The sequence below is a fragment of the Vanacampus margaritifer genome, chromosome 5 (assembly GCF_051991255.1).
Source record: "Vanacampus margaritifer isolate UIUO_Vmar chromosome 5, RoL_Vmar_1.0, whole genome shotgun sequence".
NCBI classification, from domain to species: domain Eukaryota; kingdom Metazoa; phylum Chordata; class Actinopteri; order Syngnathiformes; family Syngnathidae; genus Vanacampus; species Vanacampus margaritifer.
This window is the reverse complement of record NC_135436.1, coordinates 11434187-11577030: the sequence shown is the minus strand read 5'-3', so window position 1 is coordinate 11577030 and position 142844 is coordinate 11434187. Positions and strand designations below refer to the sequence as shown.

General features: G+C 40.2%; 10 protein-coding genes and 1 long non-coding RNA gene across 20 annotated transcripts in view; 6 read left to right on the top strand and 5 right to left on the bottom strand.

The window, feature by feature from the left end:
• Nucleotides 1–3663, top strand: part of fbxo46 (F-box protein 46) — a 17384-nt gene extending 13721 nt beyond the window's left edge. For both annotated transcript variants that reach the window (XM_077565691.1, XM_077565692.1), the window contains exon 3: nucleotides 26–3663. In XM_077565691.1, the coding sequence (XP_077421817.1) occupies nucleotides 26–2167 (2142 nt within the window). In that variant the 3' untranslated portion in view covers nucleotides 2168–3663. The remainder of the gene's footprint in view (nucleotides 1–25) is intronic.
• A 2141-nt stretch (nucleotides 3664–5804) lies between these two features.
• LOC144051885 (kelch repeat and BTB domain-containing protein 8) lies at nucleotides 5805–11899 on the bottom strand. 5 transcript variants are annotated; one of them, XM_077565467.1, is made up of 6 exons: nucleotides 11766–11899; nucleotides 10367–10476; nucleotides 10055–10208; nucleotides 9825–9903; nucleotides 9332–9559; nucleotides 5805–8169 (listed from the first exon to the last, which is right to left on the bottom strand). In XM_077565467.1, the coding sequence occupies exons 3-6, from the start codon at nucleotides 10206–10208 to the stop codon at nucleotides 6672–6674; spliced, it is 1959 nt and encodes a 652-aa protein (XP_077421593.1). In that variant the 5' UTR covers nucleotides 10367–10476; nucleotides 11766–11899; the 3' UTR covers nucleotides 5805–6671. The 5 variants fall into 5 exon arrangements, with proteins under 5 accessions (XP_077421593.1, XP_077421590.1, XP_077421591.1 ...); XM_077565464.1 differs by lacking the exon at nucleotides 11766–11899 and adding an exon at nucleotides 10632–11183 and having other exon boundaries at nucleotides 10367–10536; XM_077565465.1 differs by lacking the exon at nucleotides 11766–11899 and adding an exon at nucleotides 10632–11183.
• sars2 (seryl-tRNA synthetase 2, mitochondrial) lies at nucleotides 11048–21033 on the top strand. Its single transcript, XM_077565469.1, has 16 exons — nucleotides 11048–11490; nucleotides 11574–11669; nucleotides 12877–12906; nucleotides 13005–13145; nucleotides 13231–13285; nucleotides 13366–13429; nucleotides 13586–13691; nucleotides 13788–13835; nucleotides 15651–15759; nucleotides 17229–17274; nucleotides 17352–17439; nucleotides 17887–17999; nucleotides 18674–18767; nucleotides 18935–19027; nucleotides 19113–19178; nucleotides 19407–21033. The coding sequence occupies exons 1-16, from the start codon at nucleotides 11224–11226 to the stop codon at nucleotides 19545–19547; spliced, it is 1557 nt and encodes a 518-aa protein (XP_077421595.1). The 5' UTR covers nucleotides 11048–11223; the 3' UTR covers nucleotides 19548–21033.
• A 182-nt stretch (nucleotides 21034–21215) lies between these two features.
• LOC144051887 (uncharacterized) lies at nucleotides 21216–30572 on the top strand. Of its 3 annotated transcripts, none has more exons than XM_077565472.1 (6): nucleotides 21216–21405; nucleotides 24143–24183; nucleotides 26229–26298; nucleotides 26537–26602; nucleotides 27590–28402; nucleotides 29094–30572. In XM_077565472.1, exons 1-6 carry the CDS (start codon nucleotides 21360–21362, stop codon nucleotides 29123–29125), a joined length of 1068 nt encoding a protein of 355 aa, XP_077421598.1. In that variant the 5' UTR covers nucleotides 21216–21359; the 3' UTR covers nucleotides 29126–30572. The 3 variants fall into 3 exon arrangements, with proteins under 3 accessions (XP_077421598.1, XP_077421597.1, XP_077421596.1); XM_077565471.1 differs by having other exon boundaries at nucleotides 21219–21405; nucleotides 26540–26602; nucleotides 27590–28407; XM_077565470.1 differs by having other exon boundaries at nucleotides 21221–21405; nucleotides 27590–28407.
• On the bottom strand, nucleotides 30181–35023 carry LOC144051888 (inositol-tetrakisphosphate 1-kinase-like). 2 transcript variants are annotated; one of them, XM_077565474.1, is made up of 10 exons: nucleotides 34702–35023; nucleotides 34467–34491; nucleotides 33859–33981; nucleotides 33045–33162; nucleotides 32854–32955; nucleotides 32712–32752; nucleotides 32469–32634; nucleotides 32212–32362; nucleotides 30914–31076; nucleotides 30181–30843 (listed from the first exon to the last, which is right to left on the bottom strand). In XM_077565474.1, the coding sequence occupies exons 1-9, from the start codon at nucleotides 34782–34784 to the stop codon at nucleotides 30932–30934; spliced, it is 954 nt and encodes a 317-aa protein (XP_077421600.1). In that variant the 5' UTR covers nucleotides 34785–35023; the 3' UTR covers nucleotides 30181–30843; nucleotides 30914–30931. The 2 variants fall into 2 exon arrangements, with proteins under 2 accessions (XP_077421600.1, XP_077421599.1); XM_077565473.1 differs by having other exon boundaries at nucleotides 32212–32279; nucleotides 34702–35020.
• A 3112-nt stretch (nucleotides 35024–38135) lies between these two features.
• Nucleotides 38136–52976, bottom strand: LOC144051712 (uncharacterized). Of its 2 annotated transcripts, none has more exons than XR_013294022.1 (2): nucleotides 52820–52976; nucleotides 38136–39739 (listed from the first exon to the last, which is right to left on the bottom strand). It is a non-coding gene; the product is annotated as an uncharacterized LOC144051712 (long non-coding RNA). The 2 variants fall into 2 exon arrangements; XR_013294021.1 differs by lacking the exon at nucleotides 52820–52976 and adding an exon at nucleotides 50880–51899.
• Nucleotides 52977–54284: 1308 nt separating this feature from the next.
• On the top strand, nucleotides 54285–58976 carry LOC144052609 (homeobox protein otx5-like). Its single transcript, XM_077566830.1, has 3 exons — nucleotides 54285–55008; nucleotides 55706–55857; nucleotides 56924–58976. The coding sequence occupies exons 1-3, from the start codon at nucleotides 54909–54911 to the stop codon at nucleotides 57560–57562; spliced, it is 891 nt and encodes a 296-aa protein (XP_077422956.1). The 5' UTR covers nucleotides 54285–54908; the 3' UTR covers nucleotides 57563–58976.
• A 13280-nt stretch (nucleotides 58977–72256) lies between these two features.
• On the bottom strand, nucleotides 72257–75762 carry LOC144052505 (histone H3.3A). Its single transcript, XM_077566630.1, has 4 exons — nucleotides 75596–75762; nucleotides 74612–74755; nucleotides 73549–73702; nucleotides 72257–73468 (listed from the first exon to the last, which is right to left on the bottom strand). Exons 2-4 carry the CDS (start codon nucleotides 74737–74739, stop codon nucleotides 73340–73342), a joined length of 411 nt encoding a protein of 136 aa, XP_077422756.1. The 5' UTR covers nucleotides 74740–74755; nucleotides 75596–75762; the 3' UTR covers nucleotides 72257–73339.
• Nucleotides 75763–76430: 668 nt separating this feature from the next.
• Nucleotides 76431–78867, bottom strand: LOC144052218 (histone H3.3A). The gene is made up of 4 exons (XM_077566105.1): nucleotides 78715–78867; nucleotides 77694–77839; nucleotides 77326–77479; nucleotides 76431–77231 (listed from the first exon to the last, which is right to left on the bottom strand). Exons 2-4 carry the CDS (start codon nucleotides 77819–77821, stop codon nucleotides 77103–77105), a joined length of 411 nt encoding a protein of 136 aa, XP_077422231.1. The 5' UTR covers nucleotides 77822–77839; nucleotides 78715–78867; the 3' UTR covers nucleotides 76431–77102.
• On the top strand, nucleotides 78344–85706 carry nop53 (NOP53 ribosome biogenesis factor). Its single transcript, XM_077566104.1, has 12 exons — nucleotides 78344–79613; nucleotides 79828–79904; nucleotides 80148–80250; nucleotides 80657–80859; nucleotides 81890–81945; nucleotides 82028–82123; nucleotides 83612–83713; nucleotides 83796–83984; nucleotides 84101–84276; nucleotides 84691–84757; nucleotides 85049–85125; nucleotides 85235–85706. Exons 1-12 carry the CDS (start codon nucleotides 79411–79413, stop codon nucleotides 85293–85295), a joined length of 1410 nt encoding a protein of 469 aa, XP_077422230.1. The 5' UTR covers nucleotides 78344–79410; the 3' UTR covers nucleotides 85296–85706.
• Nucleotides 85707–95260: 9554 nt separating this feature from the next.
• On the top strand, nucleotides 95261–128768 carry gjd1b (gap junction protein delta 1b). The gene is made up of 3 exons (XM_077566590.1): nucleotides 95261–95820; nucleotides 95903–96129; nucleotides 121562–128768. The coding sequence occupies exons 2-3, from the start codon at nucleotides 96059–96061 to the stop codon at nucleotides 122409–122411; spliced, it is 921 nt and encodes a 306-aa protein (XP_077422716.1). The 5' UTR covers nucleotides 95261–95820; nucleotides 95903–96058; the 3' UTR covers nucleotides 122412–128768.
• Nucleotides 128769–142844: the final 14076 nt, after the last annotated feature.

Genomic DNA, 142844 nt, shown 5'->3' with positions numbered 1-142844 from the left:
CTGTTTTTTCTCTCTCTCATAACAGGTTAAAGGTAACTGGGCAACTGACTGCAGTAAAGCAAAAAGGCGAAGAAGATGCTCATCTTATGACCCACCGAACCGTATGCATGCCTCAGAAACGCACCTCAACCATGGCTCCTCCGAAGCACCCAATACACTACCTAACCCTGATCAACCAGCAGTCGATGGGGCGGATGAGACTGACCTGCTGTCAGTGGCTCAGATGGTCGCCTTAGTTGAGCAGAGGACAGCCGTGGACCTTCGGAATAATGCGGCTGTGCATGGAAACCAGCACCAGCCTTCTATTACCAGTCAAGAACAGGGCCTTACCCCTCACCAGCACACACTACTCCGGGGAACACTCTCGGACCCCTCGCGTTTGTCCTTCATGTCTGACAGTTCAAAAGGCCAACCATCCAAAGAAGTCAAGGAATTATCCGCTCCCATTCAGACAGACCAGGAGCTGGAGGAGCAGCAAGAGTCATGCAGGGTTGCACAGGCCATCGCACACTTTGAGTCTCAGAATCTGGAGAATCGCCTACATATGGGCGCTGGTTCAGCTATAGGCTTTTCTAATAGAGACAAAGAGCTGAGAGGAGGAGCAGAGTCCAGTCACGTAGCACCTTCTCCACCTCCCAACCACAGCCAAGGTGAGGTGAGGATAGCTTTCAGGGTGTCAAACCTGGACTCACGCTCTCAGCTGGAGCCAGCAGGCCGGTCACGCTGTATGTTTATGAGTTGTGGAGGTGGGAGTAGCCAGGCCGCAGCCAGATCTAAAGAGAAAATTACCTGTGACCTCTACCAGCTTCTCAGTCCTTCTTCAAGAGACCCCAGTAGTCTGCTCCTGGCTGCTTCAACCCCTGCCCCTAAACTAGACGGAGACCTACATCACTATGACAGGCAGACCTGTGGCAGCCCGGAAACATCCCAGGAACCTTCTTCTGCGGAAAAAATATCTGTAGGTGTGGGTAGAGAGCGAGTGACTGGATTTCATGTGGAAGTCGTGGTGTCAGGTGCTGTAGACCAATGTGTGTTTTATGGCAAGGACAGTACCGAGAATGTTCAGGAGGAGACTGTGTGCTTTGCTATGCCTGGTGGTGGAGGAAGCGTTGGTGGTGTACCCAACTCTACTGACCACTCATCAGAGGATCCCCCTTCAGGACAGCTCGTTTTCTTGCCATCCGCACGAGTGGCAGAGGAGGAATCAAATGCAACAAGTTCTGGCAGAGGGTCAGGATTGTGCTCTCTGGACTGTGCAAACAGCAGCAGCCCAGGAGCAGGGCAGCGAGTGACTGGATTTCATGTGGAAGTCGTGGTATCAGGTGCTGTGGACCAATGTGTGTTTTATGGCAAGGACAGTACCGAGAATGTTCAGGAGGAGACTGTGTGTTTTGCTATGCCTGGTGGCGGAGGAAGTGCTGGGGGTGTACCCAGCTCTACTGAACACTCAACAGAGGACCCCCCTCCAGGACAGCTCTTTTTCTTACCATCCACACGAGTGACAGAGGAGGAATTGAATGCAACAAGTTCTGGCAGAGGATCAGGATTGTGCTCTCTGGACTGTGCCAACAGTAGCAGTAGCACAGGAGCAGGGCTTACATGCTCAGGAGAGCGTGCACCTCGACCAGACTCTCCCTTAGCCTGTGTTGGGGAGGACTGTTCAGACCCGTCGCTGTGTCGCCTCTATCGCCACGTCTCCCATGATTTTCTGGAAATCCGCTTCCAGATTCAGCGCTTGCTTGAACCTCGCCAGTATATGTTGCTGCTCCCTGACCACATCATGGTCAATATCTTGAGTTACCTGCCTACACGCTCCCTGGCGGCCCTCAAATGCACCTGCCACTACTTTAAGGTGCTGATCGAGACCTACGGAGTGCGCGCTGTGGACTCTCGCTGGAATCAAGACCCGCTTTATCGAGATGACCCCTGCAAGCAGTGTAAACGCCAGTATGAGCGTGGGGATGTTTCACTTTGCCGATGGCACCCTAAACCTTACCACCATGACCTGCCTTATGGACGTTCTTACTGGATGTGTTGCCGACGTACGGACAAGGACACTCCAGGATGCCGCGTTGGGCTTCATGATAATAACTGGGTCCAGCAGCCTGCTGATGGCTCTCAACCCATCCGATCCAAGAAGGAGGTCAGACGGGAAGAGGCCAGGTAGAAGAGGAAAAATATTGTCTCAATGGATGAACATGAAAAAGGAGTACAAAGAGGAATTGTTTATTCCACCTCATGTCTGGTCTCTCTCAACATAGTTGAGCAGTAAAGGAAAAGAGGTGTGTCATGTCACACACGTGTGTCCAGTCCTACAGAATTTGTCTCCTCTCACTGTACTCCGGAGTGGCACATTTGCAAGTGTGCCTCCCAGTGTTGGGGTCTCTTCTCGCTGCTGTCTGTTTGCCCTGTACTCATGCCTCGCGTGTCACGATTTCCGCTCAACTCCACACATTGGAGGTTGTCTTGACACAGCTCCTGTGACAACTTTGCAGTGTATTTGATTGAGATTAGCATTAAGTGACAAATAGAAATGTAATGCCCTCTAGCCTGGTTTCTGTTCCAAGACTTGGTCTACGTTCTGTGTTAACATCACAAACTTCCATACGCTCATTGGGCTCAGTGCAGCTGATTCAATGAATAAACTGTACTGAATCCAACATGCTAAACCATTCAGTGTGGAATGTTCAGTGTTGCTATAGAAATGCGATTGTATGAGGTCAACTTGATATTCCAACATAGGAGCGCTGTCCTGCACCAGGCATTTCTATTTCTCTGAATGTGCTGTATTTATTTTTTGTCGATCAGTCCCCTGATAATGCTGCTGAAACCATTGACGTTATCTGAAATAGCCATACCATTGGGTGATATAGTCTCACATACTTTGGTCACTTGTTTTTTGGTCCCCCTCTAAGATTGGACCCTACTTTAGTTGACCAGCCATGAACAGGAGAATCAAAATACTAATTCTGGGAAATACTATGTATAGATTAAGATTAGTGGGATAAAAAAAAGAGAGAAATATGTCGCTTTTTATGATTTGACTGAATTGCTTGTTTGCCTTTTTTATGGGGATTGGCTTTTTGGGGTGTGTAAGAATGTTTGCTGTTCTATTGTATTATTGGGGTTTGCTCCTTTATCATCTGGTCCCCATATCCAAACCACAAAGAATGTTTTTGTGTTTTAGTCATCATTGTTTAACTTTCCCATCTTGCTTTTTCCTCCTCCGTCCTCCAACCCAGCAGAGGGTACGTGTTGGCTCATGGCGACAAAGCTCTGAGTGTTAAACCAACTAACACAGACCGCAGAAACTACACCAGCCTCCGGCCTTAGATTCCCACTACCTCTATTCCCCCTGCAGGAGATTGAGGCATCAGATGCCTCACAGGAGGTCGAGTATTGGGTGATGAACTGTACTCTTGTTTTAAGGGTCTTGATAGACAAAAATAGTCCTCTCTTCCTTCAGCTTTCTCCCCTGCTTGTTGAGCACCTCATTCCAACAAGCTGACTGACGGGACATTATTATAGTGATGCTGAAACTCTGCACGAAGGTGGAATGATGGTTTAGTAGTCATGGGAGATACCAGTTGGTTCCAGATATGTACAATTGTAATGGGAGATATTGGCTTAAATATTAAAAGTGATGATTAAAACTGGAAATCCAATATTGACTTGCTTTTTGTGGTTTTTAATGTATGAAAAGACTTGTAAAAGGAATTGTATGACTATGAACAAAGTACGGTTGGATCACCTAAATCATTTGTCTGAACTATAATGTACTGTGAAAAAAAAAAAGATGGCTTGACAGAATGAATGTCACTGAATCAGTGTCCTGTAGTGCTGTAATTTCAATGGCATAATACATAACAGAGTAGTGCTTGGTTGGTATAGTAGAACCAAGTTATTTGTGCAATATGTTTTAACAAGTTGCAGGAATAGTTTTTCATAAGGTTTTATTATGGGACTGCTGAGCGGAGCAAGCAGGCACATATTACTATCCTACCTAGGAAATGGGTTTATTGTTGTTATTCTTTTCACCTTGCAAGAGTCAGCAGTCCCATTCAAAATTTCCGCGGGAATTTTTCTAGTTATTTTGAAGACACTGAAAATTCTGGTGGATTTGTCAGATTTTGTAGACCATTTGAGTACAGTTAACTACATGTCACTCCTTGTTTGAGACACATTCAAACAATTGATGAATAAACTCAAAAGTTGACGTAATAAAAATATATACAATGAGAGCAGCGTAATGCAGTACTACTTGTCTATTTAAAAAGAAAAAAGAAAAAAAGAAAAAATGTTTACCCGAAAACCACAGTGCAACACTTGTATTGACAAGTTAATGCCAGCAGATGGCAAAAATGTCCTGAGTCCTGATCGTTCGTGTGTGAGCGTGCGTGGGTACGTTTGGAAAATTGGGTGGATGGTATTTCAATTCCAGCAAAATTATCATTTAATCCCATTATAGATAAACAATTTACCTTTAAATCTGCAGTAAGTACTACTACACACGATGGTCTGATTCTGTCTAGTGAAATCCCGTTGTCCTAAACCAAACAAATCCAACCACTTTTCTCTGGATTGATGCAAGGTAAACGGCAGTGAAAGGAATCGAGAGGAAAGATGCACAATCATATATTTTTATGCATTTTTGTTCTTTTTTCTTTTGTAAAAGATAATGTTACTTGTTATTTTGACTAAATGACACCCTTGGTCTCTTGCGAGGATAAGCGATTTGGAAAATGGGTGGATGGACGTCTTTTTGTAAGCGGTTTGGAAAATGGATGGACATGTTTTTGTTGCCTTCATACACCACTATATAATGGATTTAAAATGAAATGAGTAAGCTTGAAGTGCAGACAAATTTAGAGCAAGGGGGAGAGATAGCTAGTGGATGCTTAGGTTATGCTGTATAAAATGTATACACTACACTATATACTGTATAAACTTTATACAATACATGTAGTACTATTCAGTATGTATACTCACGTATGCAGCCATAACTACACTTACCATTAGGCAGGAGTCACAGTGACACAACCGTCCAGACGTTCGTTTTCTACGGACGTTGGTCAATCCGAACATCCGGGCATTTCTGATATTTCCGCAATGCAACGCCCCCTAATAGAGGCCCATATACATGGTAAAAACAAAGCGTGCTTTTGCCTCTGACTAGCATACAAAGCTTTCAGAAAATCATGCCTAAAAGTTGTGCGGTTGGATGTTCCAACCATAACATGATGGAAACTAAATTATCATTCCATGTTTTTCCCATGGACCCCGAACGTCGGAGAAAATTTGAAAAAATAAAGGAGTGGACCTGGACGGCTCGAAATCATAAAATGGAGGCAAACCAAGACCACAATTAAGTGGTGAGAATTGTTTTCAAGTGTATTACTGTAATTTTTCGGGTGGTAGCGCGTCCGCCTCCCAGTGCAGAGGACGTGAGATCGAGTCCGGGCTTCCTGCGTGGCGTTTGCATGTTCTCCCCGTGCCTGTGTGGGTTGAAAACATGAAGTGTGTAAATTGTCCCTTAGTGTGGTGCCCTGTGATTGGTTGGCTACCAGTTGCTGGGATAGGCTCCAACACCTCCATCACCCTTGTGAGGAATAAAGCGGTTCAGGAAATGGATGGATGGATTTTGTTTTGTACATATGTTACTTCCAGGTAAGCGGTCCATTTGATGAATAACAAAAAATGTGCTAAACAAAATTCACATTCACAAGGCCTGCAAATAGTCTGTGTGTAACCTTATTTAGTTTTACAGTAGGCTATAACAGTTTCACAGAGAACAGACGCGCACGCACACACTTTTTTTTTTAATGTGCAATGCTGCAGGTTTTTGACAGGTTTTATAACCTCTTGCTTACATTCATTCACAAGTCCAATGCCAGTTGTTTTGAAATTGTATCCAACTGCAATTTCAAAATACATCAGAACATCTACATAAACTGATAGCACAACGGGGCTCACATAACAAAACAGCCTTTCTCTGAGTTTTCTTGTTGAGATTTTGTATTTTCTTCCATACTGTTAAGCAGGCTCTATTAAGGTGATGTGAAGGCTTAACTGGCAGTAATCAAGTCAGGTAATGTGATTAGTCTATTGGAACTAAATGACCACAACCTCTTTGGCTAACTGTGTAACTACCTGGCTTCTCGGTGTTAAATTGACATGGCATATAAAATTATGTGATTAACATAATCATCACAGCATTTGCCACTACAGACCGATTGCTTGTACCATGAGTATAAACAATTGTGTTCACATCATTTGCTTGTGGAGCACCTTCTGCATGCACGACTTTGTCAGATGAATCCCAAAAATAGTAAGGGGGAAAAAAATCAATTTTACCAAATTAAATACTGGGCATATGACAGTAGCTACAAAACCAGCTTGTTCAGGTTTCAAGTCATTTTCTTGCAAATGTGCAATTTTATGAATGTCAACTCCAGATAAACTTAAAATCGATAAAACTTCTTTATAAAGATTTCAGTGTGAAAAGATGATGAAAGTACATTCAGGCGCCTTGAACCTTTTAGCCCCGGCATCTGTTTCTACGATCTATGTGTGGTTGCAATCAGACTTTTGTGAAGTCGTGACTACGTTGAAGCTCTCTGAGACTATCACTGAAGCTCATCTTTCGACGTCATAGTTCCATGGCTTCATTGCTACTCATGCACAACACAGTTTTCTTTGGCTCGTCTCAGTCTGGACAGGATGTGTTTCTTCGGGAACTTCAGAGTGGTGCACCCAAAAGGACTGATCCCGCCTGTGTCTCCAGGGAGTTTCTCACGTCTCTGAACCCAGCTGCGCCAGCCAGGCTTCCAACAGTACACGCTGTCGTAGAACCGGGAGCCGTTTTCTCCGCCCAAAACATAAATCCTCCGTTTCCACCTGGCCACGCCACCGGCTGCTATCCTCCGTGGCAGGCCGGGGAAAACCACGGGGCTCGGTGCTCTGTTGCTGCCGGCCCCTGTGCTCCGCTCTGCGGAGTCCGTTACCCCTCCTCCGGTCACCTCTCGCTCCACACCAAACGCCCTGCCCTCCCTGAAGAACAGCACACGGCCGGTGGCGTCTAACGGCTCCAGAGTGGTGTAGCTTCCATCGAGAAACTTGGTGGTATCCTTCATATATCCGCCGATGGCACAGACTCCACCTCGCACTGCTACTCCTCCAGCAAGACAGGTGGCGCCAGAGTCCAGAGCCACTCGAGTCCAGCAGTCGGTCAGGATGTGGTAAATAAGTACCCCTGAGTGGACCACGGCCCGGTTCTGTTCAAGTGTGCTTCCGCCAAACAGGTAGAGCCGTCCTCGCAGAGCTGCGCAGGCGAAGGCCCGCAGCGGGAGGGGTAACCTGGGACCCGGCGCCCATTTGAGTGTAGCCAACTCCAAGATTTCGCTGGAGTCCAGTAGTGCTGAGTGATTGCTTCCCCCCAAGGCATAGAGCGACTCGCCGCAGCCCAGCAGGCCCAACATAGACCGAGGTAGGCCCATTGAAGGGCGTTCTGTCCAGAGATCCAGTACGGCATCGTATTCGTGCACTGCCGAAGACACCGAGAACCCCCAGGGTTTCCTCAGAAACCCTCCTGCTACAAACAGCCTTTCGCCCACAGCAGTGCAGCCGGGACTCACCAGTGAGCCCAACGCTGCCAGCTTCTCCCACTTCCCCGTCCGCGGGTCGAAGCAGTCCACGCTGTAGTCTTGTTCGGCCAATCGCTCATCTTCCTTCGGTGCCAGGCCCACGCACACAATTTTTTTCTCAAACATGCCTTCCCTTGGACGTAGGGGCCCTCCAACGCCCTTACCAGCTGCGGCGGGGCCCAACTCTTTACTCAGTCTTCGACTCTCCTCCTGCGACAGCAGTCCCGGACGCAGGTGGTGAAGTAGCGCCGGCATGTGGGCGTAGCGATCCAACGGTCGGTGCTCTGCCCAGCGCCTCGCTGCGTCGTACACCTCCGCCTCAGAGTCTACTCCCAAACGGTCCGAACTCAGGAGGCTACCGAGGGTGCCGTGATCGAGGAGGAGGAAGTCTTTGTGGCGGGACAGGCGCGGGAAGTGCTGGCCCACCACCCGGAGGGAGGCACGGAGCAACAGCTGGTCATGGTGAGATCGGGCTAGAGAATACATCCCCAGACAGTTGTCCACACACAGGTGCTCAAATAGAAACCTGGAAGGAAGACATTCAAAAGAGAAGAATAACCTTTAAATCAATGATTCTGAACTGAACTTATTGGCAAAGGAGGTGGGACCGGCCGAATTTAGTAAAGGTGATGTCACTTCACCTTGTCATGACAACACAAATCTACAATCTTTGGCTATGCTCACACTGCAACTCAATTACAATTTTTTTTTGCCCATATGCGACACGCATCAGATTTTTTTCATGCAGTATGAACTAGTACTTCTTTTTTTTTCAAAATCCGACCTGTTTGGAAATGGAAAAATATCACATTCTACTTTTATGGATAGAACGATTGTCGACCAGGCAAAATGTCAAATATTGCCATCTGCCTTTTTTTTTTTTTTTTTTTTTTTACGAATCTGAAGGTCAATCAAGCTGGTATCTATCTCACTGAGCGGCGAATGCTTACGTTGCAGATTTTGGGTTTCCATCAGGATTTCTAAGATGTTCAGACCGTTTTTATTCGTAAAGAAATGTTGAACATGTTTAGACAATTTTTCACTGTCTGCAAAGACACAAAATTAGTTACATTCGCATGGATTTGTTGCCCTGTGAGATACAGGTAACTTCATATTTATGTATTTATTTACATTTTCACTTTACTTTATAAAGGATGCCACTGACACTGGGAACTTCCTAAACTTTTTATTTAAAAAATATATATATATATATATATGAAATTAAAAGAAAAACAAGTGAAAGTTTATCATCTCACTTATGTTGAAAATTTGGAAAACATTATTTACAGTAGAAAACTTCCATAGTTTTTAATTAAATTTTAATTTTAACACATGCTGATGACCCTGGAAGCTCCCTTCAATTTTTGTTATATTTAAATAAAGCTGTCTATTCTTTATATGTTAAAAATAAAAATAAAAAACTTCAGTGTTGAAAATGTAGAAAGTTGTTTTAACAAACGAGTTTTATGGCATTTAAACAAAGTTAATCTTTCAAATTGTGACTTTTCTTGTATTATTGGTTATTGGCCTCCTCGGACCTGAAAAATCCACATCGGTCTATCACTATTTACTTTTCCAATTCTTAAGGGTTCAGTGAATGCACACATGAAGCTTGTGGGGTTCAGAACCTCCAACAAGGAAGAGCAACTGCTTTAAATGACAACATGAAACCGCAGATAAGACTTCACCTGGAGCACAGATCTTGCAGAGGCATGACTTGAAGGCGATTGGCGGCCACAAATAGATCCTCGGCGGTTTCCAGAGACAACCCTGCCTCTCCAGTGTACGCAAACTGGATGACGGTCTCCATGACGGATGGTGTCACTTCCTCCAGGCGGATTTCGGTGAGGCGAGACTCCACCAGCGGACTGGTGAACATGGCCCTGAAGTACGGGCTTACGGCTGCTAGGAGCACCCTGAACAGGCCCAAGAGGAAAGTTGTGTTAAACGGCTTTCAAAACAACCACTAGTCAAACTGAGCTCAAATCAAATCAGATGATCATAGCTAAATCTATGTTCTATAAATCGATGCTATACATTCCTCCATCCACCTTCTACACCATTTACCTTAGGCTTAATTTTACATATAAATGCCCATCTTGGGATTGGACTCAAATTTCTCTTAGGACATATGACAACCAGGGTGAGTCGTGGGTGAGTTGTTGAATGTGGCCGATGTACCTGTGACACAAGAACTTCTTTCCCTCGACAAGCAAGGTCACATCACACAGCTGCTGAGCATCCAGGAGCTGCTTCAGTCCTGTGGATGCATGAAGAGAAGAAACACAGACGCATGTAAGAACCACACTGAGCAGACGAGAAGGGAGGTTTTGGGAGGAAGGAGTACAACTGACTCATCTGCAAGTCATGTGCCTTGAAGGGTACCCCCTCTTTATTTGAGCGTGCCTCACCGAGAGTGACGTAGTCTCCAAGTGGAGTGGTGCTGTCATCGGGGAAGTCCTCCTCCTCTGAGTCACTGTCTGACAGCGGCTCCTTTCCTCCTCCGTCCTCATCCTGCCACGGCTGGGGGCGCCATGTGACTGTGCCCCCACGCAGAGCATTCATCTGAAGTGCAGTACACATAACATGTATTATTTGATTCTTGTGTTTGCCAAAGTTCATGATGATGTTAGTAGTAGTCCCACTTAAAGAGCAAATAAGAGTACCACACTAGTGTATTTATAAAATACTTTGCATGGCAAGCTGTGTCATGTCAACACTACCTTTGATCTTCTCGTTTCCAGTGTGGAGGCCGGTTGTGTCCCACTTTAACAGAAATGTGTGAAGCAGGTTGAAGATGTCTTGTTGGCTCAGCCTTTGGGTTTCGTCCGGCCTGCGGTGAAGACGCGTCGGTTACACGCTGCTCATCCAGCCACTTGCACATCACCAACGGCTATTAGCGCACACAGGACTGTTAATAACGCGTCTCGCCGTAATAAGTGATACTCCACTGTAGCACTGAGCTCCGAGATATGCGTTGCGACTCACTGATGATGACGCACAAAGAGGTACTGTAGTTTGGGGAATACCGACCAAGAAATCTAAACTGAGTTCACGTCCAGCCGGCCGCACTTGTCATGTCAGCCCCGATCACCGCAAAGCTTAGTTTCCGCTCACCTGATTGGCTGACCTTTGGCTCGTGACAATAGCTCAGCTTTTCGTCCACCGCTGTTATGTTAATATTTCTACTCCCGTCCTTTAAATATGCTAAAAATAAATAAAAAATAAACAAATGGAAAATAGTACCGATCAAAGTGTACATGCAATACGTACATAGACGTTTCAACAAACACATTGCAAATAAAAGATCTATTTCTGCTTCCGGAGTCGTGCTACCTTTTGGTCCAGCTTCTGTGTAGTTGTAAACAGTATTCTTGTCTTTTCACAAGAGCGGGAAGTTACCTACGAATTGCTTTTATATTCTTACAGCGAATTATTATGTCATAAGCCTTATCACGTATGATTTTACAATATCCGTTTGAGTGTAATATCTTCCACATGGTAACGCGTGTGTCAGCGCTCATCATATGTGTTTAGAAGTTCCTACTACCATGAATGCACCATCTGTCATATATCCAACATGGCGACACACATGGTCGCCTTTTCTTCATGTAGAAGCTTTACAAAGTTTTTGTTGTCGCCGGTAGTGCGACATTTCTCAACGCAGGTGGGTTTCATAGTACCCCGTCGCTTTTCTCATCGGAGCAGCTTGTATGAGCATGTTTGTGAAGGATATAGTGACAAGCCGCAGTTGGACATGAAGGCAGTGTGTGAAGAGACCGACAAAGTCATAGCTAATGTAGAGGACAGGAAAGGCGAGCTGCGCGGGGAAGATGTCAAGGAAATTGTAAGTGGCACAAGAAAAGTCACATTCATGTGTCTCCAATTCAGTTTTCTAGAATTGTTGGCACGCGTGTGTCTTTCTTTCAGGTGTGTGTGTGGCAGGAGCTCCAGGCAGTACGGACGGAAATCTCTGAGCTGGAACAGCAGAAGATGCACATCAGTGGATCGGTCAGAGATTTAGTGGTCAGTAAACATTTGAAGGTCGTTATAGTATTCCATGCTTACCATCAACACGTTCGTGGTCCCGAATAAGGTGCTGTATAGCAGTTGTTAGATTACCTGTTTTTGTAATCTTTTGCCTGTTCAAGAGTTGAGATCTCGTGAAGAGGGTCCTTGCAAGGTTTTTTAATCAGAAGCTTCTGATGACACAAAGGAATTTCACCAAGCCATGTTTCTATCCAAATGTGTGTCGTCTCTCTCAGACACGGGACTTTTATTAGAAAACGCCTCTCCCCTCCTCCCAAGTACTGTACAAAAATCAGATTACTTTCTCTCAGTATACTAGCTCGTCCTTGAACTTTCAAAAACCGGATTTCTGACGAACAGAAACTAGACTTCTTAGATAAATAATAGAAACTTAATAACTTTCTCATTTCTGGGAAAAGAGAACAGATAACAAAGGGGACAAAAGCATTACTCATCAAGCTATATATTAAGTTAACATAGTTATATATACATCTACACAGCTATAACTAAATTCAAAACAGGTAAAATATAAAATGAAATAGTAAAATGTTAACACAGTTAAAACCAAAAAGATTGGGAGTGGTTATTTTGCCGTGACTGTCAACTCTCCTGCTAGTGTTATTTTTTATTTATTTTTGCCATGAACGGCTCTGACTGGGCAACTGCAAGAGCAATATATTCTTGGCCTGACATCATGAACAACTATTTTACTGTGATTACATTCGGTTGGCCATGAATTGGTTATTTTAGCTTGTGGGCTCCTGGGAAACGGTTATGTTGCCGTGAATTATTCACTGCTTGGTTCCTGCCTCGCTTCACCCATTTATGTCTCTTATCTTTTTGTTTTGCCATTGAAAATAGGCTGTTCTCGGCATTAGCATTACCCTCAGAATAACTGTTCAGTTCTTCAATAAACGTGAATCAAAACGGCTCGTTTACAACTGCTGACTGGCTGCAAAAAATGGTAAAAACAGTAAAAAATTAAAATAAAATAATGTACAGAGAGATATTTGAATCTGTGACCTCACAACTTTTACTCACTATGACACGAGCTGGTAGACATTCGCTCGCGTAAAAACCCTTTGGATACAATAATATTTATTTAATATTCCATTCTTAGCCTGTATATTCATGTATGCATGCATGTGTGTGTGTGGGATCAAAAGCCAGAATCATGAATTTGACAACAATCATCTCTTCTTAGGCAAAACACAGAAAGCAAGCCCTCGCCAATGTAAGTCAAATGTTGACTATAATTATTTATAAATATTGAACGTTTAATAGCATTAGCTCTTCTGTTGTTAACATACAGTACATGTGTTCACCACACAGCTTCCAGAGTACAACCAGACACTGCTGAAAGGTCGAGAGGTCCGTAATAGACTCAACCATCTCTATCGCAGAGAGACGCAGTTGGATCAGGAACACTACAGCCAAGCACTCCGTCTGCCCAACAACACACACCCTGATGTTGTGAGAATTCACTGAAAGTCAGATGTGCCCAGGGAGCCATTTTATCATCTGATCTTGTTGACATTTCAAACCTTTTCCTTCTCAGCCCATTGGAGATGAGAGCCAAGCGAAGATAGTGGAGCTGGTTGGTCAGAAACCTGGTGAGTGTTGTGAGATGATTTAAATATTAAATGCATTCAGTTATATGTATAATAATAAAAGAACATTTTCTTTGTTGAAGAATTTGACTTTAAGCCCAGAGGTCATGTGGAACTGGGGGAGGAGTTGGGCCTCCTCAGGCAGAGGTGATGATGACTCTTGGATTTCTTCTTCTTAATTAATTGATCACATGGGCTGGTAGCAGCAATGACATTTCCATTTTGAATGAATATGGTCGTACGTTTTAACTGCTTGCCCAGCTATGTACATCCACCTGAGTACAAACCTTTGCTCTGCCTCAGGCATCTTGCTCATGTCTCAGGTCATAGGTCTTACTATCTGAGGGGGGCAGGGGCCAGACTTCAGACGGCGCTCCAAAACTTTGCACTCGACAAACTGCAACGGCGTGTAAGCTGCTGAAAGATTAGATATTGGTCAAACTAATTTGTAGCAAGCGCATGAATATGTATTCGTTATGTTTTTTTTTGTCTTTTGCTCGGATAGGGCTTCATTCCCATGGTTGTACCTGACATGCTGAAGGGTGTAGTGTTTGTAAGTAGCATATTCTCCTCTTTTTGGTCTGTGTGTTATTTAGACTGCATGACCACGTTAATTATCTTAAACAGAACACACACGCATACACAATTGAAGCAAACGAAAAACATGAGGTGAAAAACAATTGCATAATGATAATTCGCAGGCAAGCTGCCGCTCAAAAATCTTTTTCACCTTGTAAGTTGTAACTAACTGACTCTGTCAAATTAACTTCTCTTAAAACGGGGGTTAGCAACCTTTTCTGCCTTTCCTTGACAATTTTTTCCAGCATTTTTTTTCCGCAACCAATTTCTGAAATTTTTTGCAATTTTGTGTACATTTTACAGAGATGTGATTTTTCCGCTAATTCGCGGAATTCCGCTTTTTTTATCTCCCCCCCAAAAAAACAAAACGATTTTTTTTTTTTTTTTTTTTTTTAGTAGTAGTTCATTGTGTATGCACATGACTCCGACAGATAACATCTTCTGCTATAACAGACATTTGTGGTATGCTCTAATATGAGTTACTTTTCATTTGGTCATGATACAATTATTTGTTCATGAAATTTGAACTCTTCAACATTATTTATGTGTTAACTTAGTAATCACATTAGTTAGATATGATGATATTCTCAGTGATAGTTTTTAAAAGCAAAGGCAGTCCAATGTTTTTGAATGTGACTGATTTTGAGTTGACTAAAACTGCCATTTTATATGGGATAGTTCAATATACATTGAAAATTTATGCTGTTGTTTTGTCTATTTCTTTGTCATGTGAGTGCATTGAAAGTACTTAAAAACACGGAAAACCCATGAGCCTAGCTGGACCTAGCTGGGTGCCAGCGGCCCCTAGACCCCCGGCTAAATTTTCAGATAATTTCACTTTGGTCAAATCACATCCCTGATTTTATGTTGATTTTTGGGATTTCTATTTTTGAACATTTTCTTTCCTGCCTTTTCTTAAATCAATTTTCTGACTGTATGGCAACTTTGTAGACATTTTATGGTTACTTTAAGGATTTCTTCTGTTTTTGGAATTTTTATTTTATTTTTTTACATTTTAAGCATTTTCTCAACTGACTTTTTATACAATTCTTTGACATTTTTGGCAAGAGCATGGACATTTTGTTTATATTCTGCTTTTCTTCTACATTTTGGACATTTTATGGTAAATTTTTAGACATTTTTAGCTAATTTTTAAAACTATTTTGTCTACCTTTCATCTCTCTTTTTCTGACAACTTATAAATTTGGACTGAAATTTTTTTTTTGTATTTAATTATTCATTTAAAAAAAACTAAATCATTATTGGGTGTTATGTACTAACACAGAAGCATTCAGCTAACCCGGTGCTCGGCAGTAGACATCGGAGACCTGGAAAATGGCACTTTTTTTTCTTTTTTTTTTACACACGGCCGCTACGGAACTTGCCAAAAATGACCATGTCCATCGACTGAGCAAGTGAGCAGCACTGAAATACGGGGTTCCGTTAGTATGGTTGGCCGATGTGATCATACAACGCATATCCGTCCGTCCGGCGCTTTTCAAAATAAACGCAGATATTCGTTGTATGATCACATCGGCCAACCATAATTTTCCAGGTCTCCTATGTTTGAAGCGCAGGAAGTGAGCCATTCTGGTTAGCTGAACGTTTCTGGGGTTATTGTATAACCCCTATCAATTTAAAGAATATTTTATCTTTAAAATAATAATAACTTCTACTAATGTTTTAAAGAGCCACAGGAGAGCTACTAAAGAGCCACATTGTGCTCCAGAGCCGCAGGTTGCAGACCCCTGTGTTAAAAGGATGTCCCTTTGGTTGTCTTGTCTTACAGGAGGGATGTGGCATGCAACCCAACGCCCATCGCTCTCAGGTCTACTCGGTAGACCCGGCTCGTTTCCCAGACCTAAACCTGGCTGGGACTGGAGAAGTCGGAATAGCAGGTCTTGCCTACTGTTTTCTACATTTTTTTTTATTTCTCTTGTAGAAATAACGGCACTTTGTGGCTGTTTATCAATACCACTGCATACATCAGGGGTGAGCAAAGTTTCCCTCTTCCAACACAAGCTGATTCCAATCAACAGGATCGTTATCAGGCTTACTGTATGCAGAGCATGCTGATGAGCTGATCATATATCAGGTGTGTTGAAAAAGGGAAAGGGAAGGGACCCCGGCCCTCATGTTTGCCCATCCCTGGCATAGGTGCTTTATTCCAGGTTTTTATTTGTTGATGATACTTTTGTGAACAGGTTATCCTCTGTTCACAGTAACCGACGTACAGCATTTCAAGGTTACGACGGGCATGCAATGAACTCGTTTGCGCAGTGGAATAAGAATACGGCATCATTTAGCACAAAAGGCTCATTTTCTGCTGTACTTACTGTTTGCCGATGTGAGCGAAAAATAATTGGGATCAAATTAATCATTTGAATGTACCCGTATGTAATGCTTGCTACATTTTGGCCAAAAGCTTTCACTATTTCACTAATTAAATTTGAAGTGTGGTAAATGGACTGCTTTTTAAGGTTAAGAAGTATTGTTGTTCTAAAACGCAATCCATATATATTGTAACTAGGGGTGTGAATTGCCTAGTACCTTTCGATTCGTATCACGATTCATAGGTCACGATTCGATTCAATACTATTTAAATTTTTTTACTCAAGTTTAGAAAATACTAATCAGTAAACTTGTACATGTACACTGTAAAACTTGGGTGAAAATGTATTTATCTGAAAATTCAGCCTTATAACTGAGCCACTGCATTTAACAAACAGGTTGCAATTTGAACAGCACTGAAATAAAATATTAAGGCTTAATGTTCCATTAATATAACATTCTTCCATGCTTAATGTGTGAATCTGAACCCTAAGTAAGACGTTTTGTTGAATATTCTCATAAAAAAATTAATGTTTAAAAATCGATTCGGCCGCATATCGAATCGATTTGAGAATTGCGCGCTGTAATATCGCGATGTATTGCCGAATCGATTTTTTTTATAACACTCCTAATTGTAACGATGGTAACCAGCATGATTCCAAACAGTCACAACTTTGACGTCACGGAGGCGGGAGAAAATTAATTTTTCTTCATCACAATGTTAGTCAATGTCTAGGAACAAATCGTGGGGCCACATAGGACATGTCACACTAAGAGGGGAAAAAAAATCTTCATGAGGTGTTTTACACGCCAGATGAGCAGGTTTTAAATATCTCACACTACACAAGGTAACGGCGCGTGCTTTGCAACTCATAACTAAAGTTAATCGGCCACAACAGTGACCATTTCTTTATGATGTGTCTGTCATGTCGAAATCAGGCTACAATTGTGTAGTCTGAGCTTGGCGTTAGAATGGCCATTGAGAAAAGGAACTCCATTTTGCACATGCTCAACATTTGATCCCTCTCCTCATCAGGTTATTTCATGGATCACGCAGTTAATTTTAAAGATCTGCCCGTCAGGTATGAAGTGCTCCCTCATCTCAGTTATATTGTTTGAATTATTTGCAGCTGACATGCTTTTCTGCCTCCTGCTGCAGGACCGTGTGCAGCAGTACATGTTACAGAGCAGAGACGGACACAGGGAGAGAGACTTGGGGCCTCTTCAGAGTTCATCACTTCAATAAGGTTAGTCTAGACCAGGGGTCTGCAACCTGCGGCTCTGGAGCTACTTGGAGCTCTTTCGTCGTGGATCTCTAAAAGTATTGTAAGATCACTTTCGCTGTCAGTTCTGGATGTTTAAAGACGAGCATGATCACAAAGCTCAATTAATGGAGCACATTTTAGCAGATTTAATTGCAAGATTGCGCAACAGATTAAAAATCTAAAATGTATCTAATTTGATTTCTTTGTATCGCTGACTTATTCAGATGAGATGGTTTGATACACCAGATAGATTTTATTAATCCTGTTTGTGACAGATTTTATTTGTAGGAGAAACTAAAAGTATAATGCAGCATTTGCTTATAATTTTTTTTTTTCTTCAGTTAAGAATTTCATTGATGCTGTTGTTTTTATTGTGCATACAGTGTGACATAAATAATGAGTTTGAAATGGTGCCGTTTGTGTGTCTAGGTAGAGATGTTTGGAGTGACGGCAAACGAGACAGGGGAGGAGAGTGCTCAGCTCCTAGAGGAGTTTGTCTCCTTGCAAAAAGAGATCTTTTCTGCACTCGAGCTACACTACAGGTCACAAACAGCACACCATTTACCCTTTAAACCTGGGAGAGCGGATATGACATTTTGCTGTGTTTTGACCATTTCTTGGTTTCTTAGTCGATGAAATGCATCAGAATATGCACGATAGGGTGACGTGGGCCTCATAGCATGTCCTGGAATTTTATTTGAGCGTTTATGGTTGACGCAGATTCGCGGGAGTTATTGAATAAGTGTAACGAGTCGACAGTGACATACTGTTAAGAAATATGTTTGTAGACAATGAGGATGTTGGAAATTTTGACGGCGTTGTAACTGAATGGACGATGAATAATGACCCCGATCCCCAGAGGTTATTCCAACTGCGCTCCAGTGTTGAAAGTAAATATATTTGGGGTTATACACCCGCAGATGCGACATTTGCTTGTTGATTTAAAAATAAATATATATTAATTATAATATATATTAAATATATTATTTAATATATTAAATATGAATATATTAAATTTAATATTTAATATATTTTTTATATATAATTTCCAGGAAAACTTCAGGTTTTCGGGGGTGACTCAAAAGTCACCCATAGGTTTTAGAGGCACGCCATGCCAGGCCCTTTAGGCCTTAATGGGTTAAACTTAAAATCCTGCATCATTTAACTGATCACAGATTTTGTTTTGTAATTGAGTGTGGGTTTTTTTTTCTCTTAGAGTGTTGGACATGCCAACACAAGAGTTGGGTCCTCCAGCATATAGAAAGTATGACATTGAAGCCTGGATGCCTGGGAGGAACACTTATGGCGAGGTCAGCAACATTACCATATATTATTACTGCCGTTATATTACTGTGCTACTTTCCGTGATTATAGAAATGAGGTAATCTAGACAATGTCCTGTTTCCCCATGTAATAGTTTTTATAGCATTGCAAGCAAGCTCTGTGATGTGACCGATGTAGTCTTTCTGCCTCTCAGATTTCTAGTGGGTCCAACTGTACTGACTACCAGAGCAGACGCCTCAACATCCTGTATGAGAGCGACGATGGCACTATGCGCTACGCCCACACGGTAAGACTACGGAGGAGACTCTCTGGTGATTTTCCTGCAGTTTCAGCAGTCAGCAAACCTTGCTTGGTGTGTGTTTTGTTTTTAGGTAAATGCTACGGCGTGCGCTATCCCCAGAACAATCATTGCCATCCTGGAGAATCACCAAACCAAAGTAAGATTGCAATGTAAAAAAAAAGAAGAAAAAAAAAGGCTTTACTTGTTTTGATTCTTACATGTTGTTCAATAGGCTACATGAACATAGTCCTTAATCCTGTGAAAACTTCAAAAGATGGTGCATTCATCAACGATAACTCAATGTGAACAAGCACTTGAACCTGTATCCCTACTAAAATGAGGGTTTAGATGTATTATCTCATTTTCTGTGTTTGTGTACCCGCAGGAAGGATCTGTGCTCATCCCCAAAGCCTTGCAACCATATTTGGATCTTGAAATAATCGAGAAGCCGAAGTGCACTCCTTTGAAATATATCGGTCCCAACCAGCCCAACCGCCAACCCAGACCTTCTCCCACAATTACGTGACGTCAGTGTTGGGATGGCTTATGACAATTCACCTCAGTCCTCATTTTTCTGGGCGTGCCCTTTTCTTAAATTGATAACAGCATTCCATTAACTCAAGTCAGGTCATAATGTTGCGCTTCGCTGTGGCCTGTGCTTCGAAGGTCCCACACTATCTGCATGGTCAGTACAGTCAGACTGGTCATTGGCTGGATTTTCAGTCACTGTTAATTCATCAGTGGACAAAATAGCCCAGTGATTCACAGTATTATAATGGAATATACTGTAAATGCATAATGGTCATTCCATTGACAGATCATGGTGTCAATCAGTGTGCATATACATTTTAATCATTTGACACAACAGCAAAGGTTACTGTACCATAATAATGCTTAGCAAATGTATTTTTATTGTCTTCATATTTTTAGTGGTTGAAAGATTACCTTTATCTTTGTAATCTTGTGCGTGCTCAAAAATGACATTCTTGTGAAGAGGGTCCTTGCAAGGTTGATTTATTACAGAGATCTCTGGTCACACAATTGCATATCACCCAAGTAGTGTCATCCAAGATTTGTGTGTGCTCTTTTGCCCACACAGCCTCTTTATTCAAAACAACAGGAAACGCCTCTGTCCTCCCGTGAGGTACAGAATGAGATTGCATTTTCCCAGTATACTAGATCGTCCTTGAACTTTTGAAAAACGGATTTCTGATGAACAGGTTCTTAGATAAACAAACGAAACATATTAACTTTCTCATGTCTGGGAAAACAGTAGAAAAGATAGCAGGAATGTCAAAAGCATTACTCATCAGGTTATATTAGGTTAACATAATTACACCTACATCAACACATCTATAATCAAAAGCAAAACAGGTCAAATGTAAAATAAAACAGTAAAAATGTTAACAATGTCAACATGGTCAAACATGGAACTCATATTGTACTTATTTTTTAAAATGCCAGCAGTCAGTAATAAGATCCAACACTGGATGACTGAAAGCTGGTTCACTTTTATCATGATGAATGTTTTTCCATTTACTACCACCTCTATCATGTTGCAGTCATAGAAACTATCAGTAGAGTAACAAACTACAGTTTAGCAACTGCAATGTGCAGTAAATCATCTGGAGCAGTTCAAAATCAACATACATCTATTATGATATTATTAACTGAAATAACCCATCAAACTCACCAGTGATGTTGATTCCTAATTGTTGTTACAATGTGCGCAAAAGGCTTTAGATATGTTTTGCTTGTTAAAGTTGGCTGTAATAAGTTTTGCTGTGATCAACCAATGACAGAAAACTGCTGACATCATCGTCGACCCCTGCATGCTGACCCTGTGAGTGGTTTGGTCGTCAATAAAGTGTTGTATGTACAGTAATACATCACAAACGTATTGTCGCTGTTTACCTGTGGGGGGCACCAGAGCTCAACGGCGTCTAACGGGCATTGTAAATACTGCATTCACATCCTCTCACTGCAATAAAGGACATTATGTGCAAAACATATGCAGTAGTAATATTTTAATGTTTTACATATAAGAATGTTAACGATGAAGATTCAGGTAGCAGTACATTTGCATTTGGAATGACGCTACAAGTTCATTTGATTTATTTACAAAGTGCAGGTGACAGTTAAAAGCTTACGGATTTGAGCAGAGCTACGTCACTTGACCTAACACCAACGCGCGCGTGCACGCCTCCGTGCACTACTCAGTTCTTCACACCACAACGAGGGTGTTACGTGTGCGTGTGTGCGTGTGTGATGACTGGCATCCACATCCAGCCCGCGGTTTGAAGGATATCTCCTGGTAGGAACATCTTTTTTGGATCCTATGGGAGTTCTGACGGCCGCAGTTTGTCTGCTGGCAGCCGTGGGAGGTCAGTCTTTTCCCGTTTTCCTTATTCTTGCCACTGTCGTACGACTGTAGCGTGAAATAATGCTGACAACGTCTGAATAGAGGCTACATCTTTCCCGTGTAACTAACTGCCTTAAATGTGCCAAGTAATCAACGCATTCGAACAAACAGGCTTATTATTACATTCATGTGTCATTTGGTATGCGCCCGTCTTTTAGCCACTCATTCGAGTACATGGAATCACATTTGCTCAAAATAGCCCAAACGCGCAGTTTAGCGTTAAGCAGGTGAGGAGAAAAAGGACACCACGTGCGCGTGACTGTAAATTAGTCTAAGGGTGTGTGCAGCCAGCCTTGGTGTGGGGTGTATATGGCAAACCCTTAGAGCATTTTCCCATAGTTTTCATATTGTCACAGTGGCGGTCCTAAAGTCGTATTCTGTGCGAAACACTCCCTAGGTCCCCCCACCGTACCACACCACCACCATCTTACACACTCACACACGATGAAAAACACAGGTATTGACAATTCCGAAGTCCGAACATCCGGGCATTTCTAATATTTCCACAATGCAAATGCTTCCTTTACAAGGTAAAAACAAACTGCATATTGTATTGCTTTAGTCTGTGACTAGCATAGAAACCGATTGTTATCGTATCCAAACGACATTTCATCACATTTTGACATGAAAAATAATCCTCACAAATCAAATTAAAACGATCCAAAGTCCAATGCTTTTAAATGAGTGGAGAGCTTTCTTTCTCCGAGTTGACCGCCATTTTGACTTGTGACGAGTCGTAGCCTACGCTCGGAATTGTCCATTACAATAATTTGGCTGTTTCCCAGCGTGCTTGCTTTCTTGTATCTTAAGGACGAAACTATTCTAAAATGTTATCTTCTAGCCTTTCTTGATGCAAAATTATCTATGATGTCCTTGTTAGACATCTGTTCCCCAACTTTGTGGTTGATGTTGCTAAGGCTTAAAGTTCCCATAAAGCAGTGCTTCTCAATTATTTTTTGTGTTGCCCCCCAACAGGAAGAAAAACATATTTCGCGCCCGCCACCCCAAACCACCCCACACATCTCTCCGCCGTGACAATAAATAGTTAGTATCTTTGGTAATAAAATTGTAAGTACACCTCTGCAGAGGAGCTAATATTTTTTGCACACTCTGACATTGAGAGCGCCACTGCCTCCTACTGTTGTAGATTTGCAATTACTCTTCTAATACGGCAAAAATATATATACTGTATATATATTTACTGGGGTCAGATTGGCTCACCCTAGCATTGCCCCCCCAAAAAACTTTCTATTTGAGAAAGACTGTTGTAAAGTGAAAATAAAAAATGTCCTCTAAATTTGTCACACCACAGTGTTGTTAACTACTTGCCAAATTTGCCGCTGAAAAAAAATGCAAGTACTGTATTTAAAATGAGGCTTCAAATTTGTGAAACTCTAATTCATGTCTTTGCTCTCAATTTTCTCAAACACTGGGCGTGTCTGTTGAAACCCACACCCCACTCCACTGTCAACTGTCAATCAAATATCACTACTATTGTGTGACGTGAAAAACGGATGGTAACTTTGTCTAGCAACTTTCTCAATGCCTACATAATCCCTACAAAATTGATCTGTGAAAATATATCAGTGACCGGATTATCTCCCACCAGGTTGTTGCGGGGCTTTGAAGAGTGAGAGAAATTCTAATTTAGTGCAATTTCTCATATAAATGCTGAATAAAAAAAAAATGTAAACGTGAAATGATATTTAAAGATATGCAATTACTGTATGTTGAATGATTTTTAGTACATGGACCTCAAGATGGATTGACATGGCTGCTATCACTGGTAAACACAAACATTAGCAGCTTTATGCTCCTTTTGCAGTGTGTCACTATAGCAATAATCAACTTGATTGACCGGCTATTGGTCAATAGTGTATTCTCTCGCCCAAAGTCAATTGGGAAATAGGCTTTGTGATTCAATTGCAATTGAGTTCATGTCTATCATATAGTACTTAAAATGCTGTTTGTGTTATAATTGACTCAGTGTGCATCAGATTCCTGTTGTTTCCATTCAAACATTTTAGTGGGCGCGATATGTACATTTCTTTTCTTTTTTTTGCCTATTGTTCAGTTGGGATTTTGCCCCATGAATTTTTCCTGGAAACACTTGATGGGTCAATATATGAACATTGCTAGGAAAAAGATTCTGCACGATTCTTGTGTATTTCTAGAATTAATGCTATCTGCAACCACGGCTTATTGAAATTAGTCAATGCTAATGTTTACTGCATAGTAAAAAACAACAAACTGTCTTTTCTTATTTATATATTGGTGAATTGTAAACATGTTTTCTTTTTCTTTTTTAATCCATGTAAATAGAGGAAAACATACCGTCCAAGCATACAGTGACATTTAGCTTGCAGGGTAGTGCTGCAGTGCTTAGGTTACCTTTAATGATATAATGGCAGTAAGGGATTTGAGACAGATTTAGCCCCGGATGGAAACTAAACTACCTGTAGGCTTGTGCCCCTGGGAATAGTGTGTGTGCATGTGTGTGTTATTGTGAGTGTGCGAGCGCGAGAGAGATGTAAGCTTCTTTGCTGTGTCTCTTCACCAAGGGAACAGTGTTGAGCTGATAACGAGTCCTTCCTCTCTGGCGCAGCATCAAATGCTGCTTGTTTTTCTTCTTGTGTATTGTCATTGTGGCAGAAATGTAAAATGTGATTACTCTCATTCTCTTTTTGTTGTTGCGCTAGTGGGATGTCGGCCAGTAATCTCACCCCTCAATAATGCAAAGGTCAGGAATTAGTTTATTATTACATTATTTTTTCTTCTCAGTGATACAGTCCCTTCCAAAAGTATTGGGACGACAAGATCAATTCCTTTGTTTGTGTTTCACACTGAAGACATTTGGGATTCAGATCAAAAGATGATCAGACAAAAGTTAAGAATTCCAACTTTTATTTCATGTATTTACATCTGGATGTATAAAAAAAAAAACTCAGGACAGAAGAGCACCTTTTGTTTGGAACCCGCCCACTTTTCAAATCAGCAAATGACGCTCAGGTGTTGCCTTTTAGATTGTCTGCTTAAATATTAGACAATGCTTTGGGTTTCACTTGTGAAAACTGTATTTGCTGTTAAGTAAACATGAAGACCAGAAAGCTCTCTATAGGAGAGAAAGAAACCAAAAAACCAATCAATACTATTGGGGGCATAGCCAATACAGCAATTTGGAATGTCCTGAAAAAGAACGACACTACTGCTGTACTGAGCAACTGACATCGAATAGGTCAAGGCCAAGGGTATAAACAGCAGTTGATGACAGAAACATTGTGAGATCGCAGTGAAAGTTTCACAATCCACTGTTTGAAGCTTCATTTGATCAGCTAAACGAATGTGAAGGCCAGATCGGATTTTGTGAAGAAACACAGGGACGAGCCACAAAATGTTGGTAAGTTTTATGGACAGATGAGACCAAGATGAATTTCTACCAACGTGATGGAAAGGCCGAGTTCTAGAGAAAGAAAGGAGCTCATCTGTGAAGCATGGTGGAGGTGCTTGGGCTTGCATGGCTGTTTCTGGAACGGGCTCGTGAGTTTTTATTTTTGATGTAGCTCATGATGGTAGCAACAGAATGAATTCTGAAGTCTACCAAACCATTTTGGCTGGCAATTTACAGAAAAATGCTTCCAAACTAATCAGGACAAGCTTCAGCATGCAACAAGAGAATGACCCCAAAACACAATGCCAACACAACAAAGGACTTCATTAGGTGGAAAAACTGGAAGGCCCGAAGACTGGCCAAGTGAATCACGGGACCTTGTTTGTTTTATTCATTTTTTTGTCTTTCGGAAACATTATTACAGGTTACATCGATCACATCACATCATTTGCAACATTGACCTCCGAAAGAAGAGCTGACGGGTAGAAGCCATGGCTCATTAATAACCCATCCCCATCGATTCTTACATTGATTATGAAGGTCATTGATTCATATCGTTATCAATCCCAGACTTAAGTCTGCACACTCCTCGCTCAGTTCATCCTGAGTAAAGTCTGTGTATAAGTTGCAGATAGTCCCAAACATTTGGAATTGGTCAATCGGTTCCCGGACGCCACCAACAGGCCCTCCCAACCAGGCGAGCAGCCAAGGCGAGCGCATGCTCCTTCACCAGTAGCGTCTTCGCTGACCTTGGATCAGCTTTCACACCTTGTGGCTTCCAGAAGAGTCGATCGGCTTGCGATCTAGTCAGCTCTTTTTCCGCCAGGCATATTGCAACAATGTAGTTAAAAATCCCAATGTAAAAATCAACAAAATAGATAGAAGTCACGTGCAAGTGCAGGTGCAAGTACAGATGCGTCCTTCCTCGACTGATGTGTCCTTGATTTTGTGCCTTAATTCTAAAGAACATGCATTTTTACCTCTTGAGGAGGAGATTGAAGGGAGAAACACCGAGAAACTAACAGGAACTGAAATAGGCTGCAGTAAAGGCCTGGAAAATCATTTCAAATGAAGAATGCAACAGTCTGGTGAGATCAATCAGTCGCAGGATTGATGCAGTTATTGCAAGTTAGGGTTATTCAACCAAATATTAAACTTTCAGTTAATTTAATACAGTAATGTCTGTTCCAATACTTTTGCTCGCTTGAAAAGTGGGTGGCTTCAAACCAGTTTTTAACACATCTAGATATACTCTAAAATAAAAGTTTGAATGTTGCCATTCATGATCATCAAACAAAGGAATTGATTTTGCCATGCCAATACTTTTGGAGAGCGAGGACTGTAGTACTGAATATTCCAAATGTTCATTGACAATTCTTTTTGTGCTTTGTCTCAAGGTTGAATGTATTATTCAAGAAACGCTGAATGGAGATGGGTCACAACCTGAGTGTGGCCCTCAGCTAGCAGGTGAGATCAGTAATAGTCAGTCACATCATGCATTATCACCAACATTTGCTACAATTTGTCAACAATATTCATATACTACATCATTCGTATCTATCCGAAAATAAGCACGCCCTACGTTTTGAATTTGAGGTTGCGCTACATTGAATTGCTGGCGACAACAACAACAAGTTTGCTGTGATGCCATTGTCGGTTTATGATTTTGATTATGTGGAGTAAATTAGTGTCTAATTTTCTGCAGCGGAACTTGATGAAGTGCAACGACACCAGGGTCTGCTCGGGGAGCTGCAGAGGCTGGCGGATGATGGTACGCAGTGTTTCACACATTACTAGTGTTTGTCCTTTCTCAATCACATATACAGTGAACACTCACTTATAGCAGTGAATTCCTTCCTGACCTATCTGCAATAAGGAGACCATGTAAAAAAACAAAACAATTTTCTTTAAAAAAAAAAAAAAAGAAAGAAAGAAAAGTTTTACCTCTCCCACAAGCACATTTAAACGTACTAAAACACACTTACCAGTCATTTCAATGGCTCGGGTGATACGGGCAAGTAGGATCATGCAGTACCACCGTCGAACACTCGGGGCGCTTGCACAGTTAAGGTCAAAGTGTGTTTGCGTCATGCCGTTAGTCGCTCCATGGTTATGTTTACTGTAAAACTGACCAATAAACTCAGGGCTCCCCAGACTATCAATAGTCAAAAACATTTTTGGAAAAAAACCCAAACATTTTAATTTATAAATTTTCGTTTTATGTGCGACTTTTACCTAGATTTTATTGTTTTAACATTTTTATTATTGTAGCACTTTGAGATCTCTTGTAGATGTAAAGTGCGTTACAAATAAAATGAATACTATTATTAAACAAAAAAAAAGAATACAACATTTTATAGTTAAACAACAAAATGATAAACAAAGACATATAACAGTACCACCATGGATGTAATGGAAATTAAAATATATGTCACGGTAATTATAAATGTTCCAATAACTGCCACTTTTACACATACAGAGCAGCAACACATGCAAACACAGCCTACCTAATTACTCCAAGGCTTTAATCTCTGTGCTCTATGGGAACAATAAATATTACCGGAGCATAGTTGGGAATTGACTCGGGTCCACCTTAACATGTATACAGTAAAAAGCCAGAAAAACAATTGCTTAAAAATCAGAGATTTCGCAGAGGCACAGAAGATGAACTGTGATATAGCGGGGGTTTACTGTAATAATATTGCTACAACTAGTGTGTGCAAATTGAAATGAAGTATGTTGTTGCCGATCTTTGCAGAGAGAGAGCGGTACGAGTACAATCTAGCTGATGAAGAGGATGATTTGGAGTCGAAGGATGAAGACGGCGATGCGGCCAAAGCAACAGTGGAAGATGACACCAAGAAGAGGGAGCTGGATGAGCCAAAGATAGATGATACGGGGATCCATGATGAAGAGGAGAGAGCTAAGGAGCTCGAGGAGCTGCTGGCCGAAGAGATCAGCAAGAAGGAAAAGGAGGAAACAAATGACGAGGAGCTCAAAGAGCTGCTCAGAGAGTTGAAGAAAAAGCGTTATGAGATGAAGGAAAGCGGGAGCCCAAAAAGTGGTCAGGATGAGGACGACACCAAGCAAAAGATGGCAAGAGACAAAGAGGAAGTCCAGCAGCAGAATGTTGCCGATCAGAGGAAGGATGAGTTAGAACTGAGTGTGGAGAAGGAGAAGGTGGAGAAGGAGCTGAAGGAGCTGACCAGCAAGAATGACCCAGAGGAGGAGAAGGCGAGGAAGGAGAAGCAGGAGGAGTTGGACGAGCTGGTCAAGAAGATGCAACGAGTGCAGGACGAGGCGCGAGTGCAGAAGAGGGACGATGGCGCGGACGAGGAGGAGGAGGAGGTTGACGAACGAGAAGGTGACAATGGCGGAGGTGATGTTGAGGTGAAGGAGCCGCAGCAGAAGAGAGTGATGGAGAAAGCCAGCGACGAGGCCACTCGCCAGTTTGAGAGGGAGAGGTTGAAGGATCAGGAGGAGGATGACGATCCACGTGGGGAGGATGAGGATGATGAGTACGTCGGAGAGGATGAAGATGAGGGCGAAGGCGGCTTGGGAGATGATGAAGGCGAGGTTTGTCAAAGAAATGAGATGGTGTTATTTTAAGTTAAAATTGTTGGTCATAAACATCCACAGTCCGGGTTTCATGTCATAAAATGCACACATTGCCCAACGCTCATAATACAAGCGGTAGCAAATCTTAGTAAAAAAAAAATAAAAAACCAACGTTTTGCTGAGATTAGTTTTAAGTTGATTACAAAAATAAGTTGACTCAAGTTTACCATTTTAAGACATCCTCCACACAGACACTTGGCTACATAATCGTCCATTGTCCTTCATGACCTTTTCAGTGTATTTAGCACCCTCTATTGGTGGAAAGTTGACACTACAGTCAGTGAGATTCTCATTTTGAGGGGCACGTCTGATCGGATGTCGCCAGACTCGCTACAGTGATAAGGTTGTCATAGTTTTTACACCGAGTGCCACATTGTAATGTGACTGTGTGTGGAAAAGAAATGGCAGTAAGGCAGAGCCAATTATTTGCGCCACTGAATCTCCTTTATCAAAATTGGCCACCACGTCGCTCCACCCGAGTACAATATCTTCTCGTCAGTTAGTAGTCAAGTGCTGCATGTTATTATCAAAAACTGTTTGTGCTAAATGTTTCGATTGCAATTTGAGAGGACTGTAAGTTGAAACCTTCCACTGCTGTCTGCATAAGGTAACTGGGTGCCGTTTTCTCTCCTTTCCATCTGCAGGAGCTGCTGGAGATCGAAGCCCAGTTACGTGAAGTTGCCGCAGAGCTGAGAGAGCTGCGGAGAGGATGAACACCCACCCACACACACGCTCACAGTAGCCCTTTGGTTGTATTCTCATTCACACATTCAGCTCCACTGATTCCCATTATCAGCCTCGGTGTCCCTTATTTGGATGCAACATTATTTTTGTTTTTATCGGAAACTGTTTTTTCATTAGTGTCAATGCAATGCTGATTTTAGTTTCGGAGCTCTATGATAAGTGGGCTTGTCACCTTAAACTGTAAATGTTTAGTAGACAGGTGGAATAAGTTGCGAACTGCCACAAAAGCAAGCATTCAGCACTTTTATTTAAATGCCAATAGAAATTTCACGCACACTTTCACACAGCATTTTAAGTGCTGAGTCATCAAAACAGAACTGATTCTCTATAAGCAATTTGTGTGTATCAATATCCGTTTTGTGCAATAATCAATAGCTATATGTAAAGTGTTATGACTGTTATATATTGCTACCCAAGGGTAAGTCATTTATTCTTTCAAGAAAAGATTGATTCATTAGGCTCGTGTACTGTTAAAATCAGACTGTTTGTGACGAACAAGGGCGACACGAAAAAAAACACACAACCGGATCTTGTATGCTGAAACGTATGTCAGGTGTCGAGTTGCATATGGTAGTATAGATGGGAAATGATGAGCTTACAAGGTCGCGATGTGTCACTTGCGGTTCAGACAGCTTTGCACTCTTAACAAGCCAAGGACGATCAGGCAGGGACGAGGAAGACACTAAAGCCATTTTGTTGTCTTTTGGTAAGACTAACGCTGAAAATAACCGTTGTAATCGCTCGGTGGTGTTACATCACATTTGCAGTGGTTGCTGTCTTGACTTCTTTGTGCTAGTGTAAATATCATTGCGCCAAGGTCATACAAAGTAAAAGGCAAAAGCGCCCCCAAGAGGACACTGCGTCAAATTGCACAAGATACACATTTAACAGGGTTACCAAGAGACTCAATAAATCTGCAATAATACAATGCACACTGCGGCACACATGAATGCAATAATGAATATTGAAAAAAAGTAAGTAAGCCAATACAGCAGGTATTTTAATACATCATTAAAGTACACATATAGTACTCATTTATTAAAAATATATAATCTTTTTTCTATACAGTCAAGAATTACAGTCTTATATGAAAACACGCAAATAATACACTAATAATAATAGTATGATTCATTCCAAAGATGATTGTTTATTTCACAAGAACTAAAGAACTGTTACTGTACTTTCAAGTTGTTTTTGTACATACGTGTAAGATGTATCAACCAGCAAGATAGAGGAAGGGTACGTCTGAGGGAGGCGATATTGAAGACATTTCAAATGGTTAAAAAATCAAACATATTTGTAATATTACTAGCCATAGAGTGCTGTATTTTGTGCCTGCCGTGTCTTCTATGCTACTCAATAAAAGTCATTGAAAGTCACTTGCTGCCTAATTGTTTATATTGTGATTAGAATAACTTCATAGCACAAAATATATTTCCGGATTGACTAATCCAGATATTTTTATCTTAATGAAATGACTACAGTAATTAAAGTTTTGCATTGTGCGTTTTGACCCGAGGTGTGTCAGATCTCAAGTCTCCCCTTTGTGTTTGGTCATCTCAGGAGAGTCAGAAGAAGCAGCTTGTTTGTCCAACACTGACTCAATGTGGCTGAGCAGAGAGGAGAAAAACTGGGGCACACCCTCATAACCTGACAAGAGACAACAACACTTGACTGTGTCTGTTGGCTGTGTCTGGTGTGTGAATGTGACAGTGCTTACCTGGAAAGATGTTGATGTCTATGACAGTGATGGTGTATGTGTGTATATTGATGATGACATCCACACCAAACAGGGCCATGCCGAGCTGAACGCGCAGCTCTCTGACCAGGGCGGCAAGAGCCTCCGTGCTGGGAGGGGGCAGGCAGGGCATTTTCTCATCCAGCTTGGAAAAGGGAGACACGTTTTTAGGTGCATTTCAGACAGGTGCCACTTTTTCATAAATATCGCATGATGTTGATGATCGCATCGAGTTGCAAAATCCGTAATTGCAGAATTGTATATAGAGAAAGTTACGGACGCCATTTTGTTACCATGCTGAAAACGGAGTTGACCAAACTCTCTCTCTATATGGCTCTGAGTAATTGCAGCTAATAGTGCCCCCTAGAGGGGAAGTCAAATCAAACATTTCCACAACAACAAGTCTAAACACTTGTGATTAAGCAGCTAAATCCAATGTCATAATATCCATCTCAGGGGCGGCCATTTTGCCACGTGCTGTGGACTGAAAAATCACATCACAGCTGCTCAAGGCGCATGTAACGAGCAATTGCGGCTCAGGTTCTGAAAACAGGTGAGCCGTGATTGGTCATTACCTGAGCAACTATAATGTCATTTTCAGTCCACAGTAAGTGGCAAAATGGCGGCCCCCAGATGGATAAAAACTGTTGGATTTTGCTGCATAGAATATAGGGGTGTTAAAAAAAATCAATTTGGCAATATATCGTGATATTACAGCGCGCAATTCTCGAATCGATTCGATATGCGGCCGAATCGATTTTTAAACATCAATTTTTTATGAGAATATTCAACAAAACGTCTTACTTAGGGTTAGGATTCAGACATTAATCATGGAAGAAAGTTATATTAATGGAACATTAAGCCTTAATATTTTAGTTCAGTGCTGTTCAAACATGAAACAGACTGCAATCTGTTTGTTAAATACAGTAGCTCAGTTATAAGCCTGAATTTTCAGATAAATACATTTTCATACAAATCTTACTGTGTACATGTACTAGTTTACTGATTAGTATTTTCTAAATTTGAGTTAAAAAAAAACAGAATCAATTAATAGATTCGTATTGGGATTAATCGAATCGAATCGTGACCTATGAATCGTGATACGAATCGAATCGCCAGGTACTAGGCAATTCACACCCCTAATAGAATATATTGTAAGAAAATCTTTGTGTCAACTTCCCTTTTAATGAGTATTTAATTGAAAATGATTTTTTTTTTTTAACTGAAAGATCATTTGAAATCATGCATGGATTTTCATTTAAAAATACACAATACTCAACAGCTGTGAGATCAGAGCTTGACTCTGGTTTGGACACTTGCTGACTGTTAAAGAAGATGGTCTTTCTTTCTGCGGGCACAGAGAAACCACAGCTGGAGTGTGCGCAGGAAACAAACAGCAAAGATAGCATAAGCAGATCAGTTGAACGGGATCTGGGTTAGGGTAAGGATAGCAAAGGGTTCAATGAGGCTTCACAACGAGACTGGATAGAAAAGTAAAATCAGACAGGAAGTGGGCACATTGCATTTTCTGACTGACCACATGGTCCAGTTGGGAAGTTCTTGAGTGAGGGTCTTTCCACACAAAAGTGTCTTTCGCCCACAACAAACACCTTGTGCAGGACAGCTCCATGGTTGACAAAACTCTGGAGGACACATGGAGGATGGATCTCCGCCAGACTTGCTGCACTAAAGATCAGCGACATCTACGCATCGAGCAAATAGATGAAGCACAACTACAGAGGGGAAAAAAACCTGACCCCTATAAGATGGCTGCACTTACCTCATGAGAAAGAGAACCATGTGCCACTCTGGTTTTACAAACTGTCCAACAGGGAACACATTGAGTGAGTCATTTTAAAGCTTTTGTTTCATAACAATAATGAGTATCTAAAAAGCTTTTGAGAGTGAGGTAGAAAACTGACTGAGAGGGAAGCTCAGGTTCTGAGTCATCACTTTCTGCTGAATGGAAGGCATGTCACTTGCACTGTGGACCTCAAGGTATGGAGGACTGCAAATGTGCCAGTCTGTCAAGCAAAACAAACAAAGTCTTCACATCACAATGTGGTGTTTACTGTACTAATTGCACTTTTATTATTGGTAGTAAACGTGAGACCTCGGAGTGAATTGTGCAGCTTGCTCATGATCCGGTAAGAGGCAAAGCGGTCTAGAATTTGGGTCATGGCAGGCAGGGGATCCAGAAGAACTGTCCTGCTGTGAGCGGACACATAGCTCTGGAACATAACACAAGCAGCTCATGTCACTTTCACGCCCATCAGGCAGCTACATTGCTGCTTGTTTGTAGTCATGTAGGTAAGCTAGCAACCATTGTTAGCGAACTTTCAAAGTAGAAATATGATGAGATGTAAAACTTGAAATGAGTAGTTCTCGATCCCGTCCATCAATCTGCCGTGACAACGTCGTGCGTGCTCGCTCCTAGTTGCGCATGCGCACTTCCGAGTATTTGTAGCATGTAGCCGCTGAGCTTCGGACTCAGCCATTCGTCGTTGTAGCTCCACCGATCTCACCGCGTACTTTGGTAGGGGTTTCTCCCGGTCGAGCAGGAGAGCTGGTTGGATGGTCTTCCGCATTTAAAAAAAAAGTGATAAACGGACGTTTGGCTTCTACTTTTCGCTAAAATTTACATACCGTGTACACACAAACTTATCCCCCCTTTTTTTCTTAAAGTAGAAGTCAACCTTAAATATTTATTGACTTTAATATGTTATAGTGACCTCACTAGTCTAAACATTCATTGTTCATTTATTTCAGGCAGCGATCAAAATCAACAATTTCTCCAGACAATACTCAACTAAACCTAGCCTGAAAAGGAGTGGGAGGACTTCACCTTTAAGCATTCCTCAACTTTCCCAGTCTTTTGTTGCCCCAGACATAGCATAAAAAAAATATTTGTATTTTTTTTGCTCCACCTGAAAGTTGACCAGGAGCTGCTTTGATTTGCTGTCATGCTCCGCCTCCACGATGACATCAGACAGCTTGTGAACTATGACATCGAAAGGTCCCTGTGGCCCAAGCGGCTGAGTAAGATCAATCTGAAGAAGAAAAAATAAAACATTTGATTATTTATTCATCATTTGCCTTGAGTCTTCCAGATTGTAAGAGAGGCTCGTCACAGGATTTATTGCACATTTAAACACGTTTGTTAAATAAAACGAGAAAACACCACAAATACACATAATGCCGCCTACCGGCTACCATTTTTGTACCACAATTACGGGTCTTTCTTTCATGACACCAACACAAGGAAAATGCACAGAAAGCTAATAGGAGGAGGTGGCTGCAGGTGGCTGTGACATGGATTACAAAAATTGCAGACATCTGTATATGACACATGCGTGAAGTCAACGTTAACACAGCACAATGCAAGCTGGTGTGCATGTGTTTAGGAAATCAAGACAAATCTATACATGCACGCGCACACACACAGGCAAATATGAAAGTCCTGCATTCATCACAAATCTGCAAAGTGATCAATTATGCCCCTGACTTTGTATTTGCATAAGACAAAAACAATTACCTCCACCACCTCCACTCCATGGTTCCTGGTTGAACAAAATGAATTGTTTTATATTCTATTCAAGAGTAACTTTACTGTTATACATGACAAAGACAAAACTGGAATATCCGTTCATGAATTACACTCATTACAGTAGCTAATTACATTTTGCTCAGTCTCTGTTATTAAGGCCCTGCTCTGAATGGACAAAATAACAACAGCATGATAATAAAAAGACAAACATCATGCAACTTACGCACAGAGCTCTGCAAAGGCGTCCAGATTCATCCTCCTGCGTTTCTTATCACTGAGGCAGAAGCCCACTCTGCGGCGCGACATTCGGCTTGCTTCTCTTGCGACCCGCTGACAGCAGACATAGACAAAAGGGCGGAAAACCCACGCTCTTGTCCGTCAACCCCCGCCCCACCGGCTCCTACATCTCACTTCATCTCAAGAGTGACATCTTGAAACAATTCATCTGACTTAATGACAAACAACAGAGGTAATTTTACCTGTGCACCCTCTTTCCAGATGGTCGATCTGCGTCGTGAAGCAGTGGTTAGCGACAGCTTTACAGTTCTGAGGTTCAAGATTTGAAGCATTACTCCCAATCCCTAATATCAGTAACTTAGGCTACTAATCATTAACTACTAAACCTGTGCTGAGGAAATAGGTAACGTCCAATCATGGCTCACCTGTTTTCTGGGTTTGGCCAGCAAAATGACTCATGATTGGTCGTTACCTATTTCCTCAGCACAGGTGATGTCATCTTCAGTCAACAGCAAGTGGCAAAATTGTTTTTAAAGTAGTGCTGTCAAAGTTGAAGCGTTAACTGATTAAACTGTTAATCACAAAAAAATATTGTATTAATGAAATCGATTCTCATAAGAATCACAAATCTTATTTAGTACGATTCAGAATCGATTTTAAAAGTCCCAAAATCGATTTTATTTAAATAATTTTATACTGTCTTGCCTTTGTCTGTGTGTGCCTTTATTTGGAGCGCTGTTCATGTTGTACCCGATTTGGCCACTGAGGGGCAGTGTGGTTCCACGCGGTCTAATACACTGTTAAGTTGTAGCCGCATTAGAGAGTAGAAGGAAAAAGTCACGATCAAGTTATTCCAATAAGAATTTTTTTTTTAAAATCAGCTTGAAGCCGTTCTTTTGAGTAATAAAAGTGCCACATGTAGCGCGCTAATTAGCATTAGCGGGTCAGACTGGAGTAGCTCACTACAATTCCTTGCATATCTATAGATTGAAGCAAAAATCATTGTCAATCAAATCATTTTGAATCAAAAAGCGTTCTTATTCTGCCCTTCAGAAGGTCACCGTTTGAGTTTGTGCAACCTTAGAGCGCCCTCCAGGGGTTGCTTTGTTCATTGTTTTGGTAGAAGAGAAAATTCCAATGTGGCAGCACACAACGCAGACTTGTTTATGTGCTACGCGAACTGTTGGATCCTGTTTCGTTGTTGCTTTAGGCAAGAATTGTCCGTAAGTACATGTGATGTTAAGAAAATAACACTTTGTATTCATTTTAGTTAATTTAGGACAGTATTAGAGATAAGAGACTGTTGTGCAATGTAACTAGCTATTAGCATGAGAGTGTGTCGTGTACAGTTAGCTAATACACATTGTTTGTTATTGTTTTTTTGTAGTTTTATGACGACCTAAAGAGGGTAATGGTCAGAGGCCATTGTTCAAATAGACAGCCCAAAAGGAAAACAAAGTCTGGTTATTTGGAACGTCGTTAACTCGCTGTCTAGCTGGTGAAATCAAGACGCTTCGGAGCGAGGACAGCACAGTTCTTAATCAAAAATAGATTCTGAATCGAAATGCAGACCCAAAAATCGGAATCGTGAGACATTCAAAGATTCCCACTCCTAGGATTAATGCAGATTAATCACACTATTAATTTCGACCACAGATGATCCTTTATCTTGACAGCGGATGGCTACATTAAATTTAGCACAGGTTGTGTTTGAGCAATAAACATAACGACATGCATTAATGTAAAGCATTTAAAAAATGTTTCGGTATGACATTCTGAAGATTTCTTCATGTCGAACTACTGGGGTCATTTTTCCCATTTTAAATTATGCAAGTAATTAACTGATTAGAAAAAGAGGATGATGAGCGTGTGCAGTGGATCTTTTTTTTCTTTCTTATGTTAAAATAATTAACACATAAAAGGTGCTCTTCAAATTTGGCGGGCAAAAAATGTTGATAAAAAAGCCTTTTAATTAAGCAATTAATCGTGATTAATCAAAATTCTAAAATGTGATTAATCTGATTAAAAATGTTTTATCATTTGACAGCTCTATTTGAAAGGTATTCATTGTTCATGAAAAAAAAGGAAGTTATTCACATTAATTATAGGCAAATGACTCAATGAGTCAATATCTCATTGCTAAAGCTCTTGTTGTTCTTTTGCAACCGTAGCTGCAGATGGCGCTAGTGAGACAGCTAACTGTCCTAAGCGGTACAACCATTTTCCAGTTCTGTCCATTGGAGCAGATTAACTGAAGATGCCTCAAATGACCAGTAGGTGGCGGTATTGTGTACTAGTAGTTGTGACTGAGTAACTTAATTTCAATACAAGGGCGTCTCCAAGTCGGGTCCTCAAGAGCAGTGGTTCTCAAATGGGTGTATGTGTACCCCTGGGGGTACCTGACGGCACTCCGGGGGGTACGTGAGATGTTAAAATATATCTAAAAAGTACAGTATATGAAAAATAAAATGCATTTTAGTAGGCTATTCTATTACAATGTCCTAAAAACGTGCATCTCTCCCATACCAGAGTGGTTCAACCCAACTTGTCAAAAATAACCTTTTAAATTCAGTTAATTATTTCTATTCGAGAACAGAACACTTTATGTTGATTTATGTGCACAAATCTTTATTTATAATTACTTTCTTTTTTTTTATTTTAGTTATGTCTTTTTATTTCCAAATAGTTCAAAGAGACCACATGAATACAAATAGAATTCCAAAGTTGAATAAATCAGACAATGATGGAAAGGTCGAGAACCACTGCTCTGCCTCGTCCAACACGCAAACCTGAATCACATGATCAGGTGACCAGCAGCAAGCGCTGCAGAAGCCTGAAAATGATTCTGATTATTTGATCCTGGAAAACAGGTTGGATCGGGGTTCTTGAGCAATAAGCAGTGGCTCTCAACCTTTTATCAGTGACCTGTGACCCCTGATTTGGAACCCCCTCCCCTGCACTAAATGCTGCAATTCAATGATTCTCGGATGCATTGTGCCATGAGAGGTTATTAAGGGTGCCACGAAAAATAATATGATTTCACTTATTTTGTTCAAAAGTTGTTGTTGTCAATAAAGTTTATGAAGCACTACCGGTATATGCAGTCAAGTTTGTCTGCACTTTGTAGAAGGCAAACAACCAGCCACATCTATTTTGACTCCTGAGACAATTACACCTAACTGTGACGGTGTGCGTGTGGGTGGGTGTTAGCCTGAACATGACCTATTATGTGTGCCTGTGTGCATGTCCTCTCTTCAGTTTCCACGGTGACCCGTCAGGATGTGGGGTTACGGATCACTGTCCTTCTCAATTAATGTGGACCACCAACATGCTGTCTATTTCTGAACATAGATCAACAGAACTTGATCCAATCATTGCAGTAAAAACATTTCAAACAATGACAGACGGCACCACATTGGATCTCCTTTTGTACTTTTATTCATAAAAGTAACACATCGTTTTCCAAAATACAATAATAATGCAACATGCACATGTTAAAGAGTATTGCTTTTCTCACCTTAATCATATACAAAACAGTGACAGTATATGAACAATAGAAGAATACAGGCTGGGTTATACATGGGCCGGATGGAGATAACAAAAATCTTTGCTCACAAGTATCATATTTTGCCTTGCAGAGCATTTCTCCATTACCCACACAATAGTCAAATTTAGTCAAAATCTCGCCTTGAGTTTCTGTGTGAAAAATCTTTAATACTGTATTTTTTTTCATGGGATAGACAAATTGTCTCGTAAACACTAATATATATATATATATGAAAATGGATGGATGGATATATATATAAATATAAAATACTATTTTACTAATATTTAACTCTCTTCCAAGTGTAAATTATACTCTTTTTACAGTGGGACCAAATAGACTCTTATTAGAGTAAAATTTACTCTACAGAATTTACTGTGTAGCCGACATGATTCTAAAATTCTGTGATGTCATATCAATAATATTCCTATTAGTTTTTTTTATCTGTTGTGTCATTATTCAACCCCTCTAATGAAATGTGTATTTGTATATAAAATGTATTCATTAAAAATATATAAAATACCCAAAACAGTCGAAGTAATTTACTTTTCATTGCCCTTTTAACTCATTCACTGCCACTGACGGCTATAGACGTCAAAAATGAATTTGAACTATTAGTTTCACATTTTTTTTCCACTTTTGTTAACAAGAGAATGAAAACCTAGAAAAAAAATGCATTGTACATTTAGAACAGATATAAAATTTGTGATTAATCTTGAGTTAACTAGTGAAGCCCTGTGATTAATTATTAAAAATTCTAATCACCCAATGTCCCTAATTAACAAAAGAAGAAACGATTATAAAAAATTAGGGGCATCAGACAAATACATTTTTAAAATTGTAATTAATCGATTAATCACAAATTTTATATCTGTTATAAATGCACGATAAAAAAAAACTAGGTTTTCATAGTCTTGTTAACAAACGTGGAAAAAAATGTGAAACTAATATAGTTCAAATGAGTTTTTGACGTCTATAGCCGTCAATGGCAGTGAATGAGTTAATAAAAAAAAAAAGTAATAATAGGAAAGGTGGTAGAAATTTATTTCCTATTAACAGTCAAAGGCACTATAGTTAGCACGCCCGTGCTCGAGACTTGCAAAGAAGGATGTCGGATCCTCCTCAGACACAATAATGGATTTAGGCTGAGAGGTCTGTAGCAGTAAGAGAGTGAGAGCAGCAACAGTCCTGCTAGTCTACTTAAAGCTATCGTACAAGATGCTCCAAGTTATATTAATAGACCTGGTAACGTAACGCTCTACTGAATCCACTTTATGCTTGCTGGGTCATGAAGATTCATGGTTGTCTTAAATGCATACAAATGTCAACTTAGTTTTGCATATTCATACTGTACCTTACATTTTTCATTACTGGTACTACAACAGCTATACTGTGAGTTGCGGGCATTTGAGGAGGCTGAGATGATTTGTGAAGACATGCTGCTGTCTGTGGTCTTCATGTTCTGTGTGGGAAGGCTAACCTGTGGAGAGGAAAAAAAAAACATTCACTTGAGTACACGTGATCAGTGGATGGAAGCTGAACAATCTTTCCAATCATTTTGTTTACTGCAAAGCTGCCAAATTCTGGATTATTTTTTATTTTATTATTATATGTGTTACACATATACACATACTCAACTGGGTTTGATGATACACTCTGGAAACATATCAATATTTAATAGCAAACATTTTTAACTCAGTCACTACCATTGACGGCTATAGACGTAAAAAGTTCATTTGAACTATATCTAATAGTTTAGCTTTTTTCCCCCCACTTTTGTTAACAAGAGTATGAAAACCTAGATTTTTTTTATTGTGCATGAAGAACAGATATAAAATTTGTGATTAATCATGAGTTAACTAGTGAAGTCATGCAATTAATTACAATTAAAAATGTTAATCGCCTGTCGCCCCTAATTTTTAATCATCTTTTTTTTTTCATGAATTTATGGCAGTGAATGAGTTAATAATATAACAATGGGGTATTATCAAGACTGTGAGTTTGACCCGAATGCTCCTAAACATAACTCTGCCAGCTATATTTCTAAGAATTTCTTGAGTGACATGTAAACACCCCAACCACAACATTACCGTATGCAACCCTGCACAATCCCGCTCCATTTGAATCAACATAAAAGCAAATCTACAGTAATGGTGTTATCGTTAGCAGCTGTTGAAACGACATGTTAACGACAATTCCGATCACGTTAGGATGTTGTGCACACACACAGACATCCTCAAAAGGCTCAGTTGTTCACAAGCAAGGACGAGATGAGGTTGACTACTTGCGTGAGAACACACTTTAACAATTTAGCAACAATGTTTATCAATATAAAATTGCAAAGGCAGTTAGAGATGTCATCATCTACGATCCATAATATCGACAGAAGATTCGGAGAATCAGGAGAAAGGCCACAAACCAACATTGAATGCCCGCGACCTTTGACCCTTAAAAAAAAAAACAGAATCATTGTGTAAAGGATCTTGCCATGTGGGCAGTCAACGAATCCACATTTCAAAACGATTTCTGGAAATCATGGACGTTGTGGGAACATCAGGACTGTTTTCAGTACAAAGTTCAAAAGGCAGCATCTATGATGTTAAGTGGGCGTGGATAACCTGTACATCTGTGAATACAGCATTAACTCATTTATTGCCATTGACGGCTATAGACGTCAAAAATTAATTTGAACTATTTCTATTAGTTAAATTCCCACTTTTGTTAACAAGAGTATGAAAATCTAGAATTTTTTTATTGTACATTTAGAACAGATATAAAATTTGTGATTAATCATGAGTTAACTATTGAAGTCATGCGATTAATTACAATTAAAAATTTTAATAATCTGACACCCCTAATTTTTAATAATCTTTTCTTCTTTTTTTATTAGGGGCATCAGGTGATTAATTTTTTTAATTGTAATTAATCACATGACTTTACTAGTTAACTCACGATTAATCACAAATTCTATATATGTTCTAAATGTACAGTAAAAAAATGTTCTAGGTTTTCATACTCTACTACAAAAGTGGAAAAAATGTGAAACTAATAAATAGTTCAAATGAATTTTTTACGTCTATAGCCGTCAATGGCAGTGAATGAGTTTAATTACATGTTTGCAGCAACAAACTGTATGCTGCACAATTCGAAGCCACGAGGTATTAATACAGTATTAATAAATCAGCCTCTAAACATTTTAATTTTAGTTGAAAAGCAATGAGATCTGTCTAATACTTAAAGGGGAACAACCCCATTATTTTTGGTACAGTAATATGTTCTATTGCACCCCCACTAGTCTACATACGGCATTCTGATTACAAGTGATATTTGCGTTTGCAGAATATGAATGAAGCAGCAAAATCAAAAAGTTTGTATCCATCTTAACTCATTTACTGCCATTGACGCCTATAAACGTCAAAAATTCATTTGAACTATTTCTATTAGTTTAACATTTTTTCCACTTTTGTTAAGAGTATGAAAACCTATACTTTTTTTTAAATAATCTTTTTTTTTTTTTTAAAGAAAAGATTAGAAGAAAGAAAATTAGGGGCGGCAGGCAATTAAATGTTTTAATTGTAATTAATCGCATGACTTTAATAGTTAACTTACGATTAATCACAAATTTTATATCTGTTCTAAATATACAATACATTTTTTTCCTAGGTTTTCATACTCTTGTTAACAAAAGTGGAAAAAAATGTTAAACTAATAGAAATAGTTCAAATGAACGTTTGACGTCTATAGCTGTCAATGGCAGTGAATGAGTTAAGGGGCGACCATTTTGCCACCTGTTGTCAACTGAAGATGACATCACAGCTGCTCTGTGCTCAGGTAACGGCCAAACACGGCTCAGCTGTTTTCTGAGTTTGGTCATGTGACGTTCGCAAGCTGAGCCTTGATTGGTCATTACCTGATTCCTGAGCAACTGTGACATCATTTTCAGTAGACAGCAAGTGGCAAAATGGCCGCCCCCTGAGATGGATAAAAGCGGCTGGATTTTGCTGCTTCATTCATATTCAACAACCAGAATATCGTTTAGACAAGTGAGGCTGCATGGAACATATTATTCTAAATAAAACTTTAGGATAGACTTCCTTTTTTTAAGTATTAGACACTTTCACTTTCAACTAAAAGTCAAATTAACTCGAGTCCAACATCTCAACCCTCAATCAGCCCTTCCTCTCCCGTTTGCTTCTCGCCCCAAACTATCTATGTTTCCCTTCCTCACATCACTGCCGTGCTTCCTTCCCCCAGTATGAAAAGTTGACCCTGTGGTTGGTCTTGCCTGGTACTGGGACTGCCTGGCGAGCTGAAAAGCGCCGGGCACTCATGCAGTGTGTACGTGTGTGTGTATTTGTGTGTTGGGTCACGGCGTGGGGATTAGGTGTGTGTGAGTGATTGAGGGTGACAGCAGTCCTAGCATTAGGGGCCCTGTGGCAGATTTCGAAGGCCCGTTTTAGACACACTAAGCTGGATTTGCCCGCAGCAGTGTGTCAGCAGTGATGCGGCCTGCCGGGACCGCCTACGGAACACACATGCAGAAAAGCGCACACACGTAGCCCTTTGTCACTTGTGACCTCAGTTATTTCTGTGTCGTGACTACGCTCATCCCCCTTTTTTTTCAATATCCTCCAATGATCATAAATGTCCTTAAATGCATTTATTCACACTTTATTAGTATTTTGGCCACTGCAGATCACAAAAACAATGACTAGTGATTTCTAATCACATTAATGAGCAGTTTCACTGAATTGGTCTGAAAAATAATTTTACTACAAATGATGCATCTTCGTTTATCTCTCTTTCTCAGTGACATGAGGCAGGATGTTTAAATGCTATTCCACTACTGTAGATGGCAGAAGGTACAAAATTAACCTGCATATTCAGTTTTGATGACTTTTTGTTTGGCGGGATATTTCCATTGACAAACAAAGAGGGTGGAGTAAACTGTCCGTTATGTTAATGTGAATTTATTTGAATGTACTCATACATTATGTGTGTGAATATTCTAATAAGATTGTAAGATAGCTTCAGTTAAGGCCATAAGTAGGCTATTCATACATTGGACACATTTTGATTTTATTACACAAACGGATCTCTTTTAGCTGGAAATGACAAAAGGAACGCAAGACATTTTAGTTAAAAAAAAAAAGTCAAATAATTTTTTTTTTTTTTTTGATAAACCACAGCAGCGTGGTGCACTAGTGGTTACCACGTCTGCATCACAGTCCAGATGTCCTGAGTTTGAATATTGACTTTGGTTGTTCTGTGTGAAGATAACAGCTTCTCTCCTGTTATAGCCCCAAAAAACACACATTTTTGCTTAATTGTTTTGTTTTGTTTTGTTTTGAATGTTTGTTTATGCACTTTTTTTTTAATGGTTTGGTATTGTGGGAGGCGGTGGGCTGGGGATTTGTTTTTAAACTAGTTGGTAGGTTGGTTGGTTTATTGAACATATAAACGTAGAAAAACAAAAACACATAAAATACAAGTTGAAGTAAAAAAGAAAAAACAAGAATCGGAAGACAGAAAAGAGTTTACATGTTCAAAAGGGAGTAGGAAGAAGTAAAAAAAACATCTCTAGTCCTACCCCTTATGTTTTGACTTATTTCAATAGATACAATAATAGGTTAATATATTTCAACGAAAGAAAATGTATCAACCTGTTCGTGTGTACAACTGCACTTTGACATGTACGTACATTTGCCAGTAGCATATGTACATGTAATTAATTCATAGGCATACACCATAATAATTCATCCTCATATTCACATATACAATTTTCAATACACTCATACTGATACATCCAAAGAAATGACACAATTTCTGCTGTTTTGACAACTCAAGTCTGATTTAAATAATTTTCTTGAGCTTTAAAAATAAAAAACAAATTGAACTCAGCAAGTGACTTGCATCTTTTCAGGTTAGTGCCAAAATGATTCCACAAATGAACACCTCGATGTCAATTTATGTAAAGCACTTTGAAAAGTGCTATACAAATAAAGATTGTTTGATTGATTGATCTATTGATTGATTGATATGTGTCCAACAACTGACTGGTGACCCCTTCTATGACTGAATATTAGCTGGCATAGGCTCCAGCTCACCTGCAACCATAATGCGCACAATCTGTATCGAAAAAAAGATGACAAATGTCAAAAACCCTCAATGCTTTCTTTCATGCTAGAAATTAGCAGGAACGATTTGCAATTGAAATTCGAATTGCAGGAAGTAGAATTGAAATCCATGAAATTCAAAGAAATTCATGATGCAAACTTACATTGAATTTTAGATTGAAGCTTGACTGTATATAAGCCTATTTAATATGTGAATTTCATACAAATATTATTGTAAGGATTTTATGTGCACAATACTTATTTATAGTAAATAGTAAATTAAATTGTAGTAGTTATTTTATTTAAAAAAATATCAACAAATTGTAGTACTTAATTATAGTAACTAGTAAATTAAAGTGTGGTAATGTTTCTTTTTTTTTTTAATTAACATTAAAAGGCTACACAGATAAAACAGATAATTAAAATTGTAACAACTTTGAAATTGTTTGATGTGATGGTATAAAAAGCCCTTCATTTCCCAGAATACTTTTCTTTATCTAAGTCTTTAAAATGGCTGCCCAAACATTTTGGACATTTTGTTTGGAGCCCGCTAGTGAAAGTCTTATTCTCACTGTTGAGAATTAGTTCCTCTGAATTGCATTGAATTCAATTCCACTTCTTGTAATTCAAATTCAAATTGAAGTCAAAGTCTTGTGAGGTGGAGTCAATTCAAATTCATCCATCACACTGAATTGAATTGTGAAATTTTGCACAGCCCTCATTAGGACGCTTAATTTTCAAAATGTTCGGAATTCTTTACCATTTTATTGTTTTTTAAAAAATGTTCTCAAATCAACCTATCATGTTTATGAGACGTTGTCCAAACATATAATAACTCTGGACTATGTGTGTTTTTAGTGCAGTCAAGCAATTCATTTTTTAAAAACTAATTAATCGCGCAGTTTTCCCTAATTAATCACGATTAATCGCAGTTTTCTACTTCTTCTTCTACTTTTTCTACAAAGTTTGTAACATATATTTACTTGAGTAAAAATGTGTGAATTAATATAAAATCATCAAATAGAAAGTATATTTATAATCAAAGACTATTTTAATAGCTTTCTTTGATCCTTGAATAGAATTTTTCTCTCGTAAAAATACAACTGTACAACTGTTGAACAAAACGATCAATTTGCTCTGAGATCATATGCCAAAAACGTACAACTAATATGCGATTTGAATTTGGCTTTGTAAAGTATGCAAATTACTTGAGACAACTGAAAGTAAAATGACCAATAGCCTAGTCTGTGTTTGTCCATCTTGGCGCCAGTGGCTCCTTCACAACCCAACTATGGGTCAAAAATGGACCGATCCTCTACTTGGGTCGATTTGACCCAACTTTGAGTTAAGAAATGGGGTTTTCAGCGTAAAACAACTCATAAATATTGGTCAGATCCTTTACTTAGCTCAAAAAATTGGGCCATTTTGTATAAAACAAACTAGAAAGTCGGGTCAAATTGACCCATAAAGTGGATCGGTCCACTTTTGATCCATAATTGGGTTGCTTTTAGTGCTGTCAAAGTTAAAGCGTTAATTGATTAATTAATCATCCAAAAATTATCGCATTAATCATGAATTAACGCAGATTAATCGCACGATTAATTTTGACCAGGTAAGGTTTAAGGTTTAATGTAGCACAGGTTGTGTTTGAGCAATAAACATAAATTCATGCATTAAAGTAAATCATTTAATAAATGTTTGCGTATCACATTTAAAATATTTGTTCATGTCAAGGCAGCACGGTGGCTGACTGGTTAGCACGTCCGCCTCCCAGTGCAGAGGACGTGAGATCGAGTCCGGGCTTCGGGCTTCGGCCTTCCTGGGTGGAGTTTGCATGTTCTCCCCGTGCTTGCGTGGGTTTTCACCGGGTACTCCGGTTTCCTCCCACATTCCAAAAACATGCATGGCAGGTTAATTGAACTCTCCAAATTGTCCCTAGGTGTGAATGTGAGTGTGGTTGTTCGTCTCTGTGTGCCCTGCGATTGGCTGGCAACCAGTTCAGAGTGTACCCCGCCTACTGCCCGAAGCCATCTGGGATAGGCTCCAGCACCCCCGCGACCCTAGTGAGGAAAAGCGGCCAAGAAAATGGATGGATGGATGGATGTTCATGTCAAGATATCGGGGTCATTTTTTTTCTATTTTAAATTATGCAAGTAATTAAATGATTAGAAAAAGAGGAGGATGAGCGTGTGCAGTGGATCAAAAAACGTTGAAAACGTCCTCATAATATTAACACATTTGCTCTTCAAATTTGGCGGGGGGAAAAATGTTGATAAAAATGCTTTTTTTATTAGGCGATTAATTGTGATTAATCAGAATTCTAAGATGTGATTAATCAGATTTAAAAATGTAATCGTTTGACAGCTCTACTTTTGACCCTACTTTTTTGTGTAAGTTTAGCTGCAGGTTATAGGCCGCAACAGGAAGTAGAGTTAACGGAGTTCCTTTTTTTAAACATGCTTCGAATTTAAATTGAACTCTAGAGTTAACACTTAAATTTTGACAGCCCTACTTTTTGTGTGTGCATTTTGCCACCTGTTAGTGCGTGTGTGGCGTGTGAGAAGTGCTTGCGCTCAGATCTCTCTCACAGCCCGTCCATTGTCAAGCGATTGTGAGCGTTGAGTAAGACCCCGACCCACCGGCGGGCACTAATCAGACGCATTCCTCGGGATTAAACGGCCAATTAACAATAAGGGAGCCATTGTTGCCTTGTCTCCTTTTGCGTCACAGTTAAAGGGTTTTGCGAGTTTGGCCTTCGTGTTGGACTCTTTGTGTACGCGTGGAGAGGAATGCTTTTGGCGTGCAAGGTGCTTTTCATAAAATACTGCAATTATGACATGAATTTAAAAAAAAAATAAATGAAATAATTTTTATTTGTTTGATAAGTACAATATTACCTCGTGCTTATGTGGCTGAATTGACTCGCACATTTCCTGGCCGGATGCCAAAAAATGGTTTCAAGTCATCCAGTGCGTGTCACAGTGTTCTTAGTAATCCGGCAAGCACCAGTGGCGAGTTCACTGGCTCTTTTATGCGTGTGCATAGTCATGCAAATCATAAGATGAACATTGTTCATAATGTATTGTGTTTGCATGTGTGTCATGTGTCTATGCAGCGTGTGTGTGCGTGTGTTGCGTGTGCGTGCAGTTTGGGTATATGCATCAGCGTGGCACGTGTCGGAGTGAGGCTGGGGATTAGTGAAGCTCAAGGCCTGTTGCTCCACTTCCATGATTACTACTGCTGTCTACTGCCATATGGGCTGGGGTGGGGGGGTGGGGGGGGGGGGTGTTGGGGTGCAGGTGGAAGTGCATGTGTATGCTACAGGGCACCACTTCAACTCAAGGCACCCAAATCGACTCGCATACATTATATTGCAGCCACACCAGCAATTAATTACAGTACATGCCAATGGGTGTGTGTGCGCGCATTTATGTTTATGTCTTTGTAATATTTGTAGCACATATTTAGTTTAAATTTTTCACCACATACTGTAAAACATCTATGTACATCTTTGACCTACAGTATAATATTCAAGATAATATTATACAGTTTTTGAATAAATAGCTGTCTGACCTTTGTTAACTCATTCACTGCCATTGACGGCTATAGACGTCAAAAATTCATTTGAACTATTTCTATTAGTTAAACATTTTTTTTCCACTTTTGTTAACAAGAATGTGAAAACCTACAGTTTTTTTATTGTACATTTAGAACAGATATTAAATTTGTGATTTATCGTGAGTTAACTAGTGAAGTCATGCAATTAATTACAGTTAAAATTTTAATAGCCTGATGCCCCAAATTTTTTATAATCTTTTTTTTTTTTTAAATCACGTCAGGTGAATAACATTTTTCATTGTAATTAATCACATGACTTCAATAATTAACTCACGATTAATCACAAATGTTATATCTGTTCTAAATGTACGCCATATATATTTTTTAGGTTTTCATACTCTTATTAACAAAAGTGGAAAACTAATAGAATTAGTTCAAATAAATTTTTGACGTCTATAGCCGTCAATGGCAGTGAATGAGTTAATGAAAACAGAACACTATCATAAAGTACTGTCGATTTTAACACGAATGTTTTTGTTGTTAAGCGCAAATGATTCAGATTCAAATGACTTGATTGATTCCTAAAAGGGCAAATCCCCCTGTCACAACATCCGAACGGAAAACCTGGTGGGTCGCCTTTCAGCGCCCTATATTTGTATGTACACAGTAAATTCAAGTCAATTTTACTCTAAACAGATAAACAGAGTCTAGAGAGAGTAAAATATCCATAGTACATTTTACTATCCCATGAAAAGAACTATTAAAGATTTTTCACTCAGAAATTCTAAGTAAATTTTGCAAAGAGAGATTTTGACAAAATTGTACTAGTATATATATATATATATATATATATATATATATATATATCAGGGGTGGCCAAGTTCGGCCCTCGAGAGCCACTATCCAGCCTGTTTTCCATGTTTCTCTCCACTAACACACCTGATTCATGATCAGGATCGTTGTAGGGCTTCTGCAAAGCTTGCTGATGAGCTGATCATTAGAATCAGCTGCGCTGAAGGAGGAAGACATGGAAAACAGGCTGGATAGTGGCTCTCGAGGACCGAACTTGGCCACCCCTGATATATATATATATAAAATAAATACACAAGGGTTGAGGAACGAACTCAGAACCGTCTGCTTGGGAGACTGCCCCTCTACCACCTGAGCTATGCCACTCCTACTGTTTGCTTAATATCCAAAAGGAGACCAAAACATCATTTTTGCACTCTCGAGTTACGATGATTCAAGCTGACACGAGCGATATACTAACACACAGTAGGAGCTGCATGGCTCAGGAAGTAGATTGGCTGTCTCCCAACCTGAAGTTGTAGATTTGTTCCTCAACGCTTGAGTGACTTTTATTTATTTATTTTAATTTTACTCTCTTTCAAATGTTTAGAGTGGGACTAAATAGACTCTGTTTAGAGTCAAATTTACTCTACATGTTATGCACATTTCCACCTAATTCTGTGGCCAGTGACTGTATATACATTAAATAGATGGTCAATTACTCATCTGATCACATGTGTATGAGTATGAAGACATAACAGGTGTTGCTTGCTTAAGCCACAGACTCTGGTCAGGAGGGGGCTAAATGATGTTCACCACCCACACACACACACACACACACACACACTGACCCCACCTGCTGCTGTCTGCAGTGGATTAGGGGTCTGTCTACCCCCAGCAGGCAGCAGGACACGCACATGCACACAACAGGGGGCTGCTGTCTGTGAAATTGATCAAAATGCTGCGTTCACACTAATGTGAACATCACAAGCACGTTAGACATGTAGGTGTGTCTATGTGCAGACAAACATTACCTGTACCTGCTAGGGATGAATATTCATTGCAGAAATATTAATTAATACATACATTTATTTTGCCCTTGCTACATCCCTGCTGTACCTAGACAGGTAGATAACTCCTTCAATGAAACACCAGTTTATGACTCTTGCAACTTTATTCACCGAGATGACACAAGAAGGTGTAAAACTCTAACAACAAACATAAAAAAAACACGTATAAAATAAAATAAAATGTTGTGCCCCAATTGTCTATGAAAAAGATAATCAATACACTAAGCTAGCATGAATACGTTCGCTAGCTAACGCGCTAGTCGCTAACTCGATGCTAATCGCTAACTTGATGCTAACCGTAAGTAAACGTTTCTAGCATCTCTTTCATACAAACGATTAACAATAATAAATCCTCAAATGTGCAATGGCTCTACATTTCACACCGAACGTCAACAGAATTAGTGAACTAATAAATTTAACTTATATACAACCATCTAGCCACCTACGTTATGTAATCTGTATGTACTGGTTATGCTGTCCAGTCCACTTGGACGCACTAATCCTTCTATATGGACTCACGCACATCCTTCTCGACTACATTTATCCTATAGAATGCAAAACATGCACACATAAACATGCTCACGTTGACCTTTTGTCCCCTCTGACCCTATACCATTTTGATTGGCTGAAATCTACATCAACCCATATACAAGAGAGACGTGATAGACTTCTTGCCACATGCTCCTTTTTAAAACAGACTATAATAACTTCACTGAACTGCAAATAATAAATCAGTCTCATCACGGCGGTGAAAAGTTTCAAACTCAAACACTCAAAGGCAGCAGACAAAATATCGAAAACCAAAGACGTCAAAGTTGCACATCATAGAAAACACCACCGATGCCCCTCCCATAAGCCCCCTTCCTCGTCCCTCTCTCTTGTTTCAGCCATGTTTGATCATCGCACCCCCCCTTCCCATCACATGTATTCTTTAACCCACTTTCTCACAGTTACAATTGCAACCTTATATACACAATACATATGTACACAACTGCTAGCCAGTGTCTCTGTCTCTCTCTCGCCCACACACAAAGTCTGCCTCGCATGGCCCTCCCCTCTCTCCATCACACACTACCGCAGCAGTTACCTTATCAAAAGTCATCGATCCGGCCAAAAAAGTGCATGTCCCGCTCTGTGTGGCTGCATGTGCAGCCAGTGCTCCATTCTCTCCATCCACCCTTCCTCTGTCAATCTGGCCACAAACCCCTCTTTCCTCCCTTTATCCCGAGGTAAGATACTTACTTTTCAGATAAAGCATATTATGATAAATCGGCTGAACTCTGTGCATGCGTGTGTGTGTTTATGTGTGGGTGTGTGACAGTCTCACACACACACTATAATCACACAGTGGATACACAGACATACAAATATGCTGTGGACAGCGTGTGTATCTATTGGACGTTGTGATGTCAGAGGTAACAGCTGGGAAAGTGTGAAAGGTTTGTGTGAGATTTGGTGCTTTGGGTTTGGCTTCACTGGCTAGAATGAAACCCATGAATGAAGCGTTATGAAACCTCCCTTACACAATAATTATGGCATCAGAGAAAAAGGGCAGCAATAAAATATTGCACTCAAAAATAATCTTGCCGTTGCAATTCTTCTCTCTCTTCAATTTGCTGAGAAAGAAACTCCTAGTTCACTGAAGGCCACATTGTTACCCGCCTTCTAATGACATTGCATGAGAGAAATAGAACATATGGGGAAATGTTCTCCAACAAAGTGGAACGGACGGATGAGGTCAACCAGGGGAATAAAAGAGTTTGGAGAAAATGAAAAGTAAATGAAAATACAACGGCCTGCATGGTCGCCTCTGCAGGGACATGTATGCGTGCTTGTATGAAAATGGGATGTTTATGAAATACTCAGTTTGTGTGTGTGTGTGTGTGCGCGCGCGTGCGCGTGTGTAAGTATAGATTAGATGTACTAAGCCTCTTAAATGTGGTGGCCGTCCTTAATTTGTTTGCGCTCCGGGTCCTAGTGCTCTAAACAACTCACAAAGTCAGACATTGGACAAACAACTTCAACATGTGATCATAACTTGTTTCATTCAATTTTTTAAGTTATAGGAATGTTTGAAACCACTTTTTTTCCCAGACCAATACCGATACTCAACTCTTGAGTGTAGTCACCGGTACTGATACCAAATACCGATACCACTACTACATAAAATTCCCCCCAAAAAGGACAGATAATATTAAAGAAAGACCAATATAGAATTATTAAAAATAAATTAATAAATAATGGCTATTTTCTATTCCTCTAATTTCTAGTTGGAGACAAATAATTTGGCACGTCAAAACAACCTAAGTGGTCATAATTGGAGAACTAGTTTCTTATCATAAAACGGCCACAAATAGGCTACCGATACCTTAAAATAAGGCAGGTATCGTACCTTTAAGTTGAAGAAGGAGAAATATAAAACAAAATGAACTCTGAAATCATGCAACTAAATTCTTCCTAATATGTGAGATACCACATAGCTGAATAATTGGAATTGCTATTTTTTGTAACAACAACAACAATAATAACAATAGTAATAATAATAATAATAATAATAATAACAACGTAATACTAATCAAAATACTGGATTAATTTAAAAAAAAGTCTAAGATGTTAATTGTAATCATAATAAATACATGTTCTTTTTTTCTGTAGCCTACATTCACGTTGACAGAAAGACAAATATAGGCTACATTTTTTTTTTTTTTTAGCGAAGGCATAAATTGTTTTTGCAAAGGCGAGGCGAGCTGACCTGTTACGTGGTAAAGCGCGCGCACGTCTCAGTTGCGCGCGCACAGAAGCACCGGCCTCTCAGGGCCTCTCATAGTTTTTTTTTTTGTATTCAACTTGATGTTTCTTTTACTCGTCGGCCTGTTAGTTTAGTTCAATAACAACAATTGGAACAACAACGAATTGGAGGATAAATTGGGGAAAACAAAAGCGCGCGCCACAAGCAGCCCACACGCGCACGCGCACACCCACCCACCAGCACGCGTAGCCACAGGCCCCTATACGAAACACACTCACCTCATTCATGAACAGGTGAAGATATTTGACGATTTGGAAACATTGAAACACGCCGGTGAAATTCTGCCTGCAGCTCTGTGTGTGTCTTTATATCTCCGCTTTGGCTTTACAGAGCTAGATAAACCCCTTATACACTTTGGGCCGCAGCTACATGGGCTTGTGTGCTTGTCTTTCATGTGTGTGTGTGGATTTTAAACTATAAGAAAGCCGATTCAATTAACAAGCAAAGAGAATCGGCTTTGGACGCTGTGAAATTGTCTCGGCGCGTTCGGAACCTGAGAGGACGCGCTTCATGCAGGCTGTGACAAACGCCGGGGGGGGAAAGTAAACCACAATAATAAAAGGCAAAAACAAAAAGCACAACATTTTCGTAAATAAAAGACATCAGCTGTAGTTTTGCAACGAATTTTACGAATAATTCTTCTAATCATTTCTTAATTTGCGGCATTCTACTTTCCACACCAAAACCCGCATCAAAATCTCTGCCTTTAAAAATAGAAAATGTCACAGATGAAACAAATTGTGTTTGAGAGCAGCTTTCGTTTGCAATTGTATAGTGGGGGTCATATGCGTTATGGGGTGACATTTCATTTATAGCCTAACTGTGCAATACAATATGCTTGCTTGCGCGTGTTCATTAAATGACAAACATTATTATTATTAGTGTTATTATTAATTGTCGTTATTATTATTTTTGTTATTGTTATTATTGTATATCACGGGCTGGTGGGACCTTGTATGTTGGGTTTCAAAAGCGGATTTAATTGCAGAACAAGCGCCCTTTTGTGCTATGCCTTTAATCCAACCGGGCTGTATTTCCTCCACACACAGCCGAAGCACTTGGTTATTTTCATAGCAATTCTCAATACATGAATGTCAATAGGCTATACAGTAATAAAATAATCGATATTTACCTCCTTTTTGATGCACGATGTTCCGTTAATATGTTTGTAAATTCGCCATGAGCTAACTAGGCTATAGGCTATTTTAAAATAAAAAGCTATTTTGCACAAGATCGAAGGCCTGATGCATTGATTGGTTTGTTAAGAATTTGTATTAAGACTGATGTGAAATTAGACAGCAAAAGCAAAAGTGGATTTAAGAATTTACAACTTCGAATTGTTTATGATTGTAGCTCATGAAACGATGAACAATTAGCAGTGCCGTTTATAACATAGTTTTTTGTTGTTGTAAAAATCCAACCTATTTCGAAATAGAATTCGTTCATCCTCAATACGGACAAAAAAGGTTTATGCGTGTTTATAAAATTCGTTAGCTAACATAATTTATCTATAAGAAACACATACATATTGTACGTGCGGGGAGAGAGAGAGAGAGAGAGAGAGAGAGAGAGAGAGAGAGAGAGAGAGAGAGAGAGAGAGAGAGAGAGAGAGAGAGAGAGAGAGGCAATGGAGGGAGGGGGGAATGTGGGAGTCTACTTGGGTAAGTTCTAATTAGCCAACCACTTCTTCTCTCGCCTCACTTGTCCACTCTGCTTCCAAGCGCATCTTCTCCAACCTGCAGCCTGAAGTGAGGGACCAACCGGAACCCAACTCCACTTCTCAACATTCACCAGAGCGCACAGACGCGCACTCTTGGAACTTCATCTTGTGGTATTTTCTGGCTGGACACATCCGTGCGCATCGCATACGCGCGCAACTTGGACTGGACAAAAGACCTCGCAATTACTTTATTGCGTCTTTTTAGTGAGTGGCTTGCTTTTGGCTTTTGTTTTTAGGTCGCTTTTAACCGCGACGAGGCGTAAGTAAACTATTCAAACGGCTTGCGCGTAAAGCTGTCACTTTTGCAGGTGTCGCGCAACAGGTGCATTAGCACATGAGAGGATACCGTTAAGGGACACAGTGGAAAAGAGGAGAAATAGGAAAGAATCATAAAACAGAGAGAGAGAGAGAGAGAGAGAGAGAGAGAGAGAGAGAGAGCGAGAGAGAGAGAGAGAGAGAGAGCAAGAGAGAGAGAGAGAGAGAAAGAGAGCCTGCAGACAAACTATTGGAGGAGGAGGCCCGTGTTGTGAGAGAAGAGGAACAAGTGAACGGGGGAGTGAGGGAGTGTTTTAAAGCCCACAGGAGGCATGATGTCCTACATTAAGCAACCCCATTACGCCGTGAACGGGTTAACTCTGTCCGGCCCGGGCATGGATCTGCTGCACACCACCGCCATTGGATACCCCAGTAAGTACAGCTTGATTATTCTTAATTTTAACATTGTCGACGTGAAAAAAAGAAAATTCAATGCTAAAAAAGCACATGAGAGAAACGTGTGATTCTTTGCTGTTATTCCGCATCCAGGAACATGTGTTCACTTGACCTATAAATTTAGCGGATTATAGAGTTAAAAAAAAAACAATGCAGAAAAGTGTGTGAATAGAAGGCCGTTTGTTCTCACACAAGACTTAACATTAAAACTATCCGCAATCTGTTGCACTTAACACGTAACCTATATTTGATAAGGGACTGTCTTTGTATTTGGTTTTGTGCCATGCAGCCATGCTTTGTAACATCTGCCATCTAGATGAAGAGATGACAGAAGGTGTATTGGATGCCAAGGTTGGCCTTTAATACATTTTTAAATGCAGACGATTTTTATTCGTTAAAAACTCAATCACGCCGTTGATTTAGTTCAATGTAGTTCAAATTATATGTGTTCTTTATGTCGAGTACTAAATAAGAAACAAAAAAGAGCGGAACGTAAACTGAAATAATAATAATGATAATGATAATAATAATAATAATAATAATAATAATAATAATAATAATAATAATAATAATAATAATAATAATAATAATGATGATGAAGTAAACAGTGATTCGATGACGGTCGTTATAATTCTCAAAGTAATGTTGCTGTTGATTTATTTCCACGTTGCAGACACCCCACGTAAGCAACGTCGCGAACGCACCACCTTTACACGCGCACAGCTGGACATCCTGGAGGCTCTTTTTGCCAAAACACGCTACCCAGACATCTTCATGAGGGAGGAGGTGGCCCTCAAGATCAACTTGCCCGAGTCCAGAGTCCAGGTAACGATGCTAAATAATTATGGACACATTTTGAACAGGCTGTAGTTGTTTATATTTAAATTACAACTGTAATAAAGAATACATTATATATTATATTTAATCTAAATTATATAATATATTTATATTATATTTGAATTTATAATTATATAAAATTAAATAAAGTATTAAATAAATTATAAATGAATTTATAATAAGATTTTTTTCTATCCATGGGGAACAGAAACTCACAAAAGAATATTAATAATAGTGTACATTACTGTATAACAAAACAAAACAAAACAAATAAAACAGCATCATCCATCAATTCATTTTCTACAGAGCTGAAGGATTTCCCATCTGAAACTTGAGAAGAGGCAGGGCAGCTAAATTACGGGGGCAGTGTGGGGCACTTACCGTCAAACAAACATTAATAATCACATTCCCACCTAGAGAACAATTTATTGTCCTCAATTAACCTAACTAACATGTTTTTGGAACGTGGGATGAGAGCATGCTTTGATGTGCTAACTCAACCACCATGTTGCCTACGTGTAGATATAAAGTGAGTTCAGAACAACCCTCACATTTCTACAGAGATTTATTTGTATCTTTTGATGGGGTAACACTGAAGAAAGGACACTTTATACCAGGGATATGGAACCCTGGTCCTCAAGAGCCACTGTCCTGTCTGTTTTCTACGTCTCCCTCCTCCAACACAGCTGACTCAAATGATCAGCTAATCAGCAAGATTCCTGAACGATCTTGTTCATGAATCAGGTGTGTTGGTGGAGGGGAACATGGAAAACAGGCAGGACAGTGGCTCTCAAGGACCAGGGTTCCCTACTACTGCTTTACACAATGAAAAATGTAGATCTTAAATAATGGTGTAAATGTATTGTTCCCTGAAAATAACAAAAAAAAAACAGCTATTAATAGCTAAACCCCTAGCAACAAGAGTGAGTACAGCCCTAAGTGAAAAGGCCTAATGTGTCAATATTTTGTGTGGTCATTAACATATATATATATATATAGACAAACAAACTCTTCCATTTTCCTAAAATGAAATGTCATGTGACCTTGCCATCAGGTATGGTTCAAGAACCGCCGTGCCAAATGCCGCCAACAGCAGCAGCAGAGCACAGGCCAGTCCAAACCACGGCCTCCTAAAAAGAAGGCCTCCCCAATTCGGGAGACCAACGCCGAGGCCAGCGCCAACCCGGCCAACGGTCCCTACAGTCCGCCGCCGCCTCCCCCGGGAACCGCCATCACCCCCAATCCCAGCTCTGCCAGCGCCACAGTGTCCATTTGGAGCCCGGCCTCCATCTCGCCGCTGCCAGACCCCCTGTCCGCCTCCACCACCCCCTGCATGCAGCGTACCAGCGCCTACCCCATGACCTACACCCAGGCCCCGGCCTACAGCCAGGGCTACCCCGGTTCCTCCTCCTACTTCACCGGCCTGGACTGCAGCTCCTATTTGTCCCCCATGCACCCGCAGCTGTCGGGCACAGGAGGTGCCCTGAGCCCCATCACCGCCTCCTCCATGGGCGGGCCCCTCAGCCAGTCCCCCGCCTCGCTCTCCTCCCAAGGCTACACGGCCGCTTCGCTTGGCTTCGGAGCTGTCGACTGCCTGGACTACAAGGACCAAGGTGCCTGGAAGCTCAATTTCAATGCCACAGACTGTCTGGACTACAAAGACCAAAGCTCCTGGAAGTTCCAGGTCTTGTAAATAGCATCAAGTGAGGGCTTGGGAAGAAATTTGGAATCTGATTCAGAGTTGGTTGAATTGACCAAATTACTATTGCTGATTTGACAAGTTGAGCAAAGAAATTTGGCTTGGACTCATTTCTCTTTTTTCTGTTGATCCTGCGCTCAATTCGAACCATCCAAAATTCAAAATTCGGCTGTAGAAGCCTGTCATTTGAAATGTGTCAAAAAAAAGTTTCTTCAAAGAAAGAAAAATGGAATTGTAATGGAATTGCCATGTTTATCCCCCCACCACCACTTCAAGATGTGTCTTGTATTTACCGGCATTCATTTCTCCAAATAAGGCTGCTTTCCATCACCCGCTTTCCCAATGGGAACCATTAAGAGGTGCCGATCAATAAAGCTGCCGATTCCCCAGTAGCCTTGTTTGATGCTGACCCTTTTCAGCCTGTGTGTGATCCAAGTCAAGAGGGTTGATGGAGTCCTTGAAGTGACTGCAGTACAAACTTGTTGCCTTTGAGCATGCTTGTAATCATTAGGAGAATGGCTCGTTGCATTGTTCGTTAATAGGATCAACTCTTGGGCAACAATGGCCACATTGTGGCAATTGGCACTCAACCAATATCCCCCTCGGCTCCTTTTCGCAGGAAGTTGGCAGGATTGAAGCACTTCTGCTGTAATCTATAAATGACTGTATTGTTCTATTTTTGTGAGACATCTGATGGGCAAAATGATTGCACCGGGGAAAAGGACTGCACCTGCCCGCCCTTAGCACAGAGAGTTTGGTGTCTCTCTCTCAAAATGTCAATCCAACGTGTAAAAACGTGTTGGGTATTAATAGTATATGTATTTCATGTATCTTTTTTTGTATTAGACTTAAATATTGTTGTTTCTTTCAACATTTGTGGATTGTCAAAGTAAAAGTAAAGATCGTTGGAATTTGTTTTGAAGTTGATATTATCAGTGTAACTACTGTGATCAATATCAATGATATTATTTCTTTAGATGGCACGGCCATTACTACGATATTTTTGTTGTCTTTTGTACATATTTAATCCTGGAAATGCAACCACGTCTCATGTATGCACTCCATGTAACAGCATCTTGTTCTTAAATCTTAGAAAACTGCCAACTTTTTACTTTGTTTTTTTCTCTCTCCTGTTTCTATTTTTCTGGTATCTGCTTTTTTTTTCAACTCAGGGTTTTATCTGATAAAAGTAGCAGTAATAGGAAAAATGCTGTTAATGCTTCTTAATCTAATTTACTCTACTTTTGTCTTTTGCATAATTCATCTCTGCTTTATTTTTCTGATATGAAGGATTCTGATTATTTTGTATATTTCATTTGTCTCTTGTGTTTGTTTGACCAGTCTGCATCACTACCATGCTGTATAGCTTTCCATGTTTCTGAAATATTAAATAACCTTGTGTAAACTTTGTCTGGCTTGGGCTCTTCTTCCAGCATGCTGCTGCTGCATGATCACACCATTTCTATAACATATACAGCAGGTGCAGTAATAGCATATTTGTAAGATGCACTTCAGAACTAAAGGGGCAAAGTTCAAGTCCTGCTGTGATTTTTATTTATTTAAAAAAAAGCATATGTTGTGCTGAGCATTTGCTGCCAGCAGTCATTTTTGGTGGTAATATTGAAGAAGGGAGACATGTTTTTGAACAGCCACCTCCAGTTTTCATTGAACAGCACCATGTTACCGCGACAGGTAGATCGCCACTGAACTGTACGTAAAAAAATCTGGATAGCTCATAGCACATACACGCACCCGTGCAAACGGCTGACGCAACAGCGCGGCCATCTTATCACTCGCATCTCGCGAGCAGACTGCTGTATATACTATAGGCGCCGCACGTACAGATTACAGTAGATATAGACGGCGCATAGGCTCTTAGTATAGGCCCGGGGCGGGGGGCACTTTGTATAACAAGTGGACGGTATGTGCTGCTTTGAAAGTCCCCTTTTTTAGCTTCCCAAAGTCTTATGCCTGTGATTGGGCCAACCCGAATTCATAAATAATAAGGATAGAGGTCTCCATAAACTACTTCATTTAAACAAAAAAGTCCAATGCATGTATAAAATGCCAACACAAACTCCATCCAGATGATCATTTCAAATTTAATAAAAGATCAAGAATACTGTATAGAGTTCTCTACCAACTCCGTTTAAACAGTGTTGGTATAAACACAATCAAGAATGTTGAAAAAAATAATAATCTTGTAGGTTTATTTCACCTCTTGATTTAATTTATCTATACAAACATTATTTATTCTCAGTTAATTCTAACTACAGTCACAAAGCAGGCAATAATGAAAATATAAAAATATAGAATATATAAAAATAGCTTTTACATTTTGAGTATCATTTAAGTATTTCAAGGCTGGGCCTCTTTTTTTGGCAATAAAAATAGGGTCACCCTATTTTTATGTGCAACATGGTTGTAACTTACTCTTTTTAGGGCCCTCTAGGTGTTCAATAACCTGCCTGACGTAAATGGTGCACTGACGGACCACTTAAATGTCTAACAAACGTGCCTGACATAAAATAAACAAACTGAGCACCAAACTAATGCTTGCATAAATGTAGTAATAACAAGGACTTTACAACAGGAGGAAAACATTATCACCAGAACTCGGTATTGCGACAGAGCCAGAAGAGAGAAGGCTTGGAGAATGGTGTGAGACGAAGGTAGCACACCTGGTAAGTGTATATTTACTTGTTTACTGCAGGAGAATAAGTGTGGCTCGGCCGCAGTCCCAAGAAAGAAATGGAAGTACTCTGTGGTGTGTCAATGATGTGGGCGTCATTCATCAGCGAAACTGGCGTCCATCATTGACTGACTGAAAAGGTCCGTTGGTACGAACCTGATAATTGATGATTATATTGACGGACGAAACCGCACTTCTGACAATGCTTAGTCCGATTCTGTCAATTTTTCAAAGTTTCCCGTCATTCGTTAATCGCCAACAAAACAATTGTGAATATTGATGGAATGCCCACCTCTGTCAGGTTTGCACTGACCAATCTATACCGTGCTCAAGCACACTTAACCAAGTTTTACTACTTTGAAAGTCCAGACAGACAGACAGACAGACAGACAGACACATAGATAGATAGATAGATAGATAGATAGATAGACAGACAGACAGACAGACAGACAGACAGATAGACAGATAGACAGATAGATAGATAGATAGATAGATAGATAGATAGATAGATAGATAGATGCCGAGGGTCCACTTCTGTAATCCCCCAGTGGCAGCATATGGACAGAGCAGTGCAGAGACACAGACACAGATACACTCTGGACTTAGAAATATGATTCATTTCTTTGCGAGCTCTAATCCTCTAGAAACAAGCTGGCGGCCAGTCTGCTCTGAAGGCACACTGTAATCATGCCACAGGCTGAAAGAGCTGACCGGCCTCACTATCATCCCCGCCTCCCTCCTCCCACCGCTCCACTCCCACCATTTTCTCCCTCCTGTTGGCCTGCAGTCCAATTTCATCTTAATCGATTTCTAATCCCGATGCCGACTAACATACATGCGCCAAGCATGAGGCTGAGCACTCATCCATGTACATGTTAATCACTAGACACACATGGATATAAAATATCAATGATCTTACAATGAAGTACGCATATCGTACTTAAAATGCACTTTTGTGTCGGAATATGAACAACAAATCAATAGTTTGAAATATAGATGAGCAAAGCTCAAAGTAGACATTTTGTTACCACACTGACCACATTACTGCGATTGAAATGCCATTTAATGATAGCCTTGTAAAATGCTGAATGTCACTTTAATTCCTGTGTGTGACTTTGCTAACCATAATCAAAACCATAAGTCATGAAAGAAGATTTGTAATCGTGCAGTAATGCTGCTAAATCACACCTACAGCAGTGTAAGTAGGTTTGAATGATCTGCAGCTAGCAGTGCTAACAGGATCAGCATTACACTATGAATGGATCAACCAGCGACTGTCACCCTCAGCATACATGTCTGTTCAGGGCTTTGCTGCAGATTACAATTTAACACCTTGTTAATATCACTAATAGAAAAAGTCAGAGTTCAGATTAATGTGTTGCCCCAAACCACTTGGATTATGGCACTGATTGACCTCTGTACATAGATGGCCACCCACAAAGGTCATTTGGTTTTGTTTGTATGATTTCCTTGATTTTGTCATTTTGTGTCTTCATCTGGAAAACCAAAGTCAAACCTTCTTGGGTTTTTTTACCTTTCTAAAAATGTCATCTTCTTCTTCACATTCTTTTTTTACACAAACATGGCGCATGCTGTCTCCTTCATGCCCACTTCCTTCAGTTGGTTCATGCCACCTCTCTCTCGCAGTGTGCCCCCTCAAACCCTCTGCTCCACCTCTCCTTGCAGTTTGTTATTCTTGCTGATCTAATTTAGAGAATGTCCCAAATCCTCTTAGTGTCCTGCTCCCTCAGCGCAACCCTAAGTGAATTAGACAGGATTACCGTCTACCTCTTCCTCCGCCTCTTCCTTCCCATCCTTCTCTCGCAATTTCTTGTCATCGCACTCATCGCTTCATCACTATGACCAACTTTCTCTGGCCAAATCTCAATTAATCAGCAGGATTAAGATATTCTCAGTATTATGATGATATAGGTCCCATTGATCTCCCAGTGACATACTGTAGCCGAGATTAATTTCTGAACGTAAAATAATCGTGAGCAAAAAATATTGCGGTATCACGGTATTATTGGGTAAATAAAAAAACAATAATTTTCCCCCCATTAAACATATTATTTCTAAACAAAACAGAGTATTTATAGGAAAAATGTGTAGGCCTACAATGTTAAGTTTTAATAAATAAATAAATAAATGTTAACATTCTTTTTCAGTTTTAATTCTTAATAAGTCACAGTGTCCCATCGTTGGTGTGCTATTTTCAGAACAGACCTGTGGGCTACTCATGTTATCCGTGTGGCCAACTAGTACCTGCTGGCACCATTTTTTTTTTTTTTAGAATGTAACTCACCTCCCAACCAGAGTGTTGCTCCACCCCTCACTAATATTTGAAAACGGTGCTGTAAGGGGGCGTTGCCTAGAGGACTGTTGGACTTGCGAGGGGGAAGGGGTGTGTGTGTGGTCTGGCTGTGATTGACACCAGCAGTGAAGACTAAGATCTATAAAATGTCTATACTACAACAAGCTATGCTAAATAAATAAGCATAATGATGTGCTGATAAATCACTAACCTGAAAATTGGTAAAAAGATGTTTGCAAAATGCTACTACTCCAAGTCCAACTCGCTAAGGAGGAGTGTACGAGACTGAGTCGGTGGCTGGCAGAGTGACTATGTTAGTTTCATGGAAATGGTGTCGGAAATTTGTGCTTGTCCAATGAGAGGACAAACAAGCCAAATTGTGTTTATCCCAGTGTTTAACCTGGAGATGGCGCCATACAGGACTCCCCCCCCCCCCCCCCCCCAATTCAAGCTTTAAAATAACATGCACCAAAATGTCAAAATAATGACCGGGACATGTAGACAGCATTAGTTGACACCCCTTTATACGGTTAATCAGCATAAAAAAAAGTTGATTTGGCGTGAGTTGCTCTTAAAGCACAATACCCATTAATGGAGTAAAAAGACATCTGTGGTTACAGTGTCTTTTTCATCTTGCTCCCTCCCTCCTGCTCCATGTGTAACTCACCCCTCCCCTCTCTGCTCGCTAAGAAGGCCAAAAAAGTGACGCTTAGACGTCTCCTAAGAAAAGAAAAGAAAAGAAGAGCTCATTGTCGGTGGAACCTTGACTTTTTACAACCACTGTAAACCATCAGTAATGGGCCTATGCCTAATATTATATTAATGATTTTGCAATTGCACTGACAGTGTCGTGGTTCATTCGCCTGACTTTGGTGCAGATGTAAGTATAGATAGGCCCCAGCTCAATTGCTACTCTGAACAGGATAAGCAGTACAGAAAATATAAATGTATTGTCACCATTGAAATAAATGGAAATGCAATGAATGCATTCCCGCAATCCCTATTTTAACATGTTTTTTTGCACTCAACAGTATATTTGTTTGCCACATAACCTGAAACACTGAAAATGTGAGCACAAAACACGACTGTACCTGATGCATTGCTCTCCCTTGTCCATCTTCTGTGGTGTCTGTTATTAATAGTTGGCAAACCAGTTTAATGGCACATTACTGCCACCAAATGGAATTGTCCTGCCACTGCATGGAAGCCAATGTGAAGTGATGGTGGCAGGATGTTGTGTATCTGAAGCACTTGATGTCAAGTTATCTCAAGATAATAAAAAACAAAATCTGTCAAGTGGGGCTCGTATCATGAAAAACTTGTAAATCAAACCACTCGTATCTCAAGTCAACATTTGTATCTGTATTTTACTTGACTATTTGTTGTTCTGAGGACCCCCCCCCCACCAATACATGTAGACTTGTTGCATTTTTTCCAACCTCCACTAATGACAACATGATGTTAAGAAGACGTAAATAGTGCAGTGATAAAATAAAAATAACAATAAAAAAATCAATATGATTTACTTATTTCGAATATGTACATCGGTTGAAATGTGTGAAATTAACATCTATCGTTTGACTATTTTTGAGGAAAATAGGGGAAATGTGCAATTTAGAATTAAGTACCGATGTAAGGGCCGATGTCACACTATGGGAGTTAAAATGAACTCCCATTCATTTAACTCTGCGATTTTAACTCTCCAATTTTTGCTATGTAAACTCTTTTCCTCAAAATAATCAAATGATATATGTTATTTAATACATTTTAATTATGTGCTAACGCAAGATATTTTTCATCAATTGTCAAAATATATTGTCACAAGAATGATTCATGGCAAACACTGTATGTTGTTTTGTGCCACACTAAGTAATTTGAGCTTCTGTTGACTTTCAGTCTTACCTGAAAATACACAAGCAAGATTTTTTTTCCTGTTGTTTTCATGACCCAATTTAGCAAAACTTATGGGTCATGTTTTGTTTTGCTCACATGGGTCGGTCCTGGTTATCCTGATAAAATTCAAAGTTGTACCCTGTGGTCTTTTTTTGTCTTCTCAAGTTAATGAGAGGAAAATGCCCCCCCCCCCTTTGTGCCAATTTATCAAAAGTGGTATTGAATATGACTTAGTGAGGTGATAATTTATTTGTACTTTTTCATTTTGTACTACAGCCCATTTTAGTTTTTTTAATTTATTTTTTACTTTTACTTACTGTAGGCTATATAAAGTAATTTAATTAGTACTTAGGAGAGTCCCCCCCTCCTCCCAATTTATACACACACACACACACACACACACACACACACACGCACACGCACACACACACACACACACACACACACACAGGTATCTGAACATACTTCATTACAGTGTGAGTACTTTTGTCTCTGCTGTTAGGCCTTGAAGGTTCAACTGTATTGTGTGTTACAACATTATTGGACTGTTTTAAGAAGTTTGGCCGCTTTTACTCGCTTTACTAGTAGAGCTCTGTTTTGTCCAAATGGACACTTTGCTGCAATTACAGCGTCAGACATGACCTTTGCATGTGTTCATGCTCAAGCCCCCTTTTAGAGTAAACCTCTGTAACCCCCCCCCCCCCCCACCCACCCCCCATCTCCCCCCCTCCCTCCACGTTCCACTTTGCCTTCCAATGCGCCCTCCTCTCTTTGTCTCCTCGCTCATCATCTCTTTCTCTTCATCTGTGGGCCATCTGAACGACGTTCACCTCTTAATACACACACACAAACACACGCATTTCCTCCCTCACTTTCAGTAATTCCAGCGTTGCCTCTCTCGCTTGCGTCGCTCGCCCTAATCCAGTTTTGACCTCAATCCCGTGATGTAACGGATCATGTGATGGGGGGAAACGAGTGGGAGGAATAGAATAAGGAAAGAGGGGAACGGGACAAAAAAGTGGGGATACATGCTTTAATCCTCAGAGCTGGAGCCATCGACCAATCACAAACTGATGGGATGGGTGAGGGGTGAGAGGATACCTCCATTGGGTTACCAACTATGACAATCATGCACTCTTGCATGCGTACGTGTCCTCATGCCAACACAGACACAATGCAAAAACAAGTCAACATGTTTGTTTCATCGGTGTGACTCATAGGCTATTAAAGTCTTGCATGCTGCTAACAAACAACACAACAACCGCTGCGTTTGGTCACCCGATTACAAATATGTACTGAATTTGTAGTCATGCATGCATTGGTATAGCTTTTGTTATGTCTATATGAGACTAGACGCATCATAATATTGTATTGATTTGTTTTAAACAAAGTTGTCATTGTTGTGTTTTGTCACAGTGTGACACTAGACACTTTGAGAGAGGAAGGCGAAATTCAAAAGTCCAAAACAAGATTCAAAGTACTTAGCAAAACTGCAAATAAACTTATAAGAAAAAACGAGATGACAAGGACATGCCAGCGACAAGACTGGACAATAAACCGATGAGGAATGGAAGAAAAAAAGTTACTAAATACACATCTGGACAAGACAAACGTGGCTGAGGGAGCTGATTGGATGACACAAGGGACCGTCACCAGGATGACAAGCACAGGTGGATATGATAAGACTTGATGAGACATGGACAAAGGTAGACAGATGGAAAATATAACAACTAAAATACAACCAAAACCAAACAAAACACTATTTTTCTTAAAGATAAGGTATCGCATAGCAAATGTAAACCAAACAATCAATATCTGAACTTTTGATCAATAAAGGAAATTGAAGTACACTGCTACAGTTTTGACTGTGGTCGTTACTTGAACTGGTCGTTAGAGGGAGCTGTGGAGGCGCAAGCCACAACAGTTTTCCCTCCCTCGTCTAGTCCATAGTAGCAGCCGGGTAACTATGAAAGAACATAACCTCCACAACAGGACATCGGACAGATATTCAACAGTTGATGAATGCAACTTGCAGTTTAGTGGACACTGAGCCAAACAACTATACAGTATATTATTTAGCATCCCTCATACAGCTGTTATATTGTTTTCCTGGTCTTTATAATGCTTTAGAGGAAGAGTTTTGCATATTTTACTTTCTCTCTGTACATTTACTTCGTCACTCACATTCTATTCAAATCAGGGATGCTTTCGAGTTCAGGACTGATGAAAACCCCCAAAATGCACGTGCGTACTATGCTATAGTAACCAGCATTATTTGTGTCTTTTGCTGGGCAAAACCATAAAGAAAAACCACCCAAAGAAATCAGTGTGGCACAGGATGAAAGAAAGGTGAATGTAATATAAAAGGACAGGCTTCAGGCCTATAGTGCATTTTTAAGTTCATATGTTGTTCACCCATCTCTCTTCCATCTGTTAGTCGGATTACCACAGGGCCGCTTTTATTATCTAAATCACTTGGCGGATCCGTGTTGTAACTTAGTGCCAGGCAAGAAAGAATATTATTGTCAACCAAATGTATTTTTTTTCTTTCTTTCTGGATTAAATGTATATATATGCCATTGGCTATATGAAGCGGATCTGGTAAATCTGAGGGTATGTTACTCACAAATGCAGCAATCAAGTAAAAACAAGAAAGTTTTTGTAGTTTAATGTCGGCCCTACAGTCTGAAACCATACTTTCACAATTCCAACCATATTATTATTAATAATAATAATAATCATAATAATCATAATAATCATAATAATAATAATCATAATAACATAACAACTACAACAACATCAACAATAATAATAATAATAATAATGCATTTTAATTTAAAGGTGTGACGTGTAGTTCTTAAACTCATAAAATACTCTAGGATATTTCAAATCTGATATTATACAATTGTAGAATTGTATAAAAAGGAAAGAGGTGCCAAATGACCGAATTTCACTTAAGCCATTAGAAAATTAGTTATTGTTTGTTCTTAGCAACGCATAGTGACCAGCAACACAATACCATTACAGTATATGTGAGAAGGAACTATGAGGCTGTGTATCCACCTGTTACCATTCATACAACAGAATAAGTTATGGCTTCCTGTGAGTATATCACTATTGTGTTCAATTAACTCTTTCAGGGATAGTGGTCACTGACTCACTTTCATCTATATATATGTATTAAAAATCCTGATGAGTTTTTTTTTTCAACATCTTCCATCCATCTATCCATCATCTGAACCGCCTATCCTCACGAGGGTCCTGGGTGTGCTGGAGCCTATCCCAGCTGTTTTCAGGCAGTAGGTGGGGTACACCCTGAACTGGTTGACAGCCAATCGCAGGGCACACACAGACGAATAACCATTCACACTCACAATCTTCTTTTAAAAAAACATCCTGTTCTAAAATAAACCTCCATTGTTTAGAATCGTGTCATCTCAATGAGTGTGTGTGCCATGTTATCAGTTGACTACTCGCTTGTCCTACAATGAAAACGGTTAATCCCTGACAGACCCCCAATCCCTTCTGTCTCATGTCCCCAAGAACCCCCTCCCGTGCGCTCTTTGTGATTTATTTCACTACAATAATCTCAGTGGACCTTCATGTAGTCTAAACCCACTCAACCCCCAGCCGCCCCCTCCTGCTTCTCTCACAAATACCCTCACTTCCAATCACTTTACATGCAATTCCCTTACTCTTCCTATATGGCACATTTCTGAATGTATGCACTGGAACTGCAAGATCTCCACTTCCAGATGATGTGAAGTTGTCTGCTGTGAATGGTCACTTGGAAACTGCTTTCCACCCCTAATGGGATCGTGCGTCCATGAGTGACAACCCCCGAATATTTCTAAAGTGAGGGGCATTGCCCTTTGCCTCTCCAGTAAGATGGTGCTGCTTTCAATATTCCCTGATGTATTTTTTTATTGAAGATCAAGAAAATAAACATTAAATATATATTCCATAACAAAGGATGTGGCAATTGGAGATCGACTTCAACCAGAAAATCCTATTCACATTGATTCATTCCTTCTCCACCTTCAACCCATCAAGCTCCCCCCACATTGTACCCCACCAAACTCTATGCCCCCTCCTTCCTTGTGTACCAGTTGTGTACTAATCTGTCCCCAGCCTCTCAACCTGCTCCCTCGTCACCGCTCAACCCGCCATACACATATCTCTCTCTTCCTCCACAGCCGAGCCTCTTTTCCAACAGGACCCCAGCACCCCCACAACTCTCTTCAACCATAACCCCCCCCTGTCTACCAATCTGAGCACTGTGTTAATCTGGTGCTGCTCTGATGGTCAGCACTTTGAGCAGCAGACAGACAGATTGGCTGTAATCCCCTGAGTGCCACAGATGGAGGGCCAGCGCACAGACCTTGGGGAAGGTGAACGCTCTGTTGTACACGTGAATGCACTGCCCACACACACAAACAAAGAATTCCCATTAAAACCAAATATGTATGCATGTCCTTTATTTACACGCATGGCTGCATTCCGTCAATTATATGATGAGGCAGGTGACTGACGTCTGCGTCATGTAACTACATCATCATTAAACCAGAGTAGTAGTGTTCATGTGGTAAGTTATTTGGTGATTGTGGAGAAGGCTTGATACCTTTAACATACAAATAATCTTATTTTACTGTATTGTGTAAAAACATTGTGGGCACATTTCTGTACTATGTACAAATTGTACAATAAAACTTCAAGGGAAACCAGTTTGTCTTTATTCCCATTGGTCAGCTCTTTTGCCCCGTCCACACGAAAGTCAGTTTCAATGTATTCTCACAAGTTTCTTACCATTTAGGCCGTTCGTCCACACGATGACGCGGTTTTGGAGTTTGAAACCGATCACTTTTGAAACCGGGCTCCAGAGTGGAAAGATTTCAAAATGCGCCCTGTAAGCGTCCGTCTGGACACCATATGCAGGATACTCCTCCAGAGATGACGTAATGGTCGCAGCTCGATGACGACACATTGACGCAGATTGATGACGTATGCGCCAATTCTCGCGTGACTGCGCGCGGACCGTCATTCTGTCAACAACAGACAGATAGCCGTGTCGTAGTCGTGTTGTGCAGCCTCCTTAACTTGCTTATGCTTTTGCAGCAAAATATTTTGCTTCTTTATTCCCACGTTCAACAAGCGGTGCTGTATTTGAATCACCCGCCATTTTCACTTCTCCTGTGTTTGTCTTTTTCATGTTGTTTTGATACATGCAAAGCTATGTTTGTTCTGTAGATTGCAATAAAGTTAGAAAAAAAGTGTTTGTTTTCTTCTACGCTTTCCGTTAACTCCCTGTGGCTGCGCTACAGCGCCACTCAAAGACTGGGCATATACATTACAGCCGTTAAACATCTTCAGATTCTTCTTTTGGACACACACAAGTCTTGAATTGCTTCTGTGTGAACGAGATTTGTTCGAGGAACGAACCCGGCTTTGCTTCTGTCTGGACCGCGCCTTTATTCCCATTGGTCAGCTCTTAGTCAAACCTGTCTTGACCACTGTACTGCAGCTCAGTTTCAGGGTGATGGCAATCTTCTTATTAGCCTGGACCATCTTTATGTATGACAACAGTTTTATTTTTATTTTATTTAATTTTTTTAGATCTTCAGAGTTCTTTGCCTTGAGGCGCCATGTTAAACTTTCAGTGGCCAGTATAAGAGTGGGAGAACTTTAATACCAAATTTAACACACCTGCTCCCTATTCACACCTGAGATCTTGTAACACTAACGAGTCACATGACACTGGGGAGGGAAAATGAGTAACTGTGCTCAGTTTGGACTTTTTCACGTAAGAGTGTACTGTAATCACTTCTGTGGCCAGGGATTTGGCTATTAATGGCTGTATTTTGACACGGACTGTTTTTCATTGTGTCATTTCTTCGGTGGTGTTCCATGAAATCTCTCTCTCTCTCTCTCTGTATATATATATATATATATATATATATATATATATATATATATATATATATATATATATATATATATATATACACACACACACACATGGGCATCTGTGTGTGTGTGTGCACACACACAGATGCCCAAGCACAACAACAGGATTAAAGTGTGGTGTTTGATTAGAATGTTTGTTTGTCTCTGTGTATTTCATTGTAATGAGCATATAAGGCCCCAGAGACCTGTGCAGAGAGAGCGCATGTTTGTGTCTTTCATTGTAATGAATATGGCTGACAACATAGCTTTATCCTTTTTAATCAAGGAAGTAGAATGATGAAATGAAATAATGTTGAGGGGACACGCGTCAACCCAGGTAAGGGATATAATGTACATTGAAAGATCAGTTTCTCCCTAAAGTGTACAAGTCAGTGATAATTTGTTTTTTGTTTTTTTGAATGTGTGTGGGTGTGAGTAGAACAAAGGTGCATAGGATGAAATAAGAAATAAGCATAAGAATTTAAAAAAAATCCCTTTCCTTCCCATTGTAGCCCCAGTGAAAACAAACTCAATCTCCTTTTTCTCAACAGCCCCTGGTAAAGCCCTCAGCTCCTGGCAATGAAATCAAACAGCAATAAAAGAGTTCTTACCTAGAAGAGACTGAATTCCCCCTCACATGGAAGCCGGTCATTGGGAAACCCTCTGGAACTGGGCCTAAAGGTGGTGCTTGATGGCAAATGCTGCTCCCATGGAGCCGGGCACAGTCCGAACAGATAACGTCTTCATTTACATGGGCTCACCACCTGTGGAAGGGGAAAAGGGTGTTAATGACAGAGGAAGGTGGGGACCTTGCCAGTCCGAATCCTGACTACAGAAGCCAAGGTGGTTCAAAAGCTCATTGGTGCCAGGGCCATGGGGTAAATGAGTTTCTAATGGCTCTGGATGTTGTTGGACTCTCTTTGATGACAAACCTCAGCAACATCATCTGGACATTGAGGACATTAACTCTGGATTGGCAGACCAGGGTGGTGGTCCCCCTTTTCAAGAAGGAGGACGGGAGCATGTGTTCCTATTACAGAGGCATCACACTACTCAGCCACCCTGGTATGGAGAATTCGGGGTTTCTCAAAACGAAGTTATGCTGGAAAGTCAAATCTCTGATTCAGGAGGAGCTGTGTGGTTTTTGTCTCGACCGTGAAACAGTGGATCAGGTCTACACTTGTTGCAATCTTCAGCTTTCACAATGTGAGGAGGGACAACAGTCAGCAGTGCACCTCCGAATCTGAGGTAATGGTCCTAGTGCCCTCTTCTGGCTAGGCATAAGAATATACTTAAAGTGGAGAACTTTAAGTAACTAATTTGGGTCTTGTCCAAGTGAGGGAAGTCTAGAGTTGGAGATCGATAGGCGGATCGGTACAACGTCTGTAGTGATGCTGACCCTGAATTTGTCTATTGTCCAAGGAGTGAACACTCTCAATGTACTGATTGAGCAACGTAAACACCCACCCACCTTATACGGTCACGAGCTGTGAATCGTGACAGAAAGAAGAGGTCTCAGCCCCAGGGTTGACGCAGAACACGCTGGAGACTTTTGTCTCCCGGCTGGCCCAGAAATGCCTGAGCAGGGGGAAGTAAACTGCTAGTCTAACCTAATGGGTAAGTCTCTTACTGCCATCTAGTGGTACATATGTAAACTGCCCACAAATGACTGTTGACCAACAGTACACATACAGTAGCTTGGCTCAGTCTGTCAAATTCAACCCTGAGCACAAGTTTGAAATTTTGCATAGTCCAGTAGCAATCTCTGCCCTACCCACACTAACATTTGTTTGAAAAAAACAATCAAAACTTTATATATTACTAACACAAAGAGTACACCCAATACTGACATGTGTAACATCCATTTAATACCAGTTTATATGACAAATTTGGAAATTACAAACATTTCTTTATTAAAACATCACCACCAATGTTTTGATAAAAGTGGCAGGGTAGTAGACAGATGATCAAATAACCATGAGGGAGACAAAAAAGAAGCAGAGGGAAAACTGATACAGTGAGGGGAACAATATTTGAAGAAACACTACCTCTCACATTTTGTTTCAATCCCCCCCCCGGAACGCTCCATTTTCAAACCATATAAACCTCCCATTAAGATTTGTGTAAAAGAGCCAATAATATAAAAGTATTAGCATGAATAACTTACTGAAGCTTTGGCTAAAACATTTCAAGGAGACCAGAAAATAAACACAAATGAGGTCAATTCTTTTTCATATAGGAAAAGTGTGTCAACAAAAAGATAAATTATAAGCCCCTTTCATTTCTGTTTAGGTTTGTTCTCCATGCCAAAATGGGAATACTGGTATTCCCCCAAGCCCCACGCCTAGCACTGCAGTCAAAAAGATAGACTGTGTATTTTGAGGGGGGAGAATATCAACAACAATCAATATTCTAAACATCTTCTCCAGAGACGTTGATGGATTGCACAAATATCTCTGTGGTGATCAGCGCTAACACTCATGAAGACACATACAGGGACAGTGCTGAGGTTGGTGCATAACCGAGAACAGACGAGGATCATCTAGCACCCTGCTGGAAAGAAGCCAGAACAAGAAGCCAATCCCCACAGCAGATAAACACCCCATCCTCTGTCTGCCCCTACCTAAATTTGCACTGGGTGAATGGTGCTTTTCCTCATTATCATGGTCTCTGCCCCACCAGAGTGTATGGAGACAGTGAGTGTCCATAAGGTGACCTCATCACCAAAGAGTTGATACATGCACATAAAATGAGTACCATAGAAGTCTTCTGCTGAGTGCACTACGAAAAACACGACTACACACTTGAATAATAATATAAAGAGTTTCCCCTACATACTACTAACATAAGAGAGAATGGTGGGGGTCAGAGAGTAGGAAAGGGATGGATGAACAGACAGGTGAAAAGTACAAAGACAACATGAAATCATTTAAGCACGTTCCCCACGGATGCGACGTGCCAGCTGGATGTCTTTGGGCATGATGGTGACACGCTTAGCATGGATGGCACACAGGTTGGTGTCCTCAAACAGACCCACCAGGTAGGCCTCGCTGGCCTCCTATGATGGACAAAAAAACATTTTAGTGAGACGAGGTTCCAAAATGAGCAACTGCTGGCTCTAATCAAAATGACGCAGACCTGCAGAGCACCAATGGCTGCACTCTGGAAACGCAGATCCGTCTTGAAGTCCTGGGCGATTTCTCTCACCAAGCGCTGGAAGGGCAACTTGCGGATCAAAAGCTCAGTGGACTTCTGGTAACGACGGATCTCACGCAGAGCAACAGTACCAGGCCTAAAAAACAAAACAAATTTTTTTTTGAAAAATGATGGATGGAGATGTGGACATGGTGGACAAGATCACACGGCAATCCTCTGAGGGAAGCAGCCGAACCCAACAGTGTGCGGCATTTGTCAATTAGTTTTCATGACTGTCCTACTGTCAGCCACCAGTTTAGAAACAATCAAAACTACTATGTTGTATCACATCAGCTTTTATATATTTCAAGTTGTAAACTACAATACAGTATATGTTTATTCAGAGATTCATCTAGTCGTCACTATGGATTATGATGAAAATTCAAAACTATTATAATGGTACCAATAGAGTATATTCAGTACATAAATTATGTTTTACAATAACTCATCTATAATTTCACGTGGTTGAAATACTGAGGCATGTTAAGTTTATGTTGTCAAAATGCACAATGCTTTCACTACAAAAAAATTACATTCTGAATGAAGCGCCATCTAGCCGGCCACCAGCATGCCAAAACTTGTGGACCGACATTTTTTTATGTTTTTTTTTTTTTGCATTTGACGCTGTGTGTGCCTATTAGGTGTCGATTAAATCATGGTTGTAACTGTAACCAGCTTCAAAGTGCAGCTCATGGACCCGTTAAAACATAAAACTACAAGCCCGAGTGGAGGATCAAGAGAAAAGAAAATACTTACTACTAATCTTAATCTACTAGCCAACAACAACAACAACAACAAAAGTCATTATTAGTTGTGATTTACTCGATAATGCATTACACACATTAGTATATTACAATTGCTATGGGAAAATGAAGGAAATATATCTCATTATACAATCAGGAGGAGTATTGGCGTTTTTAGCCTATATAGTTACTAATATCCCATCAAAAAGTATTCAGACAAAATATTAATATATTTTCACATGAGAAAAAAAAAGAAGAAGCACCTGTAACGATGGGGCTTCTTCACACCTCCAGTGGATGGGGCGCTCTTACGGGCAGCCTTTGTTGCCAGCTGTTTACGTGGAGCTTTGCCTCCAGTGGACTTACGAGCAGTCTGCTTGGTACGGGCCATTGCTACTTAAGATCGCCTGAAGATGATACAAACAATATAAAGACACATTTTATTGTGCATCAATTAGTTGCATATGACATGATTAACAGCAATACAACGTGTGAAATTTATATCACAGGTAGTGTCTAGCACTACTGTGTATTAGCATATTTCGAAATGCAGACATTTGGTACATCTATTATTTTATCAATCACAATAGTTGGGCGGTCATGTTTTTGGCCAGTTAGTGCATTTGAACATTTCGAACTTGGAAAAAAAAAAGAAGGAGTTGTACGTCATAGACGTCAAGAGACATCAATCAAAGACGAATACCCATACTATTGGTCGTCAGACCAAAGAACAAATGTAAATATCATATCTAAACCAATCAACGCGTTCCTTCTTGTAAGTGGGCGGGCTTCACAGCTGCTTCCAATTTGTGGGCCCGCCTCCCTCGCTCTGATGATGGCGGCGGTTTGATGCGCAAACGGGATGAAGACCAAGGCAGACGGCGCACCACGTAAACAACTTCGATTTAACAAGTTACCGCTGTTCCCGGTTACCGGAAGACTAAAACATTATTAAGAAGACATTCCAAGGATTTCAGAAATATGTAAAGCACACTTGAACGGCTGCACTAGCACTTCAGAGCCGAGTAGAACCGGCGCACAATTCGAAACAGAATTTTCGCCTGGTCTGAGCGGCTGTAGAAAGACTGCGACTTCACTGTCGTCGTCTCCACCGCGCCGTGTTGTTTTCAAACACGACAAAAACGAGCGTTTATTCGCCGTATGCATAAACACGGGAATTGAGTAAGTTACACAAAAAAAGTCTAAAGTTAATTGACGTCAAGAATAGCGCGTAGGAAATGGCTTACCTCAAGAAAAAGTGTATAGAAGTGGTGAGAAACCTTTCGCTTGTCTATTTTCTTCTTCGTATCCACAATGAGAGGTAGCGTCCAGCGGGTAAAATGGCCGCCGCATCAATCAAGTGTCCCAAAATGCAACAGTGTTGAAGTCATTTTTTTCGGGTTCTGTTGAATACGGGCGTCACTCATGATTGTCAAACTAGTCTCAACATGTTTAACCACATTCGCTTCTGTTTGTTTAACTACATGACGCTCGCTGTTGTAACTTGTTCTATTTTTAACTTGTGCGACTGTTTGTGATTTTCGGTAGTAAATTAAGTGGCAGGGGGAAAAAGTTACTTCTAGTGACAGCACTGTATTTATTTATAGTGGCGTGACCTATGTTGTTTGTATTTGTTTGGTCAGTAAATAAAGGTTACTTAAAAACATATGGTGGCATGATATTAATTGACAGAGTACCTGAAATAAGAACTACAATGGTAAATATTATATTTATAATATATCTATTTTTTGTAGATCAAGTTACTTCCAGTCTGTATTCATTTTTAAAACAATGTACACTTATTTGTATTGTCTTATTTGTTTCTACTTTATCAAATATCACGTTTTAATCAGTGTTTTCACACAATATTACAGCAGCAGCTCTGGGGAAAAAACAAACACATTCTTTTCTTGGGACTTATGGATATTGCAGACCCAAAATGGCTTGCGCTCTTTGATCATGCAATGTTACTGGTCGAACAAACGTGCCATTTTTGAGGTCTCCTGGAAAGTGACAGTTATGGAAGTACTGTACAAAGTTTTGGTTCATTGCCGCCGATATAAAATACAACATACAATGACATTATTTAACCACAATTAGTTTTATTTATGTTTGTATGTGAATTTTGGAGTACAAATGTTTCAGCCTTCAAAATGACCAAAAACACAAATCAAAAAACAGTAGAAAAAAATAGGTTATCGACCTGAGAGAGAAACAAAAAATCATAACATTGCATGGACATAATGTGGTGAAAACCAAGAGTAAAATCAAAATAGGTCTGCTACATATATGCCTCGTATAAGTGTCAAACCATGCAGCCATTGCAATGGCATTTGAAATTGGATTCTGATACAATATGAAACACCACTGTTGTAAAAAATAGAACTGTGTTTATGTCTATTTTAAAATGACCCCAAAAAATTAACGACCCATAATAAATGAATGTTTACATTTAAAGATGAAAATGTCTTAATGCTATATACTATGCGTATTCCAGATTACATACTACTCATGGCTAGCAAAAACACCATATTCATTGCAACAGCTAAAGTGAGGAGTGTAATGTTTCAAACTCAAATGAATATATATTTAAGGAAACTCTTCTACTTGTAGCACCAACCAAGACAATCACGCATTTACGGTTATCACAGTCATGATATATAGAGAACCTCAAACCAAACTACTATATATGTAGGGAGAAGGAAAGGATGGTGATGGGACAAGAGAAGAGCATTTCATAAGAAAGAAACAAAATTAAGCACGTTCCCCACGGATGCGACGTGCCAGCTGGATGTCTTTGGGCATGATGGTGACACGCTTGGCATGGATGGCACACAGGTTGGTGTCCTCAAACAGACCCACCAGGTAGGCCTCGCTGGCCTCCTATGGTGGGAAAAATAAATAAACATTGAGACGTTTTAGTGAGATGACATCACTACACTGAAAATCTACCAAATCTCATCTGAATGACACAGACCTGCAGAGCGCCGATGGCTGCACTCTGGAAACGCAGATCCGTCTTGAAGTCTTGGGCGATTTCTCTCACCAAGCGCTGGAAGGGCAACTTGCGGATCAGAAGCTCAGTGGACTTCTGGTAACGACGGATCTCACGCAGAGCCACGGTCCCGGGCCTTTACAAGACAGAAGCGATGTTGCACTTAGTTTGCTGATGGTTGACACCAGTACGAAGAGCAGTCTTAAAAGTTGTCTGGTTATACAGTTAAAGCATCATAACAGAGCAACTCATATTTACCCTTGCAAGATATTACTGAAGATCATTATAACGAATCTATCAGAATACAGAATATAAATATTGTTGTCTGAAGAAGAGTCACTGACTCTCACCTGTAGCGATGGGGCTTCTTCACACCTCCGGTGGATGGGGCGCTCTTCCGGGCAGCCTTTGTGGCCAGCTGTTTACGTGGAGCTTTGCCTCCAGTGGACTTACGAGCAGTCTGCTTGGTACGGGCCATTACTGCTGTGGTTCAAAGCTGAAAGTATACAAAGTTTGCTTCAGTTTTTGCACGACAAATTAAAATTTGAATGTGAAACGACAATCATGGTTGTGGATATAGAGGGAGTACAAATACAACAATAAAAGTGTGACGTTGTTTAAAATGTTATAAAAGTAGGGTTTTAATTTTACGGATGCTTTTATTCGGTTTGTATGTGCGCTTCGGGGAATGTTTTTCATCTCCGGGGCAGTATAGAAACAGAATGTCTTACTTCATAAATGACAACGGAGTCGTCCAATCACGAGAGTGCTTGAGGGTTGTTGTGAAGCTTTCATCCAATGACAACAGCATAACTAAAACCCCTCCTATTGCGCACTGGTGAGGGTACGTTCGTTTCAATGCACTAGTAATTCCTGTGTGGCACTAGCGTATATTTTCCAATACAGAATGAGCTATTTTAGAAGAAACCAAAGTGACACCGCCCCAGTGGGCTGTGGCATATAATACTCTAACACACCCACACATAATGGCTGGCTGCTGCCATGAAGAACGTAAACGGGAAGGAAAATTCACTCTAGTGATCGCAATGGTGGTGAAAAACACGACCGAATTGTGTAAACCCCGCAGCATGAAAGTGGAATATTATTTTCGAGGACGACATTAAACATGTCAAAGGTTCACTTGGTGGACATTATTTTGTCAGCTGACTCTCCAGTCAAGGAGCACTTCCGAGACAAAATCGAGCAGATCACGAATGCTTCTTCAGGTTGCTGACTCGCAGCAGGCAGATAAAGGCTCGACGGCTCTGCGTTTTGTTGTTTTTAGCGAAAATCGACGAAATATTCGTCCATCCGAAATCCCGAACTGCTGGAAATGATAGATTGAAGTTCGATTGCAAATGTGATACTCACCTTTGAAATTTTAGTTAGAAATTGCAGCTTTCAATTGGGATTTAATTTCTTGAGTCTCTTACGCCTTGTTCTCGGTACAAAATGAAGGGAGGGAAAAAAGGAAAAAGAATATAGGAGCGCGTTTGGAGACACGTTTCCCATGATGCATTTGGAACAAACATACATACCGCAACATGATACTATCGACACGATCACGCTATGTGCACTATAAACACATTCTTATTTTAATAATTTTTATATTTTAGTGAACTTTAAAGCTATTTTTTTGTTTTCAAGAAACATTTCACATGGACGAAAATTCAACTAAACTCCGGTTCTAGACCAATTGCCTTAGTGTTATAAACAATTTTGTGCTTTCTAATTTTAATTTTTTTGATATTATAGTAATAAATATAAACCCATTATTGTAATTTATCCAAACCTAACAAATTTATCCTAAGCACTTACAATTTTGTATCACGTGGAATATCACATATGTAAGATTTTTGTTCACTGACAATTGAAAATAACTCTGAAATCTACAAGACGACATATTAAAATGATTGTGAACTGTACTCCTACCAACTTTATGTAAAACTGGCTTTGTAATCGTTACGATATTTATCCTTTAGGTGGCGCAAAAGTGCGTTTCCGCACTGTAGGCCACAAGAGGCACCAAAGAAGAAGCCACGTGTCTCATTTCCTTTCGACTCCAACATGGCGGCTGCCAGAAGGCTAAAACGCGTGATGTCCTCGCAGCCAGGCTTTTTAAGTTTCAAGTCATCGGATCCTGCAGGTGAAGTTGGTAGTCGACGAAAGCGCTTCAACAAGAATAAGAAAAAAAATTGGAACAAACACAGCGACGTTCATGACGTCGAGGATTTTTTAGAAGACGTCAGGCATCAGGAGAGGACCACCGGGTGAGTTGGCCATAGGTTCACTTGTGAAACACTACATAACACTTTTTCTCCGATTCAGAACGCACGATGTATTTTCTGTCTCTTCTGTTTACCCTCGCACTCCATGTTTGAACACGATACCACACGATATGCATGCGACGTGCGAGCGTGTTGGTTGTCTAAATGTAGCTACAATTTGTTCGTCGAAGTGATGTGTGTTTTGTATTTATTCCAGTGGCCTGTTGGCTGAGAAGTCGGATGACAATTTATTCTTTCTGGATGTTGGACAGCAACAAAAAGATGATCACAAAGGTAAGCAAAAGAAATAGTTAGAATTTGTGTGTTACCTTACATTTTTCATGGCTGGCATTTGCACTTAAAAAAAAAAATATATATATATATATATATATATATATATATATATATATATACACACATATATATATATATATATATATATATATATATATACACACATTTTATAATGGTAGATATATATATATACATTTTATAATGGTAGATGTTGAACCTAGTCTTACATTTTTGTCTTTAAAGCAACAGAGCAGGTGGAGGGCCAAAAGAAGAAAGGGAAGTCACAACGTCCTCTTAGGATAGACCTGATCCTCCAGCATGACTCACTTGTCCCACCAATTAAAGAGTCAGTATGCATCGCTTACTGTTTTCTACTGAACTGGAATGACCTCTCATTTTAAAAATAGACTTTCATCTCCAGTGGTCTGCAATATTTGCAAATATGTTGTATTGTATGTTATCGAACATATTATAAAACATTAGCCATGATCAGATTTTGAATGGTTATGTTTGTCCAATGATGATCTCATCCTTGCGCTCCCAGTATTTCCTTTTTGGAAATGTGAAGAAAACGCATAGGAGCTCAGGAAACTGTTGTGTGAATGGTGTCTTGGGATCTGAGGAGTTCCAAATGCACAACTAGCGGTTCAAATCAAATATATTTAAACCAATTCTGCTTGATATGAATTATATTTCCTTTACTTGTTCTCCATATAATAAATTGATAATCTCACCTTTGTATGCTTCTACAGTGTGCTGTCCTACCAACAGCCCAACGCAAAGAAACTTCATAATAGTGCGAAGAGGGTAGAACATCTAGCAGCTAAAGGAATAGTACCACGGACGCAGACAAAGCTGCTCAACAGACAGACGTCAAACACAACAGCTAAAAAGGCGGTGACAGAGGCTAACAACAACCCAAACAGAGACTATTATGACATCTGGGGTCAGGAGTGTAAGTGATCTTTTTTTTTTTTTTTTTTTTGTCCAACAATGGTCCTATCCATTTGCTTGCTGTTTGTTAGTTGTTAATTGGAATAAGTGAACAGATAACATGGAACTGATCATTTAGGGGAGTGTGTGTGTGTGCTGAATTTAATGTTGTACTGGTTGTTATTCCATTAGGGGAATTTGAAGATACACCCTGTATTGCTCTGCCTTGCTGAAGGGCACGGTTGCAAGTCATGCATGATCATTTCTTTGTAAGAATCTGTAAAATCGGTTAGAGTCATGACTCTGTTGCTCATGCCTGCGATGACAGTATGGTGCTCCTTAATGAATCGTGTAGCTGATGTTCAGATGTTTGCAAATTTTAGCCTGCCTGATCTAAAATAATCCTCAGTTTTCTTTTCTCTGCCACATTGTGATCAAACAAGCCCAAAGTGGAAGCTCGTGAGGTTTGATGTATTTTCTGCACTGTTTGAAGATGGCCTTTGGCAGTGTGCTTTGGAAGGCGCACTGCTCAATATCTCCGGCATATTGCAGAGGCACGGAGTATAAACGTTAATGTTAAATCATTGAGTAAAGGCCCCATGCTGAGGTACTAAACTATAAGATTGACTGTGCAACCATTGATGGGTGGGAAAAATTAGGACAATACTTGTCATTTGTAGATATTGACAATTACACTTTTTGAAGTAGCATTTTTACATTTAATTCAATTTTGTTTGTTTTTTAACTGTTTGTGTCTTCAATATAATCTGGTTGGTTGTCATGTTAAATAATTACTCCATTTAACACTTTGGAAGTATAAAAATAAAATGGCCCCTTTTACATTTGTGTAGTATTTGCAGACATTTTCCATCTCCATTCTCCACTCACTCAGATCTGTTTAGTTGTCTGTCATAGTAACGCAGCCCATTGAACTCTTGATAGTGACGGATAAAAAGTACCCAGGGGAGACTATCATATCTTCTGCCTGTAGCCGCAGTGTTTATTCGTTTAAAAGTCTAAAGTGGTAATCCTCAGTTTTTCTTTGTGAGCAGCCAGAAGTTCCGCAGATCCATGGTACCTTCAGCAGACTGGCAAGAAGCGGGTCAAGGTAAGAAACCATATAAAACAGTTGATCATAATATGCTGCTTAATTCATCTATTTAGCAATCTTTTGGTTTATATTGTGATAGCGACCAGAGAAGTTGAATGACAAGCCTTCCGTGTTACCGGCAGTGGAGGTGATCGCCCCCGGAGGTTCCTATAATCCAGACTTCTCATCACATCAGGTAAATTTTCCTCCTACCGTGTTTCTGTTAAAACGAGTGCCCGATTGATCAGATTGTCACTGTTTGACAAAGTGCAAACACTAATATCATAACCCCAATCTGTTATTGAAATTTCTTTCTGCCAAATATTGGACTTGGCATGGGTTTAAAAAAAGAGCAACTCCTGTGTAGGGGGAGCGCGGGTTATGTAAATTAGCCCCACTGTTATACATTGGTTGAGGTAGGGCTGGGTGATTATAGTCCAATATAAGGTATATATTTTGCCGAAGGTAGAGATCTTGACTTACCGCGTTAGCGCATGTTGGTGACGTCATCGCTTTAGGGCTATCCCAACTTGCTGATGACGTAAATACGTCTGCGCGCAAAATATACCGTTGACGTCGAGTCGTATCAAATCTATTTAGCCTGCACACCACAAGCTATACTGCATAAACCTATGCATAATTTTAATTTGAGATTTGCACAATAAATGTTGTTATCCAAAGTAAATGTATTCTTTCATTGTTTTTTTTTATGCATTTAGCTTCTATAAAGGACTATGTAAATCAATAAGCAAATTATTTATTAAAAAAACAAACAAATAACTTAATTCTATACCATGATATATACTGTGGGATGCAGTGTGATATGAATTTTGTGCCATATTGTCCAACCCTAGGTTGAGGTTTTAGGCAGGACACAACCCGCTGAACTAGGATTGGCTGCTGCATTTAGGCCGGAAAGACGGGCTACGCTGATGAAACGAGATGACCATTCCAAATATGTTTCACATTTGTACAAAATGAAAAAAAGTTTGCCACGGTTAAAGTTAGTAGGGTTCATAATAACACCACCATGTTAACACCCTTCCTGCCTGGATGCAGCAGCTCTCTGAACACTACAAATGGCTACCAAATAAAAGAAATGCATACTGTAGACAAGAGATGAATAACATAGAATGATAGCTGTAAGCGAGTCTGTCCTGTAAGTATCGGTGAAGTAGTATCTGCGCCTTTTTTTTTGAGTACTCTACAGATGTAAGATATCGTCACAGATATTGGTATTGGGGCATCTCTAGTCTGAACGTTGTGCGTCCAATGATGATCTCATCCTTGCGCTCCCAGTATTTCCTTTTTGGAAATGTGAAGACAACACATAGGAGCTCAGGAAACTGTTTTGTGAACCGTATCTTGGGATCTGAGGATTTGCAAATGGGCAGCTAGTCGTGTAAAGCAAATATATGCTTGCTACTTTTTTTTTCCATTTATTGAATAATTTCTTCAAATGCTTGGCCAGTGCCTCTTTCCATCTTCATTCTAGTGTTAATAATCATGGACCCCTATCTTACAGCATTGGGATAGTCAAGTGTATGCAACTCATGGAATTCACAAGATGTGAATGGAGAAATACAGTCTCAAGTAATCGACATATAAAGGATGCTTACTCTTAAATCAGCAGATAATGAACAAAATCCTTGCATGGTCTCGTGTGCTTACATTTTGAATACAGGCTTTACTGCAAGAAGCCCACGACGTGGAGGTTAAGAAGCAGAAGGAAGAAGACAGAATTAAGAGACAGCTCGCTGTCAACAAAGAAGATCGAGCAACAGAGGTACTGAGTCCTTCCAGCTCCACTGTCGCTCTCGGCTCTCAATTTGGGCAAGCCTGGATTATAACGAGTGCTGTGTCTGCAGGAGACTATCTTTCAGGAGCAAGTAGAGGGCCTGGTGGAGGAAGAAGAAGAAGAAGAAGAAAAAAAAAATGGAGATGGAGAAGTCCCTCCTATTGAGGAGGAAGAAGGGGGTGGGGTGGGAGGAGCCATCGCACTGGCAGAGAAGAAGACTGAGAGACAAAGGAAAAAAGAAAAGGCGGAAAAAATTAAGGTGATTACAAAGTTACTGCACTAAAAAAAATTGTCCGAGTGATTGTGAAAAGCAAAAATGTCTAGCATGTGGAATAAGTTGCCACCTTGCCTTTTGTGCATCTTTTGTTCCATCAGGAGCAACAGCGGGTGACTGAGAAACATCAGACCAACAAACGGCAGCAACTCTTCCAGCTTCGCACCATCAAAGCTTCCATTAAACAGCAAGAGAAGAGAACCGCCGCAATACACAAACGACGAAAGGCCAAAATGGAGGCCGAGAAAGCTAAGCCCAGACGCCTTGGCAAACTCAAGTATGCACTTAACATGCTCATCAAATCCCTCAGTTTTTTTTTTAAAGCTTTTCTGCAATAACACCGTCAGAACAGTTGCATTATGCAGCATCCATTAAGGTCACAACTGCACTTTAACAACCATTAAAAGCCACATCCTTTCCTAAATGACCTCATCTGTCTAGTGACAAAATGTCAACGTTCCCCATAGGGATATATTTGATTTATAGTGCTTTAAACTAGCTCAATTTTACTTGAGAACCATTTTAAGGAGACATTTAGATATATATTTATTTATTTTATTTTTTACAATTTCCAACTCACCATCTTCTGCTCTGGGTTATCCAGTTATAAGCTTACATTTTTTTTTTTAAATCTTGGGCAGAAAACAGTTTACAGATGTTCTGGTATTTAGCACATTTTTTTTCTTTCCAGGTTTCAGCCTCAGGACCTTGAAATCAAACTAAGTGATGAGCTCACCAGTTCCCTACGACAACTAAAGGTACTGCTTCCTTGTCAAAGCTTGCTTATTACCGACTTTTCCCAAAAATCTGGTTATTACTGATTCTCTGTGACAACAGTGCTCTCTACAAGCATTCATAACAATTATAGAATGTCTAATTTAATTTAAATAGTTAATTAAAACCTCCAGTGTAAAACAAAACTCCAGAAAATAACATTATCCATTGTCTGTTAAAAAAAAAAAAGTATCCTTAAATAATTATTTTAAACACTGACTGACAAGACTTGCCCTGGTTGTCTTTGTTGGACATGTAATGCCGTACTGATACAGCCAGAGGGCAGCGTCCTCAAGGACCGCTTCAAGAGTCTGCAGAAGAGGAACTTAATTGAACCCAGAGAGAGAGCCAAGTAAGAATCTGCTTTACTTTGACATAATGTTTTATGCTTTGGTCATGGGGACATACAGATTGTTCAAAATGTGTGTTGTCTCAAACGAGCGTCTCCTCGCCCCCTTTAGGTTCAAGAGGCGGTACAAGCTGAAGTATGTGGAGAAGAGAGCTTTTAGAGCCATCACTTAAGGCCGCAGAGCCTGAGAAGACGGGAGCCCAGTAAAAGCCACAAATGCAACATAATGGAACCATTTGTATATATAATGTTATGACCCACTGACCTTTTCAGACAATACAACAAATTTATACACAAATTATATGACACTTAATTGATTCTAAAAATGCTGTGTGATTTGATTTGTGTCTGGATAGGTCTCGCCGCTTTGATCAGGTGACAATGGTTCTGTTATTGTTCTTATTGTTATGATCAGAAAATGAGTTTGTTCATGCCAAGTGATGGTGTGCTATTATTCAAGTGCAACTAAGCACAATAGCAAGAAGCTCAGTCATGTCAAGTGTAATTGTGCAGCAGATTTGTTCACATCTCAATTCACTCTCTTTGCAGCAGTGTTTGAATAAATATCAGATATTTCTACTTCATTTGAGGGTTTTGTCTTACCAACAATTTATTTGACTAAAATCTCAAAGTTGATTGAATGTTATTTATGTTTCTGAGATGAAGCAGCAAGCTGATAACCCGGCTGATGTGACCATCATGTATAAAGGAGCGTAGCCGGAAGCGTGTCTCTCAGAACCTTCTTGCAGAAACCAACACGAGTGTCCTGAGTGACAAGCAAGGCTGGCGGTCGTTCGGGACTTATAGAACCGTAGTTACATACGTAACTTTCGTTCTATGAGTCCCGAAGAACCGCCAAGTGGCGGTGCTGAAACGGCACCGAATGCCGAATACCAGCAATGTCACAAAGACCCGGGAAAGTGTACCTCACAGAGGGGCCTCCGCAGGATAAGGAGAGGTGACATAAAAACTGTAGAATCTGGAGACGACCAGGAAGCAGCCGCACAAGCGTCCTCCAAGGACACTCATTTCAGAACTGCCCATGACGTAAACACACTCCTGGTGGAGTGACTGCGCACCCCAGGAAAAGGGGGACGACCAGAGACCCGGTACGACTGCTGAATCACCTCCTCGATCCAACGTGAGAGGCGTTGCTTGGACACAGCATCCCCTTTATTCGGGTTGTGGTAAGCCACAAAAAGCTGGGTGGATGCACGGAAACATGCCGTAGCGCACAAATAAGAGCACAGGACAACAAAAACCTGGGGCGTCAACCCCACCCATCGACGGTGGAGCAAGACGAAGAGGGTGGTTGGCTTGAGAGCCAGAAAAAACTTTTGTCGGGTGGAGACGCCAATCCCCCTAAGGTGGATGATGGTGGGAGAAGGAGTCCGCCGACTGATTAATAATACCCGGGAGAAACATGGCCCTCAGGCACTGATGGTGGTGACAACTTCGTGACGTGTGGGTACCACCCCCAACGGGACTCCCGCTGACAGAACAGACCGGCGACCCCAAGATGCGAGAGCACGCATGAACCGACTGGACACTCTGAGACGCCTCCGTCGGTCCAGTAGCAGGTTGAGCCGGAAGCGGAGCAACCACCATTGCAATGGACGCAGCGATAGCAGGCCCAGTGGCACAAGTGCCATCAGGGACGTTAACTTGCCCAGTAGACGCAGAAAAAGGACATAAGGTAGCACCTCATTGGCACGGAAGAGAGAGACAAGGCGTAGCACATCGTCGACCCTCTATGGCAGAGGTGGGCATCGAGGGCCGCAGTCCTGCAGGTTTTGCGTGTTGCCCTTCTCCAACACAGCTGATATATGATCAGCTCATCAGCAAGCTATGCATAAGCCTGATAACGATCCTGTTGATTGGAATCAGCTTGTGTTGGAAGTGAGAAACCTACAAAACCTACAGGACTCCGGCCCTCGAGGACCGAGATTGCCCACCTCTGCTCTATGGGGATGGTCGAGCAGCCATGGAGGCGGTGTCCGATGAACAGAGTCCGCTGAGAGGGAGCAAGAGAGGACTTCTCCAGGTTGACCTTGAGTCCAAGTCGTGACACATGCTGAAGAAGCGCGGACGTGTCTCTGATCTCTGATCATATCAGCCAGTCGTCCAAGTAGGGAGCACCTTCCCTCGACTGCAGGGGAGCAAGTGCCGCCTTGTGTGAGTGAACACTCTCGGAGAGAGTGAATGGGAGTACTCTGAACTGTTAGTGGCGACTCTTATACGCAAAGCGGAGACATTTCCTGTGATGATGAGCAATAGGGACATGGAAGTAAGCGTCCTTCAAATCGATTAACGTGAACCATTCCCCTCGGGCAATCATCCTCAACACGGCTGACGTAGTCAACATGCCGAAATGCAACACCTTGAGGTAATGGTTGAGACCTCTCAGATCTAAAATGGAGCGTAATCCGCCTCTCTTTTTTGGTATGAGGAAGGGGGAGTAGAATCTCCCTGGATGAGCCAATGGATCCACTGCTTCAATAGCGGACTTGGCGAGGAGAGTCGCTAGTTCCTGATCTACAGCCTGCGCCATTTCCGGGTCGCTGATGACAGTCTCTCTGACCCGGCTGGAGAGAGCAGGCCGGTGTTGGAACTGAATCCTGTACCCATGAGACAAGGTTGTCAGCACCCATGGGTCCGAAGCGAGGACAGCCCAGTAATGGAGCTGGCGACAGGAAAAGTAACCGACTGCCGGGCCCTTGGGCTCAATCCCTTTAGGGGTCTGGGAGGGATGGTTGTGTGAAGCTCGGGCTGACCACGCCCTCGGCCAGAGGAACGAACGTCACGGAAGTCCGTGACATATTCCTGCGAGGGACGACGAGGCCCGTATCCCCCCGTAGGCCGAAAGGACTGCACATTATGTGACAGGGGCGGCCTGGAGAGCAGCTCCGCTAGAGTTTGACAGAGCATAAGGCCTGGCAAGGCGAGCAAACTTACGCCTTGCATCATCAGCATGCACTGTGCGCTCCAGCCGGCCTGTCGCTGCAGAACCGAATACATGACCCGGTACCACAGTGGGTGACGAAGTTCCTTCCAGGAGGCCTTACTCAAGGGAGATTGAGCCAACCATAACTGACGGCGCGCCTGGATGAGCAAAGACATACTATGGCCATGCTCCCTCTAAAGGAGGGATAAATCCCTCAGTGCCATGTTACAGATCGATGTAGCCTCATCTACTACGTTGTCTCTCAAAGCTGCAGAGAGAGCAAGTAGGAGATGCGCTTGTGCGTTGGCCAAGCGTGCTACCACCGTCGCCGCGTTGTACGTTTTAACGAGCAGTTCGTCCATCAAGCGCCACTGAGGGCTACGGCACCTCACAGCCTCCCGAAGGGCTTCCTCCGGGGAGACAATGAGTGAGGCCACAGAATAGTCAACATTAGGCATACGGTCCAAACCAATAGGATTAAGACACCGCATGTTTGCCAGAGCATGGCCGGGAGCCGAGGAGTTACACTAGAGTTGTACCAGCAGGAATGAAGGTCTGTCAACAAAAGACGAGATTCCGGGATCCAAAAAGACTCGGTTGAGTAGACCATCGGAGAGAGGACAAAATCAGTCTGAGGCTGAGAAAAAACAGAAATGTCCAACTTTAAACGTTGGAAAGCGCAAAGCATAACAGTACGCATCAAATCCACTCCAGCTGAAAAACGGTCAGATGGAGGAGAAGACAGGACAGTGGACACAGATTCCATTCCTGAATATGGCTCAGAATCCCGTATGGAGACGTCATCCTCAGAGACGTCGTTCGCTTGGGAGGGCAATTGGAGTGTTGCATCCGGCATGTCCACCTCTGCATTGGGCAATGCCACTGCAGAGGCCTGAGAAGCATAAGGGTTCTGATTACCCAACTGAGTCTGTATTGCCATCACACTCTCCTGCAACTGGCTCAACTGCAAGGCAATCTGATAGTCAGCCCGACTTTTCTCACTCCGATAATCATGGGCAGCAGGAGAATCAGACCTGCGTTTTGCCCGTTCCCCGCGAGGGGGGTGCGCCCATTGCCCCCGTCACAGATGACCGCCCCTGGGCAGCCGCTGCGTCCTGGTGAGGCGCAACAACAGAAGCAATCACCGGAGTGTGGACCGTCGCAGTGGCGGTCGCTACTGCCATACAGTCAAGACAGCACCTCTGGCCCAAAGCGCAACTGCAGCATCTTTGTCAGGCTCGTTTATGGTGTGCATGCGAGTACGTACACGATCTTAAAGCGACAGCCACAGCTGACAAACGAAGACATGACTCCAAAGGAGGTAAGAAAAATTCCACCCCTCCTCAAAGAAACTGTGGAGTGTGCAGGGTCTGTACTATAAAGGGAAGATAAAAGCTGATAGGTTCAGTCAGAGTAAAACAGTCAAGGCTCTTCGTACTCTTTTGGGCATTGGTGGAGCATGCATGATGTAGAAAAAGCTTTAATATTACTACTTTCAAACGGCACAATGCACCTTCGTATTTTTACGACTATAAGGCGCACTTTACAGTCTTACGTTTTCTCAAAACTCGACAGTGCGCCAAACAGTGAGCTGCGCCTTGTGTGTGGACCAAGGTCCAAAATCTGAGTGACTGTGTGGGAGGACTTCCCGCGACACATTGCTTATATACGACAAAGGCGGACCTGATTGAGGACAGACAGAGCACGGAAGAGTCAACAACCACGCATCACCTTTCCTTCTTTATCTCTGTGCCTCAAATACGCGCACATCTCTCAGCCGCTGTGAAAAATAAAGTTCGGCAAATGAACGCAAGCTTGCTATCATGCCGGTAGGCTGGCAAACACAGCTTTACCAACACTGGGAGGCAGCACAGTGCGAGTTACGCCACAATTTGTCAATGGATCGTGAATGCTAGGGCGAATGCAAAAGCCAGCATCATTTCCAAGGACACGACAACGAGACTGACTGATAATGAGACGGAGCCTGGCGTGTTTGATGGAGAATTTGCCCAGTTGTTTGTCTTGGATACAGAAGATCCTGAGGACTATGACTGATTTGTAGATTAGGATTGATCAAAAGAAACGCGAGTACTGTACATTGTTATATACTGTACTTCAAGTACAACTGAACTCACTGTTTACATTGTTACTTCAACCAAACTCAGTTTTGTTCTGCTCGCTGCCTTTTAAAAAAAACACTATCATATTTTTAGCATAATAGCATGCTACCATATGTTTTGAGCTAGCGTATGTTTAACCGTGCCTGCGCCCAATAGTGCGGTGCGCCTTATGTGTGTGTTAAACACAGAACTAGCGCCAGTAACTGTGACTGCACCTTATAATAAGGTGCGCCTTATATACAGTATTTTTAATACGGTAAATATGTTATAATTAATGATATTCACTTATGTGAAGACATCACATGAACAACTTCTCACAACAATTAGGATACAGATAAATATGGAAACTAGCCAACGTCTATAATCAATCATATTTACATGTAAATGTTCATTTATATGTACTTTTTAAATAAACAATCAATATGCAACACTTTATTATTATTATTTACTTAAACAAAAAAAAAGATATCCCTGCCAGTGCTCATATTTTCAAATGATCACTTCTACAACAATTCTAGTCCATCATAAAGTCCCATCACCGCTGAGCTATTTTTAGAACAGGCCCGGGAGCTACTAATGTGGACCACGTTGATGACCAGTAGACTTAGAGGAAGGTGTAGAATGAGCCATGCCAGTCGTTTGGAGATAATGTAAGATGACTTTTTTTTTTAATTCATTTGTAAAATATGCCCATAAAAACAATGCATCACATCAATTGTCCTGTCAGTTTTATTTTATGACTTGTGTTCTTGAAGAGTCTTGTCATTCTTTTTATTACATTGTTAACACACAGAGGAAGGATAGGTGGCCATCATTTTGTTTCTTATCTATTGAATACACTGTACTTGTTTCATATTGTACACAGTGCCCCATAGTGTTCTGACTGAGACGTCACATAAGTGAAATGCCCTGTCTTGCAGGTGTCTTAGTGAGGGGGTGGCAAGACTCAGAAAAACAGGGCAGTCTGAAGATTGCCGAAATAGTATTCATCCTCCTCCTTTGCACACACTGTCTCATGGCTTCTAATTTTGCAGCAGCTGTTCCATTTCAGTGTGGAGCAAAGCGTTGCCAACCAATTGATTCTGCCATCCCTACATTCCCCAAACCCCAAAAACAAAAACAAAACTGGTATGAGGACTTTGAAGGTAAAAAGAAAAAGTCATTAAATCCAAATGTCGGTGCTGCTGTGCACCTCACAAAGTTGTTTGATCATTAGGAAAATATGTTTGTTTTTTTCTTTGCTCATGCCAGACAGAAGCAGATGGTAGCTAAGTTGTTTGTGTTTTGCTTTCCTTTTTTTCTTCATGTGGAAGGCACAGTGCTGCCAGATTGTTTTAGGATAGTGCCCATGTTTGTGCATGTGTGTGAGTAGTCATCGTGATTCATTACCAAATAGAACCACCTCTGGACTGTGTCGGGTTCACAGATGCTATGCTGGAGTCGGGCACAATGGAGCACATCGGCACGCTCCAGATGTGAGCTCAAGCCAGCTGAGGTCAGCTATAGCAATACATTCCATGTCATTTAAAATGTGCTCACACTCATTTGCTTGCTACAACACCATAGTCCTAATAACAATAATAATAAAACTTATTCCAATATTCACTCATTCGCTCCTTTTTTGTTACTGTTTTGATCTGGTGCGTTAATTGCAAAGGCAAGCCGATAATTCTATCATGTTTAAGAAATTTTGCACAAAAATCTTTTTAATTTTATTTTTTTATAATAAAAATGTATTTTATGAGATTGAAAGAGTATTCATGTGTAATTTGCTGCCGGAAGGGGGAGTCTAAATCACTACAGATTCACAGGATTTCACAAACATACAGTATACACTCACAGGACAATCTCTTCCTAGACTGAAAAATCTGCATTTATATTAATAGCAATGCATATTATTGATGTCTTAATTTGGCAGTATGCTTATAAATAATTGTGGTGATACTCATTTATTTTTAGCTTCGTTGCATTCACAGAGTTGTTTTGGTTGCCTCATTTGCCTTTGAGAGTCAGAGTGACGTAACATATTCGACAGAGCTGTCTGTATGATTGAAGGCACTACTAAAGCACTGCAAACTACAACCATAATAACAACAAACATTATTCATTACTACATTACTGACAGTGACAATCAGTGAGCATCGTTATCTTTTATAATGGCACAATGTTTGAGCCAGTTCTCATATTGGAAACTATTGAAGTGGTTCTCAAAAAAGTTTGCGATGAATGATCTTGTGTCATTAAAAAAATAAAAATAATAATATGCATATCTATATTTGGGGACGGACACACAAATAATACAAACATAATAAACATATCCCTTCTACCTACTAGCTTTGGGCCAGTTGAAAGCTCTGATATGATCCGAAGGTTTTGTGCTAACACTGAATGCTATTTTGAAACAATGTTGACCATATTTCCATAAGGTACGTTTGGCGCAAACATAACCTTGCTCATCATCAAAAGAACATTATACCTTCAGTAAGCTAGGTTACTGTAGGTATAATGCAAGCTAAGTTAGCTAGAACTAGGACCTTACACAAGATGAAGGAAATTATGAACAGTTCCAAATAACAGTCATTGTTAGCATAAAATCAATAAAAAAGCACTTTCAGATGACAAGCTTGACTTTTGGCTACAATGCTCGGCTTGCCTGCCTTTTCCATTTAACTCAGCCTAAATGCAATGTGAGGTAAGAAACAGGCATGTGGAGAGGGGTTGAGGGGATGGGGGGTGGCTATAGGTGCCGGGGCACAGGCCCTTTTGGCACTGATGCCCAAAGTGCCCCTTTCTCCATTTATTTATTTAATATAAAATAATAATAATAATTTGGTTTCTGAAAGTAGTTTTGTTGCCGTTCAAAACAAAAATTCAGCAACACAATTTACATTAAAAAAAATTATGATTACGTTATTCTTGAATGACGTCATACTACGAGACGCGCTCTCATTCTGCCAGGTCGCTCCACATTACACCTGCAGTCGGTAAATTGGTCGCTTCGTTTGTATTTACGTAGTCTCACTCACAGTAAACAAAAGCCAAGGTTATAGAATGCAGAAAACCTAAGCTAAACCAATGCCTTTATTTGATACATCTTGTTGACATGATCACAGAGAATGATGCTGTGTGCTAGCCTGGCTTCAATTGAAATGTGACACAAGTTGTAATGAGCCTTGCAACTACGATGAAGTCTGACATTTGGGTGCAGTTGGCTCTGAGGACGGATGAGGGAAGATGTTTCAGTTTCATAAAGACGATCCTTCCCATCCACTTTCACCACGGCAAAAATTTCCGCCGGTAAAACTAACGTTCTCTTCCATTGGGACTCCAACTTGTAACATGTACTCAATGATAGCCAAATTGAAATATACGTATATGTGAAAATTGCTACATTATCTTTATTTTAATTTTAACTAACAGCTCGTTTTTGAGCAGTGTGTTTAGAAATGATGGGGACAATGAAGAATCAAAAAGAAAAATAAGAAAAAGCAACAATCACAGTGTTTGATCAAAAGCAAACAATGTACTGTAGCTTGCTGAGATGTGGCAGTTAATTGTTGGGTCACACCCGTAACCGGTACAGTCCCAATAATAATATATTAACATCTACACCTGCAGAAAAATAATAAAAGGCATTTGCTCTTACCTGAATCAACCTAAATGTAAAGTAAGACATTTGTATAATACTTGCACTATAGTAAAATCCTAATTGTGTTATTTAAAATTCTAATTCCATGTACATTTTACATAATCATTTTTTATTTATGTAAATTTGTTGTTAATAAATGATTCTTCATACACAAATTAAAAAAAAGTTTTTATGGTGATTGCCATTGGCATTGCAGACAAATAGCAGTTTCATTATGTGTGATTTATTGTTTAGACATTATTTCAATTAAGAATTTTACAATGGTTAACATCCACACCCACGTACGCACATATCTTCATACACACGTTATCAATTTCCTGAGCTATTCATCTACTTTAAGCACCCCACCCCTCCACACATGGCAGCTCGTTGGTGACATGGGTTCGAACCTGAAGTGGGTGAATAATGCAGGCACATTATCATGTGGCCCTTTTTTTTTTGCTTTGAGCACCTGCCCCTCCAAAGGTCACTGCACGCCCCTGGTAAGAAATGTGTTACTTTTTCATTTTACCACGGTGTATGTATGTAAATATTGCGCACAAGTTATACACATAAAAAAAATACTGAAACTAACTAAAACTAAACTAAAAGTAAATATTTATTGAATAACTAAAACTAACAAAACCACCCTGAAAACGAATACAATTTCGAACTATCTAAATTAAAAAAACAAAACTCAATACGAAATCAAAAGTAACTAAAATGAAAATTCAAAAACTATAATAACCCTGGTGTGCAAGTAGAATTTTTTTTTTTTTAATGATCATGGTCTCATTTTTTTTTATATCACAAAAAAGGCATCTGAACAGGTGTGTTTAGACTTTTTGCATCCACTGTATGTTGTGCATTGCTTTACATTATATCTTTATTATAATATTTTCATTATATTTTTAGCCTTTATTAGCAAGCAAAATGTCTGTCTTATGTTAGACAGTAGAGTATAAATACTGGAGTTACATCCGAGCACCCTGATTGTGAATTCCTCTAAATCTTAATGAGTGCTGCTAATTCCACACACACACAGTCAGTCAGTTACTCACTCACTCATTCCAACACATTTTCTCTCTGTCACACACTTCCCCTGTGCGGCTGTGCCTGCTCAGTATCCTTGCATAGCCTCGTTGTGCTCTGGAAGTGAGTAAACAGCGAGCGTTGCCTTTGCAGCGAAGCAACGATGCATGACACAGCGTGAGGGAAGGTGATGAGAACAGGCAGGAAGCAAAAAAAAAAAAAGATTGCGTTGAGCAATGTGTTATTGGAAAACGGGTGGTGTAGCACTATGAGATACTGTATAAATATATACTGTATGTGTGTGTGAGTGAGGGGGTGCTTGGGGGATAAATACGGTGATGAAGAGTGAGCGAGAGGAGGGGGAGGAGCAGAGAGATGAATCCTTTCGGTAATCCTCTAGACACACGCTCGGTCTGGCTGCCTACTAGCTCTGAGAGCAAGAGAGCGAGCGAGAGCGAGAGCGAAAGCGAGTCAGGTGGACGGTGCAAAGAGAGGAAGCAAGTGAGAAGAAGATGAGGTGAGGAAATGAAAGGAGGGCTGCCTCTTGTTACGCGGAAGAGAGAGTGAGAGGCAGTGAGGTGGAGGAGGAGGAGTGGAGGAAGCCACCAAAGGACTCTTGCACGACTTCAGAAGCAGTGGAGGCAGTGGTGGAGGAAGGCAGCGGGGTGATGCTTCTCTTCAACGCTGCCTGAACCGCAACCGGGAGAGAGGGAAGGACTTACTCCAGCTTGGCTGAGAGGAGAAGAAAATGAAGAGGATGGGAGGGAGATGCATCTCTCTTTTCATTCAGGCTCACATGAGCGTATGGACATGACCCCGGTTTGGTGTCCTCTCAGTGAGTGTGTGTGATTGGGAGATGGACGCACACTGGCATTAATTCTTGAAAATCATCTGGAGACCTGCACTGGTTTGAGTTTGATTGGACGCAAACAGGTGCACTCACAGGAAAGTGTGAAGACCCTTGTGAACGGCAGGTAAGAATGGATTCAACTGATTTTTTTTATTAGAGTGCATTCCAAATGTTTCAATTGAGATTGAGTTCCTCTGCTTTTTCAGGCTCACCACAAACACCACATTAAGCTGCGCTGTCTCACCTTCACCCTCAAGTGGATTTGAAGACAAGACCTTGAACACCAACCCCGGGGTCTTATTGAAAGCTTAGGGGTCAGCCTTATCGCCCCTTTCCCCAGTGGATGCCTCCAAACCGCAACCATGGGAGAATGGACCATCCTCGAACGCCTCTTGGAGGCGGCCGTGCAGCAGCACTCGACTATGATAGGAAGGTGAGTGTGCGTGGATTCATATCGGCACATTAGGCGTGACCAGACGTCCTGTTTCAACAAAGACAAACTCATTTTAATAGGGGACAGTCACCATTTACATGGGACAGTCCAAGTTTATCGGGACAGTCCCTTTTTGAGCCCTGTGACAAGTCCCAGCAGATTTCACTAGCTCTACTGTTTTGTCCCCCGTTTACAAATGTCCTGTCCCGTTTTTTGTTTGTTTTTTTTGGTCCAGTCAGCAAGCCAATTGTTTGAGCCATGTGTATGTCAATCACATGGTGAGTGTTTTGACTTTTTTTTATTATCACTATTGAACTATCAACCAAGATAGCATTTAGCATTAGCTAACAATTTGTTGTACCGTATGTTTGATTTTCAGCAAAATGGTAGTGTCCCCGGTTTTTAATTTTCAAAATATGGTCACCCTACATCAAGAACAAGTCACTTGACGCTTCCTCACAAGAGCTCCTCATCCTTCGTGTGTAGCGTGTTAAATTGCAAGCGTACTTGTTGCATGCCTGAGCAGGAATCCCGTCCTGCTTCCCGTTAAGTGATTGCTGGTCCAGAGGGGCTGTTGGCAGAGCCAGGGGGGCTTTAGCTTCTTTAATCCCCCTGAGTGACATGATGGAAGATTTAGGCAAACAGGAGAGACACTATTAGCCCACGCAGAGGCTTTGGCTATTGCTGTTAGCCGGGCAGCGTGAGGACATCCCGCCTTTCGAGTCCACTGGCTTCATTCACGTTCTCTCCGCTGTTGTCATACTTCACCGCCTCGCCTTCTCTTTGCACGTGCACACACAGTCGTCCCCCTTTCCCAGTCACACTATTATGTCATTCCTAAATATAAATAAAAACGAGTCACTTGAATAAGGTCATGGAGGATATGATTTATGTATTCGTCTACATGCCGCGATGTCTTGTACTTTACTTTGAATAAGTCGTTCTTGTGGGCCGCAGCAGGGGAAATTATTTATGAGTGCTTTATCCCCACAGGCACATCAGCTCAGTAGTCAGTATAAAACACCTTTTTACAACTAGTCAGGGACTTAGAGTATTCCCGACTTAGGGGTTTTCTTGGGACATGTTTAAAAAAAATTCAGGCATTCATTATTAGCATGTATGAATTAGCAGTTTAAATGAGCCTCCCCTCCCGAAAGCATACTGACTCACCGTTTAGCGCAAAGCTTAAATTATTGAGTGAATACATGCAAGGCGTTTTATGAAGTAAACGATGAGTAGAAGATGAGTATTCTTCTGAGTGTAAAATATTCTTGAGCCTATTCTTGAAACAGAAAAATAGGCTGTGCTCATGCAACTTGTACATTCAGTGGATTATGTTGATAAATCAGTCACGCTTATTTGCACTTTGATGTTATTAACCTATTTCACGTAGCCAGCGAATGTCAAATATGGCCAGTCAACGGTAGGGGTGTGAGAATAACGCAATAACATAAAGCAATATTAAAATTGCAACTATCGCCGTTGTCATGTTAAAAAAAAGTAGCATATTTTTAAAAAGCCAAGTTATTTTCCATTTGTGCAGTTCCAGCACCCTCTAGTGGTTAGTTTGTGCAGTCTAATTTTAATTAGGCATGTTTTGGCCACCTATATGTCTAAGACCCATGCTAATCGCCATATGAAGGGGAATGTAACACGTTTGACTTCCTCCACAAATCAATTAATGTTAGCGTGCATTAGCAAGTGCCTCAATATTAAGTGTTATTAGTGACTCTAGGTCATTTATGTACAGCATATTAAGGTTAATATTATCTGTACTATTTAAACAATATTTATATGACTTCATCTAATTTTGATTGGATAGACAAGACATTTACATACAATTGCTCATGCTTCTTTGTATTTGTATTTTCACTATAGACACTCACACACCCACAAGGAAATGAATCACTCCAAAGAGAAAACTCGGTCTATTTGTCACCTGAACAAAACCGAACATACTGTGGAAGTTATCACTCCCATAAATCAGTCATAACAGCAAATATTTTTCAACATCTCTGTAAAAAAAACATTGCTTTTTGCTGGCTTCAAGTGAACACAGCATTGTGAACCACATAAACCATTATAGTTTGTGCCACTGAGCCAATAGCAGCCAATAGACAAAAAAATGACTGGCCAAGCCTATTTCTTTGTCACTGCTGTTATTATGTACAAAAACACAATATTCTATTTTTTTTTTTGTGTGTGTGTCAATACGATTTTTTATTTTTTTTAAACAATATTGTGATTTTTTTTTTTACATCGCCTCACAATATTGTGATAATTATTGTATTGTGGGGTTTGGATATCATGACATCCCTCGTCAACAGATTGGTTGGAATTTTTTTCCTTTTGGAGTTGAGACACTGGAAATACACTGAATTGTCCCACTCTGCTGCAGGCATTCTGTGAGACTGATATGGAAAAGAGATTGAAAGGAGGAGTTGTTGAGCAGTGAAACCATAAAGTCAAATTGAGAGAAGAAACTCGAGGAAAGTTGAGAAGCAAGAGAGAGTGAAAAGTTGAGGTGACGAGCTGCAGTGTGTGTAAAAGAAGGTGAGTACAGCTGATGGAGAATAAATAGGCAAGGTGAATGCCAAGGGAGCGAGGAGCGCTTCTTCACAGACGAGCACGCAGACACATGGCTACTATCTGCGGGGTGTTGGGAAGAAGCCAAGAGGACTGTCTCGTCACGAGATGCTGCTGTGTGTCGTGACCTCAGCGGGGCGCCCAGGACATCCAGAGGCAAAAATCCTCCCATAATCTTTTGCGGTTTATTTTTGTTGCCCAGACAGCTGTGATGTTCGGATGACGAGTGTGCAAGAAGAGTGGAACTTTAAATATCAAATAGTGACATAATAAAATAGCCGCCTAGTCATGGCAATTATTTTACCTTTGTGTTTATTCATTGTGTCTAATGCAGAGGTCTGCAACCTGCGGCTCTGGAGCCACATGTGGCTCTTTAACCCTGCTCCTGTGGCTCCTTGTGAATTGTTTAAAAAAGAAAAAAAAGGAATAAATGAATATTTTATTACGTAGTTATTGTATTTTTAAGATACAATATTATTTAATTAATGGTTTACATATAAAAATGAACAATTAAATAAAAAAAAGATTTTTAAATTTTCAGAAAAAGAGAGACAAAAGGTAGATACATGTTTTTAAAAATGACCTGAAAATTTCAAAAAAGTGACCATAAAATATCCAAAAAGGAAGAGGTAAAGCAGAAAATTACCATGAAATTGACAAAAAAGAGAATTCAATAAAAAAGGCAATTCCTAAAAAAAAGGCAGAAATTGTATTCAAAACATTTGAAATGTAATGCTATAATGTCCATAAACAAAATAAGAAATCCCAAAAATGACCATATAAGGTCCACAAAATTGCACGAAAAATAAAATAAAAAAATTCAGAAAATTGATATAAAAAAAAGCTGAAAAAAATTCAAAATGCAGAGAAAAGAAAGTGAAAATGAAAAGAAAATGAATATCAAAGTATTGGATACTGCTTTTTTTTGTTATGGTGCAGCTCTAATTAGCTCTTGGCCCTCAGTACATTAGGCTCACAATAACGCACTGTTTTGTTCATCATAATTTTCAAATGTTTTGCGCCTCCAGACAGATTTTGTTGTTGTTATTTGTTTGGCCTAAAATAGCTCTTTTGACAGTAAACGGAAATGAATCAGAAATAATTTTCAGAAGAGATTTTGAGAATGAACAAATTTATTGCTCTCTGGGGCCAGCGTGCCACATTTGTGCCATGAGATGACGAGTCACTTGATAGGAGAAAATTGCCAAGCAAGCGTGTATGTGAGTGACTTCATCACATTGTGAAAAACATGAGTTTCAATGCATTTACGTAAGCTTAAATGGCTTTCTGTTCGTGGGTTTCTGTGTGAGAGAGGGAGAGAGCGCTTGTGTATTCACCTGTTCCCCATGATTTATTTCTGCCATTACTGGCTGAGGTCCAGGTGTAAATCGACTTCCACGTGACAAACTGTCAGACTGCGTTCCCATCGGTGCACGGAGCCGCTGAGGATAAGCTCTCGCTACCTAAGCGCTTGTCAACACATCACTCATGATGTCTCTGTAGTCTTGCGCCCACTGGTCCCAGTCTCATTTGTCAGCCGCTATTCGTCAATGTAGCAGTGCTAAATATACAAAAGTGTCATACCACTCAACAGATATTGATATTCGGTAATGGCATAGGAAGTGGAACTTGATAGAAGGCGGGCCACTTAATAAAATAGTCTATGGGTTTCTCCGTTTGCATTAAAAATGTAGTCATTGGTCACTGCAAATGGAATGCTAAGTGAATAATTAAAGCTTTAAGCCGCTCAAGGAAGTTTAAGTCATAAAATAAGACATCATTGCTTCACAGAGCAGGTATTACCTGTGCTCTCATGCCTTGTGGGATTTTATTCATTAATAGTATTAGTAAAATCTACCCCTTGATTGCCCATTAATTAGATCACATGACGTACTTATACAAAAAGTATTTTAATTCAGTTTGATTTAATACATAGTAACAAAATCAAACCGAAAAATCGTTTTTGATTTGACAAACCTAGTAGTTACATTTTAAAATCATCCCATCAACTTTTATGAGCGATATACACCAGATATGAATCAGTTTCACGATGCTGACAATTTGTTGTTTCGTTGAATTGAATTAACGGGGATAGTTTGGGCTTTGGAGAGCTTTTACCAGGGTGACCAGATGTCTCGGTTTTACCGGGTTAGTCCCAGTAAAATATTTTTGAGTCTTGGGTTCTGAATCCTGATGGATTACGCTAACCCTGATGTTTTGTCCTAATTTTATAGAGGTCCCGCCCTGGCATCCCGGATTTTTGCCATGTGTATGTCAATCACACCGTTGTCATAGCAATTTTGATGCTAAATAAATAAAAGGGAATTAAATTGTTAGATTCCTTCCGATGTATGTCAATCACACCATTGTCATAGCAATTTTAATGCTAAATAAATAAAAGGGAATTAAATTGTTAGATTCCTTCCGATGTACTTTTACATTGCGTTTACGTTCTCTTTTTGGCAGCATCTTGCTAGCATGCGTGTTTTCACAAAACTAGAATTAGAGGTACTTTCTGCTTTCATGTCTAATGCTGCATTCGAGGACGGTCGGAAGTCGGATTTATCCCAGTTGGCTTTTCCCAGTTCCGACCTGAAAGCGTTAGAGGCGAAAGTAAACAAACAAAATGGCGGATAGCGATAAATAGTTTTTTGTTTTGGTCCTTAAAATACATTTTCACCTTTAGCAAACTTGCCTTCTCGCAATTTTGCTTCATTTATGTATTTGTCTTATTTCATAAGCATTACATACAGTTCAGTAGTTCACCATATCATTTCATGCAGGGAAATAGCGGCATATTGTCACATACGTTGTGCTACAAACATACGTGAAGTTATGTCAAATATTTATGAATGAAGAAAGCCAGCTAGTTTTATACTCAAGTAAATTATGTTTTACTAGTCACGTTATGTGTTTTCAGAGGGGTCACCTTCGTAGAGTAACTTTGAAGTCGGTCGGTGAAGTCGGGTTCCGAGTTCAAGGGGGCGTTCCCATACACATTTCCTGGGTTGAAGTCGGAAAAGTCCGACTTCTCACCTTCCTCGAATGCAGCATAAGAATCATGGGAAATGTAGTCCTGCTATCCTAATACTACGCTCGCCGGTGTTTGAGCTTTCTCGCAGCATATTTTGTTACAATGCGGGGCAGGTGTAAGCAGCACAGCCAGCTTCCAATAGCTGCCGGGATAATGGTGAGTGCATTGCCATGTTTAGCACTGTTGAACTGTCAAACAACATAGCATTTAGCATTAGCTAACGTAACAACACAAGATGGCAAGATTTTGAAGTATAAATACATTTTGCCTGTGACCATTTTTAAGTCCTGAGTGAGGTTTAGGAGACAAGGTGGAAACGTGAAAAAGATGACAACTATCTTTTTTTGGTACACTTCTGTGTAGGTGATCAAGAGTGCGTCTGTTCTTGAAATTCTTACATAAGTTGCTTTTTTTAATCATGACAAAGACTGACCCGCTCTGCTCACTGCATGTCTGCATGAGTGAATCAAACGGGCTTCATTACTCAGGTATAATCGTCCATCTAGGAACGCATGCGTGTACTTGTGCGTGCGTGTTTGTGCCACATGTCCTCTTTCAGCAATACTGCGCTACACCAACCTAAAAGCAATATTAATCAGTGAGCGCTATTTACATGTGCCTCTGAGTGTGTTTGTTGATGGGCACAGCTCTGTCATCACATGACCTTTAGATCATTACATGCTTTTGTTTAGCAAATCTCTCTCAAGCGCTCACAACCCCCACGGAGGTGATGGATGATTATGTTTGTATGGTAGGAAGCTGATCTGGCAAACGTGAGCACAGAAGGGTAAAAAAAAGGAAAAAGAAAGGCACAACACCAGAAATATTCTGCGACTGCGCTATTGCTTTGCTTGTGTCCAATTCCCGTGAGTGATTGTTAAAAAAAGAGACTCACAGCAGGCCAAGTGAGACCTTTGCCTTTCATTCATCTCATCCTTGACTGTTTCTGCTTTCACACTTCCCTCCATCCATATGTAATCACCCCTGGGGAGCCGTGGGCTGTAATGTCACTGCCTTTACTGCAAGGCTGTAAGAAGCTGGTTATTAAAATGACCTAACATGCTCCACAGGGAGATTATGAATCACTGGTGTTAGGCATTTGTACTGTAGCGACGTATGCATATCCATCGTCCATCTATAAGCATGTGTCAAAATAATATTTCAAATATAAGTGTTCATTCTTGCAAGTAATGATAGCTGGAGTGACTTCATTATTGTTGTGCTGAAAGACACATGAAAAATGGACTGTGATTTTTTAAAAATATTTTGCTGGCAGCCTTTATTAAAGCACTGACGTACCAAGACCACCTTAAATATGGATGTGTGCAAATTTCAAGCTAAGTTTGGAAATTAAAGTATTCACGCTTGTCTTTCATATCCGCAAGTCCTCAAAAGGTCAGGGTTCACTTGCTTACATGAATGCTGGATTAATCAATGCAGCTCTCACTGTGTGCATGTTAGAAAAGCATTATATTGGATTGTAGTTTTCATAGAAGGGATGAAGACACCCAAACAAATAAACAGTGTTTGTATGTGGATAGAAGAGAAGAGATGAACCAATAAAGGCAAAAGAAGGTAGTCCAAAGTTCACCTTCAAGGTGACCCTTCCTCCTTGACGGTGACTCAGCAAGGCTTACAGGTTTAGCATTAGCACCTTGTAGGTGATTGTTCAAGTAATACTCACACTAATACAGTGTGCTGACGGTTGAGCGTGAATCAATACTTTAGCACACCACCATGAGAAACATTTCAAGCTGTCTTCTGTAAGGATGAGATGAGGGATGTCATGATTGGCAGGTTGAAAATTGGCGTTTTAATGGAGTTATCATTTGCTGTACATTAATGTACTTTTTTTTGCACCGTATTGTTTCCTGTATAAAGTTTGGGTTTGTTGATAAACACAAAATGACATCGTTATTGTAAGTTTTTGCAGATGTTTAAAGTTTGTTAAAGTAAGTTGTTTTCTGTTTAATAGTTTCCCTGTATTTACTCGTAACTTCTGTAAAATGTATAGAATATGGCAAAGTGTCATAAAAATGATGAATAAGCCAATTTTTTGCCAAGTGTTCTTGCTAGTCAGTCTTTGTTGAATGGGAGCGTGCAACGGGAACATTTTTCTTTTTAGTTTTAAATGGCTTACCTTAACTAGAATCCTGTGTCGCATTGTGGCCAATCATAGAATCCCTTGAGAGTCTAAATATATAGATTTTTTTTTTTGCGGTGAATGCCGCATGGTAACAGAGTTACATCACGAGTTTCTGATTAAAAAAATCTGTAACCCGGTAGGTAGTAGGTAATGTCTGGTCGGTGCTGGATTTCACTTTCCTTTCTTTTCTTTGATCCTTCCTTGGGTCTCCTGACAACCTCGTGACTCTAGCTGGATTCTGAAGTATTCGGTTTAGGTGAACGGTATGGGATTTTTAATAGGTTTTAGGTGAACTAATAAGTACACACTCACACACACGCACACATGCACACACACATACTCACGCACATACAAAAAAAAAAGAAAGCAATGATGATGACATGTCAAATCGGTAACATTACCGAATGAATATTACTGAGCTCTCCCAAAAAAAAAATAAAAAATAAAATAAATAAATAAAAAACATCTGTAAAAATGTGTTGTCCAATTAAATACCATTTCATCAGCATCATTTGGTGGGCGAATTATGGCCCACCGGTCACAAGCTGCCAACCACCAGTTTAATGCCCATTGCAAGTTGAAGCTCAATTCATTATTCTCCACGATGCTTGTATGGCAAACTTCAGATATAACTGCTCCTCTGCACATCTTACCGCATCAGTCAATTATGCATACTTCCTATGCTGCCCCATTATAACACAACTCTCACGCTCATGCCTTGATTTATTTTTGCTTAACCTCACGCTGCTCAATTTTCAACAATGGCTGCATCTTCACACCGGGGTCTCTAATGAACAAGGATTAATTTGGGCTATTAGACTGTGGATGAACTCTATTTTTATAGACAGCGCACGTGCGATCGGCGTAAAAACTGCAGCAAATTGATTTTTGTGCCGGGGCAAGTCTAGTTTCCCGTGTTTGGGAATTTGGCAGACTGTATTGCGCTGGCTGGGCGTTGTGGCGGGACAATTTGGTGACTGACAGTAAGCTAATGTTTGGACTAACAGGTCTAAGTTGTGGCGCAGGTGGTGTTATACAATTCTGGTAGATTTGATCGATGTGCAGGTAGACAGATACAGCCTTCCGCGGATGTGTATTGTGGATGACACTGTATTTCATTTGTAAACAGCGTGCATCGAACCCTCTCAATCACTGTAGAAATCAATTAATTGAGCATATTTTTATCATCTATATTTTTTAAATCACCACTTTTGTCGTGGCACAGCTGGGGGCAGGTATGAAGTTGTCACACGCCAACTCACGATTGAGTGCCCACTTCACGGCGACATTCCGTCATTCGCAAGTGGAGATCTCCTTGTAGTTCCTTACGACATACTTATTGCGCATCCATCTTCTGTTTGAACTCAGTGAGTCCAGTTTTGCTTCCGCCAGGTCTCCTGTGCTGAATTTAAAGTGAATGAGAGGAGCCGCTACCATTGGCCGGGAAGCAAGTTGGCTGTGTTCACTCCCACAACAGTGCAAATGCATATTTCTAAGAGCGCACAATTACGCTATGATTTACACTACCCTTGTGTGTTTGTGTGCGCACGTGTGTGTTTGTGACACCTTCGTTAGAGGCAGTAGCATCTTCTTCGCAGTGTGATTGACTCGACATGAATAAAAAATATGGAGTACACCCTGAGCACCTTACACCCTGCTAAAACACACACTATCTCGGCCAGGACCAACATACTGAAACGTGCCATCTGATTTACCCCCACATCACCAATTCTCTCTTTTCTCTCTCTCTCTCTCTCTCTCTCTCTCTCTCTCTCTCTCTCTCTCTCTCTCTCTCTCACACACACACACAAACATACCAGATGGCCATCCAAATATACAAGTGTTTTGGTTGTGCACTTGTGCACGTAAGCAAAGTAGCAGCGTGGTTACTATATTTACTTATTACTCAGGGGCAAAAACAGACATAGACAAGCACTCTCTCTCTCTCTCACACACACACACACACAGTCATATGAGTGCTTTCACACCAAGATACATTCACACTCTCTCTCACACACAAAATCCCATTTTGCAAGCTCTTCAATTAGGCAGTGAAGTTGCAGGACTGTGTTTGACTCTGGGCAATATGTTACATTAACACTCCCAGCCAATTATGGAGAGCATTTTGGCGGGCACTGCAATAATGAGACAGATATGTTTTGGTTTTCAGAAGTTTAGATTTAAGAGCAAAATTTTGGTGTTGGAAGTCTTTATAAATTGGGCATGGTGTGGTTATTTAATATGTTGGGCTGGTTAGTATTAAGCATATTATTCAAGTAAATATTGTTCTGTTCTGTATTGAGACGATACTCATGAACACTGACAGTAGCGATCAAAATACATTTGCTGGCTGTAAGGGTTGCTGTAACACTCAAGTGTAAGTACATTTTACCCAATTAGAATCCAAAGAAAGTCCTTTGTAAAAAAGGCACAGTGCAAGAAATGAGAAATTGCAGATAGATAGGATCGAACCACGTGCTGTAAAATACTCCAGAATATCACACTTCAGTAAGTACACCTAAAAAGAAAACAAATATGTCCGTACGTCACGCATACATTTCCATCACAGCACAACCCTCACAGTCACAGCCCTTTTACATCTTCTGATCTGTACAAACTTTGAGTTCGATACCAGCCCCTTGTATGTTTGCATTTACATTCCCGTTCAAAGGGTGAAACACAATAAAATGAGAAGCGATGGCGATGTCAATTTCAACCCCATTTAGTGTTCAAATCTGCTGGTAGATGAAGATATTTGTTTTTGTGTGTGATGGAGGCTCCCTGAGTCCCTGCATGTGCCAGAGCGGCTGATTTGTGTTGGAACTTGGCACGGGAGAGACACAGTGGGTGGGAAGTTGGCATGAACGCAACACTCCTTACTCGGGATTGTCCAAAACCACAATTTTAATCTGGATTACGCCCATCATTTCTCTCTATCTGTGTTTCCTCCCCTCCCAGTTTGCCTCAAGGCTTTTGCTCTCCTTCTCTTTCCTGCTGCTCTTTCTCCTGCTCTTGCTTCTATCCCAAACCTACAAGCAAAACCCCAAACCGAGAACCCAATGGCTGTTATGTTTCCATGGCGACAGATCATGTCACTTCTTATGCTTGTCACGTGTGTCATTGATCTACTGTGAATGAGCTCTCGGAAGTATATTTGAGCAAGTCTATTTTCGGCGTCTATGCTTCTATTTTTACCCTTACTTGATCCCTTAATCTGTTGCCAAGGTAACTGCAACAGTTTTTATCTTCACAGAGACCCTGGTGTACAGTGTTACTGAATGTTTCTCAGAACAAAGCCTTTCACTATTCAACCGCATTCCATTCAATTACAAATATTTCTAAAATGATAATGATGATTTGTTCAATGTATTGATTTCTATAATATTTCAGAGGGATTGTCCCATGTTGCTGTCTTATGAATGAAATATCATGATATTCACCACACACATCCGTAGAGCTCTGCCTATGCCTCGATCATGTCCAAAAATATAGCATTACAGTACCTGCGTCACCACTTAGACCAGGTTTTAGCAAGTCTTGATATGCGCCTGCTGCATCTGACAATTTGGTGGCAGAAAGTGGCATATTCGTCCAGTTTGCTGGACGATCACCTGTCATGAAAATAGAGCTGATAATACAAATAAGACAGCATTTATTGTGCAGATCTAAAACTCAGCAGTATGGTGCAAAAATTTGATATAGGATATATGAATATGCTCTTTATGTCATGTACACAAAATTTTACCCATCACAGCAAACACACACTGTTAATGGCACCCACCGGAGAAGGGGTCTAAATGGGTAGCCCAGGAAGCAGTTTGGTGTATCAGCATCTTGCTCAAGGACACCACAGCCATTTGTCCGGTGCTGGTCTTGAACCAGGGTTTCCCCAGCCATAGGTGATCACCTTAACCACTAGGCCACAGCTTTATATTGATACATTTCTGACCTTAAAGGGATACTTGACTGATTGAGCCATTTTTAGCAGTAAATAGTTAATATTTTGTCCAGTATTAATTTGATAACTCCATTATTTTTAATGTACAATTGGTGAACTAGTAATTTCATTCATTAAAAAAACCAAAACTATTTATGTCAATAATATGCAAAAAAAAAATGTTGTACCGCATAAATGTAATTTTTTAAAACTATGTAATCGTAGATTTAGTAATCACGAAATATTTTACATGGCTGTAGTCTCACTTTACAAGGGGCTGTCATGTTTTGCCGCCATTTTCCTGCTACGGATTCCCAAAGAACAACTTTGCGAACGTGCTTGCATCGAGTGGGTCGACCGCTGCTTACCTTCCACAGCTTGGGCCTGCAGGTGGTCATCGCTGAATACTGTGATTCATGCTCTCGTCGATTGTCACCTTCTGCTTTGCTCTTGCAAGCTTTTACTAGCTTTTATTTCTACTTGCTACCACTGTTAGCGGCTAGCCGCTCTTGTTAGCTACTGTGACAAAATTACACCGGTTGCCAAGTCACCGTCACTCGCCAAGATGTTTGCTTGCTCACGCAAAATAACAATTGGTGGCAGTCTTGCGGAGTGTGTTCTCTCCGAGCCACTACGGAACAGCTACTCGTGAAAATGACATAATTTAGTGAAGTTGTCAGACGTGTAGCTTTTTCCCTGCCATGGAGGCGAGGAATAGTGACTTAGTGGAACCATGGTAGGGCAGTGTTTGGCCAAGATAGCTAGCAGCTTGTGCTTCGCAGTTTAGCTTAGCATTTTTGTGTTTGTTTTAACCAGCTTGTCGCTGTTTGAAAATAGGGCTGGTAGCTCTATTGTCAGGTATGCTTGAGGCCATTTTTTACACTGGGGCAGATACATAATTTCACATCTTTTTACGGCGATTGGTAGAGCAAATTTATACCATTTATTGCATGTACTGCTTTACCCTTGTTTGAATGCATTTGAATACACACGATAAACTTATTTCTTCACTATTAAATGCAGTATACATTCACCGACCACAACATTATCTATATGAGAAAGCAAATTCAGTGGTACTCGACTCATAAGTGACAAATCTTGAGAATTTTACAAGATTTGGGCTGTCGTTTGGCTATTTTATTTTTTGGGGTCTTAATTTCCAGTAATTACAGTCATGATCGATCGAGATATTCCGAATGTGTTTATAAGAGCAAGAATTCCGGTTATGAAAGGAGTAACCCAGGGGTCTTAATCAGGTTTTTAAAAACCCGAATAAGAGCATATTCCAGTTATTGCGCGTGTTTACGTGACCTTACGAAACCCGAATATTGCCAATATTCTAGTTTTAAAAAGGTTATTGCCTGCATGTAAACGTAGTCATAAGCTGCTTTTCCACCAACAAGCCCAGGATCTTTGAGTTCTGGGTAAAGGGAGTTCTTGGATGTAAAAGTTCCGCAGGGAATTTATAATTGTGTTTCCACAGTGTCTTAGAGTTGTCTGTAATTAATTCAAATGAGTTCGATGACGTATGAGTTTGATGAGCCCAGCCGATGTAAGAACAACACTCCCCAAATTTGACCAACCAATCGGCCTTGGTCAGTACAGCCCGCCCCCTCAAAGTTCCAGCCTGGCTCAGCAAGACCCTGCTGCTGAGATAGTACTCGGATGCCCCCTGGGGAATTTAATTATCCGGTAAATTGTTGTTGGTGGAAAAACGCGCAAACTGAATTTTACCAAGGTAAATTAAAAAGTTCTCAAAAAGTTCAGGCGGTGGAAAAGCCCCTATTGAGACACAATATAACGTGAAAATGCCGCAGAGAAATCAACGCATTCAAGCGAGACCCGTGTACTAGCGAGTGGGTTAGAGTTAGTTACGAGTCGTTACTATAAAAACCAAGATTTCTTGCAAATACAAATAAGTGAAGAAAAAGGAAAAGGAGACGAGGTTGTGAGCAAGCGCACAACAAAATACAATGCCCCGGTGAATCGAGGTATTTCAATTGCGTTTATATGAACCAGAATTCCGGTTATGAAAGGAGTAACCCAGGGGTCTAAGAGCATATTCGGGTTATTGCGCGTGTTTTCATGGCCTTACAAAACCCGAATATTGGCAATAATCGAGTTTTAAATGGGTTATTGCCTGCATGTAAATGTAGTCATTGAGCGCTACGATTGTCTGGCAGCCAATTCAGGATATATCCGCCTCTCGCTGGAAGTCAGTTAATTGGGCAAAGTGTCTAAAATAATGAATATAACTGATGTCAACTGAGCAAATGAGATTATTTGGAACAACCTGATAGGAATCCCACTTTAATGAACGTAACCACATGTTTAGCATGCCAGACAGTTAGAGTAATGCTAAAATAACTATTCCTGGTTGGTATGGAATTTAGTTTTATCCTCCGAGTGGATTGGGTGAACCTGGCAATGTCAGACACAATCGGCTTTGTGACGCCCTGCAACATCTGGGAGAGTTTGTTTCTCTGTGATTAAAACATATTTGTGTTTGTATGCACATGAGAATGAAGAGGTGTCCTTACCTTATAACAGATAAATAATCAGTCTCTATGACGTAAGTACACTACATTCTTCTATGCATTTGGGTGCAGCTGTGTAAGTGTGTGTATGTGCATGCGTCCGTGTGTGTATGCCTGTTAGGTGGCCATGCAGGATAAAGGTCTGTCAGCAGGAGAGAGTGTAGCCACCTCACTCCTTCTGTCACTGGCCTCAAGCCCCGGAACATCCCTGTGGGCTTATGAGCGTGTGCGTGCGCTTGGATATAGCTTGATGCCAGATGACCTGCTGTGAACTATGAGCTATTGATAAACCACAGCAAGGAAGATAGTCAAGAGTGAAGCTATTTTGAGATTTCAAATTTGATGTGATAGGATGAGATGTATTGCTGTTTTGTGTTTGGATGGGATGGCCAAAGTGCATACAGTCAGGGGCTTAAATAAATGTATTCAAATGACACAACAGTTGGTAAACTTCAGTGGTGTGTGGTTCCTGCTAGCGAGACCTTCTTTACTGGCTGAAACATTATTAACATTGACCAACACGTACATCCTGAATTCTAATAGAGTATTTGTTCCAAAAAATGCCTTCAGTTTGTGTTTGTGGTTATTTTTGGTCTGTGCGTCCAGCCACATTTCAGCTCCTATGTGCATGTCAATCTAAAACTGCACTCACAGGAATATTTCAAGCCGAATTTAAGATTTATATAATTTATTTACATAACAAATTCCCATTGACTTTTTTAAAGTTAATTCTATCACAAACCTAGCAAATAAAACATATATGATACATGTTCATTAGTATAATAAAGCCGATTTTTCTGAAATGCGTAATCTTCAGGTTTATGTGTTTAGTGTTAATAAAGTATAATTACTTTTTTTTATTTTTTACGTTTTTGAGATCCTTGCATTCAGTTTCATCCCCAAAACATAAAAATGTAAAAAATGAAAACATAAATAAATGGACATACAGTAAGTGTTTGTCACGTAGCAGTATATTTATGTATACGTAACCTGATTATTATGCAATTCAAACAATATACTTAATGTATTTTAAATAACTACTTTCATTGTTTTTTATTTAGAGTAATTATACTTGATTAATACTAAATACATAAAACTGAGGATTATGCATTTCAAATAAATAGGCTTTATTACACTAATGAATATGTATCATATAAGGTTTATTTGGTAGGTTTGTGTTAAAATGATCTTTAAAAAAAAAGGTAAATGGGAATTTGTCATGTAAAAAAAATGACATTAGGCTTGAAATAATTCTGTGAGTGTGAGAGTATATATCTATGTTTTCCACAACAACGGTGGCTAATAAATTAATAAAAGTGAAAATAAAAACGGATATAATTTTTTTTTAAATTAAATATTAATGGAAAAACAACATATATATCACTGTGATGTAATTTGTGGCAAAATGGCCGGCTTCTTATATTTATAGACTGCTGGATTTTGCTGCTTAATTTATATATGCAATATTAACCAGAATACCATATTTAGACTAGTGGGGCTGCATAGAACAAATTATTGAAAAAAAATCTTAATACTTGACTTTCCCTTTAAGATCTAAGTGTGTCAAACTTCCCAAATATCTAGAAAGCGCCATTGCAGTTGACTTGAACCAAATGATCATGCTGCTGCTGCTCGATGAGTGTACGATGAGTAAACAAGCCACTGACCGTTGGTAACTTCAGTTAAACACATCATTCCAGGAAGACGGGCAGCAGTTCTATACGTGGAAGTCAATGAAATGAGCAAACCAGGAATGAAATGTAACTAAGAGTAAAGAGGAACAGAGATGGAGAGGGCGAGCAGAGCAGCAAAAAGGCAAAGCTAAGCAGAGAGGGAGCAGGTGTTGAAGGTTGAAGAGGCAAGTCTGAAAAGGATTAACAGTTCCGCCATAACACTCAAGAGGTTTACATCACTGTCAAGAGCTGCCCACAGACAACGATCTCTGATCATAGCCCCACCACTAACTTAAATACTTCATTCAATTTCTTTCAAAAAGAGCATCATTATCATCAAGTTTCCAGCAAGCTTTCTCAATAAATTATGTATGAAATAAAAAGAGGGCAATAGGGCCTATTTTGCCTCCAAATCTTCAAAGCATTTTTAGCATCGCAGTCAACCAGCAGTGTGCGGCTGGTCCAATAGAAGCTCAGCAAAAAAAAAAAAAAAAAAAAAAAAGCTGTTTTAGTTACTTTGCTGCTCGGCAGCACACTTCTCTCTCCCCTTGTCTCTGCTCCTCGCTTGTTGCCTTGGTAACTAGCAGAAGGAAGTTGAGTAGAGAGGGGAACGAAGGGATGAGAAACCGGGGGAAAGGAGGGGGGCAGGGTGGGGCCAGGTTGTGATGGGGTTTCTGGGTAAGGAACCTCAGCTGCTCTTCTCCCTTTAATTTCCACAGCCACTTCTTCTTATCTCTCATTGTCAATGACTTCCTCTACTTTGTCCCTACTTCATATTCTTATCCCACATTAATTTTGGTCCAGCATTCATTCACTTTGCCCATATATGTTGTATTATAGCCAATATGGCGTGTAATTTTTGTAGTTTGCGGAAATGGATTATAATAATATTACCAAATATTGCACATCCATAATACTATACAGGATTGTCGGTGTTATGTTCAGGAGTTGGATCCCAAAAACGACACGAATAATAAAAAATAAAAAATAATAGTTTTGACATTTATTTGTAAAATTAAAAAAATCATTCATTGGGCTGTGTAGGCAAGCAGATGAATCGTCCGACAAACAGAATGTGTCCTCCGCTGTTCCCTTTATAGGTTGCTGATTACATCAGGCAGTTGCAACACAATCTGAGAGCACAAATATGACAGTAAAGTGATTTTGCACTTTTTTCCTCCTAAAAAATTTACAAATTGAATCCATTATACATGCACAGTGATTTTTTTTCTAAACACCCTGTATAATGAAGGAGAAAAAAATGAATGTACGGTAGCGTGGCAGAAACCCAATTTCTGCACTTGGTGTACGAGATGTGTTGGTGTCATGTTTTTGCATAATCCCCAACGCTTGTATGGTCACACAGGCAAAATATTATTCAAAGGGAACAACAAACAGCGTCTGCTGGGAGCAGAGGGTGCGAGCGTGCTGAAACGTGCTAATCTTAATACAAATGTGACCAAAGTGCATGCATGGGGAGATGAAGCGTAACTATTGCTTGATTGTTTTTGGGAGCAAGAAGAGAGTTCAATATTTGAATGTGTGCAAACAAGAAAATGCATTTATGTAACATAAAAATGAATTGATTGCACAATTGTATTTTTATTTATCCAGAAGGGTTTCTTATCTCGTGTTTAGGTGAAAATATTCATTCAGCCCTCGCCTCTCTTAGACAAAAGGGTGACTGGGTAGGCGAGTGTTTTACTGCATGGGTTTGGATCATCTAAAGCTATTTGATAGCATTAACAATAAAAAAAAATGCTAATGCAAGAATCCTCCCTTGGCCCAGTCACAGATTACATGCAGTGGGTTTGCGTGTTGAAACGATTATATAATTCATTCTCTGTGATGAGATTTTCTTCCATTGCTGCTTTCCTTACTACCCCACTCGATCTCTCGCATACTGTCCTGGCACTGGCAGGTTTCTCTTTTAATTTAAGGAGATGTCTCAGCTTCACTGGATTTTTTTTTCCGGGTGACTTTATAATCTTTTTATCCCTGTCTGGAACTAATTCATCCTAGAGTGCAACTTGATGTCTTTTTTTTGTGTGAATCCAGCTAGTTCAAGTAGTTTGTAGTCACTGTTGATATTTGTGTTGCTTGTGATGAAATACAAAATATATGTTTTTGTGTTTAGTGCTGCACTCTCTCACTCTTGTATTGTGAATTATCTGCTCACTAAGCTTCTTAACACAGCTAATACAAAGGCACCCACATTTTCTTCCCCATTTTTCTAATTGTTCTACAGACTCTCTTACTCTTAGACTTGACTTTTCCACTTTAAAGGTCGTCAACGGTCTGTCGTTTTGAGGCGCATGTCAACTGCGTGCCCTCACGCGCTGGGAAGGATTATCTCCGCCCTGTGAATCCACATCTGTGCCACACAAGACTGGCAAAACCACTGTGATTGGTAGATTTCCATTCACCCTACTAAATTCAATCCAACTCCAATCTGGCAAAGTCTCAGGTTCAGTGGCCAGGGCCTTTCCCTGGATTAACGCTTAAAAGGGAAGTCAACCCCAAATTTTTCTTTACAACAATACTGTATGTTTTATGCAGCCCCATTAAGATATACATGGTATTTGGATTATTAATATTGCGTTTGTGGAATATGAATAAAACAGCTAAATCCACCTGCTTTTATCCATCTTGGGGGCCGGCCATTTTGGCACTTTCTTCAACTGAAAATGACATGCCCGGGGCTCAGGTAATGACCATGGTCAAACCAAACAAATTGTGCTCCAAATATGATAGAGCATCATGATTCGTGCACTTTAAAGAAAAAAAAAAGATCATGCGTTTCCCGTCCAACTACAGACTTCCTCCAGAGAGAAAAAAAGAGAATTGTTGAACCAATTTAAGATTACAAATTGAATTGTTGACCAATTTGAAAAAAAAATCACCTAAATTGGTAACATACGATTGAATTAAGTTAATTCAAAGTGAATATATTAAGTTTAATTAATTGAGTTCATTAAATTTAATATAGTCACTTGAATTAAATGAATCCAAAATCAATCCAAAGTGAATATATTAAGTTTAATGAACTCATAATTACTTAAACTTAATATAATCACTTTAGATTAACTTAATTCAATTATATGTTACCAATTAAAGTGATTTTTTTTTTAATTGTCAACAATTCAAATTGTAATCTTAAATTGGTAACACACGAGTACATTTTTAAACATATAAACTATTTTCTTTCTTCCTATTCTTTTCTTTTTTTACTTAAATTTATGTTTTAGACTTGTAATGTGTTTACTTTGTGTGTATATGTTCAGTAAAACCATAAATCCAACTAAACCAAACCAAAACTTGAAGTGAATTTAATCTGAAAGATGTGGTGTGCATTTGTATTCAGCCCTGTGTACGTGATGCCCCAAAATGCAATCCAGTGCAATCAATTGCCTTTCAGATGTCATCTAATTTTGTGTGCAATTTACCTTCAGTATAAATACACCTGTTCTGTGTTCACAGTAGTGAACCACAGCATCATGAAGACCAAGGAACTCACCTGGCGGGTCAAAGATAAAGTTGTGGCTAAGTTTAAAGCATATCTTAAAGTAGTAAATATGTCACAGGCTAATTCTAGAAGAAAACCTGTTGGAGGCTGGAAAAGACAAAGACGGAGATTTTTCGTACAGCGTTTGTGGCAAGACAAAAAATGAAAATTGCTCTTCACTAACGTTCTCCATAAAATCTAGCAAATCTTTTTTTGCCAAGAAAAATGAGCAAAAATGTCAGTGTCTTAATGTGCAAAACTGGTAGAGACATACCACAAGCGACTTACAGCTGTAATTGCAGAGAAATGCGTCTGTACAAAGTATTGACGCAGAGCAAAATGTGAAAAAGTTCAAGGCAGGCATATTGTTTGTGACTAGCTTTTGACACTTGGGGCTTTTTTTCCCATGACTGGCTCAAGTCCGGCGCAGCGAGCAGCGTCAATCTGCGTAAAGACAAGCTATCCTGGGTGTTGGTAATTTCGCAATTTTTTTATAATTTTTTTCTTAATTGATTTGTTGGATTTTTAAAAAAAAAAAAAAAAAAAAAAGGAGAGCAATGATGATGTCAAATCGAATGAACAATACTGAGCTCTCCTGTAAAAAAAAAAAAAAGAAAAAAAAAAGGTAATTTCGCACCCACAAATTGGCATATTTAAAAAATGGCCTATTTGTGCCATTGTGGGTGTGAAAACAGCCATCTTTATTCGCCTCCGATTGGCTTTAAATTAGCAATGACAGTCTTTCATGGAGGCATCTCTGTGTGGAAAATGGCGCAATGATCCATGTGTGACCGGAGCATTGTCACTGCTCTGGGTCGATGAGCAGACAACGTTAAGTGGTTTCCCTCACAGAATGAGATGGTGATAACCGCTGGCGACTTAAATGTGCGTGATGCTCATAATGACAGCATGGTGTTACACTAGTGTGTTTTCTTCTACATATAGTATTTTGCATTTAGACAAAAATAAAATCCACACACTGCCGGAAAATTTGCTTTGATATATGACCGTCTTGTGACTTGTATGCGCACAAAAGCCATAAATCCATGATTAATGTAATGAGGTCAGGTTTGATGGGCTATTTAATGCTGTGCACTTTCAGTCACATGGAGCAATGGGAGCCATTCATCATGTTGTTATTCATGAGATTCTCATTAAAATAAATGATGGTGATTAGGAGAGATGATCTTATATGGAAGTGGACCCAAACTTCAAGGCAACGCTCAATCAGCAGAAATATCCTTGTCTGCATGCAGTCTGTAGAGTGAGACAGCCAACAGTCACACACAAGCAGTGATACGCAAAAGGCTTGCTGTTTCCTTAGCCTTACATCTGAAAAATAAATGTAGGCTGAACGGAAAAGAATGTTGTTTGCTGGAGAGGAACCCGAGCAGTAATGTAGGACTGTAACAAATTTAGCAGAGCGTGTCTACTGGCTTGTGTTAACATCAAGGAAGCACACACCTAAAGCTGTGCCAAGTCAGCATTGGATGAACATGTTTAGAATGACAACCACTACCTTGCATTGAGATTCGGTTCTACCATTATTACATATAATACATTCATATAATATAACATTGCACAGGGTCAGCTTACCAATTTGGCAACGCAGGCCGATGCTAAGGGCGCCATGGAGTCTTGGGGGTGCCAAACTCAGGTGAAAATTCACCTTCAGTATAATTATATCCAAACTACGGAATATTACAATAAAAACATTAATTAATATGTAACATTAAATTTTGTGACATTATCTTATAATTTAAAGGCAATATTGCAAATTCAGCTTCACTTAAGTGTATGTAAATCGTTGTTGGAGGCGGGCGCCACATTGGCTACGCAGCATTGCATACAGTACAGTATGTGTAAAAATATAACGTATGCCAATGTAAACCTCACAAACTGTACTAGCCTCATGTTTATCTAACCCATTTTACAATATTCATTGCACTCCCACTTTGTTGTGTTCTGTTTACATTTGGCACTATTAAACATAATACATATTCACAGCTGCGCTAGAAACAAAACAAAAGAAAGCAGAAGTGAGTCATAGGATTGCCCTTGCATGGACATTTTGTGGCATTTTTTTACCCTGCTGATGAATCGAATTTTTGTGCCCTGGTCCTCGTCAGGATGAACAGTAGCCAAGAAGTGACAGTGTGTCTCTCTCCATCATGCACTTGCTGTCTTCCATTTGCTTTACCCCTGTGACTTCGCTCTTCTACGCTCTTCCAGATGAAGAGGACCCACAAAGCCTCCATAGTTACCTCCCCTGATTGCTTGACCTTTATTCTGAGTTTTTTCCCCCTCCATTCATATGCATGGAACATTTCTTTCGGAGCTACTTTATGTTTAAACTGATTTGACAAAGCGGTTGTAGAGTAGGTCACAAGTCAGTCAAGATCTTCTTTGTTGACTATTGTCCAGTGTCTTCCTTTGCAAAGTCACTGTAGTTAACACACTTTGTCAAATGGTGCATTTGCCTACTAGAAATTACAATGCTAGGACTTGTGTATGCATGTTTTTTTTGTTTTTGTTTTTCCAGCAGAGAAAATAAATATACAATCAACCGTGGCGTGTTGATAGGGTTGGCTCTCCCATATTGCAGCGTTATTTTTCCTGTGCCAGAATTCATGTGAATTGAATTGTCAGCGTTCACGGATTACACTTAGTCCTCCCCCACAGAAAAATATAAATGTATGATTTTCTTTTCAATTTTTTATAAAGTAATTAGTAAAGATGGAGCCATATCAGGAAAATAAATATACATGTCCAAAACAATGTAGTACATATGCCAAGCCTCAAAATAGTGCTGCCTCAGAAAACTGAGAAGACACTGCATGTACCCGGGTAAAAAAAAAGAAAAAAAGACTATTATTTTAAGAGGGTGAGCCCTGCGATCGACTGGGGACCAGTTCAGGGTGTTCAACACATTTTGCCAAAACTAGCTACCAGCTCGCATGCAACCCTAATTTGGAAAAGCTGTATAGAAAATGGATGGATGGACGTTGCTCATCAAGTAGTTACTAATTAGAGGTTAAATAAAAGTAAATTTCAGTCATGTACTATTTCAGTATTATGGCTAGTACAGGGGTAGGCAAGTTCGGTCCTAGAGAGGTGCAGTCCTGCATGTTTTTGATGTCTCTCTCCTCGAATCACATCTGAGAGGTACCTGCAGAACCTAATTATGAGCTGATGATTTGAAACACCTGGGTTGCAGGCAGGAGACACCGAAAACATGCAGGACTGCGGCTCTCTAGGACCGAACTTGCCTACCCCTGGGCTAGTATAAGGAAAAATGTGTTTCATTGTTTGAAAGCCATTGATTTGTAAGTCAAAAAGACTCAAGGGCATTCATTTATTTTCATAGAACACAACTATCATAATGCAGTAAGGAGTGTAGAAAAGACACAGAAAAAAATATATGATCCGTGTTTCTTGTTATGCATATGTCAGAATTCTCATTCATCCTGATTAATTCATTGAATCAATCTCAACTGGACTGCTTTGTTTGTCTAAGGCTACGTTCACACTGCAGGGTGTTCAATTCAGATTTTTTGTTAAATCCAATCTTTTTACGTACCGTATGCGTAAATGCGACATTTAATGTGAACGCGCCCGTGATGCATCTCGCATGCGCAAAGAGCACACATTGAGGGACGTACACCCAAAACAACGTCACGTTGCAGTTCACGGAAGTAACCCGAATTTCTACTATCGCCACACATGTCAACTTTATGCTTCATGTTTCAATTGTGATTAAATTAAAGACAAATGAAAATGTAACACTGTTACTCAAAACAGCTTTGTATATATTCACAGACAGGTCAGTAGTCTCCCTTCCAAGCGCTCTCTCCCGCCCGCGCTGAGGTATTTTAGGCTTTTTTTTTTTCTAAGGAGAGCTCAGTATTGTTCATTCGATTTGACATCATCATTGCTCTCCTTTTTAAAAAAAATAAATTAATTAAAAAATATATATATTTTTTTGTTTTTTTTTAATTTTTAAAATATATATACATATATATATATATATATACACACACATGTATATATATATATATATATATATATATTTATTTTTTATTTTTGTATGTGGGTGAGTATGTGTATGTGCGTGTGTGTGTGCGTGCGTGCGTGCGTGCGTGCGTGTGTGTATTCATCAGTTCACCTAAAGCCCATTAAAAAAAAATCCCATACTAATAATATAATATAATAATGAATTGCCAAATGCAGAAACATCAATGTAAGTTATCACGATGTGGTGGCTCTCGCTAACAGACAGAATTAAGTAACCAGAATTAGGTTAAAAAATTCTATATACGTAGACCATGTTTCTATAAATTTTGATACTTGGTTTTTATTTGAGGCAGATATTTTTTCCATTAAAATGTGATTTATGAGGAGGTTAGACCATTGGTCGATATTCAGAGTTTGTTTATTTTTCCAGTTAACAAGAATTGTTTTTTTTGCGATAGTAAGGGCTACAAGTGTAGATTGAAATTGTTTGTGTGGTAAGTCAGTTGTTGTTAGGTCACCTAGCAAACAAAAGTTTGGAGATAAAGGTATCCTACAGTCCAAGATAGCGGAAAGTTTTTCATAAAGCATGAACATAAGTGTCTGTAGTGTTTTGTAAACATTGGAGACAAATGTCGGAGTCTGAGAGTCCCATTTTCTTCATCATATATTGAGTAATGTATGTTCTGTGAATAATTTTATATTGGATAAGTTGTAAATTTGTGTGTTTTGTCATTTTAAATGCGTTTTCACAAACTTGAATCCAAAAGTCAGATTCCGGTGCTACTATTTTAGGCTTTTGATGACGAATGAATCGGATGCGTGCGGATGAGCGTTCACAGTGCAGACGCATCGCATACATATCCGATTTATATCCACATACGAAAGAGGCCCAGGTCGGGTGTGAAAAAATCGGAATTGTACCGTTCACACTGCACGAAAAAAGTAGTAGCTGTAGTGTGAACGCTGCCTTAAAAGATGTTTCACCTCTTATCCGTTTCTTGTTTTATATTTCGGACCCACACAGCTTGTTGCAGTCTTTTGTAGCCAACTTACTCTTCGAGTTGCACTCGGTTGCTGTTTACTGCAGTGGTAAGAGCACAAGTAATAGTACAGGGAGTCCTCGGGTTACGTCCTCTGCGACCTACGTAGTTTTGACTTTAAGGCGCCTTGTCCGTGCCACCTTCTTTTCCGCTAAATTCCCACAGTAATTACACCATTTTAAAATGATTTAAAGTTGTGTTGTTGTTACTTCCAGCAACGGGCGTCCATCGAGCAGGTCTGCTCGCCATCAAGCGTGTCACATTTCCGTGTTTAAGCACAAAATATTGGTTCCGGCTCTTCAAGGTCGCGCAAATGTTTTTTTTTTTTTTTAATTACTGTACAAAGTACTTTGATGTAAATATCGACGTTAATGATCAAATCCGTCAAAAGCCGAAATAAAAAAAAATAAAAAAAGAGAGAGCGCAATGATGATGACATGTCAAATCGGTAAAATTACCAAATGAACAATACTGAGCTCTCCAGAAAAAGAAAAAAAAAAAAGTCGACATTCCGGTTACATTGATAGCGTAAGAACGGAACTCAGCTGTAACTCAAGGACTGCCTTACTTAGTGTATTGATGTCACATTCAGCGATTTGTAAACTCTGGCACATTTTTTCAAAAGTTTATTTTGGTTCCGGGTTCACATAATGTGTGGGCTGAAATGCTAAGGGGGGGGGGGGGGCGGTGACCCACACATTTCGCTTACATGTGAATGTATAGGAGAGGGATTGCCCAACATAGGAAAGGAACACCCTGTTCTGCATTCCATCAAACGGCCATAAACATTACTATTGATGTTTTTCGTCAATGAATGTGAAATAATGATCCGGCAGTGGAATTTTGAAATTCATTTCCAGCGCTTTTCCATTTTCCTACGATCCAGATGGTTGATTGTGCATGAAAGGAAAGGAAGTCATTGATTTTCCTAATTTCTCTGTTTTTGTTTTTCTTGTCTAGGATCCTGCTGACGGTGGTTGTGATTTTTCGCATCCTGATCGTGGCTATCGTCGGCGAGACAGTGTATGAGGACGAGCAGACCATGTTCATCTGTAACACCCTGCAGCCGGGCTGCAACCAGGCGTGCTATGACAAGGCCTTTCCAATTTCCCACATCCGCTACTGGGTATTCCAGATCATACTGGTGTGCACGCCAAGTCTCTGCTTCATTACTTACTCGGTCCACCAGTCGGCCAAACAGCGGGACCGACGCTACTCTTTTCTCTATCCCATAATGGAGCGGGACTATGGGGGAAGGGATGGGGCACGAAAGCTCCGCAACATTAACGGAATTTTAGTCCAGCACGGAGGCGACGGCGGCGGCGGGAAGGAAGAACCTGACTGCTTGGAAGTAAAGGAGATCCCCAATGCCCCGCGAGGCCTCACGCACGGGAAGAGCTCCAAAGTACGGCGACAAGAAGGGATCTCACGTTTTTACATCATTCAAGTGGTGTTCCGAAACGCACTGGAGATTGGATTTCTGGCCGGCCAGTACTTCCTCTATGGCTTTAGCGTGCCTGGGATTTTCGAATGTGACCGCTACCCATGTCTGAAGGAGGTGGAGTGCTATGTGTCGAGGCCCACGGAAAAAACAGTTTTCCTGGTCTTCATGTTCGCGGTGAGCGGCATTTGCGTGGTGCTCAACCTGGCCGAGCTCAACCATCTGGGTTGGCGCAAGATTAAAGCGGCCATCAGGGGCGTCCAGGCCCGCAGGAAATCCATTTGTGAGATCAGGAAGAAAGACATGGCGCATCTGTCCCAACCGCCCAACCTGGGGCGCACACAGTCCAGTGAGTCAGCCTACGTCTGATGATGAAGAGCAGAGGAAGAAGAGTGGGGTGAATGTGCGAGTGTGAGAATGAAGTCATTAAGATTTGAGTGCAGGGGTCAAACCAGATATCTTATTACTCTCTGTGATGATGGAATGACAACCAAGCGTCCATCTTGGTAACTTAGAGAGTTGAGTCAGAAATCTAAGACTCAAAAGACATTTTAATCTCATTTTCGAGAGATATTCTAACTGCCATTTTTTACGACAAGCTCCTCAACCCGCTCTTAACAGGGAGAGACAAATCCTCGCAGGGCTGGACAGGGAACAAGCAAATGGGGCTGTTTTGTGTTATTTGGGGATAGGGGGCGGTGGGGAGGGGGGGTTTTGATGGCAGTCTTCTGACGCATCCCATGGTGCTTTTCTGGACTATGTCAGCTTCACTGAAAAAAGGGATGGGACAGGGAGGATAAGCGGCAACAGCACAAAAAGAAGGAACGGAAGACCTGTCAGAGGCACGACGGGAGAGAGGAGGCGAGTTTGTGAGTGTGAGAGACTAGGAGGGGGACATGACGCTCTGGCAAAACATGTGAAAGGGGGGAAGCGAGGGAGCGCGGCTCCGTCGCTTCCTCCTGCGGCTGAGAGTGAAGCCAAGCGAGAAGGAGCTGCTTCTGATCATCGTCACCAAGCCAAAGCCAAGAGAAGAAGAATGATGGTGTTTATGTTTTGTCTCTTGGCAAAATATTATTTTAACACAAACACAGCTAGTACCATGAACACATTTTTTTCGCTCCTCTTCCCTATCTCTCGCTCGCTCTTACACCAGAGTTGGCAGCTAAGTGGAGCCCAGGGGGGCTTCGGATGACAGTAATGACCCTCGCCGCTCTCCTTCTACGTCGATGTTGGAGAAGAACTAATGAACACATGGACTTGGTGTGTAAACGTTTGTCTCTCCCAAAGCACAAACCAAACGTTCCTCTCAGCAGCATTCCAGGGTGCTGAAGGTCGAGGGAGATCCCGAACAGAAGGAGAGCCGAGGACTTGAAATCTATGAAAAAGATCACAATGTGTTATCATTTTCTTTTTAGAACGCAATGGTGCCATCATTGAGAGACCGATTTTATCGTTGAAAAGATGAATAGAATATGAGTGATATTTATCCATTTAGAGTATATCAGATAGATTTATTTATCTCTATTGGTGGGGCGTTTGTGAAATCATCTTTCTTTTTCTAACTGTAAGAACTGTCTTTTTTTCTTTTTTATTTTTATTAATTTTTGTCCATGTTTCACTGATGAAACTGTTTAGCAGCATGGAGGGGAATTGTTATGACCGTTGTTTGTCCATGTTTTTGAGGTTGTGCACCTGATTTTGATTTCTTTTTTAACCTTACTCATTTGCATTTGAAATGCAACCGTCAAATCTATCATGTTTGTTTTTCCACTGATTTGCTTTTTCAAAATCAGCTGCACACCTTCAAGCAACTAAGGCCTGGGAGCCATGTGAAAAAGGCATGTTTACATGATGCAATCTTATTGAATGATCAAGCTGTGTAACCCAATGACGTATAGATCGTAATGAGAGTTTTTATTGTGCATTGATCTCCTGAGTGGATTTCAGCATGCGTGCTATGTAAGAGACTAGTAAAAGAGCGCTGTGAAAGTATTTGAAAAAAAATGAAAATGTTGCACCCTGATTTATGAAGACAAGTGGGAGAGTGGTAGACTGAAGGAATTTTGGTTGGGAATTACTGTATATGGGGCAGCTGCCACACAGTCGAGAGGTTCTGGATTCAAAATCTAGACTCAGGCTTCCTGTGCAAGTGTGTTACAACCGGTTGCGCCGGCTTCCTTCCACAATCCAAAAAACTTGCATTATAGGTGAACTGAAAACCATAAACAACCCACAGGTGTGAATGTGAGTGTGAATGGTTGTTTGACTAAAAGGTAAAGTTCAGTGTTAACCTTGAAAATGTCATTCTACTATATTACGGTACAGTTCTGGAAAGACACAAAATGGTCTTGGGTACTTTTGACCTCTTCATCTGTAGGCTTCAACAGGTGGTGCAAATGATGACATAATTATTATTATTATTATTATTTTTTAATATATGCTGGTGGAGAGATTAAGAAACCTCACCACCGTGGTGATCTCAGTTGTAAACAGAATGGAGAAAAAAATGCAAATGAGTAGCTGGTGCGAGGTTGCTTCAAAAATTGACTAGAACTTGGCACATAATGCTATTTCCTGGTGCTTGACAGAGGTTTTACGAATTAGGTGTGAGCCATACACACATGATTTTAAATGTCATGATTTTGATTACTTTCGGACACACAATGGATCAATAATTACTAAGCACAAAGCCACATACCAAATATTTGGGGGAAATGTGTTTCATGTTATTGCCGTTAAGCTAATAGTTAAGCTAATGTTGTATTTTATTTCCAATCAGGCACGTCTGAAACATTGGAAACTTTGATGTAATTTATTAGGATTTCTAATAACGTTTCTCATAGGAAATAACAGAAATCAAAGTATCCATCCAAAGACAAAACATCAAACATTTTGGTAGCAAGTGATGATGTGTATAGAGACATTGGAGTGCTGTTGCTTGAATGACTCTAAGTTCTGGTATCTATCCTTCTTCTCCACTAACATAGAATTTAATTTATAGGAGTAAAGTGTCTTTGCGTGTGATGATAAATGTGACTTTGTTAACCTACTACACCCTGGTGAGGCTGGTTCTTATTTTGGAATAAATGTTGCTAAAAAGCCAAAGACAAATCTAAAAACGCACAGTTTATTCTTTCATAATTGCTGATCGGAGAATCGCGTATTAGAGCGGGTCAAATGCCAAGGTTCTATGACAATTTAGAGGCGTAGCCTACAGCCTTCCACCGTACTTCCATTAAATTTGAAGAGGGCTCTGCTGCAAGACTGTAAAGTCCAAACCTCACAAAATGATTTGGCCAGTTAAATGACTACACTGAATTGGAGCCAAAAGTGATCCATGATTTTGTAGTGGTGGGCCAGCATTACCTCTGCAGACTGAATCGCTTTATTACTGCCTTTTGCTTCTATTTTCATATTGAAACGTGAAATGCAAACAATGTGCACATTATTTAGTTTCCTCTTGAATTAATTCCGTTAAAATGGTACAGCCACACAACGGCTAAATGTCCATTCTTGTACTTCTGTTAGCTACCAACAATAGTTTTCCTTAATCCAGTGGAACACAAAAGTTATATGTCCTTTGTGAAAACAACAAATGATGAAGTCAACACCCATCGTCCAACCTTCATTAAAATCAAAACGGCACGCTTAGCGCTATTAGAAGGTTAAATCTGTGTCTCAACGTAACATGACGTCCTCATGTCAACAAGCACAAGCTCCTGTCTGTCTTGGAGCAACAAGAACAAAGGATGAAGCTGACAAAATCCCCATAAAATCTCTGTTCTCCACTCACTCCCACGGTCATAATCTCTCTGATTCTTCCAGGTGATTATCCCCAGATTTAGACTCTTCCAAGCATCTTGGATGCTCCTCATTTGAGATTGATGTGTTCCACTGAATGCGCCGGGCAGATACAGTGACACGACACTCCAGAATGCCTAATAATAGAGTTTGAGTCTTGGCTCGCTCCTCAGTTAGAGCGCGCACTTGTAGAAAAAGGCTTATCGCTGACCTTGAGCCTTAACGCCAAGCCAATGTTCTGTACTATCTGCAGCTCCTTCTGCAGTCAATGCCCCGAACTGCTCTCATCTCCACAACACAGGTCATTGTTGGGGTTGGACTTATTTTTTTAGAAGATGGTGGACACACACGTGCGTCAGCTGACTAAGATTCCGCCATACAGGAAAATGTGTGCTTTTTCAAGCCCTCATTTATCTGGCAGCTAGATGACTGCAACACAACAGTCTGTGGTCCACCACTACCCAAAGCAGGAAAATTTCTTCCAACATTCCACTACTCTCCACAGTCTACTTTTCTATTTGTCATTGTGAAATTATGCAACTTGATTGCTTCTCATTTGATGGTCTTTTCTCAACGTGTGGGTTCATTTTGTTGTCTGTTGCTCTTTTTGTGCAGTAACGTCAAAAAAGGAAAGTTTTTGTATGTAAGAGATCAAAAGATACAAATATTAAAAAGAGTAGAGAGCCTAAAAGACTAGAAGAAAATGTTATATTGCCTCCCTTGCCAAAGTGATATGCAAAATTTGATTTGTTTCCTCTCTTTTTTTAACTGCATGTGTTATGAATAGATTAAGCATGTTTCTGTTTTCTTCCACAATAACTTTTAAATATATTTTTTTTTAGCAAGCCGTTGTGTCTCAATGCCAAGTGTGTATATAAATGACCAAGGTGTTCAGACAGTACAGACACATTACCAACTCAGTGATTGTAGTTCAACAGACACACAAAAGATTTGGATAACCCCAACACAGTCAACCTTTTACTTAGGATACCTTTTAATATATTGTAGAAGAGGTTCGGCTTTACGAGCCAATAAGTTCAGCAAAACACAGGGTATATACAGGACTATGGGTAGGCAAACTAGACCACAACCACAACTTCGGCAAAGTGCCCGCTTTTTCAGCGAGTGCAGGTTGCAGGTTTTCGTCAACCGAACCAGGTTAGGCTTCGTGTCATAAATAAAGCACTTTGCCGAAAAGGTGGGCACTTCCGTCATTGACGGATGCCTACATGATGAGAACATTCCAGGGTTCAGATCCCAGCACAATGATTAATTAATATACAATTAATTAATTTGAATTAGTTAAAAACAGGTAAATTTTCACTCAGATCATATTGCAATATCATTGTTTTTAAATCCAACAGACTCAGGAAATAAAGTAGTTGTGCTCTTTTGAAAGAAAAATCATTTTTCTAGAAATAAATAAAATTTGCCATCTTATACTTGGAAGTCTAGTTTAAAAAAAAGCAGATTGATTATTTATGGTCTACTGGTGCTACTGCGGTTAGACGTCAGAAAAATACAAACATCATACAATCATTTGTTTTCCTCTTTACAAGTGCAAAGCAGGTGTCCTTAAAATCAAGTTATTTTGTCTTGACTGTTACAAATGACTAACAACACAAAATGTCATCAGTTTCAATCAGATTCCTCAGGAAATCAGCATGTGTTAACACAGAGGTGCACTGTTACTCAAGTTATTCTTCATACCACTGCCAAAAGAACCTTAAAGCCGTGTTTCCACCAAGCAGTTCAGATTTTTTTTCCTATTATCAAAAATTTGAGTACATATCACACCACTTTTTTTTTACACTTACAGTATTAAAGGTGTGGAGCTGTGGGTTATATCCCTAACATTACATTTTTTGGGGCCTAATCAACTGCCACATTCCAAGAACAATGGACACAAAAAGCAAGATGTCCTCAATTGTACTCCGTTGTGTATGTTGAATGCAGTTAGCAGGTTAGAGTTTTCACACTGTTGTTATCTATCTCCTTCTACTTCTAACTAACTGCACTGGTTGGTGGAAAGGTTGCTTTAGATGAATTTAGGATTTCCATAGCCAGTCTTAAGGATTATCAGCCCTTGAGCCCTGCTAGTCCATCCAAGGGCTTTTGACTTTGATACAAACTTAATAAAGCCATAGTTTAAGAAAAATATATATTTCACTTTGGAGACTAATCACCTTCATATAGAGTATAAAAATAAATATCTTATTTAAAATTGTATTACCAGAAGGGAGAAAAAAACAATTTAAAGCACTGTAGGCCTACTTGAGTTTCAACTGCAGGGCAGATTAGATCTATTTCAGCTTTCACTGATCACTAGTCTATTAGAGTAACAATAGTGATTACTTGATCTAATTACAGTGAGTGGAAGATTCCAGCACGCCGGATTTGTTCGAGGACCCTGTGTCACACTCACTCAGGCTCATAACCTTGATTGTGACCTGCAGTCCTCTCAATTTCAGGATCTTCATTTGTACAATAAACAACTTCAAGTTGAGGAAATTAATTTGTTTACAATGCCCCATACTCCAAGTCCACCATTTTCTCACAACTATGCATGCATGTACACTATGGGAGTGGCTTGTCGTACATTGAGGGGTGTGAATAATTCACATTTAGCCAATATTTGGCATTTAACAGGTTATATTTAATAGGATATAATAAATGACAAAAACAAAAATAGCCCCTCAAATGTGAGCATTTGTGACAATTATGTGCGACTAGAGAATTGAAAAAGGTTCAACAACAACTATGATCATGAATCAAACATACAAAACAAGTTTTTTTGTGCTGTTTGTGAAAATCTCTTGAACTGCAGATTCTAAGGTGTACTGTACCTGAAAAACCTTAAAAGGTTTACTGTATATTTCTGACTGATGTTCTGTATGTAAAGACTGAATTAAACCTTGAATGTTACATCATGCCCGTTGCTGTGGCTGATTTATGACTCGGTGTCATTCAATCTAATGTGTGTATGCGTGTGAGTTTATATCACATCATGGGGACCATTTTCTCGATTTTTACTATCATTGTGGGCACCACGTGTCCTTGTGGGAACATTTTGGTGGTCCCCATGAGTCCAAACCTCTTTTTGAGGGTCAAAACTTGGTTTTAGAGTTTAGGTTTGAATTGGGTTTTGGTTAGGGTTAGGGTTAGGGTAAGGGTTAGGATAAGGCAGTCAGTTGTGATGGTTAAGGTTAGAGTAAGAGTCTAGGAAATGCATTATGTCAATGAGATGTCCCCACTAGAAATGTAAACCCAAATGTGCGCCTAAGCGTGTGTGGGTGTGTATGAGTATGTGGACATGCGTATATCTCTTGATGCAACCCTTGTATTGATGCTTATGAACCAGTGAGAATATTAAACTGAGTGAAGCAACATTCAGAGAGTTTGCGCATAATATTTCTAAACTGACTAGGTGACACTAAAGCCTTCCAGCAGGATTAGCTGCCTCACACCATGGGACTGATGAGACCCACAGGACATGTAGCCTATGTGTTTGATGTCCCTCCAATGTTGGTCATATTTATTTCACATACTACATCCATGTGAGCTCCTGAAATATTTACGTGCCCGTACTGTACGCATTCTATCACGTTAACTGTTCTATAGTGTGTTTGTGTGAGTGCCGAGTTCGACACCGACCCACCCTTCCCTGCAAGGTCACATGGTGGCTGTGCTGGACTGGGATTGAAGGCTCGTTGCCACGGCGATAAGCCAGACGGTAATATCTCTAAGCACAGGCAGGATTAATCTGCTGACAGATGGCTGGCTGCTCAGCGTCACTTCCTGAAAACGCACACATATACACACAAACACAGAAGTCACATTCAACATCACCATCACCATATATTTGACTATTACCATCACCTTCAGCCTCCACTCAAGCAACTTCCGCCAGTCGGCAGCCTGTTATCATTAGTGGTATCTATCACCGCTATCCCCTCACCCCCATTTCAAGCACCTTGGTCATGATTGAAAACCGTTATGGGGATCAATAAGATAATCAGCCCTTACTGTATTATAGTTCCTCTTTATAAGATCTGAACCTCATCCCTACAAACACAGTGGATGCTCTTTGAATACCCCTTAAGATGTGCAATTTGTAAATCAATCAACATTTTCTGGGAGAATATGTCAAATTTTTTTTTGTAGAGGTCAACCAACAGTTCGCCTTCAAAACATTTTTTTTTTTGTGTGTGTGTGGGGGGGGGGGTCATTTTTTTTATTTTTGGCACACTCATGCAAAAGGTCAAATGATGGAGGGCAGCGGTGCACATTTCTTCGTCAAAGTTGTTCAGTTTACAAAAAGTGAGACGGGAACAATGTACAGTGGAGTCGTAGTTTCTTTCTACATGAAGAGACTCACCTCCCAAGCCACATCTGCCGCGCATCATCAAAGGTAAGGGAAATAACTTTTTTCTCTTCAAGTTTTAAGTGGGTCCAATTATTAGAATGTTAAGAAGTTTGATGCATGAAGTGTATTTGTGTTTATGTTTTTCCCATGTTTTGCTTTGTTTTGCAAAGCTAGCCCTTTCGTTCCTCTCCATTGGTACCTTCCTTCATCTGTAGTTCTGCCCACCACCTTTTATCAGTGTCGTACCACGGATCTTTGTTCTTGAAACATGATTTTGTCATCCTTGATTTATGTTAGATTTGATCTGTGCCAATTTTTTGCCCTAAGGCCTGTGCTTCAGCCTTGTTGCTTTCAAAATTGCCTACTATTATAAATACAGCTATTTTTCAGAAACATTGGTGCACATGTAATATAGTTCACATTTCAATTCAATTTTTGTGTGAAGTTTTTTGTTTTCTGAAGGTGCTCTGGTTTCTTCCCACATTTTGAAAACATGCTGTAGACTTTAAATAGTCTGTATGTGGAATATGGGAACGTGTGTGTCTTGCCTGAAGTCAGCCAAGACAAGTTTTAGACCCCGCTTGTGCTGAAAAGCGGAAAAAGAAAATTGATGTAATGGTGCTTGCGAAGATAAGCAAAAGTATTGTTTTATATTTTTGACTCTTATCACTAACTGTTTCCTCTTATTGATTGTCAAATTAGTTAAGATTAAATCATCACTCTGACAACTGACAAAAAAATTTATTGACGGTGTCAATAAAAGCTGACCGCAATTGCTTTAAGGAGGTGAAACTTTTGACTAAGCCCTTACATGAATCTTATTCAATTGTGCTCTTTTTTCCTATGTGTAAAGTGACTGCACAATAGGTTTTGTATATACATTCACAAAAATGATTGTGCATGAGATTCATATAGACATAATAAATATATACTGTATTTTATTTATTTGCATGGCTCAACCTTTTGTTCACTATAACAACTAAAGATGCTGTTAAAAGCTGACCAATGATGGTGGACCACAAGTCAAAATATATTCTTTATGGTTACGTGCATAAATTATTCAGCACCAATTATTGATTTTCTTATTTGTTGCATTATGTGCAGAGCATTGCATGAAACAATGTAGTCCAAATATATGACATGTTAATTGTCTCTTGTGTGGCAGCATTGCAGCAATATTTATAACAATAATAGTGGAGTGAAACTAATTAATCCATGAGAGAGTCAGCGACAGTCAGCCTAGGCCAGCGTCTCCACAAACAGGCTAATGAGCAGAGAATTGAATATATACCGTGCAGCTCAGATCTCTATTTATTGTTTTGTTTTAATGGCGTAAATCAGTGTATTCATTAAACTCTTCTTTTTTTTTTTTTGCCCAGTTGCAGAGAGGACACACGTGGATGAATGGTGTACAGCAGAGAGAACACAGGTAACAATGTATTTAATTATATATATCTCGCCTCTTTGTAGATGATGTAAAATATTTGAAACAGCTCTCATTGTGCAATGATATGATGAAAATAATAATCATACTGTGGAAATCAATCTTAATTGAGCAACATAATTGTCAGAGTAAGATTGTGCAGGTGTTTCGGTGAGTATGTGTAAACTAAATATAAGATGGAAAAATAAAAACGTAACCACGAGCAAACTAAGCAATAGTACCCCCCCCCCCATTTTTTTTTTAAAATAAAATACAAAATCATTATCCAGTTCACATGCTTGTGCATGTTGTAGGAATTTAATATAGTGGTAACAACCAGAGGTGAGAGAATAATGAAGCACAAACAGCTTTCCACTGCATTATTTAAAAAAAAAAATCAAAGCATGTTTGGATGTTTGGTTGTGTTTGCCCATTTTTCTGTGTCTCAAGTGATCCGCTGGCTCTGAAAATGCTGCTGAACATGATGTGACAGGGCCGTGGGCAAAGCAAGGATGCAAGGAAGTCATTACCATATACATGAGCTAATATGTGACACTGCACGTGAGAGGAAGAAGAGAATCACTTAGGACTAAGTAAAAATAAAGAGCACACAAGTGGTGGATTGTTGGTAACGCTGTGCAGGAAGCCGAAGGAGTCAGGAAGTGGTAACAAGAGGAGAAAGGAAAGCTTGTGGACGATGAAGGCTGAGGATGGCCTTGAGTAATGTTTAGCAGGGTTGGGCTAAGATGCTAACGCTAAGGATGAAGCCACTGGCCAAGAAATGCAAAGGAGGAGGTGGTGGAAAATAAAGAAACATAAGAAAGGAGGTTCGCAACCATGGCAATAGAATGAAATTGGGGCAATATAATGAAGTGGTGTTTCTGCCTTACGATAGTCGTTTATAAAGAACTTCAGTGTTAGAACACTACTGGCTTTGTTCATGTTTGTTATCTAATTTTGCTGGTGTTTCGGGTGAGCTGGAGTTGACTATGGCCGCGAGATGGGGACACGTAGACATGAACTGTCATGGCTTGCGTGTGGCTGAGGACTCCAAAAGAACCGAAACCAACAAAGTAGCTACTTGGGGTTCTCAAAACACTAAATGAAAGTAGAAGTCAATAAAAAAGATTATTTACAATATCATGTATTATGTGCCCCCACTGGTCTAAACATGGCATTATGCTTAATATTAATATAATAAAATCCACCTGTCACGGTCCGGTCACGGAGCGGAGTTGAGTCCGTCGGCGTGTGGAGTAGAGGACCCAAAGTGCAGGGAGGCAGGAGAACCACGGCAGGAGTGCGGGTTAGACTGACATATTTTATTGTACAAAATCAAAATCAAAATGACAGAACGAACTCCGGGGGTGACCGTGACAAGCGGCACTTTGGATCCTCTACTCCACACGCCGACGGACTCAACTCCGCTCCGTGAGGGGACCGTGACAGAATGATCCCACGCCGACTGATCACCACCCGGGAATTAAATACACCCACACTAATTAGGGGACTAGTCACACCTGGGGCCAGGCACAAGTGGCTGAGAGCCCGGATTGGTTAACCCGCGGAAGGGCGGGAACCCACTCAGGGCCCTCAACCAAAGCCAGATCTTCCCAGACATGACACCACCTATTTTTATCCATCTCAGGAGGCGGACATTTTGTCACTTGCTATCGAATGAAAATGACATCACAGTTGCCCAGGACTCCGGTAACGACCAATCATGGCTCACATAATTTCTGAGTTTGGTCATGTGACATTCCATTGGTCGTTACCTGAGCCCTGAACAACTGTGATGACATTTTCAATGGGCAGCAAGTGGCAAAATGCCTGCCCCTGAGATAGAAAAAACTGGGTAGATCTTGCTGCTTCATTCATATTCCACAAACACAATATTCATCCAAATGCTTAGACTATAGTACAGGCGCATAGAACATATTATTGTTATATCTTTTTCAGTTGCCTTCCCCTTCCACAAAAGCAATAAATAACAGCTTCAAACTATTCGAAAACAAACACTAGGACTGTGATAGGGAACACTGGTCCTTGAAAGCCACTGTCCTGCATGTTTTCCATGTCTCCTTCTTCCCTCTTCGATGAACAGGACCGTAATCAGGCTGATCAGAGTCAGCTTGGAGGAGGGAAACATTGAAAACAGGCAGGCCAGTGGCCCTCGAGGACCAGGGTTCCGTACCCCTGCACTAGGAAGACATGACAACATTCAATTAGGAGACCGCTGACACAAACAAGCACCGACAAGTAAAAAAAGAAACCAGGAAACTTAAATACATGAAAGTGTCAAGATAACGAGAGACACAAGTACAGTAAGCTAAGGGAGCTGAGTCGATGGCACAAGGGACCAGGTTGACAAGCACAGGTGGACACAATAAAACTTAATGAGACAGATGTTGCAAAAGATGACAACTAAAATCTAATCAAAAATTTAAATCCATAAAACACAGTACATTACACAAACAACCATTCAAGCTCACATTCACTCCCTTGGACCATTTTGATTCTCCAGTTTACCGAACGCCGATGTTCCTGAAACTCGGGGAGGAAGCCGGAGTCATCGCGCAAACTTGGGGAGGACAGGCTAACCCCTCAGAAGAAGGCCTGAATCCACATTTGAACCGAGAGCCTCTTGATGGTGAGGCAGATCCAGTTTCCCACTCAAAAATGCAGACTTTCAGACAGACAAGGCGTGATGAGGACAAGTGAAAAGACTATTGGAATAGCATAAACGATGGGGGGGGGAATATGCTGGCCGTTCTGCCTGGCTGCGTCTCCTCTGTCTTCAGGGAGAACAGCTGAGGAGGAAGAGAGGAAGAAGGGAGGAGGAAGAGGGGGTGAACACAGACACTGGTGAGGCAGTAAAGGGAACTTGGGAGGTCGAAGGGGAGCAAAATAAATAGTGAAAGATGACGAGATTCTTCATCGAGTATGATGAAGTGGCTGTCAAGCTGTTAAGTCCAAAGTGGCCTTGTGAGAGTTGAGAGGTACAGTGAAGAGATACAAATGGAAGGCGGCTGTGGAGGAAGCCTCACCAAAGTGGAACTAAAAGGGAAAGACAGAAAAATAAGGAGGCACGGGAGTCAAATGGTATTTCAAAGGCAAGCATAAGAGGCAATGTATGACGGGGAGGATTTCAGGAGAGGAGCAGGGAAAGAGCGAGAAAAGAGGGAAAGAAGGAGAAGGGGATCGTGCGAGAGTGATTGTGAGATGGCGAGGCAGTAGCTCAGGGCAGGGTGAGAGGAAGTGATGCGTACACTGAGAGGAAGGAGCAGATCTCGGCGGCACGCGCCAATCAAACACCAGCCTTCCTCTCGTTGACCGCCAGCGCAAACACACTTTGTTACCAGCATGCGCATTATGAATCAGTCAAGGGTAACCCCCAATACACATCCATCACATGGACACTCACAAACACACACACAAGCAGGTCACTTGGCAGCCTCTCGGTGGCATGACACTGAGTCCATGTCTGGTCTCGTCTGGGAGCGCCACTGAAACACAACCGCTGTCACTGGAGCCTTGCACGCACTACATCATCTACAACTCGCAAGTGAGAAGTACATGCGAGACTTGAGAGTTTCACGTGAAGTTTATATCACGCACCAAGAGTCACAGCAACCAGCATGGACAGTATGAAGTACGGTACATAACGTTCTGTATTTGGATCTGGAATGAAAGAGGAACTCGCACTCTCCTTTCAACATTGCCAAATCAGTTGTACAAGATTGTACTGTACATTATAACCTCCAGGCCATTGGTCATCAACATGATGCCCACAAGCACCAGGTTGCCCCCAAGGCCTGTTCTAAAAATAGCTTACAAGCAATGGAAGATTGGATAACTCAGAAATGTAAACACTTGCAGAGATTTTAAGAAAAAGGGTGGCATGGCTCAGTGGTAGAGTGGTCGTCTCCAAACCCAGAGATTGTGGCTTCGATCCCATGCCACGTGACCACGTCCTTGAGCAAGATACTGAACCCTCAGTTAGTGTTAATTTGATCCACCATTTTTACATTTAGTCTCAGTTTTATTCCAGTTTCAATCACGCGCGTGTTTTTAACATAGTTAGTCAACCTCATCCCTTTTTTATTTAGTCCATTTTAGTCGACTATAAAGCTAGCATTTTAGTCTTTATTGCAGTCCAAACAAACATAATTTTATTTATCTAGTTTTAGTCAACAAAAACTGTCAACGTTTTAGTCTAGTTTTACTCAGGACAATAATTTAACCCCTGTATTATTTATTTATTTATTTCTGTCAGCAGATTATGTTGAACATTTCAAGTCTAAAATTATTTCACATGAAATTTTCTCTCATCTTTTTGATGAAACACAAATTCACACACAATTACAGTATATCAACAAGTGGCTACTATGGCTCCATGCTATGAGCTAGTTAAATAGCCAGCATTAGTTAGCGGTCAGATTAACATTACTGTTGGAACATTATAGCCCTTGGGTTATACATTATAACTATAATTTACTTTTTTTAAAACGTTCACCGTGACTCCACCTCCTGTCTGTTCCATGTGTTTGTGCATGTTGCACTCGCTAGCTGCAGATTTGAAAGGGGGTGTGTCAGAGTGTGTCACTTGACAGTGTCACAGTGACAGATGAGCAGAGACAGGATTTTACAAAATCATGTAATTTTCATCTCGTTTGTTCATGAACTAAAATGTCCTTAGATTTTAGTCCAGTTTTTATTAAGTGAAAATGCATAATGATTTAGTCCCTGTTATTAGTAGTCATTAGGGTTTTAGTCTAGTTCAATCCAATTTTAATCCGGTGAAAAATGTTTGTTGACGAAATTATTTTTGTTTAGTTGACACAATTAACACTAGTTACTAGTAACCAGCTGCTTCTGATGCTGCCTCACGCGCTTTGAGGGCCTTGTAAGGTGGAAAAGTGCTATTTAAATGAAGTACCACTTACCTTATCTTGTTAAGTCTTGTTAAGTCATTCATTAACAAATGCGTAGGAATGTTCGTACTCACAGTCGTATTCACCACACGTGCATATCAGCCTGTTTTGTTCACACGACTGTGTGTATGTTGATGTATCAGAATTCATTCTAAATAAGAGCGCGCGTGCCTCAATTTGCATAACCTACGCCCATTACACCCCCAAAAAGGGCATCCGTTTGACACATCTCAGCAAAGGTCAGGAGGAAAAAAACATTTGCAGGAGTCGTTCTTTCTCAGTCGTTATCCTATTTTCAAAATGTTTGTGTCTGTAAGCAAAACAAGCATGGAAAAAATAAATTATAATTTTCTTTAAAATGTTGTTGTTAAAATAGTTAGCCATTTTTATAAGACTGTTTTGGATGTTTGTTTTCCACGACAATAATATTTTGGTGCCTGAAAATAAAAGCATATGAAAAGGGGTCTCTAAGGGTACGTTTTTGGAAAATGGATGGATGGAAAACTACAGCTTAATGCTAAATGGGTTTACAACAAATTACAAAACATTATATAAATGTTAGGAAATGTATATTTTTAGAGACAGTATCTGAAATTTGTAGGAATCAACTAAATTAAGACATTGCTGTACAGGAAAACATTCATTAGGGTCCAGGAATGCAAATGTGAACAGAGGATTAAACCACAGTCCATCATTTGTAAACACAGCATAAGTGGAGGCACATGGAAGCTGTGTGACTGAAATGGTGATATTTATCTTCTTATATCATATATTGCGCTACACAGATGTACATTTCATAGACACGTGACTAATTGCTCTTACTTTTCTTATTTAATCCAACCAGTATGACCTTCATGTTGCTAAACAGGCTTCATATGGCCCTTTGTGATGCATGACATAAATATCGCATATTCAACCTGACATGCCCTTTAAAGCAGCCGCATTCGAAATGTCTCAAACTGGCTGGGAAAATACATACATAGATATATATACACCGTACATATATATATATAAACCAGAAAGAAATGGTCGCAGATCAGCAACAATGAGTTCATGATGTTACCTTTATCGTATGTATTTTCCCAGCCAGTTTTGAGACATTACGAATGCGGCTGCTTTAAAGGGCATATATATATATATATATATATAAAACCTGACACAACCATCTTTTAAACAATTGATATCAGCCATCATTATGATACAGAAGAATGAAGGCTTTTTGCACTTCCTTCTCTATCCTCAAACCACTCACTTTTAAAAAGCGTCTCAATAAATTATTGAGAATGACTGTCAGAGGCGGTTTCTTGGTTTTGTCTGTAAAGTCACCTCAACTCAGATTGTACATTTACCCCTTGATGGGCAGTGGACAAAAGGATATTATACTGTAAAGGGTTGAAATTAGGGTTATAAACTTCATTTCTAACCAATGTAGTACTTTATTATTAACAATAAAAACAAAAGTCATAAAATGTCATTGGAAAGTAGTATGCTTTTATTTTTTTATTATTAATTTTGTTCTCACTGAAATGGAGTTAACTCTTTCTCTGGGCTCAATATTTGGTGTCTTAAATCACTACTCAAAATTGAACCTTTTAAGGAATAATACTGACAGTCAGTTAGTTAGTTTATTGATGCAAATCATCATTCAAATGCATTGTTATATATTCAGGGCGGCAGAGGCAGTAGGCCTACAACACCAGAAGGTGCCTCCAGTTTTTTTCTCTCTCTTTTCAGTAGCCTATGTGTTTTATATTTAATACCGCATACTTGTGATTACATTGCAGAATGAATAGGTCAGGGTTGCGTGTGTGTCCGCTTCCTGTTCTGTTGGCTCTCCGTTGAGGGGCATATGCCATTTTTTAGTTGGTCTTTAGGGCAGAAATTATTGTGCTCCATAAATTCTGCCTACATAAGTGAGCGCAGATGTAAGCATGAAAATGAAACTGAGCGCTACTGTTCAACCATTGATGTTTGCGAGCAATTACAACTGTATATTATTTGTGAAGTTTTCAGAATGAGTTACAAAAATAATATTGGATGACTAATGCAAAAAAAAAATAATGCAGTTGTAGTAAAAGATGAAAAAAAGAGAGAAAAGTTGTCCTTGAAAATTCCCCTGCTATGAAACTTACTCTTAATGCTTATCAAACAAATAAAGCTCATGTTTTTTCTAACTGTAAAACATTGCTTCAAATTATTCCCACAGTACTGAATAAAATAGAGGCGGTCTACAGGTATATGTGCAAATATTTTAGTGCTTACTCATTTTCAAGCCACATATATTCTTTTCATGTAAAGAAATGTGTTGTTGCTGTAATATTTCATGCTGTAAAATATTTTCTGATGATTGATAGCGTTTGTTCATCATTTTTCTTTCAGGTTTAGTCATCCAAAAGGAAGCAAACTGATTTTTTTTTTTAAACAATTTTAAATCCAAACGTCTTTTTTTTTAAAAAGACACATTACACAATATTTACTTGTTTTTCATAATGTGTGTGCAAAATGATGTGTTCAATAGGCTACATACAGTAACTGTATTTTGTGTTTATATTTGTTGCTGCCTTGGCCAGATTTCCCTTGAAAATCTTTTTTTTTTTTATCTCAATGGGATATTTCCTGGATAAATAAAGGAAACATATATCTACTTAAGCTTGAATTTTTGTCATTGCAGTTGTTATATTAAATGCACAATGAAATCCCAAATGTGTTCCCCTGATAGGGTCCCTGTGTTTTCAACATGGGGACAGTGGATATTGGACAGGAACTGCGCTTGCTGCTGCTGGACAGCGTCTGGATGCACTGGTGACGTATAGTGACAAGCACACGTATACAAGCCTCCACACAGACATGCATTGTATATATCTGTAGTGCAGATCCGTGCATCCGCCCAATCCTATCTCAGCTTACTTACATGTTTTCAGTCCCAAACACATATCACACAAATCTGCTATGCATCTCTTTCCTTATGTAATCACCCAACTAGAGCTCATTATCGAAGCTTTAAAGCTCCAATCCGTCACTTTAACTCCAGCCCCTGCCACTTTGTTTTGGGTACACTGACGATGACGCACACAAGCTTGTACCATAGACCATGCCAGGAAAAGTTGCTGTCACTTTTTCCTTTCGGCATCTACCAAACCAGCACGAGAATGTTGGATGGCTTTTCGGCACGCTAATCATTTTCTATATCGCTTATGCTTATGGTTCCGAGGGTGAGATGAGTCCAGCTGACTTTGGGCAAGAGGCAGGACTGCTTATTGACAAACAGCCATTAACATGCACATTTACTCACGATGCACAATGCAATGTCTAGCCTGTTTTCCTTTTTTTTCCCGGTTCTTTTTCTTTCTAACTCATAGTTTCATCCCTCGTATGTTTCTTTTCTTTTATATATATATATATTTTTTTTTTGTTTACTGCAATTTTTCTTCTTCTTCTAGTTCATCTTTAGATATCCATATTAGTATATAGCTGACCTCGGCAAAGTACGGTCCGGGGGCCACATCGGGCCACACTCTCTAACCGGCCTTCACAGAGACCATGAAGTCAAAGTAAAGCAACAAATATGCGGTGCTTTAACATTGTTGTGCCTTTTTTGTGCAAATGTGTGGATGCTAGTATCAAGCAAGAGCTACAACTTTTGTCTCAAGTGTTGCCAAGTTACTTCGCAACATTAGCGCTGTATTTAGCGACTTATTCGCCCCCTCTAGAAACTATTTTTTCCCAAAAATAGATTTGCAAAAATGACAACAGTTGTACTAATGTTAGCAACATTCTTATTTTCTGCTCAGTGGAGGGAAGACGTCCAAGATTTGGTATGATAACATTGTACGTAAATCTACAGTTTCATATACTTTATGTATCTTTTGTATTATAAGTCATCACTGAATCATTATACATCACTCTCAATAATATTATACTTCACATTTATCTAAATATTTGGGACTCGGGAGTCCTGACTAGGAACAGCTAATATGAGTTGGTGGTTGGTGCACAAAATTAACATTATAATCATTAGTGTAGACCCGTTATTTTAATGATCTTTTATCATTTTTGCTTAAAATAATATAGATAAAGTTGAGATTAACATTGGTAATTTGCCAAATTACGGTTACTCTGTCTGTTGTCTTTTTCCATAGTTGCACATTTTTACTATGTCTGTTTTCACCTGTTGAGCGTCTGTTTCCACCCAAATGCTTTTTCATCACTGTGTTGTTTCCACACTCACCACAGTGGGCATTGTGTAATGCTTGTACAATTTCTACACCCCCAGTCTAGCTCCTCAGCCAAATTGATTGCACCACTCGACATCATTAAAATATTTTCCAATATACCTCACCTTTTCTCATCTTCTTCAAGTGCCTTCTTCCCCTTAATCCTACTTCATCACACTAACACTCCAATCATTTCTACCGCCTCCTTTTCTCCACTCTACTCGAGCCCATTCGGTCTCCATTTCATCATTTGCTGCTTCTCCTTGCCATCACGTTGCAGTCACAGATAAGTTGTGCCAAATATCTGCTGTGTTTGTAATAAAAAATACCACTAGTGATGACAGGTTAATTAATGTCTGTGCCATGTCACTTGCTCCGTGTGACCCTGTCTGAGGAAAGACAAGGAGCCTCATGATCGCCGAATATTCAACACATGGGAAACGAGTTATTAAAACAACAAAGTCCATGCTGTTGGCTTTTGCGCGGTATTTTTTTTAAATGTGATGCATTTGGGTGTTGCTCTATGACTAGCTTTCTCTAGAAAGAAAGTTTGCGTGTCAGCTGTCCTTTCGCATAGAATGTTGCTATAAGCCACATGTCCATTAATAATTCGGACCCTTTAGGGTGATGGAGTGAAAAGGCATGTAGATGGACAGATGAGTCAGTTGCCTTTCAGAAGGTAAATGGGAATGTCAGAAAGAAGTGTGAAAAGCATAAATGACATGTGAGGGTTTGGTCAGCTCGCTGAGATTGCACGAAGCAACCTTGAGATATTTCATACATGTAACAGTTTCCGTACATTGTTGTGACAGTCAAACAGTGTACATGAGATTTGACTTCTCAAGTTGAAATAAATCCATTCATCTTCTGTACCACGTATCCTGTTCAGGGTTTTGAGAAGACAAGGCTCATTGAATTTATCAAGGCTCTCATTATGATGCAGTACAGTTTGTTGTGGAGTAGATCTTTTCCTCCGCGTGTTCGTTTTCTTTCGGATAGTGAGAATGTTGGTTATCTGAATACAGGCTGGAGACGATAAATAGTTCCTTCGAAGATTTTATTTCTACAGAATATTCCGGGCACAAGTGAGTTACAGACAATGGCTGTAGCCTCTCACAAGTGCCAAGATTACAGAGGACTTACAATATTCTTATACTATCTTGAAGGGCGGTACCACACAGTTTTCAGTAAACAATTCAACCAGAGTTGACCGGAAATTAGATAAAACTCAAGGACATCATTCAAACCCAAAGCCCATTTGAGGAATAGAGGAGGTTTTTCAGTCATGACTGCACCTGGCAGAAATTGCGATAACTCTCACAAGGATACATCCGCAGAACAAAGCTCTACTGAGGAAATAAGGAAATTAAAACAGTTATGACTAAATCTGGGCAGAAGACCCTCTTCAAGTTCCACACCACTACAAACTACAACTTCAAAAATAAACATATTGTTAAATTAATAATCCTCTGACCAAAACTTATTTTTATCATTTTTATCATGACACATTTTTTTTTTTTTAGAGCTCTTGCATTGGATTTCATTAGATTGTGCAAAAGTGCTCATCATGTTGCGGCTGGTAGGTGTACACTGACTGCTTCTTGTGCTTATAAATGGGACATGTGTTTAGTGATGCATGTGCACAGAGTGGCTGATAGGTGGAGATCAAATAATGTTTGGGTCGCATGAGGTTTGGGGAGCCTTTCCACAGTCTCCAGCTACTGAGAGATTCCAAATGAATTGTTTGTGTGTGTTAGTTTGGCTGACAGAACAAACTGGGACAGATTTCTGACAGAATTGCTTCTCTCTCAAATTAGTGCACATCATGAATACTGAATTTGCTAAATACCATTTGGGATGGCTTTGTCATCTTCATCTATCCTCGTTAGCTAATGATGTTATGAAGAAAAACATGCACTGCTAGGTGGAGCTTTGTATGACCCTAACCTCGTCATACTCTTCAATATATTCAATTGCCATTAAAGCCATTTTCAGGAGTAAAAAGTTTATATAATTCCATAAAGATCGACATCAAACATTTTGGAGAAAAAATGGAACAAAAAT

Coding starts and splice junctions, on each gene's coding strand:
- LOC144051885 (XM_077565467.1), bottom strand. CDS start 10,208: ATGAATGCTCTGCGTGGGGGCACAGTCACATGGCGCCCCCAGCCGTGG. Junction 9,904..10,054: donor TGGAGACTACGTCACTCTCG/GTGAGGCACGCT, acceptor ATGCATCCACAG/GACTGAAGCAGCTCCTGGAT. Junction 8,170..9,331: donor CTGCAAGATCTGTGCTCCAG/GTGAAGTCTTAT, acceptor TCTTCCTTCCAG/GTTTCTATTTGAGCACCTGT.
- sars2 (XM_077565469.1), top strand. CDS start 11,224: ATGGCGACACACATGGTCGCCTTTTCTTCATGTAGAAGCTTTACAAAG. Junction 13,146..13,230: donor ACAACACACACCCTGATGTT/GTGAGAATTCAC, acceptor TTTCCTTCTCAG/CCCATTGGAGATGAGAGCCA. Junction 13,692..13,787: donor TCGACAAACTGCAACGGCGT/GTAAGCTGCTGA, acceptor TTGCTCGGATAG/GGCTTCATTCCCATGGTTGT.
- LOC144051887 (XM_077565470.1), top strand. CDS start 21,360: ATGGGAGTTCTGACGGCCGCAGTTTGTCTGCTGGCAGCCGTGGGAG. Junction 21,406..24,142: donor TCTGCTGGCAGCCGTGGGAG/GTCAGTCTTTTC, acceptor TTGTTGCGCTAG/TGGGATGTCGGCCAGTAATC. Junction 24,184..26,228: donor CACCCCTCAATAATGCAAAG/GTCAGGAATTAG, acceptor CTTTGTCTCAAG/GTTGAATGTATTATTCAAGA.
- LOC144051888 (XM_077565473.1), bottom strand. CDS start 34,784: ATGTCGCGCCGCAGAGTGGGCTTCTGCCTCAGTGATAAGAAACGCAGG. Junction 34,492..34,701: donor GCCTTTGCAGAGCTCTGTGC/GTAAGTTGCATG, acceptor TTGTTCAACCAG/GAACCATGGAGTGGAGGTGG. Junction 32,956..33,044: donor GCTGCACAATTCACTCCGAG/GTCTCACGTTTA, acceptor TTTGCTTGACAG/ACTGGCACATTTGCAGTCCT.
- LOC144052609 (XM_077566830.1), top strand. CDS start 54,909: ATGATGTCCTACATTAAGCAACCCCATTACGCCGTGAACGGGTTAACT. Junction 55,009..55,705: donor CACCGCCATTGGATACCCCA/GTAAGTACAGCT, acceptor TCCACGTTGCAG/ACACCCCACGTAAGCAACGT. Junction 55,858..56,923: donor TGCCCGAGTCCAGAGTCCAG/GTAACGATGCTA, acceptor CCTTGCCATCAG/GTATGGTTCAAGAACCGCCG.
- LOC144052505 (XM_077566630.1), bottom strand. CDS start 74,739: ATGGCCCGTACCAAGCAGACTGCTCGTAAGTCCACTGGAGGCAAAGCT. Junction 73,703..74,611: donor AAGAAGCCCCATCGTTACAG/GTGCTTCTTCTT, acceptor TTTGTTTTTTAG/GCCTGGTACTGTTGCTCTGC. Junction 73,469..73,548: donor CAGCCATTGGTGCTCTGCAG/GTCTGCGTCATT, acceptor TGTCCATCATAG/GAGGCCAGCGAGGCCTACCT.
- LOC144052218 (XM_077566105.1), bottom strand. CDS start 77,821: ATGGCCCGTACCAAGCAGACTGCTCGTAAGTCCACTGGAGGCAAAGCT. Junction 77,480..77,693: donor AAGAAGCCCCATCGCTACAG/GTGAGAGTCAGT, acceptor TGTCTTGTAAAG/GCCCGGGACCGTGGCTCTGC. Junction 77,232..77,325: donor CAGCCATCGGCGCTCTGCAG/GTCTGTGTCATT, acceptor TTCCCACCATAG/GAGGCCAGCGAGGCCTACCT.
- nop53 (XM_077566104.1), top strand. CDS start 79,411: ATGGCGGCTGCCAGAAGGCTAAAACGCGTGATGTCCTCGCAGCCAGGC. Junction 80,251..80,656: donor CTTGTCCCACCAATTAAAGA/GTCAGTATGCAT, acceptor ATGCTTCTACAG/TGTGCTGTCCTACCAACAGC. Junction 82,124..83,611: donor CAGACTTCTCATCACATCAG/GTAAATTTTCCT, acceptor TTTTGAATACAG/GCTTTACTGCAAGAAGCCCA.
- gjd1b (XM_077566590.1), top strand. CDS start 96,059: ATGGGAGAATGGACCATCCTCGAACGCCTCTTGGAGGCGGCCGTGCAG. Junction 96,130..121,561: donor CACTCGACTATGATAGGAAG/GTGAGTGTGCGT, acceptor TTTCTTGTCTAG/GATCCTGCTGACGGTGGTTG.